Genomic DNA, 144,179 nt, shown 5'->3' with positions numbered 1-144,179 from the left:
ATGATGCTGGAATACGGTGCTGGAACAGTGGAGGATCGATTTCAAATGCTGTGCACTTTTCGATCCCTTCTTCTGAGCTTCCTCAATCATTTTGGCCCTTTCTGCAATCTGCCCACTGACCCCCTTGCAGGCCGTATTTGTATACCAGCAACGCTCAGCCAATGGTACCACAGTCACAAATTTCCTGTTTTTGTGCCCCTATTGCACTCTTGGTAATGTACATCCAGATAGTGGAGATGCAGCAACTGCACTGGGTGCTGGATTCGTGGCCCCACTGATCACTGGGATAGCTGGACTAATGGTAGCTAATAGATCCTGGAAGGCCTGAGGCTCATCAGTGACCATGATCTAGAAACCACGATCCATGCTTTGCTGTAATCTTTTAATGCTTCCAGAGCTGCAGTCTGTGCTTCCATGGAGGTGAAGACACCAATTGGTTTCTGGCGGCTTCTTGGCTGGGGATCCGCTGCAGATTTTAAGTCAGCTGCCACTTGTTGCATTGGTCCCTGCAAGAAAAACAAGGCTTCCATTACATTCTCCCTGAAGCAGACTGGGTTAGGGGGAAGACTTACTAGAGATGTTCAAAATAATAAATAGGTTTTGGTGAAGCAACTAAGGACAAAATGCTTCCAGTGGCATAACAGTCAGTAAGCAGAAGACACAGATTTAAGGTAATTGGCAAAAGAATTAGGGGCAACATGAGGAAAAGAAAATTTACACACTAATTTGATATGATCTGGAAGTAAATTCAATGGTAACTTTCCAAGGGGAGTTAGAGAAATACGTGAAGGGGAAAAAATTGCAAGGCTATGGGAAAAGGGGAAGACAGCGGGACTAATTGGATAGCTCTTTTAAAGAGCTCACACAAGCACAATATGCTGAATGGCCTTCTTCTGTGCTGTTGCCACAAAGGAGAACTATAGACTCGACAGTCAAACCTGTCACTTGCTGGGTATCCTGGGAGATTGTCCTCAGATCCTACATGTACATATAATGTTCCTCAAACAAACATTCTCCCTCACTTCCCATTCCTCCACATCTCCCATGTTAAGTGAATCACCCCGTGCTGATTCCTCACTACCAGTACCCAATATCTTATTCATCTCATGTAAATGCCTCCGAGCTGAAGCTTAGAAAAGGGGAAACAGGTTCTGCAGGTGGTAACTGGATGAATTTGGGGCTGAGGTAGATGGGATGGGCTGAATCAGATGGATTTGTGGCCTGGATTGGCCTTCCTTTCTCATCATTCATGGGGTAAAAAAGCCACAGATTCTACGCCTCCTCAGCATCATCTTCCTTCAGCTGAGCCCCTGTTGCTGTGGTGGATCTGCAGGAAAGGATGGCAGAAGGTCAGAAGGGGTGAGCATGACTATATTGAGATGAAAGAGACTGAAAAAGGGGATGGAAAGCTGGAGGTGTGTGTGGTAGTGCAGCCAGAGTGATATTATAGGGGCTCAGTTACTAGCCTATTCCTGACAAGATGCTGGTGCCGTAGGCATTTGCAGCAGCAATAGTTGCATGTTCACTAACTTTGTGGACTTGCCCTTGTACAGGGAGAGAGGTTTTAAGATGGGGATGCCTCATCTGGTGGCTTATCTTTGCCAAGCACTGGGTATCAATTGTTCCTGCAGAGATAAGTTAATGAGGGTAAGGCGAGTAGTTGAGGGTGTGGCAAATAGCAAGGGAAAGCTCAAGTAAATTTTGGGAACGTGAGGTGTTATGCTAGAGGAAGGTGTTTTGAGGTTGTGTAAGGCAGATGCAGTGTGCTAGAGGAGCTATGTAGCCATTGTGCAGAATCGAGAAATATAGAGGCACCCTTAACGAAAATGTAATAAAGTGAAGGGTTATTTGCATGCGAGTTGCTTGAAAATATGCCTAACTTTGATGAGTCTTTATCTAATTATACTAATCAGTATTCACAACTTGTATCAAGTGTCCTGAAGATTTTGGTACTTGAAACTTATGTCACTATGTCTTTCATTGTCTGCATTGGATAATCTTCTTTATCTAAAGCTTTATTGAAATCTGTAGGATCAAGTGTATTCTCGCTTGTTCACTGTTTGAATTGACAATTATCACCATATTAACACCTACTAGTTTGGTTTGTTGACTTTCTTATAAGTCAAAATTTCTACATTCTATGTAGCTCATCACAAATATTATCACAATGTAGAATAAACACTTTCCATGGTCAATGTATATCTGTTTGGCTATAGTGATATGTGTTATTTGTATAGCAACTGGGTGTTAATTGTATTCAGGTGGTGAGTATTAATTGGGGACTGACCTGTGCTCATACATAAATAGGCATATAAGATGGGTTGTTGGTTGGAAGTTCACAATATGAAATGTGTGTCTCTATAAATAAAAGCTTGTAAGTGAATTCGATCCTTCACCACCTGACTATCAGAGTTCCACTTTCCTGCTCTGCACCTATGCAATTCTTTATATCTATGTATATCACCACACTTCTCTGTCACATTTAAGCATTTATCATTTGTAACAGCACCAATTCTTTTGATCAGTCCTAACTGTTGACATACTCAAGTTGCAAAGCATAACTGTACTCATTCTTTCAGCATTTGAAGTTGTAGGCCCAAAAGTTGGGTGGAGATCGTGATGTCAGATTAAGTCACACTCATTGAATCTGATACAGGCAGCATGCAAATGTCATGTTGCCTGCTAATTTAAATGATTGTAGTGTTGTTATGACCAAGGTGGAAGGAGTGCACTGTTAATTCAGTCCTACTTCTCCAAAAGTCACAAAATATTCTTTAAGTTTTCCACTTGTTGAAACAGTCAATCGGATATACTATTTTCCCCCCAGAATTTTCTGCCCCTGTTGCCATGGCTTCTGCCCTAAGCCTAGGCCAAACCAAGAAACAAATAGTAACACTGTTGCCAATCCAGCCCTCACTGTCCTCTTGATTAAAACATTTATTTAGCTTAATTCCTTATTTAAAAATTATTTTTCAAAAAAACAGTCACTTTCATACCACCTCCACCCTCAGAGGAATGAAATGTCATTTTTAAATGTGCTTTATGATGAAGTGTGGGATAAAATAGAAAACACATTTTCACACTCACACTCATTCATGTTCTTCATTCGAATAACTTGAACAAAGTTAAATTCTCAATAAAGCATCCGCAGTAACATTATTTTTACCCACAATGTGGACCATGCTTTGAATGGTTCACCTTGTAAAGATCATCATACTAACACTTCATTCCCTGGTTGAAATATTCAGGTCTTAGCATCCCTGTCTGCCCATTCTTTTACAGTTGTTTATGAAACTTTAATGTGTTCCTAAGTGACCTTGCAAGCTCTCATAAACCATTCCCAGAATGCAGATACATAATCTAGTACAGAGGATTCATCCCTCTGTCCCAAAAATCTTTCTTTGATTAGTTTTAGAGGACCTTTTATCTCATGTCCATAAACTAATTCAAATGGACTAAAACCTGTGAATTAATTAGGTGAATCCCTAGTGGCAAACTAAAGAAATTCTAGCCCTTTATCCTAATCATGGGGATATTCATGACAGTATGCCCTAATCATTGTTTTGAGTGTCTGATAAATTAAAAATCACAATGCCAGACTATTCTGATGGAGCTCACTGTTACAACCTTATCATTTAAAGATTATCCACATTGTAAGAAGTGGGGCTAGGGTTTCCTCTCAGCCTTCACCTGGTCCTACCATAACAGGGTTTTATTTAAAACACACCCCTTATTGAGCAAACAGTATCTCTTGCTCAAAACTGTCTGGATAATTTTTAAAAACTCAGGTTGCCCAGCAGGTTAGTCATGTGACTAGCTGCTTTGACCATGTCTGTTTGTGGTTTCGGCCATCTTAACAGTCATCCTGGAATGTGTACTTCCTCACCTTCAATGTCTGGTGATCAAAGTCCATTGTGGGTTGAATGTGTCAGGGAATGGCCCTGTCTCTGTCTGTTAGTATGTAAATATTTTCCCTGCCACAGCTGATCTGTTTAACTCGCTCCTGCAACAGTTTAAAATCAATGTTCATATGACAAAATTAATATGCCTCATTCTTGGCAGGCGGGGGTCTGCATGACACAAGCATAAGTGAGCCACATTGTGAGCCTGACTGATAATCTAAAATTTGTTGTTAGTGTAATCCTCAGCATACTCAGGATTGTTCAGTAAGTGCTGTCCAATCATGGAATCCCATATAACGTTAGACATTGTGTTTTGAGTTTTGCAAGTACAGGCTGGTTGAGTATAGTTAGTACTCTGCCTATTGCGAACAGCTGAAGGGACATGCTGTTTGATATGATCTGCCAGTCATTGGGATGTATGGCCTATGTACCTGGCAATGTACCGGCATTAGAACTCAAATACCACATTACTCATTTGTGTGGTAGGCAGAATGTTTTTTTTGGCTTGACAGCAGCATCCTGTTAGTGGAAAGTACCACTTGGCTCGGGCTGTATTTATGTGATTGCTGATTAGGCCAATCTTAGAGCACGTGCAGCTGTCGGGTTTGCAATGTGGCTCATTTCTGCTTGCTAGAAGCTGTATATATTCATATGCAGGGACCTGGCCTTTGCAGGCAAACATAGAAACATAGAAAAATAGGAGCAGGAGTAGGCCATTCGGCCCTTCGAGCCTGCTCCGCCATTCAATATGATCGTGGCTGATCATCCAAACTCAGTAACCTGTTCCTGTGCAGTATAAAGGTCTGAAAGGGTTAATGGTTGAGACAGTGAGAGTAACCCCTCCCACTGTAGTGATGACATGGCAATAATCACATGGGAAGTAGGCTTTGAAGGAACCAGAAGCAGTATTAGAAATGTTAGCTAGAGACCCTAATGGAGAGTTTAAATAGAATTTAATGTAAGAGTTGACGCTTAGCCAGCCAAAGACTCCAAGACCGTGTGAAGAAGCCTTTAACTAAGCTACCAACAACAGGCAATTTCGGGACATCGATATACAACATGGTGATCAGCGGCAGGTGCTGTGTAACTTGTTAAATACTGAACACACCTAGAGGATTGGAGAAGCCTAACCTGATAAGAGAAGTGCCAAATGACAAGAATGATAAGGCTGAAGCATTTGCAACAATCTTCAGCCAGAAGTGCCGAGTTGATGATCCATCTCGGCCTCCCCCTGAAATCCCCAGCATCACAGATGCCAGACTTCAGCCAATTCGATTCACTCCATGTGATATCAAGAAACGACTGAAAGCACTGGATACTGCAACGGCTATGGGCCCTGACAATATTCCAGCAATAGTACTGAAGACCTCTGCCCCAGAACTTGCCCTGCTCCTAGCCAAGCTGTTCCAGTACAGCCACAACACTGGCATCGACCTTGCAATGTGGAAAATTGCCCAGGTATGTCCTGTACACAAAAAGCAGGACAAGTCCAACCCGGCCAATTACCGCCCCATCAGCCTACTCTCAATCATCAGTAAAGTGATGGAAGGTGTCATCATCAACAGTGCCATCAAGCGACACTTGCTTAGCAATAACCTGCTCAGTGACGCTCAGTTTGGGTTCCACCAGGGCCACTCAGCTCCTGAGCATACTACAGCCTTGGTCCAAACATGGACAAAAGAGCTGAACTCAAGAGGTGAGGTGAGAGTGACTGCCCTTGACATCAAGGCAGCATTTGACCGAGAATGGCATCAAGGCGCCCTAGCAAAACTGAGATCAATCAAGGGAAAACTCTCCGCTAGCTGGAGTCATACCAAGGGCAATAAAAGATGGTTGTGGTTGTTGGAGGTCAATCATCTCAGCTCCAGGACATCACTGCAGGAGTTCCTAAGGGTAATGTCCTAGGCCCAACCATCTTCAGCTGCTCCATCAATGACCTTCCTTCAATCATAAGGTCAGAAGTGGGGATGTTCGTTGATGATTGCACAATGTTCAGCACCATTCGCGACTCCTCAGATACGGAAGCAGTCCATCTAGAAATGCAGCAAGACTTGGATAATATCCAGGCTTGGGCTGATAAGTGGCAAGTAACATTCACGCCACACAAGTGCCAGGCAATGACCATCTCCAACAAGAGAGAATCTAACCATCTCCCCTTGACATTCAATGGCATCACCATCGCTGAATCCCCCACTATCAACATCTTAGGGGCTACCATTGACCAGAAACTGAACTGGAGTAGCCATATAAATACTGTGGCTACAAGAGCAGGTCAAAGGCTAGGAATCCTGCGGCGAGTAACTCACCTCCTGACTCCCCAAAGCCTGTCTACCATCTACAAGGCACAAGTCAGGAGTGTGATGGAACACTCTCCACTTGCCTGGATGGGTGCAGCTCCAACAACACTCAAGAAGCTCGACACCATCTAGGACAAAGCAGCCCCTTGATTGGCACCCCATCTACAAACATTCACTCCCTCCACCACCAACGCACAGTGGCAGCAGTGTGTACCATCAACGAGGAAAGGCTGAGGGACTTGGGGTTGTTTTCGTTAGAGAGAAGGAGGAGGAGAGGTGACTTAATAGAGACATACAAGATAATCAGAGGGTTAGATAGGGTGGATAGTGAGAGTCTTTTTCCTCGGATGATGATGGCAAACATGAGGGGACATAGCTTTAAGTTGAGGGGTGAAAGATATAGGACAGATGTCAGAGGTAGTTTCTTTACACAGAGAGTAGTAGGGGCGTGGAACGCCCTGCCTGCAACAGTAGTAGACTCACCAACTTTAAGGGCATTTAAGTGGTCATTGGATAGACATAGGGATGAAAATGGAATAGTGTAGGTCAGATGGTTTCACAGGTCGGCGCAACATTGAGGGCCGAAGGGCCTGTACTGCGCTGTAATGTTCTAATGTTCTAAAAAAGATGCACTGCAGCAATGCACCAAGGCTCCTTAGACAGCATCTTCCAAACTCGCGAACTCTACCAACTAGAAGGATAGGGCAATAAATGCATGGGACCACCACCACCTGCAAGTTCCCCTCCAAGTCACATACCATCCTGACTTGGGACGAGATTGCCGTTCCTTCACTGTCGCTTGGTCAAAATCCTGGAACTCCCTTCCTAACAGCACTTTGGGTGTACCTACCCCACATGGACTGCAGCGGTTCAAGAAGGCAGCTCACTACCACCTTCTCAAGGGCAATTAGTGATGGGCAATAAATGGGCAATGGCCTGGCCAGCGACGCCTACATCCTGTGAATGAACAAAAATGACTGCAGTTCTTGGAAGAGACTGCAAAGAGCTCCAGAACTGCTCCTTAGATGACGAAAGGCACGGAGAGTCGGTGGGTCAGCTGCGCAGGCATTCAGGCTGCACCACAGAAGCGTGATTTTTTGTGTGAACAAACCAGGTCCAATGAGTCATAGTACTGAGCGACGGTCAGAGAACGGGGGAAATCCTTGTAGAAAGGTATGTTATTAAAAACAGTGCATTAGGCAGGCAAGAAGGGAAAATGTGAAAATGAAAGCAGTCGATCCCTGGCTAGTGCGAGTCCAGAGTCGGTGGCCATTATTCGAGCGCATGGAGGAGGGAAGCACAGGAAAACCTTGAAAAGAGCGGGAAACCTCAGAAAGAACAGGAACAGCTGGAAAAGAACAGGAAACCTCCAGGTACTGCAAGAACACCTCCATTATGGAAGAGAAAAAATAAAATAAGAAGGGAATACCCAAAAGAATTAAGCACTGGATGGATTCAAAACATAAAATGCCAGAAAGCTTCCAAAATTCAGAAGGGCCCAATCAGATTCAAAACTGGTTACGCTGGAGAAAAGGATTTTTAAGATTCAGAATATCTTCACAATTACATACTAAACCTGAAGCAGAGAAAGTAAATACTTTATTGTAGTCCCTAGGTGAAATTGCTGATGATGTGATCGTGGGACAAGGCATCAATGAAGCTTTGGATGAATTTGATGATGCGTTGCAAACTTTTGGTAATTATTTTCAGCTCAGAAGCAATAAGATCCTAGAAAGGGCAAAGTTCAATAAAAGGATCCAGAAGCTAGGCGAATCAGCGGACGCTTTCATTAATGATTTGCATACACTGGCTGAAGGATGTGAGTATGGAGCACTAAAGTCTGATTTGATTCGAGACTGTATCGCTGTTGGAATAGCGAACAAATCTTTATCAACTCTCTTACAGTCAAATGAGGACCTCACTCTGGAGAAAGCATTTCAGGTTGTGCAACAAGCAGAACTCAGAAGACAAAATAGAGCCATCCTGTGGGCTGAAGAGGAGCCTTGGAATGGGAGGAATCCGGCGACAGTGCAGTTCCTCAAGCCCAATGCAGGAAAAAACATGGTAGACAAGAAGGTACACCCAGCGGGGGGAAGGTGCAAGACGGTGTGAAACCCAGTAAATGCTGCAGAGCCAGAAAGACCCACAGATGTGAACAGTGTTCTGCTAATAAAACGGAATGCTTTAAGTACAAGAAGGCAGGCCAGCATGGGAAAATGTGCCAGAGCAAGACGTCTTCTCATGAAAATGCCAAACAAAAAACAGAGAGTTGTGAATGAGTTGCACCAATTCGCAGTGGAAGAAAAAATGGGAGTCTTCCTAGGAGAAATTAACAACCCCAATCAGGCATTCTGCATGGCAGACATTTATGTCAATGGACATATTATGAATTGTAAGTTGGACATAGGCACAATTGTAACAGTTCTGGCAGACCAAGAGCCATGGTTGACGAGACATTCCTTACAACCAGCAGATACTCAGTTACAAGGTCCTGGAGGGATACAACTGAAGGTTAAAGGAAAGCTGCAAGCCACACTCCACTATAAAGGAAGGCAGATTAAGGAAACGTACGTTTCGAAAAATCAAGAATTTTCATTATTAAGCAGAAGAGCATGCTTAGACTTACATCTCCATTGAAAGAGTGGAAGAAATTAAATGACCAGAGTCCAAACAGTCGCATTCAAGCAGACTTTTCAAAACTGTTCTCAGGTATAGGAAGACTGAAGACCGAGTCTGGTATAACATTGAAAGAAGCTGCCAGACCAATATGTATCTTTACGCCAAGGACGATACCACACCCAATGATGAATCGAGTTCAGCATCAGCTGGAAGAGATGAACAGGATGGGAGTCATTTCTCTAATCACAAAGCCAACAGAGTGGTGTTTGGCTATTGTTAGAGTTCCAAAACCAGATGGTACTCTTCTTACCTGTATGGACTTAACACAGCTTAACAAAGCTGTGGCAAGGGAAATTCATGTTATGTCTTCGGTGGATGAAAGCCTGGCAAAGCTATCAAAAAGCATTATGTTCACAAAACTTAATGTGAACAGTGGCTTTTGGCAACTTCCGTTAGAGGAAAAGTCAAGATTGCTACTGGATTCATCACACTATTCGGAAGGTTTTGCTTCAATCGCTTACCATCAACACTGGAAATCTTCCAAAGGACCATGTCCAATATTCTTCAAAGTCTAAAAGGGGTGATTTGCCACATGGATGACATCCTGATCCACAGAGTATCAGTTGAAGAACATAACCAGAGAGTCAAAGCAATTCTACATCGTCTTCAAAAAGAAGGGTTGGCACTTAATGATAAGTACCAATTCTCAAAAACATCTATTCGATTCTTAAGCCATATTGTGAGTGGTAAAGGCTTAATGGCAGACTTGCAAAAGACAAGAGCCATTAGTGATTTCCCTATCCCAACTACAGTCCAACATCTCCACAGCTTCCTAGGAATGGTGAATAAGTGGCAAAATTTTTATCCAATTTGGCGCAGGTAACAGAATCATTATGACAACTTTTAAAGAACGACCAAGCCTGGTGTTGGAAAACATATCAAGAGCAGGCATTTTGAAGCATTAAGGAGATGCTAGTTTCAACAGAGATATTAGCACACTACAATGCTTCATTTTCAACTATATTTGCAGCAGATACCTCATCTACAGGGTTGGGGGCAGTCCTCTTTCAAGAACAGCCAAATAGATGTCAAAGTCTGACCTATTATGCATCTAGAGCTGAATGCATGTTCAGCTGTATGAGGTTAACAGAGGGCATTAGCTGGAGCGTTGAAGTTGAAAATGGCACCGCTATGCTCAAAGCAGCATTACATGCTGCTTGATGTTACGATCTTCCTACTCTGCATACTTCCAACGGCGCTCCCTCCGCCAAAAAAATGAGTGTTAAGAAGCCAAATTTCACAACCACTGCCTTTAGCATTTGTTCTTAATTTTATACACCATGTTTTTTTATTCTTTCACGGTATGTGGGCTTCGCTGGCTATGCCAGAATTTATTGCCCATCCTTAATTGCCCTTGAGAAGTGCCACTTTCTTGAACCGCTGTAGTCTATATCAGTTACATATATCTTTGGCTTGATATTGTGGCCAGAGTACATCACCAACTTTACATTCAATTTTTTACTCAGCTCCTTGTAAACTGACTGTGACATGATATTACATCCAGCTCCTGTGTCTTACTTAATAAAAGTACCATTGTTTATCTTAAGGTCAACTTTCCATTCAACGTCATCTTCAGTGTGAATCATATTCATTAAAATTATTCTCAATTTCTGACAATTCTGCACTTTACTTTAGTTTTGGCTTTGTATACTTCAGCAAAATGTCTTTGTCTCTGACACAGTATACATGCTTAGTCAAATGCTGGACCTTTTTCATCTTTTGCAAATTACCACATAATTTAAAATCTGTAATCTCCTATCAACCAACATGATCTGATCTACTCTTCATTATTCATAGCACTGCCGGTAATGCACAGATATTCAAGTTGTGCTTTGCTGATCTCAGTTGCTCTGTAAGTATCAATTGCTTTCTGCCAGATTAGACTCTTTTCTTGTAGTGATCTGGCTTCGTTAATCATCTATTATACTGCTTAGAATTCTAGTCTTTAATAAAGCTAACAATGGGGACATGTATTCATAAGGTTTGACCTTTTTCACAAATTTATTGCATAGTAATCAATGTTTTCTCCTTGAACTTGAAACCTGGGATTAAACATGCCTTTCATATGTAAATATTGTTTTGAGGTATGAAATATTCTTCAAACATGTCCTTTAAACTTTCAGCTTCCATTTATTCCTGCTCTCCCCATATGCAAACATTATGATGCAGCTAGCTCAATTGTTTCTTCACCTAAAATACACAATAAAGTCCTGGCTTCTTATCTTGTTGCTGCTTGAGCCAAATCATAGTGTTCTTTCTAATCTGCCCATGCTTCTATAACACTTGCTGCCTGTCTCAGAAGATTTCAGAACTTTGAACCTTCCATTTCCACTCCCATTCTGCAGAATATGATTTGTTCAATAGTCCTATTACATGTTGTCGAGATGGGTATGAATAATTAATTGATATCTACCTTACTGAATTAATATTCTGTACGTTATAGTTGTTGAGTCTGGCAAAACATGGCAAACCATTTTGTATTTATAAAAGTAATCCTATAAAAGTGGGTCACCACATAACATATTTGAATGTTAGTTTATATGATAATATGAGAGTTGTGTCATGGAATATTTAAAATAGAAGGAATTGAAATAAAGAGAGCAAAGGAAGGAGGACGAAAAAGGAAGAGAAAGATGTAAGGGGGAAAGAGCACTTCTACTAGTTTTAACACAATTTAAGGATATACAATCCTGAAATTTCCACTTAAAATATATATGTTTTAAAAATTAAACTATGATAAAATCAACTAAATGTAACTTTATATAGAACAGAAGAACAATACAGAAAAATGGGGGTAATTTTAACCCCCCAGCATGGAAAGGAAAGAGTCGGGAGAGATTACATTGGTAAATATCTGAAACATGACCCCAAGGCACCATGTATGTGTCTGCTTCTGCTTTAAACTTGGCAATTTAGGGGCATCCAAATAACTCAGTTTGGAGTAAATATTTAAATGCGGCTTCGTTCCTCAGATTTTGAATTTAACGGCTGCAGGCCGGGTTTCCCAGGGCTTGGGAAACCCAGCAGCTAAAGGGGGAATGGAGCTGCCAACTGCAGCTGGGGAGGCAGTGGCATAGCAGTAATGTCACTGGACTAGTAATCTGAGGCCCAGGTTAATGTTCTGGGGACATGGGTTCGAAACCCACCATGGCAGATGGTGGAATTTGAATTCAATTAGTAAATCCAGAATTAAAATCTAGTCTAATGGTGACATAAAACCATTGTCTATTGTTGTAAAAACCCATCTGGTTCACGAATGTCCTTTAGGGAAGGAAATCCACAAACCACTACGAAGCCTAAGAAAAGGAATGAAACCAGATGGACCACCCGGCATTGACCTAGGCACTGCAAAATGACAATGGCAAACCCAGCCTTGTTAATGCTGCAAAGTCCTCCTTACTAACATCTGGGGGCTCGTGCCAAAGTTGGGAGATATGTCCCACAGACTAGTCAAGCAACAGCCTGACATAGTCACACTCACCGGATCATACCTTACAATGTCCCAGACACTGCCATCAGCACCCTTGGGCATCTCCTGTTCCACCGGCAGGACAGACCCACCAGAGGTGGTAGCACAGTGGTAGACAGTCAGATGGGAGTTGCCCTGGGAGTCCTCAACATTGACTCTGAACCCCATGAAGTCTCATGGCATCAGGTCAAACATGGGCAAGGAAACCTCCTGCTGATTACCACCTCCCCCAAACCACCGCCCCCCCCACCCCCACTCCACCCTTGCCTGATGAATCAGTGCTTCTCCATGTTGAACACCAATTGGAAGAAGCACTGAGGGTAGCAAGGGCACAAAATGTACTCTGGATGGGGGATTTCAATATCCATCACCAAAAGCGGCTCGGTAGAGCCACTACTGGCTGAGACCTAAAGGACATAGTTGCTAGACTGGGTCTGCGGCAGGTGGTAAGAGAAAACCTACTTGACCTGGTCCTCACCAATCTGCCTATCGCAGATGCATCTGTCCATAACAGGTATTGGTAGGAGTGACCACTGCACAGTCCTTGTGGAGACAAAGTCCCATCTTCATATTAAGGATACCCACCATCGTGTTGTGTGGCACTACCTCAGTGCTAAATGGGATAGATTTCGAACAGATCTAGCAACTCAAAACTGGGCATCCATGAGGCTCTGTGGGCCATCAGCAGCAGCAGAACTGTATTCAACCACAATCTATAACCTCATCCCCCACTCTACCAGTACCAACAAGCCAGGGGACCAACCCTGCTTCAATGAGGAGTGTAGGAGGGCATGCCAGGAGCAGCACCAGGCAGACCTAAAAATGAGGTGTCAGCCTGGTGAAGCTACAATACAGGACTATGTGCATGCCAAACAGTGGAAGCAGCTCACAATAGACAGGGCTAAGCAATCCCAAAACCAATGGATCAGACCTAAGCTCTGCAGTCCTGCCACATCCAGTCGTGAATGGTGGTGGACAATTAAACAATTAACAGGAGGAGGAGACTCCACAAATATCCCCATCCTCAATGATGGGGGCGCCCAGCACATCAGTGCAAAAGACAAGGCTGAAGCATTTGAATCCACCTTCAGCCAGAAGTTCCCAGCATCACAGATGCCAGGCTTCAAACAATCCGATTCACTCCACATGATATCAAGAAACTACTGAAGGCACTGGATACTGCAAAGGCTATGGACCCTGACAACATTCAGGCAATAGTACTGAAGAGTTATGCTCCTGCACTAGTCGCGTCCCCAGCCAAGCTGTTCCAGTACATCTACAACACTTGCATTTACCCGGCAATGTGAAAAATTGCCTTGGTATGTCCTGTACACAAAAAGCAGGACAAATCCAACCCGGCCAATTACTGCCCTATCAGTCTACTCCCGATCATCAGCAAAGTGAAGAAAGGGGTCATCGACAGTACTATCAAGTGGTACTTGCGCATTTATAACCCACTCAGTGACGCTGAGTTTGGGTTCCGCCAGGGCCACTCAGCTCCTTACCTTATTACAGCCTTGGTTCAAACATGGACAAAAGAGCTGAACTCAAGAGGTGAGGTGAGAGTGACTACCCTTGACATCAAGGCAGCATTTGATCAAGTATGGCATCAAGGAGCCCTAGCAAAACTGGAGTCAATGGAAATTGGGGGAAAGCTGGTTGGAGTCATACCTAGCACAAAGGAAGATGGTTGTGGTTGTTGGAGGTCAATCATCTCACTCCCAGGACATAACTGCAGGAGTTCCTCAGGGTAATGTCCTCGGCCCAACCATCTTCAGCTGTTTCATTAATGACATTATCTCAATCATAAGGTCAGACGTGGGGATGTTCGCTGATGATTGCACAATGCTCAGCACCATTCGCGACTCCTCAGATACTGAAGCAGTCCGTGTAGAAATGCAGCAAGACTTGGACAATATCCAGGCTTGTGCTGAAAAGTGGCAAGTAACATTCACGCCACACAAGTGCCAGGCAATGACCATCTCCAACAAGAGAGAATCTAACCATCTTCCCTTGATGTTCAATGGCATTACCATCGCTGAATCTCCCACTATCAACATCCTCGGGGTTACCATTCACCGGAAACTGAACTGGACCAGCCACTTAAGTGCTGTGGCTACAAGAGCAGGTCAAAGACTGGGAATGCTGCGGCGAGTAACTTCCCAATGCCTGTCCAACATCTCCAAGGCACAAGTCAGCAGTCAGATGGAATACTCTCCATTTGCCTGGATGGGTGCAACTCCAACAGCACTCAAGAAACTCGACACCATTCAGGACAAAGCAGCCCCCTTGACTGGCACCCCATTTGCCACCTTCAACATTCACTCCCTCCACCACTGACGCACAGTGGCAGCAGTGTGTACCATCTACAAGATGCACTGCAGCAACTCACCAAGGCTCCTTCGACAGCACCTTCCAAACCCACGACCTCCACCACCTAGAAGGACAAGGGCAGCAGATGCATGGGAACACCACCACCTGCAAGTTTTCCTCCAAGCCACACACCATCCTGACTTGGATTTATATTGCCGTTCCTTCACTGGCGCTGGGTCAAAATCCCGGAGCTCCCTTTCTAACAGCACTGTTGGCGTACCTTCATCCCAAGGACTTCAGCGGTTCAAGAAGGCAGCTCACCACCACCTTCTCAAGAGCAATTAGGATGTAATAAGTGCTGGCCTAGCCAGCGATGCCCACATCCCACGAACAAATTCATAAATATGTGCCTTTTAGAGCACTGCTTATGGCCCAGAAGGAGCAAGAATGCTTCCACCAGCCCCTCAACCAAACCATCTGCTGTAATCTGCCTCCCTCCCTGAAATCTAATGAGCATCCAGAGCCCCAATTGTTTCTTCCCTCCCTCCTCGCTGCCTCACTCTGAGACCCCCACCATGACCCAATTGGTCCTTTTCTGCCATGCTCCAAGTCTTTCCACCATGCCCTGATTGTTCCCTCTCTTCCTCCTCGCTGCCTCACTCCGAGACCCACACCATGCCCCGATTGTTCTTCACTGCTACACTCCGAGACCCCTATCATGCCCTGATTGTTCTCTCCCTCTCTCCTCGCTGCCACGCTCTGAGTCCTTGCACCATGCCCCAACTATCTCTAGCAATCTCGGGCTGTGGCCTTCTACTATTGGCTTTCCCTCAACAGCCAGCCAGCCAGCCTCATACTGGCCGGGCGGATACCCGGAGTTAAAAAAAACTAATGAAGTCCTGACTTAGAATTCAGCAGGACCTCCGCATTCGCAGCATTTCTGGGTGTCCCAGCCACAAACACGTGCCCCAGCTCCCTCTCCATCTCCTTGTAAATATCGGGGCCAATGATGCTAACACATGAATAAGAAGTACTTAAGTCAATGATGAATAGGAATAATTTAATGCACTGTTGGCTGACTGCCGAAGCAATGTCTTGAGACCAAAATATCCTGCTGTTCATGTATCAATTTTATGTATCACATATTTCATTTTGTTCATATGCTAAACAAAATTCTACCCAAAGAGCAGAAGCATCTGTCCATACAGTGTTAAAACATATAAGGTGAGTAGATTTATAATTGCCATAATAAATGAATAAAGAACAGAAGGCAGTTATCTATATCAAACAATCTACATAATTTCTCTGGATATTTTGAAAATCATAAGGAATCCTATCATATAGAATGTTGAACAGCGCCAATCAACTCATACAGTGAATTGGATGAAGATTTTCACCTTTCCTACACTTTCATCTCGGAGATTTGGGTTGGAGATTTACCTTTCACATCAAAAGTTATAAGATGTCAAATTAATTTGTCTTTGATAATCTTTCATAATCCAATGCAAATTGTATTAACAGTTACACAAGCCTCAATGAATCAAAATTGGAATGTGGTACAGTGAATGCAATACTCCTAGTTGCCAATCAACACAGATGAAGATGAGCACAGAAAAGCATTAACTAATTATTTTGTTTGCTAACATCTGTGATATTACAACTAATGCCATCACAAGGTTAACCATTCAGAATTACAGTATGTTGTAAGGCGCAGATACGATGGCCTGAATGGCCTCCTTCTGTGCCGTAACTTTTCTATGATTCTATGTCACCATAACTTCGGTGGAAGATGTGGAAACATTGCAACAAATGATGTAAACTCCATTTAAACCATTTTTCTGGGGTTTCTGTGGCTCTTCCACTAAAATGATGGCAGATGAGCAGGAGTAGTCCCATTGAAATTCATCCACTTGATTCTTAAGTGTATCACAATATCTCAGCCCTAGCTGGTTTTGCTGATTAACAGTATTGCACAGCTAAATGTTCAAGATTGCTACATGGCCTAACAAGGTTAAGTTTACACTTCGGATATACAGAATTTCGTATTCAACATGCCACGAATAAGTTTCAGCATTCAGCAATTTTCTCTGTACAAGGAACATAAAACATTCAATTTCTTCGCTTTATTAAGTTGGTTTGCTGTAACGTTGCCTTACCCTTGGATGCTCAGCTTCAATTCCGTGGCTGCCCTTGGGAAGTTGCTATGCGGTCATTATCACTGTCTGCGGTTGTCACCTTTTTTCAGTTGTCTTCTTCTGGGCCTAGCTTAACTAACCCTACATGTATGTTATCTTTCTGTATCAAATGTTATTACTTTATTCTCTCTGGATTTAGACTTAAGCTAATAGCTACAATACAAAAGAATCGGTGGCAGGAAATTCCTGCCTGAAACAGACAAAGGCTTCATATTCATATTAAAATTAAGAGTGAGCAATATAATTTTACAAGATCTCTGATGAGCTATCTAGTGAAACTAGCTGACATTTACTTCACTCTGGCAGAAGGTTCAGTACCTTCCTGCTGCTTCTCTAGCCTGTTGCTGCACTTTTGAGTAAATCCTGCTTTTTCTCAAGGTTGCACATGAAGCTTCAGCAATGAATACCCACCCACCCCAGCACAGCACTCCCATGTTGTATTCCACCATTAAGAGATATGGAACCAGGGTGAATAAATGGAGTTAAGAGACAGATCCGCCGAGATCTAATTGAATGGCTGAACAGGCTTAAGGGGCTTCCTGGTCTACTCCCGTTCTTATGTTTTGCAGCAGGCTTAACATTGTACAGCATCGGCAGGTCGCAGTCCCATTTGAGAAGCGGATCTTCGTTATAGTCATGATCTAGCGGTAAAGCATGCAGCAATTGTTTGTATGAGCTTGTGCAGCAGATCCAGGAGTTTTTTTGCTGGGATAGCTGAATTGGATAATCATGGATGGCTAACTGTGTGACAAGGCTGTCAAACTCAAAAGATTTTTTTTTCAATATCATAAAGCTTGAAGTTATATTTGTGAATGTTGAGGGTTATTCTCCAATCTTACACTTCCAGCAGGGTCCTGTGCTCAATGGAAATTCATTTCAGAGTACGAATGTAAGATTGTCATCCTAGTTCTTTGACCTGCTATCCCAGAGGTGAGCTGTGCTCACAGGGAACACATGATCAGAAAGTTACATCTTACACAAACTCCAAGCACATAATAACATCCAACACACTACTAAGTTAACTTTATTGTATTTACATGTGGCAGACATCAGTGGAATATGCTTGCATTTCTTTGCTTTGCCAATAGAAAAACAAAAAAAAAACAGATTTGCATTTATATCGTGACTTTCACCACCTCAGGGCGCCCTAAATCACTGTACAGCCAATGAACTACTTGTGAAGTGTAGTCACTGTTGCAATGTTGGAACATGGCAGTCAATTTACGCACAGCAAGTTCCCACAAACAGCAATGTGATCATGGCAAGATAATCTCACAGTGATGAAGGATAAATATTGGTCAGGAGACCAGGGGAAACTCCCCTGCTGTTCATTGAAATTGTGTCATGGGATCGTTTACGTGTACCCAAGAGGGCAATGTAACCTCTCATCCAAAAAGCAGCAGGCTGTATTTTTATTTGGCTGAGGAGGTGGGACTGGAGGCGGGCGAGGCCGCAATTTCACATATCTGAGCGGCGTGCCGGCTTTCCAATGTGGTCCTGCCTCCCAGTGATTTTGGAAGAGGGGATGGGTCCTGTATACCAGCCACCCACCTGAGCATGGTGGGTAACCATTTAAGCCCCTTGAGGGGTTTATTAAGGGTACTCTCCTAAACGCAACTGGATTTTCAAAATGGTGCACATTGTACCCGCCATGTCAGGAGGCCATCCATGAAAACCTGGCAGCCTTACTGTGGCAGGGCGGGTAGACATCGGAGCCAGTGGCTCCAATCTATTTTGAAGGCACCCCTCTGAAAATTGGCCTGTTCCTACGGGGGGGCTTTTCCTTTTATATCCAACCGCCCTAATCCTTCTGACCCTCTTACTTACCTAATTTGTGGCTGGTGATTGGGAATGGATGCACTCTCATGCCTCCCTACCTACTACAACAGCTTCCACCTCTGATGTTGGGGCTGCCAATCTGTTAGTGCTAGATGGCCTCCTATCGGCCCTCCAGACTCAGGAGCCCACCCACTCTCCTTAATTGCATGGGGCTCCCAGAGATAGCCACCTCCTTCAAAATCGCCCTTTGGGTTTCGCTGCCAGCATTTGTGGGTTCCCAACCCGCATTTTATCCCGATGGTGGGATTGGGACCTGTTGAACAAAAATTAAGTCCAGTATCTCCAACAGCGCAGCACTCCCTCAGTATTGCACTGGCGTGTCAGCCTAGATTTCATATTCAAGTGCCTGGAGTAGATCTTGAGCTCATGCCCTTCTGATTCAGAGGCAAAGGTGCTACCTACTGAGCCACGGCTGACACCAATCATAGTCAACTGCACAGTGAGAATAATCTGTTTTAATGTTTCACATGCAAATAGGTTATTTAAAGTTGACAAAATATTTTTCGAACATCATAACAGGAAGTAAGGTTTATTCGATGATGATAATAGCTAAGAATGATCAGACAAGAGCGCTTTACAAAAAAATACCGCAATAGAAATAGTCATGATAGTCATACTATCAACATACCTCTATATTTTTCGAGAAATGTGCCTTATGTCAACTAATTACAAAGACCACAAAAAGAGTTTGAAAGTATTCCTGGTCCAATAAACAGCCTGAAGGGCTATTTGAAAGGTTATCCAACTGCTCCTCGGAATCCTCGAGGTAGTTGACTCTGGTCCTATAAACCTACAGTCAGGATATGGATGCCTGTGAGCATCCCCCTGTTTTTATGGTCTCCTCAGAGCCTCAACTGAAGCTCCCGAGGGTTCGCCCACCTGCTACTGCTGCTCTTGGTCCTTCTCTTTTTGCAGCCAGAGCGACAGGACAACTCCCATGTTGAGCATTGTGTTATCACCTTTGAGCATAAAGCAGAAATACAGTGATTTCCAAGGGCAGAAACTTCTGAAATATCCAACCAGGTAAGTTGGAAACAGATTCCAATAATCTGAGTACTTGTAGATGAGAACTCCTTTAAATAGTGCTTCCAAAAGCTATTTACAGCCAGTGGTATTCAGTAGGAATAGCATTGTGCATTAATTATGCTTTATTCAGTGAAAGTAATGTTCAGGTACAACTGAAGTCTTCGGACTATGATTGAAATACGTGCCTACTTGGCTATCCGCATGAAGGACTCCATGAAAATGGCATCAGGTAGATCAGGACGGAAGTAGGGCATTAAGGACAGCATTGTAATTTATGCAGTTCTATTACCCAGTTCTAACCTGGTGAAGGCAGTTAAAATCAGTCCTAGTGTTTTAAAAACTGTTGGTTTGGAAATGCTACTGAAATTATTCAGCACTTGGTTCGGAGTTGGCAAGCCCTATGACAGGAGCTCCCTCTGGTGTTCATTAGATATAATCACAAGCCACAAAAAACTAGGGCACTGTCTTCATGAAAATGTGCTTGGCATATCTTGCAAACACAAAATCCAGTGTCATAAATCAGATCAGCTTAACTGTGATCAAGTAGCAGTAAAGATATTCTGGTTTACTGTACCAGGCAATTAGGAAAATGTAGTCTAATTGACTTAATTTCAGTTCTCAATTCCATATTCAGTTATGCTCTTTACTGCTGTAATAATAGTATTGGGAATTCATAGATTTCACAGCAGTCTTTTTGTATTGAAATTTAGAACTCAATAGAGCAGGCGTATTCTGGGAATGATACCAATGAAGATAACAGGCATGGGGAACAGTGGCATAGTCATAATGTTACTAGACTAATAATCCAGAGGCCTAGACTAATGCTCTGGAGACAGAAGTTCAAATCCCACCATGGCAGCTGGGGGGATTTAAATTCAATTAATTGGTAAATCGGGAATAAAATATTAGTCTCATTAATATTGATCATGAATAAAACCTATCTGGATCACTAATGTTCATCAGGGCAGGAAATCTGCCAACCTTACCCAGTCTGGACTGCACATGACTCCAGATCCACAGCAATGTGGTTGACTCTTAACTGACCTCTGAAATGGTGTAGCAAGCCACTCTGTTGCATCTAACTGCTACAGGCAAAAAGCACTGTGGGTGTACTTACACCACATGAATTGCAGTGGTTCTCAAGGGCAAGTGGGGATGGGCAATAAATACTGGCCTTTCGCATCTAATTTAGAAAATATTTCTAAATACTAGATAGAAAAGCAGAGCCAATTTTGAAAATTGCAAAAATCTATTCAATACGTATGTCACTCCAGAGTACAATTAAACGTTGCTTAGCGCCATTTCTTTTATTTAAGAAAGGTTTGGATGAAGAACTATTTTCAGACCATCTAATCTTACTATCCTACATACTAACCTTAACATTGCAGTGTTCAGGGTAATCTTCCAACTTTGCACACCCGATATGAAGCCTTACCTGCTGGGAGCACAGAGTCAGAAAATTACTCTTTTATTGTCCACTTGAATAGATAGCGACAATCTCAATTTAATGGCACTTCCACAGGATAGTATCTCTAACACTGTAGCACTCTCAGTCGGGAACTTGGTATTGGTCATTAACAACACAAACAGATTAGACTGTGAAACAAAGTACTTGAAGTTTTATCAATTGTGGACGATTAGTTGTTCAGCCAACGATTCATTATCTAACATTAAAAGTTTAAAACAGAACCATACACACTGGGAATAGAAGTGTTGCATAAGTTCACAACAAGTTGGTCATTTCAAAATGTAAAGGATTCAAAATGCTACCTCAATGCATTAAATTTAATGTGCAGCATTCTGAATATTAAATTATATTTCTGTTGGCACATTTTACTTATCTAGTATACCTGGTTAGAATTTTTCTTTTGTTTTGATGAAATTGCAGTTGTCATTGTGAAAGATATTTTGGAAAATTAAAACCCATTTTTTCTGTTATTTGTTTGTCCAGTTACAGCATTGAGCACTTAAATTACAGGAACAAAATGGCTGCGGTGACTGTAGGGGTCCCTGAACCTTTTTATTATATTTATTCTCAGGATGTAGCCAATAGTGGTAAAAGTGCATTTATTACCCATCTCTAGTTTCACTGAGGTGATGGGGTTGGATCTCTTCATTAGACCACTGCAGTCTTTGTCGTAATGGTGTTCCCATAATGATATTCTGGAATATTGACCCAGAACAGCGATTTATGTCAAGTTGGGATAGTGGCTGGCTTGCATGGGAACTTTTAGGTAATAAGAGTGAATAGCCTAATGGAGTGACCCCCCCCCCAAAAAAAAAACACTTCAATGAGCACAATTTTTATTTTTATAAACCCAGAGATCTTTTCACTTAATTCAAATATTCTATCTCATCTGCTTACTGGCATGCCTTAAGGAAGCTTAATAAGAGATCTCCAGTTTAGAAGTAGCATGGGTAGCTTCAACACAGGGCAGGTGGAGATGTCCTTTTTAAAAGTAGGAGCCAGATAGAAATGGAAGAATGTCAATGGATCACTCAAATAATGACAAACTGAAGTAAGCTAGTAAGGAGTGGTACCACCACCCCAGCTCATATTCTCCTCAAGAGCTGTTTCTTTTCTCCATTGCAGAAGGCACCAACCCGAGCAAAAAGTTTCAGATTTGATGAAGTCTCAAGTTACATAATGAGACCTGAAATGTTATAATAATTTTTTCCACCACGACCCAGCCCAAGACGAATTGAGAATCACCACTCCAGATGGTGAAAAATCCTAGCAAGGAAAGAGTTTTCTTTACTTAGCACCTCACCACATCTCTCAAAATGCTTCACATGCAATGAATCACTTGTCCTGTGAGCAACGTAGCAAGCATTTAGTGCACTGAAAGATGTCCCATATAGCAATGAAATGAGTGAGTCATTAATCAATATTTTGATAGGGTTGCTTGTGGTAGAAATATTGACCAGAAAAGAGAATCTCAGTTTAGCATCTTATCTGAAGGACAATATAACACTCCCGCACCACAATAATGGAGCACGAGACTAGTTATCTGCTCAAGTTCTACAGCTGAACCTATAACCTTGAGGCAAGTGTGCTACCAACTGAGCCAAGCAGGCACATATGGAAAATTCTGCTCTGTCAAAGGGTATCATGGAGAGTGTTTAGGTCTGCAATTATGAACACCAGAAAATCAGGCAGGTTCTTTTTACAGCCATGCATGCTGACTCATCCTATTTTCCTGACACTTACTATGTCTTGGTGATCTAATGAGCCTGGGCACAAACATAAGAAAATCTTCCCTGTAATACAAGTGACAGTAATGTCCTAAACCAGAGATGAAGAATGGAAATATTAGCTTTGTCAGTTGTGACTATTGATGCTGAATTTCATTTTGAATTATGAGATTCAACAAAAGCAAAATCAGATCTTCCTGTCCCTGAAACTGTTCCTTCTCAAGATGTTATACAACTGTAATACTTTCTCCAGCTGGCAAATCCAATCAATGCATTAGAGGCTCTGCATTAAATCATAAAGACTGGCTCCCGCGTATGAGCTTTGAACTATACTGCTTAACAGGGACATTATAAAAAATTAGAAATTTACCTTTGAGCTCAGGGGAAGAGGAGAATTAACCAGAATTCCGATCTAGAAGTATGTGGACACTGGGTGAGGAGATGATTGAGTATGGTTGTAATGGACCCATAGTTATGTAATCTGTTCATGCGCGTTTCCCAAGGTCACCATCCCATGGTTATATAGCCTGTTAATGGTCACTGAATGGTCATCTGGGTAGGGTACTCAAGAGTCAACAACTGTACATCAGCAGGAATTATGTCTTAAATAAAACAAGCAGAGCACTAAAGAGTGGAATAGAAATGAATACATAAATATTTTTATTTATAATGGGGTGGAAATCAAATATGAAAACTAAAATTTTGAACATATCCAAATTCATGCAAATGTGGTTAGAAATATTTCAAAGGTACACATGTTACATTATCCCAAACAATCTCACTTTAGTGTACACTACTACCTGCTACAGACTGAGTAAATAGTTACAACTATAATGAAAATAGCACAAACATCAAGCACAATACCAGTTGTCTGCTGGGCAGTTTTAATACCATATTTAAAATTACCCAACAACTTCCGAGCATACACCAGTACTACAAGATTCTGTACTATCCTGTAATGCTAGTCACCTGGAACATACAAACGTATGAATTAGGAGCAGTAGTAGGCCACTTGGTCCCTCATTCAACAAGATCATGGCTGATCTGATTGTAACCTCAACTCCACATTCCCGCCTACCTCTAATAAACTTTCATCCCCTTGTTTATCAAGATTCTATCTACCTCTGCCTTAAAAATATTCAAAGGCCGGAATTTAATGTTGGGCAGGAGGGCCCACCCACCAGCCGAAAAGTCAGGGGCGAACCAGCCTCCGCCATGCCTAGGGAGCCACGCCAGAATTTTTCACTTCCCAGGCCGTGATCTGGCTTTGGGCGGGACTTCAACCTCTTTTAGGCACCTAATGAAGCTGCCGCCAATCAGCGCAGTGGGACGGCAGCGCTTAGTCCCAGCAGCGCCACTGGGAGTAATGGCCACCGGTACACCCAGCCAACAGCGGCAAGAGGAAAGAAGGCCCCTGAATTAAGGTAAGTTTCTGGGGCCTCACCAGGGACAATCAGCTGAGCCCTGCCAAGGCAAGGGGGTCAGTTAGGGGCAGTGGGGTGTTGTGTGATAGGGGTGGTTGGGCTTTGGGGGCTGCCCTCCATTGGCCACAGGGTGCCCAATCAGGAGGGCCCTATCCAGCCCGCAAGAAGGCAGCCAGATTTTACCTGACAGTTTTCATGGTGCATTTGCCGTCCAGCCACCGCGGGTAAAATACCAGTGGCAGCAGGAGAAAGCCCTTAAGTGACAGTTAATTGGCTACTTAAGGGCCTTGATTGGCCTGGGGTGGGTGGGACATTTCTCACTGCTGCCACCCCATTTAAGATTGCAGTGTGGGTGGAAATGCATCAGGAAGGGCCCCTTTCGCCTCCCACTCAATTTTAAGGCCCACCCTCCACCACCAGCCCGCTCGTTGGAGGGCCATAAAATTCCGGCCAAAGACTCTGCTACCACTGCCTTTTGAGTAAAAGAGTTCCAAAGACTCTCAACCCTGAGAGACAAAAATTCTCCTCAACTCCATCTTAAATGGGCAACCCCTTATTTTTAAACAGTGACCCCTAGTTCTAGGTTCTCCCACAAGAGGAAACATCCTTTCCACATTATTACGACCAGGTGAGCAATGTGTCTAGGGGTCTTTGGCTGAGTTTACTTGGTCATATTGTAATAGGGTTTAATTTTAAACACACTGTGTTTTGAGCCCCCGCCCCTTTGTGAATCCTTGTTCACAGTTTCCAATTATAAGGCAAAGAAATGAGCAAATACAGGCTTTCTTTGGTTTAAAGCAGAAAGATGACATTTATTAAACCTTAAACTCTAATATGGTTCACACCTACGGATACACACCACGCCCCACACTTGCATGCACATGTGATATAAACATGCAGATAGGGACAGAATAGAAGAAAAGATAAGTAGAACAGTTTGAGGCAATATCTTGTTACTGTTTCACATGCTCGTTGTAGTCCTTGATTGACGATACGGTCTTGCATTTCATTGAGGCCCAGTAGTCTTCTTAAAGCCTTGTTCACGTGGGAAACCTTTCTCTCTGAGTTTCACGTGTTTTCACAAGATTCAGTTCCATGGGAAGAGATGGAGGCAGGCAGACAGGAGCGATGTTCTCAGTCCATGAGCACACAACGTTCTGCATCCAAATCCCTTTGTTGGGATTTCAAATTCAAAAAAATGCCCAGGTTGCCCAGCAGGTTAGTCATGTGACTAGCTACTTCTATGGCACAGTCTCTTCAATATCCTTTGTTGGTGACTATAACTGGTCTGACCAATTCTGTGTATTGGGGAAGCAACTGCTGGGTCTCCATTGTTTCAACATTGTCTGGTACTATACAAATGTCCTTCTAGTCAGCGCTTGCAATTTTAAGTTTTAATGTTCATGTGGCGAAATAATGTGTGCCTCGGTCTTGGCAAGTGGTGGGGGGTTTGGCTGACAACATCCACCCTGTCAAGACCCCTCAGGATCTTATATGTTTCAATCAAGTCACCTCTTACTCTTCAAAATTCCAGCGGATACAAGCCTAGCCTGTCCAACCTTTCCTCGTAAGACAACTCGCCCATTCCAGTTATTAGTCAATAAACATTCTCTGAACTGCTTCCAATGCATTTACACTGTTCCTTAAATAAGGAGACCAATACTGTACCCAGTACTCCAGGTGTGGTCTCACCAATGCCCTGTATAACTGAAGCATAACCTCCCTACTTTGTATTCAGAGCCCCTCGCAATGAACGATAAAATTTTATTAGCTTTCCCAATTACTTGCTGTATTTGCACACTAACCTTTTGTGATTCATGCACTAGGACACCCAGATCCCCCCTGCATCTCAGAGCTGTGTAATCTCTCACCATTTAGATAATATGCTTCTTTTTTTATTCTTCCTGCCAAAATGGACAATTTCACATTTTCCCACATTATATTCCATTTGCCAGATCTTTGCCCACTCACTTAACCTATCTAAATCCCTTTGTAGCCCCCTTATGTCCTCTTCACAACTTACTTTCCTACCAATCTTTGTGTCGTCAGCAAATTTATCAACCAGACCTTCTGTCCCTTTACCCAAGTCATTTATATGAATTATAAAAAGTTAAGGTCCCAGCACTGATCCCTGTGGCACACTACTCATTACATCTTGCCGACCAGAAAATGACCCATTTATACCTACTATCTTTCCTGTTAATTAGCCAATCTTCTATCCATGCCAATATGTTACCCCCTACACTATGAGCTTTTATTTTCTGCAATATCCTTTGATGTGGCACCTTATCAAATGTCTTCTGGAAAGCCAAGTACAGCACATCCCCTTTATCCACAGCACGTTACTTCTTCAATGAACTCCAATAAATTGGTTAAACATGATTTCCCTTTCACAAAACAATATTGACTTTGCCTGATTACCTTGATTTTTTCTAAGTGCCTTGCTATAATGTCTTCAATAATAGCTTTGAACATTTTCTCTATGTTAAGCTAACTGGCCTGTAGTTTCCTGCTTTCTGTCCCCTGCTTTCTGTCTCCCTCCCTTTTTGAATAAAGGAGTTACATTCACTATTTTCCAATCTAATGGAACCTTCCTTGAATCTAGGGGATTTTGGAAAATTAAAACCAACTCTTCAACAATCTCACTAACCATTTTCTATAAGACCCTAGGATGAAGTCCATCAGGACTCGGGGACTTGTCAGCCTGCAGCTCCAACAATTTGCTCAGTACCACTTCCCTGGTGATTGTAATTTTCTTGAATTCCTCCCTCCCTTCCATTTCCTGATTTACAGCTATTTCTGGGATATTACTTGTATCCTCTGTAGTGAAGACCAATGCAAAATACCTGTTCAATTCATCTGCCATCTCCTTATTTTCCATTATTAATTTCCCAAATTCACTTTCCATAGGACCAACACTCACCTTGTTAACTCCATCAGCAACAGGGTGGTGGTGATAGGAGATTTTAATTTTCCCAACATTGACTGGGATTCGCTTAGTGTTAGAGGTCCAGATGGAGCAGAATTTGTAAGGAGCATCCAGGAGGGTTTTCGAGAGCAGTATGTAAATAGTCCAACTCGGGAAGGGGCCATACTGGACCTGGTGTTGGGGAATGAGGCCGGCCAGGTTGTTGAAGTTTCAGTAGGGGACTACTTTGGGAATAGTGATCACAATTCCGTAAGCTTTAAAATACTCATGGACAAAGACGAGAGTGGTCCTAAAGGAAGAGTGCTAAATTGGGGGAAGGCCAACTATACCAAAATTCGGCAGGAGCTGGGAAATGTAGATTGGGAGCAGCTGTTTGAAGGTAAATCCACATGTGATATGTGGGAGGCTTTTAAAGAGAGGTTGATTAGCGTGCAGGAGAGACATGTTCCTGTGAAAATGAGGGATAGAAATGGCAAGATTAGGGAACCATGGATGACAGGTGAAATTGTGAGACTAGCTAAGAGGAAAAAGGAAGCATACATAAGGTCTAGGCGGCTGATGAAAGACGAAGCTTTGAAAGAATATCGGGAATGTAGGACCAATCTGAAACGAGGAATTAAGAGGGCTAAAAGGGGTCATGAAATATCTTTAGCAAACAGGGTTAAGGAAAATCCCAAAGCCTTTTATTCATATATAAGGAGAAAGAGGGTAACTAGAGAAAGGATTGGCCCACTAAAGGACAAAGGAAGAATGTTATGCTTGGACTCAGAGAAAATGGGTGAGATTCTAAACGAGTACTTTGCATCGGTAATCACCGAGGAGAGGGACATGACGGATGTTGAGGTTAGGAACAGATGTTTGATTACTCTAGGTCAAGTCGGCATAAGGAGGGAGGAAGTGTTGGGTATTCTAAAGGGCATTAAGGTGGACAAGTCCCCAGGTCCGGATGGGATCTATCCCAGGTTACTGAGGGAAGCGAGAGAGGAAATAGCTGGGGCCTTAACAGATATCTTTGCAGCATCCTTAAACACGGGTGAGGTCCCGCAGGACTGGAGAATTGCTAATGTTGTCCCCTTGTTTAAGAAGGGTAGCAGGGATAATCCAGGTAATTATAGACCGGTGAGCCTGACGTCAGTGGTAGGGAAGCTGCTAGAGAAGATACTGAGGGATAGGATCTATTCCCATTTGGAAGAAAATGGGCTCATCAGTGATAGGCAACATGGTTTTGTGCAGGGAAGGTCATGTCTTACCAACTTAATAGAATTCTTTGAGGAAGTGACAAAGTTGATTGATGAGGGAAGGGCTGTCGATGTCATATACATGGACTTCAGTAAGGCGTTTGATAAGGTTCCCCATGGCAGGCTGATGGAGAAAGTGAAGGCGCTTGGGGTCCAAGGTGTACTAGCTAGATGGATAAAGAACTGGCTGGGCAACAGGAGACAGAGAGTAGCAGTAGAAGGGAGTTTCTCAAAATGGAGACGTGTGACCAGTGGTGTTCCACAGGGATCCGTGCTGGGACCACTGTTGTTTGTGATATACATTAATGATTTGGAGGAAAGTATAGGTGGACTGATTAGCAAGTTTGCAGACGACACTAAGATTGGTGGAGTAGCAGATAGTGAAGGGGACTGTCAGAGAATACAGCAGAATATAGATAGATTGGAGAGTTGGGCAGAGAAATGGCAGATGGAGTTCAATCAGGGCAAATGCGAGGTGATGCATTTTGGAAGATCCAATTCAAGAGTGAACTATACAGTAAATGGAAAAGTCCTGGGGAAAATTGATGTCCAGAGAGATTTGGGTGTTCAGGTCCACTGTTCCCTGAAGGTGGCAACGCAGGTAAATAGAGTGGTCAAGAAGGCATATGGCATGCTTTCCTTCATCGGACGGGGCATTGAGTACAAGAGTTGGCAGGTCATGTTACAGTTGTATAGGACTTTGGTTCGGCCACATTTGGAATACTGCGTACAGTTCTGGTCGCCACATTATCAAAAGGATGTGGATGCTTTGGAGAGGGTGCAGAGGAGGTTCACCAGGATGTTGCCTGGTATGGAGGGCGCTAGCTATGAAGAGAGGTTGAGCAGATTAGGATTATTTTCATTAGAAAGACGGAGGTTGAGGGGGGACCTGATTGAGGTGTACAAAATCATGAGAGGTATAGACAGGGTGGATAGCAAGAGGCTTTTTCCCAGAGTGGGGGTTTCAATTACTGGAGGACACGAGTTCAAAGTGAAAGGGGAAAAGTTTAGGGGGGATATGCGTGGAAAGTTCTTTACGCAGAGGGTGGTGGGCACCTGGAACGCATTGCCAGCGGAGGTGGTAGATGCGGGCACGATGGAGTCTTTTAAGATGTATCTAGACAGATACATGAATGGGCAGGAAGAAAAGAGATACAGAACCTTAGAAAATAGGCGACATGTTTAGAGAGAGGATCTGGATCGGCGCAGGCTTGGAGGGCCGAAGGGCCTGTTCCTGTGCTGTAATTATCTTTGTTCTTTGTTCTTTGTTTTTTATCTATAAAAACACTTACTATCTGCTTTTATATGTCTAGCCAGCTTTCTCTTGAACACTAATTTTTCCCTCCTTGTCAATCTTTTAGTTAATCTGACCTGCCGCCCATCTTTGCACAATTATATGCTTTTTCTTCAAGTTTGATACTATCTAACTTTTTTAGTTAACCACGGATGATGGGTCCTCCCCTTGGAATTTTTCTTTCTCATTGGAATGTATCCTGTTTATTCTGAAATATCCCCTTGGATGTCTGCCACTGCATCTCTATTGACCTATCCCTTAACCTAATTTGCCAGTTCACTTTAGCTAACTCTGCTTTCATTGCCTCATAATTGCCCTTATTTAAGTTTAAAATAGTCATCTTAGACTCACTCTTCTCTCCCTCAAACTGAATGTAAAAATCAATTAGAGTACGATCATTGCTGCCTAGGGGCACCTTCACTATGAAGTCATTAATTAATACTATCTCATTGCACAATACCACGTCTGGTATAGCCTGCTCCAGAACGTGTTGTTCTAAGAAACTATCCCAAAAACATTCTATGACCTCCTCAACTAGGCTTCCTTTGCCCATCTGATTTTTCCAGTCTATATGTAGAGTAAAATCCCCCATAATTATCGCCGTACCTTTCTGACAAGATCCCATTACTTCTTCCTTTGTACCCTGTCCTACCATATAGATTCTGTTAAGGGGCCTGTACACCACTCGCTGAAGTGACTTCTTGCCTTTATAATTTCTCATCTCGACCCAAACCATTTCTATATCCTGGTTTCCTAAACTTAGGCTATCCCTCTCTATTGTGCTAATCATTAATTAACAGAGCCACCCCACACCCCCACCTTTTCCTAGTTTCTCGTCCTTCCTAAATGTCATGTACCCTTCAATATTCAGGTCCCACATCCTGCAGCCATGTCTCTATCAAATCGTACTTATTTATTTCTATTTGCACCATCAGTTCATCTGTTTTGTTTCAAATGCTACGTGCATGCAGTAACAGAGCCTTCAATTTTGCCCTTTTACTATTTTTGTAACCTCAAGCCTTATCTGATGATTTATTCATAGATTTGTACTCTCTGTCCCTTCCTGTCATGGTGTTTATCATTTTCCATATTAATACCTTTCTCTCGTGCTTTGTCTCTACTCCTTGATTTACCACAATTTCCCAAAATTGATTCCCTGCCCCCACTATTTAGTTTAAAACCCTCTCTCCCTCTCTAGTTATGCAACTCACTAGAATACTGGTCCCAACACGGTTCAGGTGTAGACCATCTCAACGGTACAGCCCCCACTTTCTCCAGTATTAGCGCCAGTGCCCCATGAACCGAACCCACTTCTACCACACCAGTCTTTCAGCCACACATCCATTTCTCTAATCTATTTGCCCTCTGCCAATTTGCACGTGGCTCAGGTAATAATCCAGAGATTATTACCTTTGAAGTTCTGCTTCTTAATTTGGTGCCTAACTCCTCATACTGACTATGCAGAACTTTTTTCCTTGCCCTGCCTATGCCTTTGGTACCTACGTGGACGACGATGACTGGATCCTTCCCCTTCCACTGTAGCTTCCTCTCTCCCATCTCTCCCCGAGCAGATGTCCCAAACCCTGGTAACACAGCCTTCTGGACTCACGTTCTTTTCTGCAGAGAACAGGTCAATCCTCCTCACTATACTGTCCCCTTCTACCACAACTTTCCTTTTTGCTCCCCCCACTTGAACAGCTTCCTATACCATGGTGAGTCTGCTCATCCACCCTGCAGTCTTCGCTTTCGTCCACACAGGTTGCAAGCACCTACAAACCTGTCTGACAATTGCAAAGGCTGAGGTTCCTCCACTACTGTCTGCTCGGGCTCTTTGCCTGCCTCACTCATGGTGACACCCTCCTGTCCCTCACCGCTGACCAAAACAGATGACCCTATTCTAAGGGGCGTGACCATCTTCTGGTACAAAGTGTCCAGGTATCTCTCCCCCTCGCTGATGTCACGCAGTGCCTGCAGTTCGGCTTCCCGATCAATAATCCTGATCCAGAATTCCTCTAGCTGCTTACATTTTCTGCAGACGTGTTTGTCTTTCATCGCATTGGCATCCAGAAGATCCCACATTCCACAGCTGCAACATTCCTGTCCTGCTATTGTTTCTTAATTAACTTAGAATAATTCCTATGTATACTACAATTTACTGTGCTTATTAACTAGTAGTACCACCTACATCTAAGAGTTATGTTTCTTAATTACACAGGTGTGTGTTTTAGGTATTTATTTTAAAGCTTTAGTTCTTTTAGATCACCCTAACTCGTGTGTCCTAAGCTGGCTATTAACGCACTGTCCTGTACACAAAGCACTTAGCGGCTAAGCAACTTACTCGTTTCCTGTGATGTCACAGTTATTTTTTCACTCAGTTTCTTGAAACTGAGTGCATGCTGGCTCACAGCAGCTGAAATGGTGCACTCCGCTGATCCCGACTATCTCCCGCAGGTCTGCTCAGACTCTCAGGTAGGTTAGTAAATATAGGTTTGGTAGGGAACTTACAGCAACTAGGCTCAAAAGGGTTAAGTAACTAAGCTGTGTCATAAAATAAACCTCTTATTGACTAATTGCTGCAGGTATAGGGGAGTTAACAGCTAAGAAAAACTGTGACATCCTGAACATCATTTGCCTTTTATTCCAAACTAAAGAAGGAACACACATATATTATAAAATAGAAGCAGAAAATGCTGGAAATACTCAGCAGGCCAGGTAGCATCTGTGGAGAGAGAAACAGAATTAACATTTCAGGTTGATTATCTTACATCAGAACTGGGAAAAGTTAGGAATGCAATAGGCTTTAAGCAAGTGAAAGGTGGGAGTGAGGGGGCAGAGGGTAGGAAAAAGAACAAAAGGGAAGGTCTGTGATAGGGTGGCAAATTAAATGGCAAAAGGTTTGGTGATGCAAGGCCAAAGGAAGTGGGAATGGGACAACTAAAGAACCAAAAGGTGTCTAGAATGGCAGAATGATGAAAAGCTGTCAACCACATGCAACAAAAAAAATAGAAAAATTAGTTAAAACCAAAACCCACAAAGAAAGACGAAACAAAATGGGGCAGAGGTTACAGTCTGAAATTGTTGAACTCATGTTGAATCTGGAAGGCTTTAAAGTGCCTAATTGAAAGAGGAAGTGCTGTTCCTTGAGCTTATGCTGAACTTCATTGGAACACTGCAGGAGGCCGAGGACAGGGAGGTCAGTGGAGCAAGGTGGAGAATTAAAATGCCAGGTGACCAGAAGCTCAGGGTCATGTTTGCGGTCTGAATGGAGGTGTCCCGCAAAGCAGTCACCAATCTGTGTTTGATCTCCCCAATGTATAACGGATCACACTGTGAGCAGCAAATATAGTACACTAAATTGACAGTACATGTAAATTATTGCTCCATCTGAAAGGAGGGTTTGGGGCCTTGGATGGTGAGGAGAGGAGGTAAAAGGGCAGGTGTTGCATCTCCTGTGCTTGCATGGAAAGATACCATAGGACCTTCCCTCCCCTCCCCTTTTGGCATTCTGAAGAAACTGTTCCCTCCACAACACCCTGGTCCACTCCTCAATCACCCCCTCCCCTTTCCACAGCACCTTTCCGTGCAAGTGCAGGTGATACGACATCTGCCCTTCTAGCCCCGCTTGCCTCACCATCCAAGGCCTCCAACACTCCTTCCAGGTGCAAGTAATTTTTGTGTAAATCTTTCAATTTGGTATACTGTATCCGCTGCTCACAATGTGGTCTCCTCTACATTGGGGAGACCAAACACAGATTGGGTGACCACTTTGTGGAACACCTTTGTCAGTCCACAAGTATGACCCCAAGCTTCTGGTCACCTGCCATTTTAATTCTCCACCTTGCTCTCACGCTGGCCTTTCGGTCCTCAGCCTCCTGCATGCAGTGTTCTAATGAAGTTCAATGCAATCTCGAGGAATAGCAACTAATCTTTCAGTTCGGCATTTTAGAGCTTTCTGGACTCAATGGTGAGTTCAACAATTTCAGACTGCAACCTCTGCCCCCATTTTGTTTCCTTTTTCTTTGTAGGCTTTAGTTTAAGATGGCAACTGTTTGTCATTCTTGCATTCATGCTTACTCTCAGTACATCTTTTGCTTCTTTACTTGTCCCATTACTACTCCCTTTGGCTGTGCACCACCAACCCTTTTTGTCATTTAATCTCTCCTGGTCTTCCAAACTTTCACAAATCTTCCCTTAGTTCTTTTTCCCTCATTCCCCCGTCACTTTCTTAAAACCTTTTGGATTTCTAACTTTTCCCAGTTCTGATAAAAGGCCATTGAAATGAAACTAACTCTGTTTCTCTCTCCATAGATGCTGCCTGGCCTGCTGAGTATTTCCAGCATTTTCTGTTTTTATTTCAAATTTCCAACACCTGCAGCTTTTTTTGCTTTTGGGAGGAACACACTTGTTATTCACTCCTCTAGCAGCAGTCATATGCACTGAACAACTCTTGTTATTTGTGGAATTATAATTTCCTTTTACCATTTTCCAATATTAAGCTTTGCTAGAATACATTCTAATGACAACTTTTGTTAAGACTATAGTCTCATTACTCCTTTACTAGAATTAGTAACGAGAACGACGTTCAGGATAGGATATCTTTAGACTTTGAAATTATCCAAATGACAATTCTAAGTCTACAGGATGAACCTAACAGACATGTCTCTGTACACCCTGGAATTAGGGAAGAACAATTGTTTCATTATTAACGGGTCGTCTGTTTTTGCAGATACTATAGGTCAGGAAAAAGAACATGTTGGGATATGCAACTGTCGATAATGATATTTTCGTTATATAGCCACACTCGTACTGAGGTACCTGAACCATGTGTGGTGGTTTCCATCGAGAGCCATTCCTCATTCTTACTAGCTCAAAAAAAAAGGCAAAGGAGAAATCAGATAGGCTTTAATAATGGTATTGGGCGCAATACAGCAAAGGGTAGGCAGGAATCTTCAGGGAATAAATAGGCAACTCAAAATTAACTAAGGGGAGAGGACTGAACAGGACAAAATTTGAGGACGGTGGGATGAAATCACAACTTCAACCCAGAGGACAATGGGGTAATATCAGTCTCAAATTTACTTTGTAAACTAATGCTTAAATACTGCAAGGTATTAATTCTTCCTTGTGCCAAATAAAGTCATAACTATTACCAATACGGTGTCAGCATCGAACAACTGATCAGAAAATCCAAAAGGGTTACACACTGCTGTACCAACTGCCCTATAAAGTATGAATATAAGCAAATGTATGTGGGAATTTACATCCTTTTGGAGGTTTCGTCTTTTATAGCTGGTAAGTTTAATTAACAGGTTACAACTGCATTGGTAAAATGGAATGTATACAGAACACATTATTTAATATCAGAACATAACCTGTGAAAAAAATCACAACATCAACTATTAACAACTTTTACTTCATATAAAAGCAGTACCACAGAACGGCAGTTGAAATTACAACACAAGAATATTTGCTTTGGCTATCAAAGTGTATAAGTGGCTACCATTTCCAAACAGAGTAAAATAGAAATTTCATGGACTTAATTTTCCAAGTTATAATTAACCATCATTTAAAAGGTAGAAAACTTATGGTGGGACAGAAACAAAATGTGTTGTGCTGTGACCAGTCATTAAGACTACTATTGGTCCCTGGATTATTTTTGCTGCTCATGAGTTTAAAGATCACCATTTACATATATGGAAGAGTTTGAAACTCGACTAAACTGACTGAAGAAAAAAAACAATAATGAATCATTCAAAAAAGTAAAGTGAAAATAGATTAGGTACTCAGTCAGTAGTCATCTAATGCAGTTTACTGAGAATTCAATGTAAAGCACCACTGCATTTGTACCAGATTGCTACATGCCATTTAGTTAATGCTGCTACGACATTCTTAAATATGGTCGAGGAGGCAAATATAAAAGATCAATTTCATTAAACATGTGGATCATAGCTGCTATGCTAGGATTGGCAAACACATGGAATACAAGAGGAGTAACAAGTGTAGGAACAGTTGCATGCATTATGTAGAAAATACATTAACTCAATACTTCATTGCTTTAGGAGATATTGGAAGAGAATCATGCACTTGAACATGCAATAAAATTCAGGTAGCAATATGAAAAATCCTTGTACACCTCAGTACAACAGAATAAAGATCATGAAGTGTATCTAAAAATATACATTGTAGGACAGAAAGAAAGCAGTGCTGTTAACTTAATCCTTTTTGTTGCTTCAGAAACAATAATGGGCAACTGTTACCAGTAAGGCTGTAACCTTACTGCACGGGTCTTCTAAACAACATGGGCTAGTCGTAAATAATAATCACTTTTCTAGGCTTGCAGTGAACAATTTGGTGGGTGGGGTTTGGCAGGGAAATAATGAGTTAATGCTCAAAGACTTTGTTTAAACTATCCATGGACAGGCTCTGACCACAAGGCTAGACCGCATCTTAGAGAATTTCAAGAGTGGCTACAAATTCTTGAGATTTTTTAATCAGTCCCCATTGAAACTTTAGTCTTATAATATTTATAATTAAAATATACCACAGACAATGTGATAAATGTAAATTTCTCAGATGACATTGCAAAGCACTGTCACTACACAACACCCCTTTCATTTTCTCGATAAATTTACATCCATTAAATTGAGCACGATTATCAAACAACAGCTACATACGATCGTAAAAAAAGATTTATACCGACACCTTGCATCTTCTAGATACAAATGGTTATTAGCCTCTTCAGTGGCAATCCGCAAGTGGCCACAAGCTACATATATACTTCTATTAAAACTGACAATTATAGGCAAGTTTGATGTGGGTTGAATATAGTTGCCTTCTGGTCCATTTATAACTTCTTAAAAACAGTTTGCTATCATTTTAAGTTTGCCTTTGGCCACTGAATATTTCCATCACAATTTTAATCCATATCAAAGATAGCTTACACAATTTATAAATGACTTTCATACACAACGCCATCTGTGTGTTTTGTCTGTATCTTGGGCAAAATCTCTCCAATGTGCTCAAGCTGGCTGCTTCCTTGGGATAGTGTGTCAATGCTCTGTTTCTCTGATTGAGAATGTACTGAGACTTGAACAGCAATCTCTTGGCACTCTTCATGCACATATGAGTCATCAGATTCTCCTGCAGGTGAACTGCTGCGTTGCATTTCAGTATCAATAGTATAGATTTCCTCATTGACCCCAACTGCTTGTCTATCTTTATTTTCTTCATTTGTGGCTTGCTCTGCATCCTCCATCCATACAGCCTCAATGATATCTTCTACAAAGGCCCTGCAGTTCAAGATCAGAGGTGGCAGAGGAACGCTGCGAGCAAGTTCTTCAATGTACCTGGCAAATTCCATGGTCTTAAACTGAGTTACTTTGGCCAGCTCGAGAGTCTTTGCAGATGTAATGATAGGAATGCGTTTTGCAATTTCAAATGCCTTCTGTAATTTTTCTGCTCCTTCCATCTTGAAGAAGTCATTGATTGCTTTTTCAGTTTTCCTGAGGTGACTGCTCATCATACAGAGGCGAGTGATGTTCAATATCATAACAATCGTGAAAGCAACGAGGCATACAATCATATAATAAACCCCCATGTCGCCTGTGGTGAAGACAACACGAAGAGTGACTGTGTAATTTAAGGTGCCATGAGAGTTTGTTGCAACGCATGTATAACGACCTCGATCGGCAAATGTAATACTGGTGATGTTCAGTTCTCCACTGTCTAAAATAAGCCATTTTCCATCTGTATAATGAAGAGGAGGAAATTAGAATACATAGGGATACAATCATAGAAAGTACTGGACAAGGACAAATATTTTCATTCTACACTTTTTAGACCTGTTGACAAGATTTATCTTTCTAGAATATTTAGTAAGAACAAAAGGGTTATTAAAAATCATGGTAAAATGCATAAGGACCGGACTTGGAACACCAGCAAAGTTTCTGACTGATAACAAAGGGGAATTTGCCAATACCGAGTTCAGAGACACATGTGAAAACCTGAACATAGTGGTCATGAATACCATAGCTGAAAATCCTTTCAGCAACAGACTCTGTAAAAGGCATAATGCAGTGATCAGGTCGGGTCAGGCATTTAAATAATTTAAGTACTCAGGCCCGTGTCGGATTGGCTGTTGTCAGGTCGGGTTTTAATTTTATACCCGAGCCAGGCTTTACCTCAGACCGACTCCCCCTCCCCACACCATGGGCCCAGATGCAGATACAGGCCACGCCCCATTCCCCATGCCATGCCCCTCGCCAGGCCCCACCATTTAACATCCTTTCCTGCGACTGAGCAGCAGCAGCTTCTTCCCTGTCTCTGGATGGAAAAGGCACTGCAGGTACTGTCAGTGTCTCACACCCGCGAGGTCAGTAATGGGGCTAGGGACCATGGGCTGTGTCAGGGCTGCTTCCGGTCTCAATGTGTCTCAGAGCCGGGAGGGAGGAAGGGGGGGGTGTCAGTCATGGGGAACGGGACCAGGGTCGGGTTCGCTGTTATCGGGTCAGGTCCGGGTCGGGTTTTAATTTTATACCCGAGCCAGACTTTAGTGCAGCAGTCCCTCAGCCTTGATTTTTGTGTTCAAGTCCTGGAGGGGCCTTAAATCCACAACCTTCTGACAGAGGTGAGAGTGCTACCAACTGAACCACAGTGGACACTGAATCTAACTGTAGCTAATCGATTCTCGTACTCTCTCTTCGACCCTCTTATTCTCTTTTTCATTCCCCCCCCTGTACTTTTTGTACCACACCAGTGCAGAACCTAACTGAAAATGCTCCAAATTCTCAGGCATTTTCCAAAGGATCAGCTACTGCTGTAATGCTGTAGCATTATGTAATAACTTGCCCATTTTTAATTAGTGCCACTGGATGCTAGTTGCAAAATATGGAAATATCTGTTTATCCTCTAGTGACAGAAAATGAGGTTGTTGCACTACAACTTATTCTGCCTAGCCCAGAAACCTCAGCCAATCTTTCCAAGTTCAACCCCAACTTAAAAAAACATTTTCAGAACAGAATGTTCTACCTTTATTAAGGCAGGTAGAGCTTTACTCTACAGTAGCACCATAACAGACTTGCAAACACCAATACTGGCACTGGGTGCCAGCAATGGGAAAACGGTGCCTTTCCCAAAACTAACAACCCACACCTAGTTAAGGACAGAAAGTTTATTTTTAAGTAATTCTTCTAATAACGTCAATTCCTCATATTATCCCATGTGTGCATTTTTAAAGTAATAAATCACATATTAAGCATCTGTTCTAAAAATAAATCAAGCGTTCAATAATAAATAGTTGAGTGATCTAAACTTCACGTTTTACCTGTTTCAGCGTTTTCCTCCAACAGATTTCCCTTTGAGTTGTACCAGAGAATCTTGTGCAACTGGCTGCTGTTCACATTGCATTCAATCAACACACTGGTCCCTTCCTTCACTATTAGGTCACGGTGTGCTGGTAGGCTTGAATGAAAATGAGATCCTGCATTTGCCACGGAACTGGCCCTTTCTGTACTGACATAACTGTGATTTGCACCATTATATAATGTGCAAACAAATGTGCAGCAGTTCAAAACCAAAGGTACTGTTAAACCCGAGTGCTTCATTGGAAAAGAATGAGATTTTCAGCATTTACAGCAGGCAAGTCTCATTACTTATGTAAATCTACTACAAATCCAATGCAATGTGATGCAAGTTTCATGTGCATATACAGCTTTACATAAATCAGTTCATGAAGCTTGCCAGTTTGTGTTATCGACATGGAGCTCAGATCCGATTCTCACAAGATCAATTAAAAACCTGTAATTATAAAAATAGAAATCCATGAACATATATGCATAACAAAGCATCTTTTCATTAAGTAATCATAAGGTCATATACTCGAGTTCATTAACATAGCATTCCTCTGGAAATCACAAAAAATGATAAACGGTGTTCACTATAAAATAGTTTTTCCCCTTACAAATAAGGCTGGCTGAATAGCTCACAAAACCACCTTCTCAAGGGTAATAAGTACTGGTCTTGCCAGTGACGCCCATATCCCATGAACGAGCATTAAAAAGAGTACCATTTCCTTTGGAGCTGTGAACTAATTTCCACAGGACTTATAAAACCATGGCTGTGTTTACACATCCACTTTAGTATACAGCAAAGCTTCACTGCAACATTAAAGATGGTGTGTAATCAGGGAAGCTGATCAGTAAGCTAACTTCCCATCAAACTAGAAATGCCAAACTAACTCCTTGCATGTCCATACTCATGTTGATTAATAGCTGTGACAATCTTTAAGTCTCAACTAATTTGGGACAACTCAGTGCTTTTTAATGCATCTAGATATGATGCAGCTTTAGGAAGAGTAACTGTCCCATCGAATCAGCACAGGTATTTTTCTCCACATCTGCCACTTCTGTCTAATCCCATTTTCCTCACTCCCCATTACAGTTAATTTTCTGCTTTTTCTCGTGACAATCTAAATGTCTCTATTATAATTTAGGGACTGTGGGGCAAAAATTATAAATTCAAAGAAAGAAGGAAAAAGAAAAGCTATATTGTGCCTTTCACATTCTTGGGACATTCCAACATGTTTCACCTTGAATTGTAGTCACTGCTGTTTTATAGGCAAGCACAGCAACTAATTTACACATAGCAAGGTCAGTAATGAATGTTGGCACCCTAGAAGAACTCTCTGCTCTCCTGTCCACAACCAAATGAGGCCAAGGTTTAATATTTCATCTGAACAACAGTCTGCAATGTTTTCAAACTTCCTCTTATATTTTGCAATTGCCTTAATTTTGTATCTTTTTGTTACCAGCGGAAATAATCCACCACCATTTACCTCTTCATAATGCTTCATCACCTTGAAGACCTCTATCAAATCATCCTTAAACTCTCAGTTCTACTGGTAAAAAACTCACTAACTTCTCAAGACTTTCTTTGTAACTATAATCTCCACTCCTGTACTGGCAACATTCTGGTAAATCTATGCTACACCTTTAGAATTTATTTTACACCTTCCCTATAATGGGGTGCCCACACTGTACACGATGCTCAAACCAAACAGTCTAAGGTTTTGTACAAGTTAAATATTAACTTAGTTTTGTACTCATACTTTTAGATACAAAAGCAAGGATTATATTTCTAATTTTTGGTGCTATCTACTTGTGCTACCACTGTTCATGATCTATGAATCTGTACGCCAAAGTCTTTCTACTCTTCTAATCCATTTCAAGTCTTTCCATGTATTGCCTTTCACTAAACTTCACAATTTCTACATTGAACTGTATAGGGTCACTAACTGCCTACCCTGGACATGAAACTACAATGAGTTAGTTGTTACTCCTTCAGTCTTATTTCAACCATGGGCCACTTTGGAGCACTCTTGTCTGAGTCATAAGGGCAAGGGTTCAAGCTCTTCAGAGACTTGGGCAAATAACTCAGGCCTACTCTTCAGTCGCAGGTGTTGTTTTTTGGTTGAGGCATTACTGTGAGGTCAGTTCTGCCCATTCAGGTGGGCATAAAAGATCCCATGGCACTACTTTGAAGAGAATCTGGGGAATTCTCATTGGTGTCCTGGCCAATATTTATCCCTCAACCAATATCACTAAAACAGATTATCTGACTATTACCTCCTGACTGTTTGTGGGGCCTTGCAGTACGCACACTGGCTCTCACATTTCCTAGATTACAAGTGTGACTATACTTTAAATAGCAGTAAAGAGATTGTGAAAGGCACTAAATAAATGGCAGTCTTCTTTTCTTGCCCTATTACAATCTATGGATTTTGAAACTCAAGTTTGGCAGAACTATTACTTGATTCAGCATGCATTTTTAATGACTGTTTTAACCTTGATCAGATCCTATGCTATGGTTACTCAATAAATATTATTATACTGATTCCTTAAATAAGAGACATATTGAAAGACACATAACACATTGCCATGCAGACCCCCACCTGCCAAGAATGCAGCATATCAATTCTGTCGTATGAACATCGATTTTAAACTGTTAGCTGGAGTGAAGAAAAGACTGGTTAAAAAAAAATCACCAGACACTTGGGTGGAAAAACATTTTCATACTAACAGACAGTGCTTGGAGAGACAAAGGACTATTCCCTGGTCCACTTAACCCAAAATTGGCTGTGATCACCAGACATTGAAGGTGAGGAGGCTCACATTCCAGGATGACTGCTAAGATGGCAGAATCCACAAACAGAAGTGGTCAAACCAGCTAGTCACATGACTAACCTGCTGGCCAACCTGGGTTTTTTTTTGAATTGTGCCACAGAGAAGGCAGTTGAAACTGAAGCTGGAGCAAGGAAGTGTCTCTCTCTCCCAAGCCACCGGATCCACAGAAGACACGTAAACATCAAGAGAGAAAAGACGCCGACCTCGAAACAAGTTGAAGCACGCACTGGGCCCCAACGAATTACAAGTCTGACCGGCAACCAAAGACTTCATAGCAAACTCAAAGGACAGTAAAATAGAAACCCATCTATAACCTCAAACCTTTATTCTTTTCTGTCTCTATCTGCATGTGCGTTTATCGCATATGCATGCTAGCGTGGTTGCATCACACATTCATAGTCGGTAACCGGATTAGCGTTTAAGATTAATAAGATTCTACCTTTCTTGTTTAAAATTTAAGATAACCCGTCTGAATTGATTTCTTTGCCTTACAATTGGAAAGCAGTGAACAAAGATTCACTATGGGGGAGCTAAAACACCATGTTTTTCTAAAAAGTAAACCCTGTTATGGTTAAACCAGGCAAAGGCTGAGAGGGACCCCTAGACCCCTTCTCACCTGGTCGAAACAACATATTTATAGTGTCTTTTACATTCTCACTTTTCCAGTAAGTTAATTTTCCTGTCTGCCAATATAGATTTTGAAAATATAAATTTGCTTATTTCTACCTTCATTGTGTTAACACAAGTTTACTCATCTGTTATGAAGACTGACACGAGTACAATTTTCCAGATCTGGCAGCATCTGTAGAGAGAGAAACAGAGTTAATGTTTCAGGTCCTTTTATATGTTAATATTACCATGTTTTTATTATATTGCTTTTATATTACAATTTTCCACCTCTTGTCAAGTGCAAGGAGCTTGTCAACAATTCTAAAATCACACATTTAGATACATAAGAAAACCATTTTTTCTTTCGTGTGATCTCATCACAATCATGGAAAGCATTTGCTACACTAATCGGCAGATTTTATTTGCGGCCAAGTTATTTTAGCTTCCTATCATAGATAACAAGCCTTATCCATACAAGACATTTCGAAATTGGAACTACCTCCGAACCGCCATTTTAAATTCAAATGGGAAAGGTTTACTTAAAGAAAATGTTGTCAAAAAGCTGAAGTAATTCTTACTGCAGCCGTACAAACCCTTGAAATAACAAACGCCGTTTACAAATCAAACTTACATTCATTCAATCAAACTTACTTTACTGGGGGGAAATCCTCAAACAAACCGAATATAAATTACTGGATTAAAAGCCTTACATTAAATGAAAACAAAGAGTTTAAAGAGCGTAAGTTTCCATGAGTACTCGCGGATGCGCAGTATGTTGTACTGACAACGGTAGTGAAAAGCAGCGGAGGAAGCAGAATTCCACAGCCCTTACACCGGAACACACCTACTCTGTCCCACTTAGCCCCGATAAAGTACATTACTATATTAACCAAACAACGGAAAAGAAAAACAAATCCGTCAATCGCTCTAACCCGCCAACTGACCTCTGAATCCATTCTTCTCCTGGACTGCGGCCAGCAACTGGCGCATGCGCACGGAATCCTGTTTGCTGTCAGCTCCGCCACAGAGGGCGCTGCGAAGGGAGGACAATGTTGAATACCAGCTATCCTAACAACACAAAAGCAAAACTCTTGTAACAAGAACAAAAAATGCTAGAAAAACTCAACAGATCAGGCAGCATCTGTCAGGCAACAGCACTCAAGAACCTTGATACCATCCAGGACCAGACACCCCACTTGATCAGCACCCCATCCACAATCTTAAACATTCACTCCCTTCAGCACCGCTGGTGTACTATCTGCAACAGGGTTGTCCAACATACGGCCCGTGGGCCAGAATCCGGCCCACGGATGTAAACTGTACCCTGGGCCGTTCCTCATCCTTGCCAGTGTTCCGTGACTGGAGATGGAAAATTTCCCATTGTCTTCTTTCAGACCAGCCTTTTTAAAACTTCGCGCTGTCAGTTTCACAGCTAACCGTGGCTGACAGCGGGAACAGCCGTTCCCCAACTTTGGACAGATTTGGGATTTTTTTAAAAGCCCACCAGGAAACCCTGAATCTGTCCGAAGTTGGGGAACGGCTGTTTGCGCTGTAAGCAACTGTCAGCAACTGTCAGCTGTGAAACTGATTGCAAAGTATTAATTTTAGAAGATACTGATCAACCATCTGCTGAGCATTCAGGCTTTCTGCAACTGTCAGAGAGAGAGAAAGAAAGGGGGAGAGAGGGGGCAGAGAGAAAGAGGGAGGGGGGACTGATAGGGAGAGAATAGAGGAGGGGGAGACAGGGAGGGGGCAGAGAGAGATTGATTCAGAAGTCTTAGACAGATACAGCACTGAAACAGGCCCTTCAGCCCACTGAGTCTGTGCCAACCATCAACCACCCACTTAACACTAATCCTACATTAATCCCATATTGCCACCTTCCCTCAATTCTCCTACCACCTACCTACACTAGGGGCAATTTACAATGGCTAATTTACCTATCAACCTGCAACTCTTTGGCTGTGGGAGGAAACCAGAGCACCCAGTGGAAACCCATAGTCACAGGGAAAACTTACAAACTCCACACAGGCAGTACCCAGAACTGAACCCAGGTCACTGGAGCTGTGAGGGTGCAGTGCTAACCACTGCGCCGGCCTAAGTAAGTCAATAAATGAGTCTTCTCATTTAAAGCTTCTTCACAAAAATGTACATTTGTTGCTGTTCTGATTAATCGTAAGATAAATTTTAATGTCTTTACCTTTCCAAAATTGTAGTGTCCCCCCCATGCGAAAAGGTTGGACAACCCTGATCTACAAGATGCACTGCAGCAACTCACCTAGGCTCTTTTGACAGCACATTGCAAACCCGTGACCTCTACCATCTAGGACAAGGGCAGCAAACGCGTGGTAACAAGTTCCCCTCCAAGCCACATACCTTCCTAACTTGGAACTATATCACTGTCGCTGGATGAAAATCCTGGAATTCCCTCCCTAACAACACTGTCGATGTACCTACGCTACTAGGACTGCAGTGGCTCAAGAAGGCAGCTCACCACCGCCTTCTCGAGGACAATTAGGGACGGGTAATAAATGCTGGCCTATCCAGCGACTCCCACATCCCGTGAAAAAATTTTAAAACAGGAATTTGAGGTTGGAAAGTTCCAGCTGAGCTGGTTTGTCTGTTGGGGCCAGGCAGCTGGAAGTTCTGCTAAAAGGTCATTGACCTGAAACGTTAACTCTACTTCCCCCTCCACAGATGCTGCCTGAACTCCTTAATAGTTCCAGCATTTTGTTTTTATACCAGCTACCCTCAGAGGAGGCACTATAAAAGACGTAACCTTGGGCTTTCTGAACGGGAAGATATTTGCAATATACGGCTACTATATTTCACGTGATCTCATTTTTTAAAAAAACATGTATGTTTCTTCAATTGATGGGGATAGAAAGCCTAGGCACGTTCGTAAAGAAGGCCGGGTTTGGTCTGCACATGCGTACTGGGGATTGTTAACTCCGCTCCGCCCCCTGAACCGTGGCGTAGGCAGCTGAAGGCAGATGTCACTTCCTCGGGTCAAAGGTGAGTTACGTGGCTGTGGGCTGCCGATTTTGAGGGTGCAAAGTTCCAGGTGAGGGTGAGCGGAGTCGGGCTGGGCTAATTTGTCGGTTGGGGTCGGTGCTGAGTGAGGGGGAGCGGCTCCGTCACAAGCTGTTGGGCTGGTTCTGTGAGGCACCTTGTGTGGCCGGTCAAACTGTGGTGCAAGTCCGTCTGTCGAAGAAGTGGCGATTCCAGGCTGGTTATTATTGATTGTTAAAGGAGCCGGGTGTAGACTGTTATCATAAAAGCAAAATATAGCAGATGCTGGTAATCTGAAATAAAAAGAAAGTGCTGGAAATACTCAGTAGGTCTGGCAGCATCTTTGGAGAGAGAAGCAGAGTTAACGTTTCAGGTCCGTGACCTTTCATCAGAAGTCATGGTGTAAACTGTTTGCCGGTCTTTCAACCAATATAAACAGTGTACATCCCACTTTGAGGACAAGGGGTGGTGCCTGTGTAACATTTTAAATGTGCAACTTATACACTTTATATTGGTTTATAAGTTGGGTGACAGAGTTTTGAGCGTTAATACATCTTTCTAAACATATAAAAGTGTGGATTTTATTTAATGTTGGAATATTCAACGCACGGATTAAACATTTTTCCCCAAAGTAAAAATGCTTTAAGGTAGCGCATACTACACTGCTAGAACTGACTTCTACAATTATCCAGATCCAGCCACAGGAAGGGTGAAAGAAAAACTTGCCTTTCACGACCTCAGGACATCCCAAAGCACTCTGTTACAGCTAATGAAGTACCTTTTTGAAGTGATGTCACTGTTGTAATTTAGGAAGCTAAGCAGCCTGTTTGCAGATAGCAAAGTCCCATAAAGAGCAAAGTGATAATGACCAGATGTGTTTTAGTGGTGTTGGTTGAAGGATGAATATTGGCCAGAGCCAGTGTTCCCTCTTAAGATGCTTACATGTGTGGCCATTTAGCAATTTGGAGCATGTTGTGCATTGAAATAAACAGGCCTCTTGCAACTTTGTCAGTTCATTGGGAAGAATTTCCAACATAATGTAAATCATGACCTAAAATGTGAATTGCCCATGGACAAAAACTAGTGCTCGGAGGAGGTTGTAGCCTGCCCAGTACAAAGAAAATTTGGAGGGAATATTGGCTAGGGTGTTAGAGATAACTCTCCTGCTCTTCCAAGTAGTGCCCTGGGATCTTTTAAATCCACCTAAGAGGACAGATGTGGCCTTCGTTTAATTTTTCTTCTGAAAGATGGCACCTTCGGCACTGCAGAACTCATTTGGTATGTGCACCTAGCTTTTGTGCTCATGTCTTTGGAGTGCAACTTGAACCCACAATCCTCGGACTCCTAGGTGAGAGTGTGACCAACTGAGTCACAGCTGACACCCGAGTAGATCTGATATGTATTCATCTTAGGCTCAAGTGGACTGTGGAAAGCCCTATGATGTGATGACTGAGATTTCCACAAGTACTCGAAGTTTATACAAAAGGCTATTTAATATTGATATTGGGGTTCAGATTATGACTTGGGAATGGGTAACAAATTTTCTGAAAGCAATATTGAGCATCAAGTTTATTTCCAGAACATGTCTAATCAAATCAACAAAGTCTAATAAAATGTTGAACTACATAAACAAAAATAGAACACAAGTCAAAAGAAATTGTAACCATGGAATTACGATAGAGAAACTGCTGCGAAAGCAAAATACTACAGATGTTAAATATCTGAAATTTAAACAGAAATTACTGGAAACACAATGGCAGTTGTAAATGATATGGAAAATTTGTAACATAGTATTAGGATTTTTAAGTAAGATCGAGTTACGTGCTTGACAAGCTTCCAACAAAATAAAGGAAATTTAGCAGGTTCACGCTGTCTGAAATACCACCTTAAACATTTAAATTAACTTGGAATGAATCCTTTTGGAGGATTGCGAATACTTGTTGACAGCTTTTTATATTTTCAATTTTAACTGATTTTCACCAGTAAATCCTTTGATTTGAAAATTAGTCAGTTTGTACTGAATTTTTTCATGTGAAAAATTGACGACTATATAACCCATGGAGTTAAAATGTTTGAGTTTCATGAGAATTTTTCAAGTAGAAATAATGTCATCTAGCCTGAAAAACATTCATTTTTTAAAAATGAAAAGGGCAAAGTGTTTTTCTCGGGTTTTTGTAGCTCCTGTCTCTCTTACTTTCTTCTCTCTTGAAAGTACATTATTTCCTTTTTCACACGGATTCAGTTATAAATACATTCTATAAATTAAAAAGAAATAGATTAAAGAACTCCACCTATTGTTTATGAAATGTTTCAAAATATACAAGTAAGTCATATATGCTTGTTGCACAAAGATCTGCCCTGTTTATTTTGCAAGGAGTAATACTTATTGCAAGTAATGAACTCTCTTATAACCACAGTGATTAGAATAATACTGTGCATTAAATTTATTATTGGACAACTGGTTATTAAAATCTAACAACTCTCTTGGACCTGATGGCCTACATCCTTAGATTTTAAAAGAAGTGGCTGCAGAGATAGTGAAGAAATTCTGGAACAGTCCCCGTGAAGGTAGAAAATGTAATCCCACTGTTCAAGAAAGGAGGGAGAGAGAAAACTGGGCCAGTTAGCCTGACATCAGTGGTAGGGAAAATGCTAGAATGTATCATTAGAGACATGGTAGCAGGGCATTTAGAAAATGATAATGATTAGGCAGTTATCGTGGTGTTATGAAAGGGAAATCGTATTTGACAAATCTATTGGAGTTTTTTGAAGGTATAACTGAGAGTAATAAAGGGGAGCCAGTGGGTGTAGTATATTTGGATTTTCAGAAAGCATTCAATAAGATGTCACACAAGAGGTTGTTGCACCAGATTGGGGATAATGGGATGGGGGCAATAGATTAGCTTGGATTGAGAATTGGTTAACTGACAGAAAACAGTAGGAATAAACAGGTCATTTTCTCGTTGTGCCTCAAGGATCAGTCTTGGGCCTCAGCTCTTGCAATTATGTCAATGACCTAGATAAATATATATACACACACGCATACACTCATATATGATGAGAGAAAGTAAGCTGTGAGAAGGATGCAAATAGACTTCAAGTGGATATAGACTGGCTAAGTGATTGGGTAAGAGTATGGCAAATGATATATGTGGGGAAATGTGATATTATTCACTTTGGCAGCAAGAGTGGAAAAGCAGAATCTTTTTAAAAGGTGAGACAAGTAAATGTTGATATTCAGAGGAATTTGGATGTTCTTGTACATGAATCACAAAGTTAACATATAGGTATGGCAAACAATTAGGGAGGCAAATGGTATCTTGGCCTTCATTGCAAGGGGTTTGGGGTATAAAAGTTAGGAAGTCTTGCTGGAATTATATAGGGCTTTAATGAGACCACACCTGGATAACTGTGTATAGTTTTGATCTCCTTACCTGAGGAAATATATACTTGCCATAGAGGGAGTGCAACAAAGGTTCACTAGATTGATTCCTGGAATGAGTGTTATGAAAAGAAATAGAGTAGAATGGCCTATAAGTCTCTGGAGTTAGGATGAGGGGTGATCTCATGTAAATATATAAGATTCTGAGAGGGCTTGACAGGTTAGATGCTGAGAAGCGGTTTCCCCGGCTGGAGAGTCTAGAACTAGGGGATATAGTCTCAGGATAAGAGGTTGGCTATTTCGGACTGAAAAGGAGAAATTTCTTTCTTCCAGGGCAATATGAATCTTTGGAATTTTCTACCCCAGAGGGCTGTAGATGTTCAGTCATTGAGTATGTTTAAGACTGAGAGTGATGGATCTTTGGGAATCGAGTGATATCTGGATGGCGGGGGGAGTGGTGGAAGCAGGACGTGGAATTGATGTAGAAGTTCACCCATGATCTTATTGAATGGTGGAGTAGGCTCGATGGGCCATATAGTGTATTCCTACTTCTATTTCTTATGCTTTATGAAGTGATTTGTTCATTTATTTACAGCTATGTCAGAAATGGATGGGACTGGGATGACTGAGGCACCTGTGAATGAAGAATCTATAGCTCCAGAAAGAAGTCCTTTCAGTGTTGCAGCAGATAAGGGAAAAAACTGTAAACAAGATGTTGAAATTGTACAGCACTCTGAGACTGAAATTGGCAAGTACACTACAGACAATGCCCAAATTGAGAGCTGTGGGTCTGCCGATAGCATACCTGAAAGCAGTGCAAGTAAAGGGAGAGAGTCAGTCAGCATGACGAGAAAAAGACCAGAATCAAAGGGATCCAGCCTGCCTGGGCTAACTGAACAACCCTTTGTGGTTTCTGACAAGGTAAGTAATATTAGAGGTTTGAGTATTCATCCTGATTTTCAGGAAATATTAATTTATCCTACAAATCTTGATTCGTTCTGTGCTTGATAGAGCTTCAGTATTGCCCTACTTGTATTGCCAAATCTTAGATATATACATTAGTGTCTAAGAATGGGAAATATAGTTAAATGTCTAATACCTACAGTAAACCTGATTGATCTCTTTTACAGATGCAGGAGCTCTCTGGTAAAGGGGCAGGAAGTTGGGGATACTGGGGAAATTGGGGAAAGTCACTGCTTACTACAGCAACAGCCACAGTTGCATCTGTTGGTGAGTTCACTGCTGCTCTTCAGAAATATGTTTATCATACAAAGCTAGTTTGCTGCTTCATTTGGTAGTGAGATGAAGCAGCTACATCGACAATGCAGAGTATAAAATCTTACCCAGGTAAGAGAATATTACAATTTTCGTTTTTGTTAGGTAAGCACAAGTGATGTGGAGCGAAGGCAGGTAACTTGAGTTGAGGTACAGATCAGCCATGATCTTTTGTTTTTATTCATTCGTGGGATGTGGGCATCGCTGGCCAGGCCAGCTTTTATTGCCCATCCCTAATTGCTCTTGAGAAAGTGGTGGTGAGCTGCCTTCTTGAACCGCTGCAGTCCATGTGAGGTAGGTACACCCACAGTGCTGTTCGGGAGTTCCAGGATTTTGGCTCAGCGACAGTGAAGGAATGGCAATTATAGTTCCAAGTCAGGATGGTGTGTGACTTGGAGGGGAACTTGCAGGTGGTGGTGTTCCCATGCATTTCCTGCCATTGTCCTTGAGGGGGGGGGGGGGGTGGGGAGGGGTGGGGAGGGGGGGGTGGTAGGTAGAGGTCACAGGTTTGTAAGGTGCTGTCTAAGGAGCCTTGGTGCATTGCTGCAGTGCATCTTAAATGGTACACACTGCTGCCACTGTGCGTCGGTGGTGGAGGGAGTCAATGTTTGTGGATGAGGTGCAAATCAAGCGGGCTGCTTTGTCCTGGATGGTGTCGAGCTTCTTGAGTGTTGTTGGAGCTGCACCCATCCGAGAGTATTCCAGCACACTCCTGACTTATGCCTTGTAGATGGTGGACAGGCTTTGGGGAGTCAGGAGGTGAGTTACTCGCCACAGGATTCCTAGCCTCTGACCTGCTCTTGTACCCATGGTATTCATATGGCTATTCCAGTTCAGTTTCTGGTCAATGGTAATCCCTAGGATGTTGATAGTGGGGGATTCAGCGATAGTACTGCCATTGAAGGTCATGGGGAGATGGTTAGATTCTCTCTTGCTGGAGATGGTCATTGCCTGGCACTTGTGTGGCGCGAATGTTACTTGCCACTTATCAGCCCAAGCCTGGATATTGTCAAGGTCTTGCTGCATTGCTACACGGACTACTCCAGTATCTGAGGAGTCGCGAATGGTGCTGAACATTGTGCAATCATCAGCGAACATCCCCACTTCTGACCTTATGATTGAAGGAAGGTTATTGCTGAAGCAGCTGAAGATAGTTGGGCCTAGCACACTAACCTGAGAAACTCTTGCAGTGATGTCCTGGAACTTAGATGATTGACCTCCAACAACTACAACCATCTTCCTTTGCACTAGGTATGACTCCAACCAGCGGAGAGTTTTCCCCCTGATTCCCATTGACTTCAGTTTTGATAGGGCTCCTTGATGACATACTCAGTCAAATGCTGCCTTGATGTCAAGGGCAGTCACTCTCACCTTACCTATTGAATGGCAGAGGAGACTCAAGGGGCTGAATAACCAACTCCTGTTCCTATGTTCTAAGTTAGAACTATTAGAACATTATATGTGATATGTGTGACACTCACTGCATAAACCTGAAATTACTGTGTAATGTGTATTATAGCATGTATTCTTGTCATACCAGGACTTGAGGTTTATTTCACAAATTTTGAAATACACTGCCCCACATAATTCTTTTAAAATTGACTAATACACCTGTATTATCTTTGTTCCTTATTCAATTTTCTATTTTGTAGCACAGTTCCATTTTGTATCTTAATACCTCCAGCAGATCTAAACTTCATACAATTATACTTGTTGTCAAGTATGTTGTCATACAATTATACTTTCCAGAAATTACTCAGTGGCTGGGTAATTCCTCCTGCTGAAAGAGGAAAGTAAAGTTAGAAGTGTCATGCAAGCCCCCACCTGCCAAGAATGAGGCACACATTATTTCGCCACATGAACATTAAAAACTTTAAAATGTTGCTGGGAAGAAAAGAGGGCCTATCGCAAGGAATTGCCAGGCCCCTCGCCGGAAAGACCTTTTTTGCAGACTAGAAGACAGTGTTGGAACAAAGAACCCAGTCCCTGCTTTTCCAATACAGAGAAGACCTGGTCAGACAAGTTTAGTCACATGACTAACTGGTTGTTTGAATTTGAACTTGCCAGAGAGTGTTTTTCAAAGTAAGAGTGGATCAAAATGAGAGTGCTGGGGTTTTCTAAAATGAGAATTACCAAAATATTTTTTTCTTCTTGGTTTGCATTTTCTTTCTCTTGATTTTGGAATGGTTTATGCTTCAGAGTTTTAAGTCAGCCATTAGTATGTGGCAGCTTGTTTTCCACCAAACACTTTGGCCTGTTATGAATATTATACAATTTTAGGCACTTTGTCAGTGTCGTACACCTACTAGTCAGGTATAGTACACCCAGCTATAGTTATATAACTATGTTCCATCTGCATTGTGCCTGCATTCGCTGCTCACAATGTGGTCGCCTGTACATTGGCGAGGTTTGGTGGCTGCTTTGCGGCACACTTCTGCTCAGTCCGCAAGCATGACACTGCGTTCCGAAGAAGGGTCACTGACCCGAAACGTTAACTCTGCTTCTCTTTCCACAGATGCTGCCAGACCTGCTGAGTGGTTCCAGCATTTCTTGTTTTTATTTCAGATTTCCAGCATCCGCAGTATTTTGCTTTTGGTTGCTTGCCATTTTAATTCACCACCCTGCTCTCACGCCTACATTTCTGTCCTTGGCCTGCTGCAGTGTTCCAGTGAAGCTTAACGCAAGCTCGAGGAACAGCACCCCATCTTCTGATTAGGCACTCTACAGTCTTCTGGAGCTGACATTGAGTTCAACGAATTCAGTGCATGACTGCCATTTAAATTTTTTTTTTTAACTATATGCCTGTCTTAAACTTTTTCATGTTTTTGTTTTCGGACAGAGTTGCTCATTATTCTCTCTCGACTAATGCTCTATCTTTTACTATAACTATTGCCACTCCCTTTGCCTTTTGTTCCATGACATCTGTAATTTAATCTCTTTTGCCCTCAGACAGAGCTGTTCATTATTCTCTCTTGGATGCTTTGTCTTTTACTACAACTGTCGCCACTCCCTTTTGTTCTGTGACATCTCTGTCATTTAATCTCTCCTGCCCTCCACCCTATCACACACCTTCCTTTTTGTTGTTCTTTCCCTCCCCTTCACGTTTTCAAAGCCTATTACATTTCTAAATTTAGCCAGTTCTGATGAAAGGTCACAGACCTGAAACATGAACTCTGTTTCTCTTTCCACAGCTGCTGCCAGACCTGCTGAGTATTTGCAGCATTTCTGTTTTCATGCCTGAAGCACTTCCATTCTCCAGTGTTCTCACCACCTGCAATCCTGTGGCCTCTCCTGAGCAAGATTTATAATTAATCCTAAATTAGTACTTTTATATTACAGGCTCATGCCTATTGGATCTGGTTAAGACTGCCCTAACTTTTTTCACACACAATCTGTACGACAGCAGACAGAGCATTTTGATCCCAGCAGTAAGGGTTGGATTCAAACATAAGTCACAGACGTGAAAGGCCAGCATGTTAACTCAATCCACCATCTCTTCATTAAAAATGTAAATTTATTCAACAGTCAAGAAGCATAGAAATTAGAAATAGTGTCTTGCATCTTTTAAAAAGAATTTGAAGTTGCAAAACCTTAAAGCTAATCAAAACTAGTTAGACTGACTCTGGCATTATGAAGCACCTGGGGTTGTTTTTCTGCATGCAATAAGAAATAGAAAATTGTTGTATTATAACCAGCTAGAAGGTAGGGATATGGGGTTAGGGGGTTTTGCCTCGAGAAGAGGTACATAACAACATGGCAGCTTTATTATTCTGGTGTGAAATAGAACAATATTTGGTTCTGTTGATTTTGAGAAAAATTATATGAAAATTTTAATACTGTTCATGGCATTGAATATCCATTTGAATGACTGCATATTGTGATAAGTATTAAATACGTTGGATCCTAAATAATGCACTTTAGCGTTTTGCATTCTATTTGCTTATGAGGGTCCTCACTAAAAGGTTTCTTCATTTTAGATCTCTTGTTTCAGCCTATGGGTTTGTTCTTTCTCCACGCTATAACCTGGCCTTTGATGTTGCTTATTAGTTTTCTTGGAATCTAGTAATCCAGTTGGTTGCACAGTCAGCTACAGTTCTCAAGAGTCTTGAAGCCTGGAAATACATGCCACCTCTTCCCCGCACCCACATTAAACTTGTGGTTGCATTGGATTTGAAAGACATAATTCAACTTAGCACATTTTAATATGCGAATGGAAAGTAAGTAGAAAAGTGAGTTATTGCAGGAAGAAGATAGGTTAGTGGCAGCTTTTGATTTGTCACCCCAAATTCTGAAGTATTACATACTAATGTCAAGAGCATTCAGTTCATCCAGAACAAACACAATCCAGAGAAATAGGGATGTTTGCAGTTGCAAAGCAGAATAGAAACCCCATCCCTGATAATTTGGCTTCCAGTGGTGGTTACTAATGTGATATCTATCACATCAGTTTGACGATACTGAATTGCTAGCTTTGTTAACTTATTCTTATAACTTCATGTATTTTATTTTTATTGCTCTAGGTCATGGGATTTCCCATGTGATTGAAAAAGCTGAGTCCTCTCTTGGGATTCCCAGCCCCACAGAAGTTTCAGCAGAAGTGAAAGTGTATGATGGAGCCAAAGGTAATGACTTGACAATAGAGCTAGCTCTGAATACTGAAAAGTTAGCCTGTATCAATGATAAACTGTGAGGGTAAAAGATAAAGATGCTCTAAAGAACATTGAGATGGAATCTGCAAATATAGTAAATCATGAAGGTCTACCACTAAATCAGAATTTTGTATTCCTCCTTACTTATTGCGTATTCTGTTTTTGCTGTACATAGTGAACTTTTATGTCTTCCCTCTTCTAATATAAAGTTATCGAAACCTTGTTTGGGTATGATTTCATGGGCTCTGGTACCTTGCCTAAGCAGCCATTGTTCAGTGACCCTTTACAGTAGTGTAGTGGTCATGCCAGTTGAACCAAGACCAGAAATAATGTGTTCACAAAAATGTATTGTTTGGTAACAAACTGACAGGTTAACTTGTTAAAATTTTATATATCAATTTCTTCGTTGGATTTCGTTTCTGTGAAATTCTCTGGGGTGTTTTACTATGTCAAAAGCAACAATAACAGCAGCTTGAATTGATGTAGTACCTTTAACATAGTAAAAGGTCACAAAACGCTTCACAGGAACATTAACAAACATAATTTAACACTGATCCACCGAAGGAGATATTAGCAATAAAAACATAAAATGATGGAAACACTCCACAGTTTAGGTAGGATCTGTGGAGAGAGAAACTGAGTTAACATTCAACCTTAAATGCTAATTCTTTGACTGTCTAACCTGAGAATTTGCAGCATTTTCTGTTAATTTCATTATTTCCAGAGTCTGCAGTATTTTGCTTTGGTTTAAGGAGATGTGAGGACAGGTGACCAAAAGCTTCACCAAAGAGCACTTGAAACGCCATAGCATACAAGGCTACGGACCAAGTGCTGGAAAATGGGATTCGAATAGTTAGGTGCTTGATGGCTGGCACAGACACGATGGGCCGAAGGGCCTGTTTCTGTGCTGTATAACTCAATGACTCTATAAACATCTTAAAGGAGGAAAGCAAGGTTGAAAGGCAGAAAGCTCTATGTAAATAAATGCATGTAGTTAAGAATTCAGTTCTTCACAATGCAATGTGTGATTTATTTGATTTGAATCAATAATTCAAAGACTCGCAGACCTGTTTGTTTTTTGGAAACAGCAGAATTGGCAAACTCTAAGGACAGCCCTAAAGCTGAGAGCGAAACCTCCTCTCCAACCAGTGGAGCATTTGGAATGTTTTCTACGATCACTAGTGCAGTTCAGAGCACTGTGAGTACGTCCTTTTATTTAAATAATGGCCAATGCCCTTTATATTGCGGTCATTGTTTAGTAATTTGATGAATTTGTTTAGAAAAAACTGGATCATACTTAATCAGTAAAGCATTTTCCTTTCTTCCCAAACCCTGCTACGTATCTAATCTGTTTCTCTGAACTCTAGTTTTAACTAAATGCTGCCAAATCTTTAGATTGGTTTTCATATTGAAAAGTCTACTCTGCTATAATCTTATGCTATGAAGTTCAATATATATGCACAATGGTTACTCAAATATTGAAAAATGTTGGACAATTCCTGATACTGAATGTTAATTGCAAATAGTAATATACATATATACATCCAATAATTTTAAAGCTATATGGTCACATCATTAACTGCAAGTTCAGCTGATGGGCTGCCCATCGGTGATCATGCTGCCCTTTCAATTATGTCACACTTGGAACTATTGTGAATAGATAAAACTAACAGTGGAGTATGCTTTAATGTAACTGAGGTGTGGCTTAACTTTGGGATTATTAAATATAGTTTTGCAGTCATTTAATTTTGGAACCGTGCGCTGAAATAATTACCAGGAATATATGTTGAAACTTCAGAGTACCATTTTGTTAAAATGTATTGACTAGGTAGGTAAATGAACTTTGCATTCTGCAGTATAAGGCATCCAAAGCTTTAAAACTGCAACCATACTGACACTTTATGTTCATTGAAATTGTTTAATCAAACCTTTTCTGTACACATTCATCAGATACAATAGGTCACTTTTTATTTTCAGGGGAAAAGTGTACTTAGTGGTGGTTTAGATGCACTTGAGTTTATCGGTAAAAAGACCATGGATGTTATTGCAGAAGGAGATCCTGGATTCAAGAAGACAAGAGGACTAATGTATAGGACAACCACATTGTCTCAGGTATTCTCTAAATATCAGCAGTGACTAAAATAAAATCATTGATGTTTGTTATCAGTGTTGGGACATGTCACTTACATGGCAATTTCTGATTGTCTTAAAGGACTGTTGTGGCGTTTATATTGTTTGTGCATCTACTAGAATATGACTTGTATTGCAATGATATTATAATGCTATTTCTATTTGTAATCCCATGAAAACTGCATTGCAGTAATTTGAACTGGAGTACGATTGTTTATAGAATACGTTTATGACATCAAGTTTCCAAAGCAGACTGTTGCAGGAACTGAACCTGTCTCTCAATTCCCCAGAAGTCCCTTTTTTGTATTGAGTGGGCCTCCTGTGGTGTTGCTCATAAATCAGTTGGAGAATCTGCTGTTTTATACTTTGCAGTATATCTATTACCAGGATTGCTGAACTATGGCAATTGAATAAGTGAAGTATTTTTATGACTATTATGGAAGTGTTGGCCATATTTTTAAGTTCAAATTGTGATTATGCCTACATTTTTGTAGAAATCAACACGCACTAAACAAATGTGCTGAAATTGATTATGCATTTAAATTTATGATCTACCCTTTTTGGAAGGTAGTTGGTAAAGAATTTGTTCTAAGGTTGCAAGTAGGAAGGAGGTGTGTACTAAAGAGGGATTGGTGATGTGATTTATTAGTATTGGGGTGCTGGGCTAGGTGTGAAAATAGTGGGAAGGGATGGTAGTTTCTCAGGAGCAGGTGTTGGAATATTGGGGAGGGTGATCTTGAATGAATTGTGGGAGGGTAATTCTGGGATCAGAGTACAGGGGCTTGTGTAGTGGGAAGAGGGACTGAGTATCACAGTGATTGGATGTGTCTGGTTTGTGCAAGAACTGGTATGGTTCTGATGAGTTTGGAATTATTGGGTGTGGGAGTATTGGTAGGAATATCCTTGGAGAAGGAGATTGTTAGGTGACACTGAAGAAAGCATTATACCTGCATTTGCATCTGTGCCCAGGAACTGGCTATGCCTTCTAACATGCTAAAGAAGTTATGTATTTTTTTGTAATTGCCAGCCCTTCCCAATATTCTCATTTGTAGAATTAATGATAAATAACAGCATTTTGATTTAATTATATTTTAGAACTTCATCCTGATTGGCAGAACGGTATATGGTGAGATGGACGCTATTGTCATAGCAAATTGCTAAATTCCAAGTGCTTTGAGAACTCTGTTAAATTGGTGTTGAATTCTAAGCAGGTTTAAGATGAATACTTAAGCCTATGGGGAATTAGATAGAAATTCCCCCAAATCAGAGTATTTTTCTCCTATATATCTTGAGCCAAATTGGAACATGGGTAAAACAGAAGAAATGATGATTAAACTTCTAAACTCCTGTGTGACCCACTTTCTTGCATAGTAGATGTTCCTGAAGTTCATTATGCTTTATTTTTCTCTGTTTAGGTTCTGCGAGAGGCAAAAGAAAGAGAACAACAAACAGCTGGTAAAGTTTCTGAGGATACAGAAAAGAAGGTTCATTATGGAATGTTGTTTGATGAGTTTCAAGGTCTATCCCATCTTGAAGCTTTGGAGATATTGTCAAATGAAAGTGTAGTGAAGGTAAATAAGGAGCAATGAAATCCAACGTTACTTTTTGCATGTTTCTTTAGTGTTATTGCCAGGAATTTACTTTAACTTTGTGCATCCAAATCCCTAATTCAGAGAATTGTACTTTATTAAGAATATAGATCACCCAGATATGCAATAATATATTTTGTGATTAAATTAATCTTAATTTTGTATGTCCTAGTTTACATTGTGTGTAGTAAATGCATCTTCATCTGGTATATGTTATACCTGTATACCTATTTTATATATGCAGATGATATCTAGATTGTACTTCAAAATATGGAAATTTGATTTTGGTTACCCAGTGCTAACCTGATTCTTTACCTGGATCTACTCATGCCAAGGGTTGTTCATGATATTCTGTAGGTTAAATCAGTGCTGAATGCTCTGTCTGGAGAAGATGTTGAAAAATTGAAGGAGGAGTTGGAAGCCATTAAAGAAGCCTTTTGTTTGGTTGAATTTGACGATGAGGATGAAGAAGAGAACAAAGGTGAAAAGAAAAATTATTTCTATATACTTTTTTCTGTGAGTTCGTCTTATCATTCAGTTAGGGAGCATATGGTCCTCATCAGCTCCTTCATAACCTTGTAACAGGTTGGAATAACAAATCAATAGAGTTGGATGTTTTTCTCTATTCTTAATAGCCTTTGACTCTTAAATGTCAGTCATTTTAACTTCACATTGTGTTGTAAATAGATTACTTGCTAACAGGCTTTAAATTTCTTTTGAAAGCAAATTATAAAATATAGCTCCCCTCTTTCTCAAATAAACCAATAGAGGAATTATAGAAGTGACTGACTAGTACTGCAGTTTGTCATTAGTTAATCTTGCAGCATAGAAGGCCTGCCTTGCTGGTGCCTGCTTTGTGAAAGAGCTGCCCAATTTTTAGTCCCACATCCCAATCTTTTCCCCATAACTCTGAAAATTATTCCTCATCAAGTGCATGTCCACTTGGCTTTTGAAAGTTCCTATGGAATCTGCTTTCAACGCCCTTTCAGGTAGTGCATTCCAAATCTTAACCTCCTGTGGGGGAAGAAAATGCTCCTTCCCTCTAGTTTCTTTTTTGAATTATTTTAAATCTATCACTTCTGGTTACTGACCAAATGCCAAAGGGAACAGTTTCTTCCTACTTGGTCAATCAAACTCCCTAATAATTTTGAATATTTCTTCAATTTCCCCTTAACCTGCTCTAAGGAAAACAATCCCAACTTCACTAGTCTCTCCACATAACTGAAGTCCCTTATCCATGTTGCCATTCTGTTAAACCTCCTCTGTACCCTTTCCAAGCCCTTGGCATCATGCTTTTGAAAAGATGTCCACAATCCTCCAGCTGAGGCATAACCAGTGATTTGAAAGGGTTTCACATGACTTTCATGCTTTTTTGTATCAGTGCCCCTGTTCACAAAGCCAAGCATTCCAAAGTGGCAATCTGTGTGTGGAGCTGGAGGACATAGGTGAGGTTTTAACAGATTACTTTTCATCTGTGTTCACTATGGAGAAGGACCTATGTAGGTGTAGGGATCAGGGAGGGGATTGTGATGTACGTGAACAAATTAGCGTTGAAAGGGAGGAGATATTAGTGGTTTTATCAGGCTTAAAAGTGGATAAATCCCCAGGCCCAGATGAGATGTATCCCAGGCTGTTATGTAAGGCAAGGGAGAAGATAGCAGGGGCTCTAACATACATTTTCAAATCCTCTTTGGCCATAGGAGAGGTACCAGAGGACTGGAGGACAGCGCACGTGGTACCATTATTCAAGAAGGGTAGCAGGGATAAACCAGGCAGTTACAGGCCGGTGAGTCTAACATCAGTGGTAGGGAAACTATTGGAAAAAAAGTCTGAGGAACAGGATTAATCAGGGATAGTCAGCATGGCTTTGTCAGGGGGAGATTGTGTCTAACAAACTTGATTGAATTTTCCACGGAGGTGACTAGATGTATAGATGAGGGTAAAACAGTTGATGTAGCCTACATGGACTTCAGTAAGGCTTTTGACGAGGTCCTGCATGGGAGATTGGTTAAGAAGGTAAGAGCCCACGTGATCTTGGGTAATTTGGCAGGGAGGTTATGATGGAGCTGTACAAAACACTAGTTAGGCCACAGTTGAAGTACTGTGTACCGTTCTGGTTACCACAGTATAGGGAGGATGTGATTGCACTCGAGAGGGTGCAGAGGAGATTCACCAGGATGTTGCCTGGGCTGGAGCATTTCAGCTATGAAGAGAGATTGGATAGGCTGTTTTCCTTGGAGCAGAGAAGGCTAATGGGGGAACCTGATTGAGGTATACAAAATTATGAGGGACATTGAGAGGATAGATAGGAAGAAACTTTTTCCCTTAGAAGTGTCAATAACCAGGGGGCATAGATTTATGGTAAGGAGAAGGAGATTTAGAGGGGATTTGAGGGTGAAAAAAAATCACCCAGCGGGTGATTGGAATCTGGAACATACTGCCTGAAGGTGTGGTAGAGGCAGGAACCCTCACAACATTGAAGTATTTAGATGAGCACTTGAAATGCTATAGCATACAAGGCTATGGGCCTAGTGCTGGAAAATGTGATTAGAATAGATAGGTGCATGATGGCTGGCACGGACACGATGGGCCAAAGGCCCTGTTTCTGTGCTGTATAACTCTATGTCTCTATATGCTTCTTTAACCACCTTTATCAACTATCGGCCACCTTCAAACATTTGTGAATATGTACACTCTGGTCCCTCTGCTCTTGCATTCCCCACTCATTTAGATTATACTGTCTTTCCATGTTCCTCTTAAAGTACGTCACTTCACACTTAACCGCATTAAATTGTATCCACCATCTGTTTGCCCATTTTACCAGCCTATCTAAGTCATCCTGAATTCTGCCAAAATCTGTCTCACTATTTACTACCCAGTTTTGTATCATCTGCAAATTTCAAAATTGTACTCCCTATAACCAAGCCCAGGTCATTTATATCTAACCAGAAAAGCAATGGTTCTAAAACCAACCTCTGGGGGACCCCACTGCATACTTCAGTCCAATCAGAAAAACATCCATTCATCTCTACTCTCTGGCCCTTATCCTTGGTCAAGTGACCACTGTCCCATTAATACCTTGTGCTTCTATTTTCTGAATAAATCTGTTATTTGGTACTTTATCAAATGTCTTGTGAATGTCTATAGATGCAACATTTACAGCACTACCTTCATCAGCCCTCACTGTTAAATCAGGTTAGTCAGACATGATTTGCCTTTAACAAACTTCTGCTGGCTGTCACTCATCAAGCCATGCTTCTCCAAGTGAGAATTAATTTTGTACTTGACAGTGACCTCTAGTGATTGTCCCATTAGATTAGCCTACAGTAACGAGGTTTATCCCTCTTTTTTTGAAAAGTAGTGTAACATTTGTAATCCTCTAGTATCACTCCCAAACCCAAGGAGAATTGAAAGATCGTGGTCAGAACTTTTTCTGTCTTCACCCTTGCTTCCCTCAGAAACCTAGGATGCATCCCACCTGGACCTGGTGACTTAACTGAGTGTTGCTGTAATCAGCATTAGGGTGCAGTTGCCTGGTGGTTATGGTACTGGGCTAGCAACCCAGAGACTGAGTTCATATCACACTATGGCAAGCTGTGAAACTGAATTAATTAAATCAAGTGGTTTGTGGGCTGGTAGCAGCAATAATGACCTTTTGAATGCTGCTGGATTGTCATAAAAATCCAACTGGTTAATGGCTGCCTTTCAAGGAAGGACTTGCCACTCCCATTCGGTCTGGTATACATATTCATAGAGAGATACAGCACCGAAACAGGCCTTTCGGCCCACCAAGTCCGTGCCGACCATCAACCACCCATTTATACTAATCCTATATTAATCCCAATTTTCCCCCTCGCATCCCCACCTACCTACACTAGGAGCAATTTTTTTTACAATGGCCAATTTACCTATCCACCCACAAGTCTTTGGCATGTGGGAGGAAACTGGAGTACCCAGAAGAAACCCACGCGGTCACAGGGAGAATTTGCAAACTCCGCACAGGCAGTACCCAGAACCAAACCTGGATTGCTGGAGCTGTGAGGCTGCGGTGCTAGCCACTGTGCCACCCATTGTGACTCAAGTCCCCACAATCTTTAATGTCACTTAATGCATTGACTCTTAATGCCCTTAGAGCCAATAGGGATGGGCAATAAACACTGCTTTGTCAGTGTATCCGAGAACAATTTTTTTAAAAACTTGTTCTTGACAATTTCTTTCGCTTTGCAGGTGATGATGGGTCTGAATTTGTGAAAGAACTGTCTCAGTTGTTATTGGATCTGAATATTGCTGCAACGTCTGACAAACTGGGCAAAGTAAGTGTACATGAATATGACTGTCGCCAAAACCATTTAATTTGATCAGGATACTTTTTCGTAAGATGCAGTTTTTTGAATTTTTTTTTGTGGAGCGATGGGGGTGAATGGTGGTGGGGGATTTGGTGGTGGTGATTCAGTAATAGCAATGTTACCAGTGTATACAATAGGGATTTCAGTTTTTGATATGCTCTTAATCAGTTAACAAGATGAATCTACTGGGGTGGTGGTGGTATAGTGGTAATGTCACTAGACTAGTAATCCAGAAACCTAGGCTAATGCTATGGGGGCATGGGTTCGAATCCCACTACGGCAGATCGTGAAATTTGAATTCAGTTAATTAATCTGGAATTAAAACCTAGTCTAATGACCATGAAAACCTGGTCGATTATTGCAGAAACCCTGGTTTACTAATGTCCTTGAAACTCCAGTTTCAACATGTTAGAAACTAATCAAATTACCAAGATTAAAATCTGATGGAGTGTTCATAATTATGAAGAGTTTTGATGAAATAAAAGTGGAAATATTGATACTGACTGGGGAGTCAGTAACTAGAAGTTATAAATTTAATATCGCCAGAAGAATGACAAGAGGTTAGAACCATAGAAAAGTTATGGCACAGAAGAAGGCCATTCAGCCCATCGTGTCTGCACTGGCTGAGAAAACTAGTTGCTCAATCTAATCCCGCTTTCCAGCACCTGGTCCGTAGCTTCGCAGGTTACAGCACATCAAGTCGATTTTTTTTTTTAGGCAATCTATGTCCTAACAATTCCTTGCATATCAGAAATTTAAAACCGTGCTGGAAATATTCAGGTCAGGCAGCATCTGTGGAGAGAGAAGCAGAGTTAACGTTTCAGATTTGTGATCTTTCATCAGAACTTGCATATCAGAAACTGGTGGAAGGAGAATTTGTTTTTAAAAGGAAGTGGGCAAAATTTAAATAACACTTTTTTTAAGGGCAGGGTAAGGGGACCAAAAAACCAGCTATTTCAAAGAGCTGACAGCAACCACTGAGCCAAATGGCCCATTTCTATATTAAACTCTATGAATCTGTAAATGTATCTTTCCACATTTTTTGGTTTTTCAAATTGCTAAGATAGGACCTCAAATAGAAAATAAAAATGACAGAAAGAAAACTGTGGAAATGCTGGAATCGTTCAGGTCGGAGAACAATAACGTCAGGCAAGGACCCTTCCTTAGGATCATCTTTTACTTATCAGTTGTTTTGAGATGTGTACCTTTAAACATTGAAAAAGTAAGCATTTAAAATGTACCTTTTTAAAAAAAAAAATACCTTTTTAGCATGTCTTAGCCGTAGTATAACTACACCACAGAAATCACGAGTTTATGTTCTGTTAAAAAAATATACAGACCCATTGAATGATCCAAAGAATAATCAACGCAGTTTAGGTTGCATCTGTTTTAGAGAGAGATACTTTCCCATTTTAGGCACCAAGCATTCTTTGGTCAGCTGTAACATAGGCACACCTCTACTCTGCCTCAATTATTTGCTTCACCTTCAAACTCAAGAATAGTTATTTTCAATTTTTTTGTCATACTGAATAATGAAAGACTCATCTGTTTCAGGCCAGAAGGAATGCATATGACCGTATAACTGAAGTAAATTCTATCTCACCTACACAAATAGAAGAGATGTCAGAAGATCCAGAGAAAAAAGAACATGGTGAAGGATCTGTGTCTGATGACTTCAGCAAAGATCGTAAATTTTCAATTGAGGTAATGAAAGCTGCTTGATAATTCCTTCAAAACTGGGTTTATAGTAGTGGTTAGTGGGCTTAGAAATTACTTCCATAACATGACAGGAAAATATTTAACATGTGGATCCAGCATCTTTATCCCCTATTTTTTTAACTCTGACATTAGTGTATTTCTTTTACATGAGTTAACACCTTCTAAAATGGGAAACACGGGCATGTTTCACAAATACCTAAGCCTGCTAATCACCAACAATCATTTCTAGACTTAAATGTGGTGTTCAATTCAGTAGTTGGGGCAGTTAGTCATTTGACTCCCAGTTAGGAGGCACTGTGGCTGCCTAATGTTGCAACTCCACAGTCCCATCAAGCAAACTTCTTAGATCTTTGCCAAACTGTTCAACTTTTTAAGGTCATAATAGCTGTGAGGTTAAAGGGAAGGAATCAGGAGAGAGCATTCATGATGGAATCAGGATTACCTCTCATATCTCCTGTCAACGTATTGTAGCATGGTACTGATAAAGGTCACAGCAAGACGACAGCCTAGACTCCTTTTGAGATACAGTAAAAATAGTTTTAATAATTGGCACATGAGGTAACAGATTGCTTTCACAACAAAATTTAGTTTAAAAAAATTACAAAATATTTTTGCATAAGGAAACCGTTCATAAGCTGAGCTACTAGTTGCTCAAATCTATCTGTCACAGTTTGCTATACAAAGCCAGGTATTAAATAGGCTGAGTATTCCTGTTTGAAAAGGAATGTGATGGTTCTGGGTAATGACCTGAAGCATTATTTTGCTATGAGCTACTTGGAGCTGTAATTGACAAAAACAAATGCAGCATGTACATATAGATACCAATTGAAAGTTTAATTCAAATGTTGAACCACTTAAAGATTGTTTCAAACACTTAACTATGTAAAGTGAAATTGTTAAAATCATGTTTTTTTAAAAAAGCTGACTTTATTTACTGTTCAAGATTTTGGTGTATTCAAGCATGAAACTCAGTTTATGCACTAGGCCAGTCAGTGTTGGTTACTAAGGTCTGTTGAAGTCCATTTGTTAATGAAGAAATTACTTGTACAGGAGGAATGCCAGAGGACATCAACTAGTTTGTATATAATGGGCCAGAATTTGCTATCAAAATATAAAGTGACTCCTGACAATGCAGCCAAGCACTGAAGTCATCAGTGCCTTCCCAGCTGCCTATCAGTTCTGATGAAAAGTCACTGACCTGAAACGTTAACTTTGCTTCTCTCTCCACAGATGCTGCCAGCCCTGCTGAGCATTTTCCAGCACTTTTTGGTTTTATTTCAGATTTCCAGCATCTGCAGTATTTTGCTTTTAGTTTCTTTCTGCCAGTGTGGTGCTGCATGTGCTCAGCCTACATCAGCACCTGCTTGCCAGGACTAACTCGTGCATACGCTCTAAAACGTCATCGCATGCTGGAACAGGGCTGCTCGCTCCCCGCCATGCCGCTACCTTCCATCAGCCATTTGCACCCACCCTCAGCCACTCGCTCCCACCCTCACCCTTCTTTTTCCCCCCCCCCCTCCAGCCCCCAGCTTCGGTCACTGACTTGCTGCCGGCCTCATTGCTTCCCCCTTCAGCTGATCCCCCACCCCCCCCCGGCACGCTGCCCAAAGTGGGGGGTGGGGAACGAGCCACAAAACTAGCAAGGCAGGGAGTGAGCGGTCGAGGGGTGACAAGGTGACACGGGAGCCAATGGCCAAGAAGAGGGAAGCGGCGAGGTTGGGAGCAAGTGGCTGTTGGGGTGGGGAGGGTGCGAGGAGCGAGTGGCCAAGATGGGGAAGCGGCGAGGGTGGGAGTAAGTGGGGGGAAACAGAGCAGACAGGCGCAGGAGGGAGCGGTGAAGAGAAGCGCGATGGGATGGCTTCTATCTAAATTATAGCCCAGAATCCATTTGCACTACTGTAATTGTGCAAGAGGATAAGCCACATGAATCTATTTCCAAACCCAATATGTTAGAATAGTAAGTATCATATAAAGAGCAAATTGAAAGATGGCTAACAATGAGATTATTTGGTTCTGTATTAGCACAGGTTCTGTTGGGGGTGGGATGGAGGTGGCGATCGCAGCCACTGTGGGGATTTGGGCTTAAGGCTGCATTTACTTTTTGTGATAAATTGAGCAGCACCATCTTTATTACTGGCAGCTGCCAGAGACATCACAGACTTTGATGTTTCAGTGGATGAGGCTGCATTTGTGCATGTGTCAGTACTGTGCCACCTAGTGGTTGTTTGTCAGCAAACGCAGTCATCAAAATAATATCAAGGCTAATTGTGCTCGCTAATTTATGGGTAAATAATACAAATGTCATACCCTTTTAATGACATAAGTATTAATGACTGTCTCAACCTAGTTGGCATTGAAAATTAACTATTACAAATGTGACATCTCATTCCTTCAGGCTTTGATTTTTTTGAGAATGTTTGTCAGATTTTAATTTTCTTTTCCTTTGTCTTTTTTCCTATTTTTCTTTCCTCTCTCTCTCTCTCTCTCTCTCTCTCTCTGTCTCTCTCTCTCTCTCTCTCTCTCTCTCTCTCTCTCTCTCTCTCTCTCTGTGTCTCTGTGTCTCTCTCTCTGTGTCTCTGTGTCTCTGTGTGTCTCTCTCTCTCTCTCTCTGTGTCTCTCTCTCTCTCTCTCTCTCTCTCTGTGTGTCTCTCTCTCTCTCTCTCTCTCTCTCTGTGTCTCTCTCTCTCTCTCTCTCTCTCTCTCTCTCTCTCTGTGTCTCTCTCTCTCTCTCTCTCTCTCTCTCTCTCTCTCTCTCTGTCTCTCTCTCTCTCTCTCTGTGTGTCTCTCTCTCTCTCTCTCTCTCTCTCTCTCTGTGTCTCTCTCTCTCTCTCTCTGTGTCTCTCTCTCTCTCTCTCTGTGTCTCTCTCTCTGTATCTCTCTCTCTCTCTCTCTCTCTCTCTCTGTGTCTCTCTCTCTCTCTCTCTCTGTGTCTCTCTCTCTCTCTCTGTGTCTCTCTGTGTCTCTCTCTCTCTCTCTCTCTGTGTCTCTCTGTGTCTCTCTCTCTCTCTCTCTCTCTGTGTCTCTCTGTGTCTCTCTCTCTCTCTCTCTCTGTGTCTCTCTGTGTCTCTCTCTCTGTGTCTCTCTGTGTCTGTCTCTCTCTCTCTCTGTGTCTCTGTGTCTCTGTCTCTACCTGATTTGACCTTAAATTCACCCTCCTCCTTAGTCATTCCTGTAATTATTTCCAGTCCTTAAATCCTGTTGGTTGCCCTGCACACTCAGATCTGAGATGGCCTGTTTCCCTCACTACCATTTTCAGCTTGCACTTTCAGCAGCTTTGTGGGAAAAATAATTTGAGCTGGAGGATGCTGTATGAAGTCTCACTCATGGCAAATTCTGTCCCAGTATAATTTCTAGCTTAGACAGGCTTACTAAATAACTTGAGTCAGCAGTTTACTGATGCATCAGCTATTTGAAAATTACAACATGAAAAATGGCAGTGCTGGATGATGGCTGCTGATGAGTTCCCTGTCTAAGCAACTCTGGACAAGGTGTTGTCTTGATCACACAAACATTCACCAGATGATGGCATTGCTTTGTAAATAAGCAGGTTTATTCTATCTCTCACTGGACAACGCATTTAGAATAGTTCTTTAAATGCTGACCCATCCTTTGCATACATTTGCACCAATCTGTGGCACTCTTGTACTGCAAATAAATGCACCTTGAAAACATGCATTGTATTTTCATATGTGATTTTCCCATCTTCTGTGTGGGTTTTTAATCAGTCTCAATGTCACCCAATAAGTAAACTGAACTCTGGCTCAGCTACTATTCTTGGTTTTAAGTATGTGAATTGATTAAGGGGGGAGAAAGGTTGTATACTGCTTGTTCTAACAAAATTCATCATTCATCTGTGTACTTCACAGAATATCCATACATCTGCTATCAGAAGCTTGGCGGAACTCACTGCTCGATCCATTGAACAGTTCCATAAAGTGGCAGAACTAATTCTTCACAGTCGGGACCAAGATGTGGCCATGCTGGACCATGCCAAAACTCTGTCAAAGTATCAGATTTTAACACTTTAAAAAAAACATAATACTGCGGATGCTGGTAATCTGAAATTAAAACAGAAACTGCTTGAAATACTCGGGTCAGGCAGCATCTGTGGAGGGAGAAACCGAGTTATTGTTTAAATGATCTTTCATCAGACTGGGAAAAGTTAGAAATGGAATAGGTTTTAAGCATAGGGAAAGGAGGAAAGTGGGGGGAAAAAGAACAAAAGGGAATATCTGTGACGGGGTGGAAAACAGGAGAGATTAAATGACAAAAGGATTGATGGTGCAATGCCAAAGGGAGTGGTAATGGGACAAGTCCAGAAACAAAAAATGTACCTAGAGGAGGTGCAAATGGCAGAATGATAAACAGCTGCCATCCAAAAGCAAAAATGAGAATAAAACCGGAACCTGAAAAGGAAACAAAATTAAGCAGCGATTACAGTCCGAAATGTTGAACTCTATGTTGAGTCCGGAAGGCTGTAAAGTGCCTAATCGAAATATAAGATGCTGTTCCTCGATTCCTCCTTACATTGAGCTTCATTGGGAAACTGCAGGAGGCCGAGGAAAGAGAGGTCAGTGTGAGAGCGAGGTGGAGAATTAAAATGACAGGCGACTAGAAGTTTGGGGTCATGCTTATGGACTGAATGGAGGTGTTCCACAAAGCGGTCTCCCAATTTGTGTGTGGTTTCACCTGATGTAGAGCAGACCTCATTGTGAGCAACTAATACTTGGAAGCATTGTGAACTGTGAGGAGGATAGTATAGAACTGCAAAGGACATAGACAAGTTGGTGGAATGGGCATATACATGGCAGATGAGGTTCAATGCAGAGGAATGTGAAGTGATTCATTTTGTTAGGAAGAACATGAAGAGACAATATAAAATAAAGGATACAATTCTAATGGGGGTGCAGGAGCAGAGGGACCTGGGTGTATATGTGCATAAGTCATTGAAGGTGGCAGGACAAGTTGAGAGAGCAGTTAATAAAGCATACAGTATCCTGGGATTTATTAATAGGGGCATAGAGTACAAGAGCAAGGAGGTTATGTTTAACTTGTATAAGACACTAGTTCGGCGTCAGCTGGAGTATTGCGTCCAGTTCTGGGCGCCACACTTTAGGAAAATATTCTCTAATAGTTCCAGGAATGATGAACTTCAGTTATGAAGTTAGATGGAAGAAGTTAGGACTGTTTTCCTTGGAGAAGAGAAGGCTGAGAGGTGATTTGATCGAGGTATTCAAAATCATGAGGGGTCTGGACAGGGTGGATAGGGAGAAACTGTTCCCACTTGTGAAAGGATTGAGAACGAGAGGGCACAGATTTACAGTAACAGGTAAGAGAAGCAAATGTGACATGAGAAACTTTTTCATGCAGTGAATGGTTAAGTTCTGGATGCACTGCCTAAGAGTGTGGTGGAGGCAGGTTCAGTTGAAGCAGTCAAAAGGGAATTAGACTGTTGTATGAAAAGGAAGAATGTGCAGTGTTACGGGGTTAAGGTGGGAGAATGGCACTAAGTAAATTGTTCTTTCGGAGAATCGGTGCAGCCACGATGGGCCGATTGGCCTCCTTCTGCGCTGTAACAATTCTGTGATTTGTGATACAAAATACTAAATTGAAAGAAATACATGTAAATTGCTGTTTTCACCTGGAAGGAGTGTTTGGGGTCTTGGTGAGCAGACGAGGTAAAAGGGCAGGTGTTGCATCTCATGTGCTTGCATGTGAAGGTGCTTGGGAAGGGGAGGAGTTGTTGGAGTGATTGAGGAGTGGACCACAGTGTTGTGGAGGGAACAGTCTCTTCAGGATGCTGAAAGGGGAGGGGAAGTTGTGTTTGGTGGTGGCAGTAATGACAGAGAATGTCCTTGATTGAGAGAAAAGGAAGACGTATCAGAAGCGCTGGTATGGAAAGCTGCATCAGTTAAACAGATGTGACCGATGGAAAAACTGGGAGAATGGATGGAACCTTTACAGGAAAGGGGTGTGAGGAAGTGTAGTCAAAGTAGCTGTGGGAGTCAGTGGGCTTACAATGAATATTCGTTAGTAGCCGCTCCCCAGAAATGGAGACAGAGGTTGAAGAAGGAAAGGGAAGAGTTGGAGATGGACCATGTGAAGGTGAGAGAAGAGTAGAAATTGAAAGCAAATTTGATGAAATTTTCTACTTTGGGGTGAGAGCAGCAACAGCACCAATACAATCATCCAAGTACCGGAAACCAGAGGTGAGGAGAACTTGAGTAAAACTGGATCAAGGAATATTCCACATATATCATAAAAAGGCAGGCATAGCTAGTACCCAAGCGGGTAACCATAGCAACATCTCCGATTTTGAGGAAGATAAGAGGTGTTGCCGTAGTTACCCGCATATCTCCTGGCTATTCCAGCCACTCAGTTGGATATTTGGAACATTCCTTGTTCCAGTCGACTTGGGGGCCCTCTCCCTCACCTCTTTCCAGTACATTGATGACTATCGGTGTTGTTTCTTGCTCTCGCCCTGAACTGGAAAACAGCTACCAAGACTGCACTTTCTCACAAACCGTTTCCTTTAAGGACTGCATTCCATTCTCCCTGTTTCTCCGTCTCCATTTGTTCTAATGATGCAACTTTCTATACCAGCTCCTCTGATATGTCTTACTGTTGCCTCAACCGAGGATTTCCGCACCCTATCCCAAACATGGTTGATGGGATCCTTGACTATGTCCGCCCCATTTCCTGTCGTTCTGCTCTCACCCTATTTTCCCCACCACCCCTCAGAACCATGCTAGGATTCCCCTTGTCCTCTGCTTCTACCCCACCTGCCTCTGTATTCAACGGTTCAACTTCTGCCATTTCTGCCACCTCCAGCTTGATGCCACCAGCAAACACATCCCCTTTCAGCATTCCGAAGGGTCAGTTCCCTCCGCGACACCCTGCTCTACTCCTTAGTCACCCCCAACATTCCCTCCCTTTCCCGTGGTATCTTTCCATGCAAGCACAGGAGATGCAACACCCGCCCTTTTACCTCTTCTCACCATCCAAGACCCCAAACACACTTTCCAGGTTAAACAATGATTTACATGTTACTTCTTTCAATTTAATATACTGTATTTGCTGCTCATAATACGGTCTGCTCTACTCTTTGGAGACCAAATACAGTTGGGTGACTGCTTTTGTAGACCTCTTCCGTTTAGTCAGCAGGTGCTACCCTGAGCTTCTAGTCGCCTGCCATTTTAACACTCCACCTTGCTCTCGCTGTCTTCTGTCCTCAGTCTTCAGCAGTGTTCCAAGGAAGCTGAATGTTGGCTCAAGGAACAGAGCCTCATATTTCAATTAGGCACTTTACGGCCTTCCGGACTTAACATTTTGGTCTGAAATTGTTGAACTCAATCTCTGCCCTTGCTTTGTTTTCTTTCTCTTTGAAGGTTTAGTTTTTCTCTTGTTTTTGCTTTTGGATGGCTGCTGTTTGATTCTGCCGTTCATATCTCCTGTAGCCACATGTTTTGTTCCATTACCACACCCTTTGATCTTGCACCATCAATCCTTTTGTCATTTAATCTGTCCCCCTCTCCCACCCTATCATAGACCTTTTTTTATTTTTTTATTTTTATTTAGAGATACAGCACTGAAACAGGCCCTTCGGTCCACCGAGTCTCTGCCGACCATGAACCACCCATTTGTACTAATCCTACACTAATTCCATATTCCTACCACATCCCCACCTGTCCCTATATTTCCCTTTCACCTACCTATACTAGGGGCAATTTATAATGGCCAATTTACTTATCAACCTGCAAGTCTTTGGCATGTGGGAGGAAACCGGAGCACCCAGAGGAAACCGACGCAGACACAGGGAGAACTTGCAAACTCCACACAGGCAGTACCCAGAATTGAACCCGGGTCGCTGGAGCTGTGAGGCTGCGGTGCTAACCACTGCGCCACTGTGCCACGCTCTTTTGTTATTTTTCCACCTTTCCCACCCCTCTTCTCTTACTTAAAACCTATTGCGTTTCTAACTTTTCCCAGTTCTGATGAAAGGCCATTGACCTGAAACATTAATTTTTTTTCTCTCCCCCACAGATGCTGCCTGACCTGTTGAGTATTTCCAGCGTTTCTGTTTTTATTAAATTTTAAACAATTCCTTGAATAGAAGAGGAGGCTTGCTTGGCATTTTTAAGTGGAAGTGCATGTACTTCAAAGTGGCGTGTTCTATCACACACCATCCTGACTTGAAACTGTTGCTGTTCTTTCTCTGTCGTTGGGTCAAAAACCTGGAACCCCCTTCCTAACAGCATTGTGAGTGTACCTACACCAGATGGACTGCAGCAGTTTAAGAAGGCGGCTCACCACCACCTTCTCAAAGGCAATTAGGAATAGGCAACAAATGCTGGCTTTGCCAGCAATGCTCATATTCCATGAATGAGTTTTTAAAAAAAGTTCCATTCCCTGATACTGCAGTACTGCACGTTGAGCAACAGAATTACCTAAATACATAGTTGGCCTTGGATGATAGCACAAAATAGTTATTAGTGAAGTGGCAGCCTGTTTTACACACCGTCTGATTTTATTTCCCAATAAAAGCAGGGTATAAAATGAGATAAAAGCAAAATACTGCACATGCTAGAAATCTGAAATAAAAACAAGAAATGCTGGAAATACTCAGCAGGTCTGGCAGTATCTGTGAAGAGAGAAGCAGAGCTAACGTTTCAGGTCAGTGACCCTTCTTCGGAACTGCAGAGTTCTGAAGAAGGGTCACTGACTTGAAACGTTAACTCTGCTTCTCTCTCCACAGATGCTGCCAGACCTGCTGAGTATTTCCAGCATTTCTTGTTTTTATATAAAATGAGATGTTGGTTCATAATTGCCTGTTTTGCGCTACCACCCAAGACCCAATTTCACCTCTATAAACCTTTAAGTGTCTGGAAAATAAAGCCATTGAAAAGGCCAATAGTATGTTGAGTTTTATAAATAGGGGCATAGAAAGTAAACAAGTCATGGAGCACTTTTAGAAGGCAATGGTTAAACCACACTTTGAATAGTGCATGCAGGTTTGGACATCCCATTATAGAAAGGACACAAATCATAAAAGTATAAAACTTGATCTTTAAAAATGTTGTAATTTTAACATAGCTTTCTATCTTGTGAACGACCAAATGCTTTTTCGGGCAAGCTAGAATACTAATTTATCTACCTCATCAACATTTATCCAGTATCATGGGGCTGTCTGGTAAATTTAATCAGTTTTTGATGGAATGTACAGCATTCCATCTTGTAAGTGGAAGGAAACTGATACTGTCCATCTTTCTTCCCTTGCCCTCATTTATTATTCCATGTGGGATTAACCCTGCCTCCAAATTAGAGGACAGTGAAAGGGGATAAAATACTTTGTTGGCCAGGAGAAGAGAACAACCTGGGAAAATTCTACGGCAGATTTTTTTAATTGTTAAATGTTTTTTCCTAATTCTAGTTTCCTTTTACAGAGTGACTGTTGTCTTGTGTAAGGAAGTGTCTGCTCTTTCTAAACAATTTACCTCCTGTTTGACGACAATAGGGGTAAGGAACAGAGTTCTTTTTTCCTCTGATGCAGAAATTTAAATCGAGTTATGAAATCAGTTGAAGTGGCTAGAGATGTAGTATAGAAATTACAACTCTGACTTCCCAAATACATGGCTGTAGGTTACATCCTTTGGAATTCAATCAGCTTATCATATTTGGGATGTTAAGTGAGCTTCATTGGAGCGTCATAACTTGGAGAAGGGAGGAAAAAATTAAATGTTCATCTGATGCTGCTGCAAATGTGCTGAGTCACTCTTCAGCAGTGATGAGGAAGCCAGTAATCAGGATTGCTCTGCCCTCTCAGTTGAATGAGGAGAATTATATTTGCTTTTTGTTTCTTGGCCTTGAATTAGTTTTCATAATTTAATATTTAATGTTTTGACTCTCTTCCCTTCCAGTATTTATCTTTGAAGGTTTTCTGTCTAAAGGTAGACATGTAAAACGCCTTGCTCTGTTTTCTTTACAGGCTAAAGAGAAGGTAGAAGTTCTTAATCCATTAATTACTGGAGTATTTTTGGAGGTAAGTTTTATCTAAATCAATTTACACACTGTAACTGGTTCGTCTCACTACGTAAGTATCAGATTGGCTTAGTGGTGGCACTCTTGTCTCTGAATCAGAAAAATGTAGATTCAAGCCCAACTCCAGGACCTGAGTACACAATGTAGTGATACATCAGTGCAGTGCTGAAGGAGTGATGCATTGTTAAAGCAGCCACCTTTCAGATGAGATGTTAAATTAAGGTCCCACCTACTCTTTCAGCTGGAAATAAAATATTCCAAAGCATTATTTGAAGCAGGAGAGTCTTGGCCAAAAGTTATCGCTTGAACTACAACACCAAAAATGAGACTGAGTAACTGGTCATTGATCTCATTACTGTTGGTGTCCTTGATTTGTGTAAGTTGGATGCCTACATAATAACAGTAACTACACTTGAAAAGTAATTAATTGCCTGTGAAGCATTTTGGAAAGCCCCAAGGATCTGTAATGTGCTACATAAATGCAAGATCGTTCTTTCTGCATGATTGTTTAGTTGAAATCCAAAACATCCAATTACAAGTCAAACTTTTTTTCTCCCATTGAAGATTGTTATCTGTTTTATAGAAAATCTAACTGACTTCAGTAGGATCTTTTAGCTCAATATCTCTATGGACAGCATCAAAAATAACTTGATTGTTTATTTCATATTTAGGAGATTTTACTGTGCACAAACTGGCTGTCAAGTTTATTTGCATAACAGTGATTACACTTAAAAGTACTTTGTTAGATCTAAAGTGTTTTAGAACATCCTAAGGACATGGCCTATATATAAATGCAAGTTTTTTTTTATTGAAACTAAGTTGGCTGTCTGAAAGTTGACAAGGTTGATTTGGTGAAGTGCCATTCTATTTCATTACACAATGTTTCTAGTACATTCTCTAGCAGTCCGTAAATATATTTGATGTCTACAGCAGGTGCAAATTGGATACCATATAGGATATTGGAAAATTATGCAATTTGCCAATGGATCCAATTTCCTTTGGAGGCTTTCCACAAAATTTGCAGGCTAATCTGGTTAGGCTGGGTGGTTCGTTTTCCTGTAGGTGAAGACATGATGGGCAGAGTGGCCTCCTGTGCTGTAAATTTTCTAAATCTTCTAAATATCTGAAGAGGAGGAATGTGCAGAGATGTGGGGGAGTGGCAGTATGTGAATTGCTCCTTAGGAGGACCAGCACAGCCGCAATGGGTCAAATGGCCGACTTCTGTGCTGTAACAATTCTATGATTCTATAATCAAAAAAGGTCTATTGTCTGCCAGTGGCCCATTGCCCTTCCATCTTAACTGTTTTTCAAATTAGTTTTTCAGCAATCAGTAGATGACAATGATATGCTTACATGCATTTATCTTTTAATATTTCCCCTGTGAAAACTTGCAATGTGCATCTTCCATTTTCTTTGCCATTCTTTGACAGTTCCATGAAAGCAAACTGCTAATTTAAACAACTGCTTCATCAGCTGGTGTGAACCAGCCAATAAGAGCATAGAAGAAAAGATCACCTTATTCATGGAACCAAACACTGAAAGCTGCTGCAGGCTGTCTGAAATGTTGTCCTTTGATTGCAGAACTCTGCCAGTTCTTGCCTTCCTTAATGTTTATCTCTGATAACCTAGAGGTTTTTAAAATCCTAGCTTGACCTCACTTGATCACCACTGTCTTAATTTATCTGGTCTTCTCTCAATTTCTTCAACTTTTGTAGTATCTCATCAGTCTTGGTCCATCACTCTGGTTTGTTTATAAGCGAAAACCTAGAAAGAAAAACGAGGCCTGCTAGCATTCAATAAAGGCTCTGAGATCCTTTAGTTCTCAGTAAAATTCATCCAGTAATTCAAATGAGGCTAGATTACAAAACTCATCTGTTCATTCCTCTGCTGTCATGCTTGTGAATATCTCAAAGTAATTTTTTCTTTGGCCAATGACACATTTTTCCTGCAGCATTTTGTAACATGTTTAAACTTCTTTTCCAGGCTTCCAACAGTGCAACTTACATTCAGGACGCATTCCAGCTCCTGCTTCCAGTTCTTCAAATTTCTCATATCCAGATTCGCTCAGAAGCCACTGCACACTAACTGGTCTCATTTACTTGTTTGATATGAAAACTTTGTTGAATTTTATGCTAAAAATTGATCTACAGATGTGGATTATTTTCAGATGCATCTTGCAACAATCAGGGGGCTGTTTTAGACATGGATTCTGATGGGAGGTGGAGTTTAATAGAGTGCAGGAGTAAAACCACCCCTGCTCAGAATAACCTAAGACACTCGATGAATCCATGTTTTAAAAAAAGTTTTTCTCTTTTTGCTCCCCTTTCTGTGAGAAGTGTTCAGATATTAATGTCCAGCATATGATTCTGATGCTCAGATTTTCTTGAAATCCAAGCTTTTGTCTGAGTCGCAGAAAAATTCATGTTCCTTGTAATTAATTGCCTCTAAATTTATTTCAGTACCCAGTATAATAGCTATACATAAAAGTCCTTTTCATTGTTACTGATCTTTTTACAGTAAAATATTACTTGGCAATTGCTATATAAATTCTAAAGTAATTCAGAATGCACGGAAGTGACCAAACTATAGTGAAATACTGTGCCAACAGTTTTCTGTGTTCTGCCAGGCTGGACATTTAGCTAAATGCACTTTTAGGCACATCTATATTTTCTTACCATATGCCTCAGAAACTTTTCAAAGAAATTGATGTACAATGAATTACTTTTTAAGTACACGGAGTGTTGACATGTAGATAAAAATGAAATCCATGCTGTGTGACGTCCAGGGGCGTATTGTCCATTTTTCGTTCAGATGAGCTTTTATACCAAGGTCTAGTCCGTCTGATTCTATGGTGCAGGCTCCCATGGTACTAATTGAAGAGGAGCAGTGAGCTATATCAGTGTCCTGGCTAACATTCTTCCTTCAACCAGTACTAATAGTAATGGATAAGCTAGTCTCTCACCTCATTGTGTGTCATAGTAGCTTCCGTTCAAAGTAATTCATTATACTTGAAACGCCATGACTCATTGACCGGCTTTTGTTTAAAATGTGCATTTTGTGGTTAAATATGTCTCTATGACATGATTAAGGTGCTGTATAAATTCAAGGTTTTTTTTTTGCATAATCTGTTGATATTAACCTATAAATGGAAAGTATATTTGTAGCAGCAACATAAGCTCTTATTTGCCCCTTTCCCTCAAAAAGAAGTTGGGCTTTTGGGTTTTGAAGCCTGTTCTTTTGCTGCTATCTCATCAAGTTATGCAGCCCTTTTTTATTGTATTGTCTTAAACTGAGTTTAATACTTCAACTACAACAACAGCAGCAGTACTGTATATGCATCCAGCTGCTGGAGGAGACTTCATTGTTACTTATTTAGGTTCCTATTAACTGTTGCAAATTAAAGTGGCTGCTTTCTTCAATTGGATCCTATATCACCTGGAGCAAATAGTATTTACTTAATCAACTTCCTGAAATTGAAAGTGTGGTTGTCACCAAAGAGTGCAGGGGAATACAGAACTCTTTCTTTTATTATAAATATTCTGTAGTACCTAATGTACATTTTTCATTGCTTCATTTGTAAATATAAAAGTGCCAGACTTTATAATTTATTGAACTTTATCTTGTTTTTCATGACTTTCAAGAATCTGTTCATCACTTTAAAACAAAAATTGGTTCAAAATATTTTTGTCACATCAACCTATTTGTGTTCAACTTGTTGAATAGAAGGTTATGTAAACTGACTTTTTGTAAAGCTTTTTATATTACTGATGAATTGTGGTAATCAGGAAATGGTAAATTGGTTGGTACTTAGCTAGTTTATTAGCCATTACCCAGTAGTAATGTGCAAAGAATGCTCAGATAAGTCACTGAATATAGAATTTATTCCATGAGTGAGTGCCATTGAATAAATCGATTGTTAAATGGTTATAAATGGAGTAAATTCTGCAGTAAATGACTGCCGTCAACTTATGCTTATATATGCCAGCTGATTACTGATGGCATTGCACACTGAGTTGAAGAAGCAGCAGCCGGGAGATAACTGGACCACAAGCTGCATAGTGTTACGACTGAGGCGGGAGGAGTGCACTGTTTGTTCTAGTTCTACTTCTCCACGGGTTCCAACATCTATTTAAATTTTTTCAGACTTACCAATATGGTCAATCATAGACTCTGTTTTTATCCCAGAGTAAAACACACCAACCAGGTTTCTTTAATAAACAAAATTAGCAGTTTATAATAAACCAATCTTAACTAGTAATGAAGTAAAGCATAATCACAGATTGAAATATTAAAGTTCCCTTTTTACCTTAGTCCCTCGCACACATACACCTGTTAACTGGAAAAATAAAGGGATTTTTGTTTTCAGAGCTACTACAGAAAAAAAAACTTGTGTTGGATGCTTGCTCATTTCTTGAAGAAACATGAGATATATTGTGTTCGAAAATTGGCATACAGTCTGGCCTCCACGTACATGCAGACAGGTCGCTGGGATCTTTTAGAGCAGTTCTTTTTAGGTGGTGTTGAGAATTAACAGGCTTTCCAAAGACACGAGACGGGATGAGTTGACACAGTGGACTTCTTGGTCTTTTAGAGAGGTGCTAGAAAGCTGAGTTGGGTGTGGTCTCTCCTTCCTTGGGAATTCTCTTCTCTCCTTGGAAGTTCTCTCCCTTTGTACACAGTTCAACCCCAACTCAAAACAATTCAGGAGCGAAATTGACAACAGCAGGTCAACATCTTGACCTGTCACTTCTTTGTAAACAACTTCTGCAGGTGTCCAAAGTTCTCTGTTGTTTATTGAGCTGGAAGTCAGGTGGTTTCCCAGAAAGGCTTGTTGTTGGAAGTCTAGTGGTTTCCCAGAAAGGTTTTCTTTCCTCACAAGACCTCTCAGTGGCCCTTTTTAGAAAAAACATAACCAGGGACTGTTTTTTAAAGTTAAGTGGCCTTTACGTGACTCCCTTTGAAAACACCAAAGTTTAGCAGTTTTTTTTAAATTTTTAATTTTAGAGATACAGCACCGAAACAGGCCCTTCGGCCCACTGAGTCTGTGCTGACCATCAACCACCCATTTATACTAATCCTACACTAATTCCATATTCCTACCACATCCCCACCTGTTCCTATATTTCCCTACCACCTACCTATACTAGGAGCAATTTATAATGGCCAATTTACCTATCAACCTGCAAGTCTTTGGCATGTGGGAGGCACCCGGAGGAAACAATCTTTCAAAATGAATCTTCAAAAAATATATTTCACAAAACACAACACTTTCGTAACAGTTGTAATTCAGTCCCTATTTTAAATTCATATTCTTATATTTTTATATGTCTAATACGAATTCCCTGCCCAGAATTATTATAATTGGCTCTGTAAAGAAAGAACTTGCATTTTTGTGTCTTTCATGACCTCAGGATTTCCCAAAGCACTTTACATCCAATCAAATACTTTTAAAGTGTAGCAACTTCTGTAGGGGAATAAGCCAAGTTACACACAGCAAGATCCCACAACCAGCAATAAGATAATGACCAAATAATCTGTTTTAGTGGTGTTGGTTGAGGGATGAATATTGGCCAGGGCTCCACGGGGAACTCCCTCTTCAAATAGTGTCATGGATCTTTTACGTCCACCTGAGGCGGCAGACAGGGCCTTGGTTTAATGTCTTATCTGAAAGACAACACTTATGATAGTGTAGTACTGAAGGGTCATCTAGAATATATGCTGAAGTCTCGAGTGGGGCATGAATCTACAACTTCCTGACTGAGGTGAGAATGCTCCCACTGAAAACCTGTCATGTGTAATTACACTGCTCTCAGTGGCGGTGGTACAGTACCCCACCAGCAGAAGGGTATAATTCAAAATTTATATGGACAATTTCTATTATAAACGTGAACTTAGAAATTTATGATGAAAATAGGTGGTGAGAAATATATGCCAACATAGATTAAAACTACATTTATATTTATGAATGATGTATAATGGTTTTTGCTTACTTTTATCAGTTGGATTTTACTTCTAACTTTCATAAAGTGGAAATTTGTTCAGTAAACACTGTCATCCCCTAAATTTTGTTCATATCTTAAAACTCCTATTCTGGAATCAAATTTAAAATCATGGACATACATCCATTATGAATTTTTTAATATAAAATTCCTACAGTAAATTTAAATTTCTAGTTCCATGAATTTGGGGAATTTAGAACAAGATGATTCAGTACTAGTAGTTCATGGTGTCAGTGACTTTATAAGCTTAGTTTCTAGATAGTATTTGCATTATAAAAGCTAAAATTTGGAACATTAATCTACAGTGTTTTCAGAGTATTGACGTGGTTTTGGGAAGTACAGGAAATGGGCTGCCCCTGCACCCAAATAGGCACATGAGACCATTGAGTTGGGGTGGAGAAAAGGTCAATGATCTACCCCACACACCAATGAAGTGTGAATGTTGCACATATCTGATTTACATGCTTGATCCTTTCCCTTGTAATTGTGGAAGCTTTTTATTAAATTAATTCCCAGAACAGTAGTGGAAATTTGTAAACACTAGAACTTTTTGTTAATTTTTTTTAAAGTGTGTGTATAATCAGTTCATTTGCAGAATTTTTGGTATCGACCTTTTGATCATTTCACATACACAGCTAAATGTATTAACCCAGTTAAAATTACTAAGACAGTTTTCACAGGCTAATAGTGTATGGACAGGGATGAAAAGAATTATAATAATGAGTTAGAATTGTTTCTCATACCTGAAAGAGAGACAACTTTAAGAAATTCTTTTAGTACAGCAATGTGAAGAAAGAATTTTCATTGCCAGTGTAGACAGAATTTTTTTTGCAATAAAGATTGGAAGAGGTAAGACAAATGTGTGCATAGCAGCTGTATCAACAATATGTAGACAGATGGTGATAATGACATGATAAAAACATTTACCCTACAAAATACTATCTGGAGCGCACATGAGGATTCTTCGATCTGATCTTACTAAGGCTAGCAAAAGCAGCAAATTTGAAGCCCAGGGAAGGTAATTTATTGACCTGGTTAGGAATTTGGTTGAGTGACAGCAGACAGAATAGGGATAACAGGTACTCTAATTGGCAGGATGTGACTAGTGTCCCACACGGATCTGTACTGGGGCCTCAACTATTCACTATTTACAACTTTGGGATAGAGTCACATATCAAGTTTGCCTGCTCCCTTGACCACATTCCCTACTGATCAGCCAACATATCATCCTGGTCCCCATGTTAGCTGATACTGTTAATGGTTGTCTCTTTTCATATACCCGCCTTCAAATTTGCTATAATCACCCATCTCCTCAAAAGAAAACACTCGACTCCACTGTCCTTTCAAACAACTGCCCCATCTTCAACCTCCCTTACCTCTTCAAAGTCCTTGGATGTGCTGGATATTCAGTGGATAAGGCTGAAGCATTTGCAACAATCTTCAGCCAGTAGGACCGAGTTGATGATCAATCTTGGCCTCCTCCTGAAGTCCCCAGCATCACAGATGCCAGTCTTCAGCCAATTTGATTCATTCCGTGTGATATCAAGAAACGACTGAAGGCACTGGATACTGCAAAGACTATGGGCCCTGACAATATTCAAGCAATAGTACTGAAGACCTGTGATCCAGAACTTGCCACACCCCTAGCCAAGCTGTTCTAGTGTAGCTACAACACTGGCATCTACCTGGCAATGTGGAAAATTGCCCAGGTCTGTCCTGTACACAAAAAGCAGGAAAATCCAACACAGCCAATTACCACCCCATCAGTCAACTCTCGATCATCAGTAAATTGATGGAAAGTGTCGTCAACAATGCTATCAAGTGGCACTTGCTTAGCAATAAATAACCTGCTCAGTGACACTCAGTTTGGATTGCGCCAGACCCACTCAGCTCCTGACCTCATTACAGTCTTGGTTCAAACATGGACAAAAGAGCTGAACTCAGGAGATGAGGTGAGAGTGACTGCCCTTGACATCAAAGCAGCATTTGACAGAGTATGGCATCAAGGAGCCCAAACAAAACTGGAGTCAATGGGAATCAGGGGGAAACTCTCCGCTGGCGTAAAGGTAGATGGTTGTGGTTGGTGGAGGTCAATCATCTGAGCTCCAGGACATCACTGCAGGATTTCCCCAGGTTAGTATCCTAGGCCCAACCATCTTCAGCTGCTTCATCAATGACCACCTTTCAATCATAAAGTCAGAATTGGGGATGCTTGCTGATGATTGCGCAATGTTCAGCACCATTCGCGACTCCTCAGATACTGAAGCAGTCTGTGTAGAAGTGCAGCAAGACCTGGACAATATCCAAGCTTGGGCTAAGTGGCAAATAACATTCACGCCACACAAGTGCCAGGCAATGACCATCTCCAACAAGAGAGAATCTAACCACCTTCCCTTGACATTCAATGGAATTACGATCTCTGAATCCCCCACTGTCAACATCCTCGGGGTTACCATTGACCCGAAACTGAACTGAAGTAGCCATATAAATGCCATGGCTACAAGAGCAGGTCAGAGGCTGGGAATCCTGCAACGAGTAACTCACCTCCTATCTCCCCAAAGCCTGTCCACCAATTACGAGGCACAAGTCAGGAGTGTGATGGAATACTCTCCACTTGCCTGGATGGGTGCAGCTCCAACAACACTCAAGAAGCTCGACACCATCCAGGACAAAGCAGTCCACTTGTTTGGCACCCCATCCACAAACATTCACTCCCTCCACCACCATGCACAGTGGCAGCAGTATGTACCATCTACAAGATGCACTGCAGCAACGCACCAAGGCTCCTTAGACAGCACCTTCCAAACATGCGACCTTTACCAACTAGAAGGACAAGGGCAGCAGATGCATGGGAACACCACCACCTGCAAGTTCCCCTCCAAGCCACACACTATCCTGACTTGGCACTATATCACTGTTCCTTCATTGTTGCTGGGTCAAAATCCTGGAACTCCCTTCCTAACAGCACTGTGGGCGTAGCTACCCCATACTGACTGCAGCAGTTCAAGAATGCAGTTCACCACCACTTTCTCAAGGGCAGTTAGGGATGGGCTAGCCAGCGATGCCCACATCACATGAATGAATAAAACAAAAGCCACCCAACTGTTTTGCTGGGGAAAGGTATAACATTTCCACCAGAGAGCATACTGAATGCCAAGGTTTTAGTGAATGGTATCTGTGGGGAATATATGCCCATACCTTTGTATCGGGTGCACCTGGAGTATGACCTAATGTCTGGAATGAAAATTGTGGGAGTTGTTCACAGTTTGCCTGTAGATGGAGTTGATCCACTCGTGGGGAATGATTTGGCCAGAGCAAATGTAGTAGTTTCTCCAGTAGTCACAGAAAAACCAAGTCAGAGACGGGACAGTTGCAGGAAAAGGTTCCAGGAATTTCTCCTTCATGTGTTGTGACCTGAGCAATGGCTAAACAAGTTCCATTGTTGGAGGTCAGATTGGCACCACAGACAGCCGAATATCTGAAACTTTCTTTGGGGATTTGGCTAATCCGAAGGAAATATTTAATAAGTTTTCTCAAATCAAGGCTCAGGAAGTCAATCCAGAATTAAATAAAGTGGCACAATCGGCTCTAACTGAAGTTGAGGCAAAGGGAGTACCGGAAGGCTACTATATTAAAAATGGGATTCTGATAAGGAAGTGGAGACCTCCTTACAGAGCTATGGATGAAGAATAGACAGTTGTTCATCAGATAGTGGTACCGCCCGAGTATTGCCGAGAAATATTACGGATAGCACATGAAATTCCTATAGCGGGTTATGTGGGGATCCAGTAGACCCAATCAGGTATAGGTCGATATTTTTACTGGCCAGGTTTTTTCAATGACATGGTGCAATTTTGTAAAACGTGCCATACATGCCAGATTGTGGGAAAACCGCAACCTGCCATAAAACCGGTACCTCTAATTCCCATACCAGTTTTTGGGGAACCATTTAGTAGGGTGTTGGTAGACTGTGTAGGACCTTTACCAAAACAAAGGCGGGACACCAATATATACTCACTATCATGGATATGGCTACTTGGTTCTCAGAGACCATTCCCTTGAGAACAATTTCTGCTAAGGTAGTGGTAGAGAAGTTAACCCAGTTCTTTACTACATATGGATTACCAATTGAGATTCAATCAAATCAAGGTTCCAATTTTATGTCAAAATTTTTTCAAGAAGTCATGAATAATTTGGGTATAACACAGTTAAAGTCTTCAGCGTATCACCCACAGACACAAAGGACTTTAGAATAGTACCATTAAACCCTCAAAACGATGATTAGGGCATCCTGTCATGAATATCCCCATGTTTGGGATAAAGGGCTAGACGTTTTTTTATTTACCACTAGAGATTCACTGAATGAGTCTACTGGTTTTAGTCCTTTTGAATTAGTTTATGGACATGAGATAAGAGGTCCTCTAAAATTAATTAAAGAAAGATTTTCAGAACAGAGATGAATCTTCTGTGCTAGATTATGTATCCGTGTTCCGGGAGTGGCTCATGAAAGCCTGCAAAGTGGCTCAGGAACACCTAAAAGCTTCCCAAACTCCCAGGAAGAAATGGGCAGACAAGCATGCCAAGACCCAAACATTTCAACCAGGGGATGAGGTGTTAGTATTACTGCCTTTACAGGAGTGAACCGCTAATAGCACGGTTCAGTGGTCCATATAAAGTGGTCAAAAGAATTGGTAAAGTAAAATTATTTGATTGACACCTTAGATTGCTGGAAAAAGAATCAGATGTGGCACATCAATATGTTGAAACAATATAATCGCTGGGAGGAGGATGAGGAAGCATAGGTATGTCAGGTAGTAAGGACAGAGAAGGATGAAAGGGATAGTGAGGATGAGACAGAAGGAGACCTAGACAATTCTCAAATTGAATCTCCTACTACCAGGTTAGCTAATACTAAATTGTTAGGGAGATTGGACACTATGCTTTCATTATTTAGATGCAGAACAATGAGAAGACCTAATAAGGCTACTCACAGCATTTAAAAGAGTCTGTAGGGACAAACCAGGAAGTACAACCTTTGCCACACATGATGTCGACGTACAACCATATGAATTAGGAGCAGAAGTAGGCCATTTGGCCCCTCAAGCCTGCTCCGCCATTCAATAAGATCATGGCTGATCTGTTTCTGACTCGAATTCCATCCTTTCCTATAAAACAGCATCCTTATCACTTAAGTTCATCGAAACAGGCCCAGGGATTTTTGCTTTTACAATACATGTTGGAAAACTGCCTAATTGAACGCAGTCAAAGCAGCTGGAGTTCCCCAGTGGTATTAGCACTTAAACCTGATGGTACAGCTGGATTCTGCATAGGCAACAGAAAGGTTGATGCAGTAACAAAGGCAGACTTCTACCCAATTCCTCACTTGGAAGACTGTATTGACAGAGTGGGCAGTGCCACGTTTCTTACAAAAATAGATTTGTTAAAGAGATACTGGCAGGTTTCTTTAACACCCCGAGCTAAAGAAATATCGGCCTTTGTCACACCAGATGGTTTTTTCCAATGACGAGTGATGCCATTCGGGCCAACAAAATGCCCCAGCTATTTTTCAGAGATAAGTGATAGCCAGTGTTCCAAACTGTGTGGTTTATCTTGATGTACTGGAACGCAGTGACACTTGGAAGGACTACATGGAACAACTAGAAGTTCTGTTTAGAAAATTACAATCAGCTGATCTTATGATAAACTTTGCCAAAAGTGAATTTTCAAAAGTGAGAGTAACCTACCTCAGGCAAGGACAAGTGTTACCAAGAACAGCAAAAGTACAAACATCGGTGGAGTTCCCTACCCTTAAGACTAAGTGAGAAATCATGAGCTTTTTGGAGATGTGTGGTTTCTACCGCAAACTTGTACCAAATTTTAGAATTATAGCTGCTCCACTGACAGATATGCTACAAAAAAAGAAAACAACATAGTGTGGTCAGGGGAGTGCCAAGCATCTTCTGAGAGGCTGAAAGCCATTTCGATTAATGAACCAGTGTTGGCTGCTCCAAATTTCACTAAGCCCTTCTAGGTGGCAATTGATGCTAGTGGCCTGGGGGTCAGTGCAGTCCTGTGACAAGATGATGATTCAGGCAAAGAAAGACCAGTGCAATACTTTTCCAAAAAGTTAAATCAACACCAAAAAAGATATTCAACAGTGGAAAAAGAAACCCTGGGCTTAATACTAGCTCTTAAGCATTTTGAAGTCTATGCCCACCACAACTACAGAGAGACACTGGTTTATACTGATCATAAGCTTCTAGCCTTTGCGGAAAAATTCAAAAACCAGAATGTCAGACTATTCCAATGGAGTTTACTATTGCAATATTATCACTTAAAGATTATCCACACTGCGGGACAACATAATGTAATTGCGGATACTTTGTCCAGGATTTAACTTTGCTTTGAGTTATCGGAGTACAAAGACAGTACAAAGCAGAACTGTATTAGCTACAGGTAAACAGTGAATGAGATTGAGTGTGTAAATGTGTTTATACGTTTCATCTTTTTTTCACTCTTTGTAATGAATTTAAAAAATGTGTTTCATTCCTCCAAGGATGGAGGTGTTACGATTATTTGTTAAATATTTTTGAGGACTTGTCTTTTAAAACTGAAAAAATTCCATGGATGTGTTTTTTTTTCAACCAAGTTCATTGAAAGGACACTTGAAATGTTTTTTTAAAAACAACCTTTGCTGGAAATCATGTGCTTTAAGCTCAATAAACAACAGAAACCATGGTGACCTGGGGAAGGTGTTTACAGTGAAGCCACATGTCAAGATTTATGGAGGTCAGGAGGTTGGCTTTCTCTTTGGGGTTTGGATATTGTTTTAAATTCATTTGGGGTGTGAACTATTTTGAAGACAGTTGGTGTTTTGCCTGCCAAGGAAAAAGAAACCCCAGTTCATTTTTCCTGCACCTCTCGGAGATCCTGAGAAGGCCAGTGTGTCAGCTTCTCTTTCCTACTGCCTTTGGGAAACCCTGTGATTCAAATGTGTGTTAGCTGAAATTCCTGATGCCAAATATCCTGGAAAGCCTACCAGATGATTTCTTCACATCTCCAGAATGAATTGCTTCTGAAAAGATCCCAGTGACCTGTCTCCGTATACCCGGACGCCAGACCAAAAGGGAGAACTGACTTCCTTCCATATCTTCTCTTTTTTTCTTCAAGAATTAACAAGTATTTGGCCAAAGTATTCTTTTGTTGTCTTTTTTTTTGTAACAGACCTCTGCAGACAGAATTTCTGTACTTTTTTCAGTGTGTGTGAGAGTGTGTAGGGGGAATTTAAAAAGAGAACTTGCATGTTTCAGTTTGTATGTTAATGCTTTGCTTTGTTACTGGATAAGTGTTGTTTGATAATAAACTGATAATTTTGTTGTTTATTAAAGGAACCTGGTTGGTGTATTTTATTTCAGAGGATATGATTGACCACATCGGTAACTCGGTAAACATTTAAATATATGTTGTGACCTGTAGAGAAGTGGAACTAGAAAAGACAGTGCACTCCTCCCACTTCAGTCGTAAAACCATATATAATAAGTGTGATTGCAGAGCATAACTGACAAATGTCACAAGCAAATTGGTGTATGGAATTGAAAATGTGGCTAAGAGTGGTTAAAAGCATAAATGTGAGAATGTTGTCAAGCATACAAGAAGTGCGATGATGAAAAATTATGGACAAAATCTGAAGAGTTATAAAAACTATTATCTTTGAAAAAATGGACTTATCTTTTAAAGAGTGAACAATGCACTCCAAATTAAGAGAGAAAGAGAAATTGACAAATTTTGACAAATAAAATTTTTTTTAAAAGGGTTAAACCCTAATAACAAAACACACTTACTGCAGTCAGGTGGGGGTTGCACAGTGGGATCACCCAAATCTCTGGCGGTAAAAATGTAAATTTGTAATAGATTCCAGAAAGCACAGACCAGCATAATCCTGTAAGAAGTGATTATATAATCGTCTTACCTTTTCAAAGGAGTTTGACTTTCCCTTTTAATTTTTTGTTTCTCTTTTTATAAACGCTGAACATCACATACTCTACTTATTTTAATTTATTGGCCATTTTTGTTACAGTAAAAATGAAATCGTCTGTCTGAAAAACTAAGTAGCAGCAATGAATTTTATAGAGGCAACAATAGATAAACTAAAATATTTATATTTTTCACAGGCTAAGGAAATAAGAAATCACCAACTGGTGTGGCCTGGAGTTACTGAATTCTATAGTGTATAGAGCTAAAGGCTCAGATTTTGCAGAAACTGTCAGCATTCGCTGTTATTACTCCTCTGAAACAGACAGCAACTTCTGGAATCTGCAAGTTAAAATAGAAATTGCTGTCAGCGATTCTACACTTTTTCCCAGTCTGCAATTGAGTAGAGATCAGTGAACTGATAGGAACTTGCCCTTTTACACTATTAGTCTCACTGTAAAAACACATGAAAAAGTTGCACATTGCACATTGTTGAATAAGGTGTAATAGGGTGTTTAGCAGCATACTAAATTCATAATTACTGCTGAAAAAGCAGTGGAACGCCCTGCCTGCAACAGTAGTAGACTCGCCAACTTTAAGGGCATTTAAGTGGTCATTGGATAGACATATGGATGAAAATGGAATAGTGTAGGTCAGATGGTTTCACAGGTCGGCGCAACATCGAGGGCCGAAGGGCCTGTACTGCGCTGTAATGTTCTAATTCTAAAATTTTTATTTTTTTTTAAAGTATATTTCAGCTTTTACCATAATCCCATGTGCATTTCCCAATCATTTATTTCTGTCTCTCTAAATTTTAATTAAAAGTGAAGAATAATCAGTAGATTTTGATTCCTGGTTTGCCGTCTGAGAGAATACTGCAATGCGATCACCTGCTTACCCTGCTTGATGACATCATTGTTACTGGATGCCTGGAGATTACCTTGATTTCGCGCCATATTCAAACTGGCATTGGGAAAGGGAAATCTATGCCACAGAAATTGTTAGATATTTGTAGGCAGCTTTCTTCAAGGTCAACAACAAGTTGTTGTCACTTTGCCACTGATTGTGAAATCCAGGCCAATATAAAAGCTGTGGACCTAGTCTTTCATGTCACCTACTGAATAGTTTAGCTTGAGCTATGGACATTCTCTCAGCTTAGTAACCTTTATAAGCTAGCTTCATAATGTAATTGGTACTCAATATTCCAAAGTAAAAGCAGAAATATTGATGTAAATGAAAGAACATTGTCGGTTTTTCACACCCTCATTTTGAAAGGTGTGGAACATGACACATGGGGCTGGATTTTCAAAAGTGGAGACGGGAAACAGGAGCTTGGTCTGGATTTTCGTCTGAAACCTGCACCTCTGGGAAGCTAATTCAGATTGCAATCTCCAAGTGGAAAATCCTTAATTGGTATGGAAATGGGCTTCCTGTCCTCTCAGAACCAGTGGGATTGAAATTGGCAGTGAGTCAGATAAACTCTGAGACTCATGTAGACTTCCATGGCAGGCATCACTGAGGCTGCTGCCTGTCCTGAGAGAGAGATGAGAGATCTGCTTTCCATAGCACAAGAGGGAAGCGTAATGTCACAGGGGAGCTGGAGGTCTGGCACTAGGGGCAGGGCAGACATTCATTTCATCGATGCCCAGCTGGATCTAATGCTGCAGGCTGAGAAGGTCCTCTTCCCAGAGGGTGGCAAGAGGAGGCCACCTTGTCGTGCAGCAGGGGCACCTTTCTGTTCAGTGTTATCCCCTTCTGCCCCCTCTTCCTACTCCTCCCTTGATGAGCTCCTCTCCTTTCAGGGCATCACTGTCCTCAAGGTCCACACCTCTCTGGAGGGTCCTTCTATGGAGAGCACAGCAGACCACCACAATGACAGAGACCCTTGCAGGAGGGTATTGGAGGGTGACATCTGACCGATCCAGGCACCAGAATCACATCTTCAGAAACCTGATGGCTTGCTCAATGGTGGCCTGCTCAGCAGGTGGCATTGGTTGTTTTGCCTCTGTGCCTCTGTCTGGGGCTCCCGTAGAGAGGTCAGTAGCCATCCCTTCAAGGGATTTCCCTTGCCCCTTGGAGCCAACCATGCACTTTGTGGGATGGAGTGAAGGACTGAGGCAGCCTGGACAAGCAGAGGATGAAGGAGTCATGGCAGCTGCCAGGAAAATGAGCACAAACAGGGAAGAAGCTCTTGTTTTGGTAGTGGACCATTTGGACGTTGAAGGAGTGGAAGCCCTTCCTGTTGATGGATCTCATGGGCGGTTGCTGTGTGATTTGATAGCCACATGGCTACAATCGATGATGCCCTGCACCTGAAGAAATCTATAGATGGTGTCAAAACCCACTGCCCTCTATGCCAGAGCAGGCCCATCTGTGTCAAAGTGGGAGTAGTGCTTATTGTGGGACAATCTTAAGAAGGGACCACCTTACGAGCTATAAGTGAAGATCACCAGAGAAAGTGATGCTACATCACACATGACCAGGGAGTTGTGGGTGTGTCCCAACAGAGTGAGATGTGTTTGGATGTGGCTCGTGCGGTAACTATCTGTATATATATATATATATACATACAAGTAATATCCTAAAGAACATATATATATATATATATATATGTTCTTTAGGATATTACTTGTAGTCCTGTGAATCTTACAATAGTTCACATGCCAAAGGGACAAATAATATTATATGGTGGCAGCGGTGGGATATATTTTTTCTGAAGAATGCATTAGCGAGAACAAAGAACGGTAGGTCGCCGACCTGGAGTGGCTGAAGATCCGGCAGGAAAGCAGTTAACAGCAGACCCCACCTTGTGGTAAATGGGGCCTGACTCACCCAATTCACAGTTGTCCAGCGTGTCACGACCAGTGCAAAGTTTGTGGCATGCAAGGACATGGGCAAGGCAGTGCAGAAGGCCAACCTTAGATACTGCACACAGGAATGATGGCAGATCACATGCAGAGAGAACGTCTGCAAGACAGGATGGCAGATGCAACAAAAGGTATGCCAACACACAACAAAAGCCCAAGCAGGTACATCAGGTCAGGAGAGAGACAGATTGTTAGGAGGACACGAGTGAAGAGTGCACTCATGTGAACAGCAAGAAAACATTCCACCTAGTTAACTTGGATCAACATGTCAATGCTATCATGCAATCTGAGGCATTTGCCATGATCAAGATTATGCATCCTCAGAAGAGTGACAAGCATAAGCTCAGAGTGAAAATTTACACTGGAGCAAGTGAAAATATTCTACTGATCTGTATATTGAAGGACATGTACTTAAAGAAATGGGAATCTATGGTACAACCCACCACAGGTAGGCTGACTGCCTACAATGGTTCCCCAATCAAGTGCATTGAAACAATAACCTTGAAGTGCAGCTATGGGAGCTCTGAATGGCTACCACAAATGTTTTATATTGTAGACACAACTGGACCATCTGTTGCAGGACTTCCAGTATGACGAGGTCTATGAATTGTCACAATACATGAAAGTCAGTAACACACTGAAGACGTAGAAAATATCCAGGTCGGGTGTTCGGGTCGGTCCATGTAAAGGATGACACAGAGGCTGGGAGTCTTGACACGAAGAGGCGATATGACTGAGAGTCACTCCTTGGGCTTCAGTTCGTTGCAGCAAGTATCCGGAGGCCAGAGGAATTGCCGGCGCTTGGTAATATTGCCAGTCCTCCTTTCCAAACAAGGAAAGATGAAGATACGAATAACAGGCAATCAGGACCAGAATTAACTTGATTTCGAGTAGGACAGAAGGTCAGAATCCTCAATCATGCACAGGAACTTGGTATCCTGCAGAGGTTGCTAGGATATGCGGCCAGCCCAGATTGTACGAGGTCCAGACACACAAAGGTGCGATTTTCAGACAGAACCGAAGTAAACTCAGAGAATTGTATGACAACACTACATGTGACAACCCTATGGCATTGCAGACAGGTTCAAAGGCAAAGTCTGAAGTACAGAGGCTATGAGCACAGAGGAAGAACATGCTAACCAGAGTTCCGAGTCACCAGAGTCTCAGAGGAGTCATCAGGACGAGCTCAGCTCTGGGAAGAGGTTGACGATAACAAGATCAGGATGAATAAGAAACCTCAGCTATGTTTTAGAAAGTGTTAAATTTGATAACTTGCAAATAATCATGTTTTAATCATGTATGGTTAGTCTGAACCACAACATCATTGTATATTGTATATATGTTTTTATCTTCAGTAAAAGGGGAATGTTGTAGCATGACCTTAAGAGGGAACATGCTTAAGAGAGGACCACCTTAACAGCTGTAAGTGAGAATCACCAGAGGAAGTGATGTCACGTTAGAAATGACTAGGGAGTTGTGGGTGTAGCCTGACAGAGTGAAATGTGTTTAGATATGGCTTGTTCAATAACTGTGTATATATGTTCTAGTTAAGTTATAACAAAAACCCATGTTTTCTTTGGATATTACTTGTAGTCCTGTGAATCTTACAATAGTTTACATACCAAAGGGAGAAGTAATATTACAGTCGCTGCCTTCCAGAAAAGGGCACCAGTGACCTGCCTGTTGGCCTAATGAGATGCCGACTGTTAGATGCCACTTAGGTCCACAGCTGATCCCTGGAACGATCCTGTTGCACAGAAGTTCAGAACACCTGAGACCTTGATGGCTGCAGGTATGGGACTGTCATGGGAGCCATGAGGCCTCAGGACATTGTGGATCAAAGCACACAGCACACCTGGATAGGCACATGCCTCCCACAGCACTGGCACTCTGTCATTTGCAGGTAGCTGACTCTTGGCCTGTGCACCCAATGTCTTGGTTTCTGCCTTCCTCCCCTTGCAGCCCCCTGTGCTCCTCTGACCTCCTGCTGTCCAGGAGGTTGCATCTGCCACCCCTCATCCTGGCTGCTCTGCCCAATGTCAGAGTCGCCTGTTCCCATCTGACCTCCATCAGCTGGGCCTTGAATACTCACCAGGCCTTCCTGTGCCAACCCCAGGTGTCACAGTGATGCCAGCAGGCTCACTTCCCGATCCGGTTTCATGGCACTCTCCAACATAACATTTAATTCTTCCAGCTTCAACAGTATCCACACGGAGACACATCTGAGGCAGCTAAGCTTTATTTGTTGCCTCTGCCTTAAATTAAACAGCCATTTTCATTGCCCTCATCTCCCTCCACAATTCTCATGTCCTCACAACCCTGCCATTTTCCCTCCATGACATTTTCCCCATTCCCAGCATTTAAAAATAGCTCCCTGCTCCTAGCAAGCCTGTTAATGAGCTCTTTAAGGAGCTCAACAGGCAATTAATTAGACACAGGCACCCAACGCATTCACTCTCTGCCGGCTGAAGTTTAAAAATAGCATTGCGTTCTGGAGGCGACGGGGCCCAGTGCCGACCTCCGAGACCATGATCTTCAAATTGCAGTCTCTGCTGTCCCTGCTCTCAAGATTGAAAATCCTGCTCATGCTGTTTAATCTTATCAGAAATAAGATTTTCTTTGAATTTGTATGCTTTGTACATCAAATTGAAATTTGTTTCCTGAATTTTTAGGTGAATGAGAATATTTCCATTCATATAAGTATAAACCCATCTTAGATTGTACCATAATGTTAAACCATTCCTTTATGCAACTAAGTGCACACTTTACATTTGATTAACATGTTGCAAAAGCAGTTATTAAAATACATCTTAAATTGCAACATTTTGCCTATACTTTGATATTAGCTAGATATCCTTTGTTACTCCTGTTAGAATAAATTTGTGTTCTTGCCCAACTAAATACTACCAGAAAAATTGTAAATATTAAATGAGCTTCCTTCCAGTGGCTAAATCAGTACATGCACAATTGGCATGCTATTGGACTGTGTAGAGCAGGGAAATTGGTCAGTTGTTAATTTGAGTTATTTTAGCTGATTTCAGTCAAAGTGGTGAGGAATGTCTCAACATTTTTGGGTTACAGGAGAAGGATGTGGTGGGGACAGATGACCAGGGATTCTGCTCCTGATTGCTGTTCGATGACCCTTCCAGAACATGTACAGAGGTTGTGTAAAACCAGATTAGATTTGGCTTGAACAGACTGCCAGAGCTGATTAGTCCAGGCTGACTTCAGAAAAATAATTTTTGGGTGAAATACTATCAGCATGTGAAATGGTACCCCAGCATGATCTATCATCTTCAGGAGAAGGGGGATAAGAGGAGAAAATTAAATGGTCTTGTAGCCATTGTAATCAGAACATTGATTTGTGTTGGGAGTCAACCCATACTGCCGCCCTAACAGGAAATTGCATTCACGGTCCTTAGTCTGGGTTCTTCAATTATTATGGCATTTCAAATCTTCAACTTCCTTACACGTTTAGTCTTAGCAACTTCTCGAATACAGTTCCCTTGTTGATGTTTATTCACTCGCTGTTGAAACAAAACGGGAGAACAAAAGTGGATTCAAATTCTTTTTTCAATAGTAATGATTGTATAGTTTAATCTGTTTTCTAACCAATTCAAAAAAAGCATTAACATGAATAATTATATATCACTTTTCATAAATCATCAACTGTAACAGCATTTTTGGATTAGTGTAGGGCAGTAGTGTAGTCATAGAGTCCTTTACAGCACAGAAGGAGGCCATTTGGCCCATGGAGCAATCCAGTCAGTCCCACTCCCCCACTTGATCCCCATAGCCCTGCAAGTTTATTTCCTTCAAGTGCCCATCCAATTTCTTTTTGAAATTGTTGATTGTCTCGGCTTCCATCATTTTCATGGGCAGCGAATTCCAGATCATTACCACTCGTTGCGTAAAAAAGTTCTTCCTCACATTCCCCCTGCACCTCTTGCCCAAAACCTTCAATCTGTGTTCCCTAGACCTTGTACCATCAGTTAATGGGAACAGTTTTTTCTTGCCAAGCTTATTTAAGCCTGTCATAATCTTGTACACCTCTATCAAATCTCTCCTCAATCTCCTTTGCTCCAAGGAGAACCACCCCAGTTTTCCAACCTAAACTTGTAACTCAAACCCCCTATCCCTGGAACCATTCTGGTAAATCTCCTCTGCATCCTCTCAAGGACCCTCACATCTTTCCTAAAGTGTGGTGACCAGAATTGGATGTAATACTCTAGTTGGACCCTAACTGGAGCTTTATAAAGGTTCAGCATAACTTCCCTGTTTTTGTACTCAATGCTTGTATTTATGAAGCCCAAGATCCCATAAGCTTTGCTAACCACTCTCTTAATATGTCCTGCCACCTTCAAAGATCGATTTACCCTATAAAAGGTTGGACCCCCTGTAGTCGAATACCTTTGTTTGTACTAAAAATAGTATTTTTAGAAAAAAAATAGTTAAAGGATACCCATTTTGTGTAAAAGTAGACTGTCAAGTATTTTTGTTTATTTGTAACCATCTTGTCTACTGCAAAGGCAAAATTTATAAGTTGTACTCACATTTTTAGGCTTGTTCATTTGCAAAATGTAGAAGTTGTATTGGTTCAAGTCAATTTCTTAAATTTAGAAGATGTGAGCTATGTATTAGATTTTATAGCAGTTTATTTAGAACAAACAATCATAATTTGTCCAGTTTTCTCTCCTACCTACTTTGATTCATTTTTGTACTTGATTACGTTGGACAGTTATCAAAAGACAAAGATGTCGTGTTGATTGAATTTTGTTTCAAATGAAGCTTGGAGAAGCTGAACAAATACTTAGTGTGCTATGAACATTTTTCCTGCTATTTTAAATAGAGGAGATGAAGAAACTGGATACAGCATATAAAAATATATGATTTTTATGCAAAAAATATATTAAAAGTGACTTTCACAGGTTAAAAGTTTCTAACTCCATGAAGAGAAAAACACGATTGGCTCTGCTCTTCCATTTCCAGTGCTCATGAGTTTTTGGCTTTATGTCCTCCTGCTGCTAGGAATTAAGGCGCAAGGGAACTTGATGTTCTGCAATGGGAAGTGCTTCATATGAAGTTATTACCCCATCTGTTTGCCTTCAACCACAACTGAAGTTCTAATGTTCATGCAATACCCTATTCAGAGACTAATAAATCGCCCAACATGCATTTGTAGAGCCATTTTATGAACTAAAGCTAGAATATTGCATTACTTTGGATTTTGAGGCAATCTGGTTGACATCTTTAAAAATGAAAAGATTAGACTTGGTCCAAGTGCTTAAGTTATTTGATCTAGATAGTATAGGGGGACGAGGGACAAAATATATGTCATTTAAGCATAGGTGTTAGGAGGTGGTACTTTTTGAAAAACTGCAACTTCTGGTACCAGCTGTTAGCTTGTTCAGTGGATGTGATAATTCAAAAGGGAGCTCGATGTGTACCTCAGAGTGGCTAACATTACCAGATGTAAAAGGTAGATGGGGTATGAGTGTCCCAGTTACTAGTCTCCTGGAACTTGTTACATTGCCTTTGGGGAGTAAGAGAGGAATCTCCCAGAGCTTTGTTCAAACATTTTTGTCTTTTCTTCACTTTTCCAAGAGATTGTATGGATGGGGTAATGGTTTGTAGAAATTACATATGCTGGTATATGATGGACCAGCAATTCTTTACCTGTCATTTTTCACTTGTTAATATTATATGGAGATGCAGATGTGCTTATGGTTCAGGTCTTTAAGTCATGCAATAAAACTGGAAGGAAGGTTAAGGATATCTTCTGTGGACTGAATAGTACATTTCAGTAGAAACCATAGTTTGAACTGTGTAGTACACAGGAGAGCTTAAAACTAAACAGCTTAAAACTAAACAGCTTAACTAAATTACACACAAATGTAATTTACACTCAACAGCTAGCCATCCACAAAACATTTGTTCTTTGAAGGAGCAGTATCTACTATAAAGTTCCCATAACCAGGCCTAGCACATATGCATGTTTATGCATACCCAAATGATTTTAAATCATTAGGAAAGGCTCATTAAAAATGTGCTCACATAGGAAGTGTTTCATTCATCTGTTTGGCTGGAATTCTTGTATACGAATAATTAATACTATATTTACTTTCATCCAATAGCAACAATAAAAACAACTTGCATTGATATAGCACCTTTCAATGTAGTTAAACATCCCAAAGCGTTGTGATGACAATTAAGATTAATGCTTCCATTATAATTTTAATAAGTTATCTACAAAGAATTAAACAATTTTTAAGTATTCTGAACCAAAATTAAAGCTCAATGTAAAAAGATATTTTATCTCAAATGTCAGGGTTTTAGAAGTAAATTTCCTGGTATTTCTTTTTCCTCAAGATGGGTTATCAAGAGATCGTAATGGCAAAAATGGCTGAAGTTTATAGTGTGTAACCAGTGTTAGGAGGAACAAGTAACCTTGTGATGGTCAATGTAAGCAATGTTTTGTCAAAAATATTCACTGTACTGTATAATAAAATGTGAAAAAGTAAACAGTGATCTTGACTGGATCCGAGAACTATGTGCATTTTTAAATTTTGTTGTACTCCAATTTCAGGACCAAAAGGCAAAGCAGTTTATTAGAAAGTTGATTCTTCTCCATTTCTGAAAGACGATTGGTTTCTGTAGGAAACTGAACATTCCGTATGTTGGATCTTCAGAATAATATGCTTGAGAACTAGCAAAAACAACATCTTATTTGAAATATCCATGTTTCACTACAGCATTCTGATATTGGGGGAAAAAATCCAAAATCACTTGGGTTGTATAAAAGATCTGTAAAATAAATTCTGTGAAATAAATGTTTTAAAAAAAAAACCTTTGTAGGGTAATTACCTAACAAAAAAAAAAGTGAGCACTGGAATACTTCCCAAAAGAAGTTGCCAGATTAGTTGTCAGCTAAACTAATTTGGCTTAACCTGATTATGCTGGTTCACTAGATGGAACAGCATATTGTAGAAAGTCAAACTATTTCAGAAGGAGCTATAAAAGCCACCTTAACCAACCACCTCAGTAGTGCCAGCAGTGAATATGGAAAAGTCACCATCTTTGCCAGTGCTATCTTAGACTTAATGCAATTTTGTATTTGATGGCCTTCAAAAGACCATTAATAACCTGTAATTTCTTTTGGAACTTGCTGTCTTTTGATTATTTGAAGATGGTTTACCTCAATACTCAAAAATTGTATATGTCATCTGTGGTTCAGTGATCACACTCCCAACTGAGTCAGAAGGCAGTGGGTTCAAGCACAAAATCTAGGTTGGCACCCAGCACATTACTGAGGGAATGCTACAGTGTAAAACGTACTGCCTTTCAGATGAGATGTTAAACCAAGGCCCCATCTATCCTCTCAAGTGAACAGAAAAGGTCCCATGGCAAAGGGATCCTATTTTGAAGAGGAGCAAGGGAATTACTTCCTAGTAACCTGGACAATATTTATCACTCAACCATCACTAAAAAGAACATTGCTGTCAGTGTGACCTTGCTGTGTGCAAATTGTCTGCCACGTGTCCTAAATTAGAAGCAACTACATTTAAAAAAAAGTTAACTGGTTGTGAAGCCCCTTGGGACATCCTGAGGTTGTGAAAAGTGCTATAAATGGAAGTCTTTCTAGTGTTTTAAAAAAGTTAGACTGTCTATTATGGATTCCAGGAGAAAGAACTTAATGTTTACGATTTGTTACCAAATCAAAAAAGAAAGGGAGCTTTTAAGCTACAAACAATATTACAATATGCACTTAAAAGTTAATGGATATTTGTTCTCCTTCAGGAATACAGAAAGGATCCTGTGGAATAATTACACACTTATCTAAGTGCACTGGGGGAATTTGCATGATATCAAAGATAATGGCTCAAACAGATACAGATTCTCAAGCATGAAGTATATATTTGCAAAAAAGCTACTGCCTACAAAAAGTACTGAGGTAAATTAACAAAATGTGTAGATTATGTTTAATGCATCCCTGTGCAAAAGTCTTTGTTCTGAAATGTTGCTCAGGATGAAACTTTGAAGCTGAAAGTGACAAGTCTAATTAATTTTTCTGTTAAAAGAAGCAGTGCTCTTTCTAAAACAGAGCTCTTATGATAGTAAATCTTAATTAATGTTATCGTTGAATTATTTCTGGTCAACATTTAGTAGTCTAATTTCAAAAGAAGTTGATTTAATTTTGAAGTGCACAACATGCTTTCTTAGGTACTTGGTGGAAATCTGTGAAAATGAAACAGCCAAAGGCAGAACCAAAAGAATGGACATTATCTACCTGTCTATCTAATTAAAAATCTTGGAAGAGTATGTTCCATTGAAACCCATTACGTAAATGTTTCCAGCAGCCAAGAGAACTGCATTGCCCTTCACTGTAGCTGAAACAACAAAACAAATGTTGTAAACCAAAGGAACATATAATTTTGCCCAATATTAGAGAGGATGATTTCACAAGTGCTGCATATCGGAATGATTTTTATCAATTCTTGGGATGTGAACATCACTGGCAAGACCAGCACTTATTGCCCATTTCTAATTGTCCTTGAGAAGGTGCTAATGAGCCACCTTCTTGAACTGCTGCAATTCAGAAGGTGCAGGTACACCCACAGTGCTGTTAGGAAGGGAGTTCCAGAATTTTGATCCAACCAAGTGAAGGAAAGGTGATATATTTCCAAGTCAGGATGGTGAGTGACTTGGAGGGGAACTTGCAAGTGGTGGTGTTCCCATGCATCTGCCGCCCTTGTCCTTCTAGGTGGTAGAGGTCACAGGTTTGGAAGGTGCTGTCAAAGGAGCCTGGGCAAGTGGCTGCAGTGCATCTTGTAGATAGTACACACTGCTGCCACTGAGTGCAGATGGTGGAGGGAGTGAATGATTAAGGTGGTGGATGTGATGTAGATCAAACGGGCTGCTTTGTCTTGGATGGTGTCAAGCTTCTTGAGTGCCATTGGAGCTGCACTCATCCAGGCAAGTGGAGAGTATTCTGAGAAAAAACACACCTGCTAAGAATGAGGCATATTCATTTGCTCATATGGAACATTAATTTTAAACTTTTACTGGACTGAAAACATGGCTTCACCTGCATTCTAAAAAGGACAGTGGCTGGAAACATTTACATTCGAACAGACTGTTGCCTGAAGAAGACAAATGGAACTGCTCCCTGATTCAATTAACCAAATAGCTTTTGATCAAAAGACATCGACAGTGTAAAAGTCAGCATTCCAGCCCCCTACTGAGGATGTTCACGAAGATTGAAAGAATCCACAAAACCTCGCCAGACAGGTTGTTCCAAAAAATGAGCTAGCCACATGACTGGCCTGCTGGCCCAGGTTTGGTTTGAATTGTGCCACACAGTAAAAAACAGACTGCAACTGAACTTAGAGAGCATCTCTCCCTGCCTCTGTCTCTCATGAAAAGAGGAGACTGCAACTGGATTTCAAGAAGACAGCATCTCCCTGTCTCTCTCTTTCCCTCTCATGCAAAGACAGGGGTCCATGGAAGAAACCAAGCCTCAAGACAGAAAACCATCGAAACAAGTTTGAAAGTGTGCACTGGGCCCCAACAAGATAGCAAGATTTTGAATTGATTTATGACTTTAACCCCTTATAGAGACTAAACCAAATCAGGAGTACATCCCTATCAATTTCCTTTAAGTTCAAACCAGACAAATTCTTATAGAAACATACTAGAGTCCAAAGAATTGAACTAGCTTTCCCTCAAAGAAAGAAAACCAACAGAGAATATTACCATCTTTCAGATAGCCATAATTATTTTTAAAATAGGCTAAGTCATAAATATCCCATATATTATAAGGGTCTGGAAAACTCTTCAATATGTATCTCTCCACTTAAAGAGTCACAGAGACGGGGTTCTTGTAGTTATATACAGGATACTACATGAGATAGAGTCATAGAGTCATGAATCTCATTTCAATGTGTGTGTTTATCTTCCAAGTCGCTGGCAACAGAAATTATATTCTAACAGGGACCTTGACATTTTTTAGCTCTACCTTCTTAAAGGGGAATGTCAGTTATTCTTGAAAACTGACCATTTATTCAATCTTTAATTCTATAAGGTATAATATTAACTATATCTAAATACTACCCAATTAAGCCTATTATACCTATATTCCATCACAATTTAACTGCAATCAGTGACTTTACATCAAACTCAAAAGACTAAATGAACTCCAGCTATTGCTTCAAACCTTTCCCCTTGATTCTTTCTCCTTTTCTGTCTCTATCTCCATGTGTGTTTATTGCATATGCATGCTAGCCTGGTCGCGTCGCGTATTTGTAATAGTTTTAACCGAATTAGAGTTTTAAGGTTAATAAACTTCCACCTTTCTTGTTTAAATCTAAGAAAACCTGTCTGCTTGATTTCTTTGCCATTACAATTGGAGAGCAGTGAACAAGGATTCACTGAGGGGAAGCTAAAAACAGTGTTTTAAAAATTAAACCTTCTTACGGCCAAACCAGAAAAAGGCTGAGAGGGAACCCCTAGACCCCTTTTCTCACCTGGTCATAACAATGTCACACTCCTGACTTGTGCCTTGTAGATGGTGGACAGACTTTGGAGAGTTGAGGCGAGTTACTTACAGCAGAATTCCCAGCCTCTGATCTCACTTGGAGTCACAGTATTTATATGGCCGGTCCAGTTAAGTTTCTGATCAATAGTCAGCTCCAGGATGTTGATGGTGGAGGATTCAGCAATGGTAATGCTGTTGAATGTTAAGGGAGATGATTAGATTCTCTTTTATTGGAGATGGTCATTGCCTGGCACTTGTGTGGCACTATTGTCACTTGCTACTTATCAGCCCAAACCTGAACGTGTCCAGGTCTTTCTGTATGCGAGCACGGACTGCTTCAGAACCTGAGGAGTACTGAACACTGTGTAATCATTAGCAAACATACCCACTTCTGACTATGTTGGAGGGAATGAAACTAATCTGGAAAAGGAAATCATGTAGGGCTTTTTCACTAGAAGATTGAGGGGGGTATAATGGAGATTTTTTAAATTAAGCTTTAGAGAGTGTAAGTAGTGAAAGATTGTCCCCACTTGTTGGCAAGACAGTAACAGGGGAATGTAAACTCAGGATTATCACTAGAAGAAAAAAAAAGGTAGTTGGTAATTTTTTTCCCCCATTGACGAATATTAGAATATTGAAAACTTTACTACAAGTGGCTTTGAAGCAAAAGCTATGAAGCCCATAATGTGGTCCCAACATAGTATCAGTCATTAGCTGCTTTAAGTGGTGTGTGTACCTGCAGTACTTTAGAATGCATCTTAAAATCACTTTGCTTGACGGAACATCTCAAAGGGACAGCACAATACTCATGTACTTTTCAAATGCATAGGCATGCTCATATTTCACCAGGGCACTGTATTGCTATCATATCATTCAAAATCATGAAGGGTCTAGATAGAGCAGATAGAGAGAAACTGTTCCCACTCATGAAAGGATGGAGAATGAGAGGGCACAGATTTAAAATAATGGGTAAGAGAAGCAAAAGCAACATGGGGAATAACTTTTTCACGCAACGAGTGGTTAAGCTCTGAAATGTGCTGCTGGAGAGTGTGGTGGAAACAGGTTCAATTGAAGCATTTAAAAAGGGAATTAGGCTGTTATATGAAAAGGAAGAATGTGCAGGATTATGGGGAGAAGACGGTGGAATGGTACGAAGTGAACTGCTCTTTCAGAGAGCTGGTGCCGACACGATGGGGCAAATGGCCTCCTTCTGCGCTGTAATAATACAATGATATCAATGCATTTGCCAGCTAGTACATTCATTGTAGCATACAATAAATACCAAGTATCTACCCACATAATGAACTTGAATGTACCATGTTCATAGGCTCATAAGAACTTGCTGCTGTATCTCATTCTTTATTCCAACATTTGTCCCGTTTCTATCTGCTTGCAGGAGAAGGTTGAGTATAACAGGCAGCAACATAAGCAGACTGTCTCACAGACTAATCAAGCAACAGCCTGACAATCACAGAATTGTATCTAAGAGTCAATGATCCAGACTCTCCAACACTCTCCCTGGGTGTGTTCTGTCCCACCGGTAGGACAAACACACTAGAGGTGGTGGAACAGCCAGGAGGGATTGGCCCTGGGAGTCCTCAACATTGACTCTGGACCCCATGAAGTCTCATGCTATCAGGTCAAACATGATCAAGGAAACCTCCTGCTGATTACTTCCAACTTCCCTTCCTAGGCTAATGAATCAGTGGTACTCTATTTTGAATACCATGGAAGAAACCCTGAGGGTAGCAAGGGCACAGAATGTACTCTGGGTGGGGGATGCCAATGTAGATGACCAAGAGTGGCTCAGTAGCATCACTACTGACCAAGCTAGCTGAGTTCTGAAGGACAGAGCTGCCAGACCTGGAATTATGATGCTCCAGGGAAAGCTAAGTGATTCCACAACCAACGTATCTTGTCAAAGCTCTGCAGTCCTGTCATGAACGGTGGTGAATAATTAAATTAATATCATTGAAAATATCCCCATCCTCAACAATCGTGGAACAAGTGCATGAGTGCAAAAGACAAGGCTGAAGCATTCGTAACCACCTTCAGCCAGAAGTACCGAGTGAATAATCTATTTCGGCCTCCATCGGAAGTCCCCATCATCACAATTGCCAGATTTCAGCTAATTCTATTCAGTCCACCTGATAACAGGAAACAGTTGAGTGCACTGGATGCAGCAAAGGCTATGGGCCCCAATGACATCCTGCTGTAGTGCTCAAGACTTGTGCTCCAAAACTAGTCATGCCTATAGCCAAGCTGATCTAGTATAGCTACAACACTGGCATCTACCCAACAATGTGGAAAATTGCCCAGGTATGTCCTGGCCACAAAAACCAGAACAAATCCAATCTGGTGAATAACCACCCCATCAGCCTACTCTCAATCAACAAAGTAATATAAGGTGTCGTCAACAGCTATCAAGTAGCACTTAATCAATAAACTGATTCTCAGTTTAGGTTCTGCCAGGACCACTTGGCTTCAAATTTCATTATAGCTTTTGTCCAAACATGGACAAAAGAGCTGACTTCCAGAGACGAGGTGACATCAAGGCAACATTTCACTGAATGTGGCACCAAGGAGTCCTAGTAAAATTGAAGTTAATGGAGATCGGCAGGGAGAAACTCTCCACTGGCTGGAGTCATACCTAGCTCAAAGAAAGTTGGTCGTGGTTCTTGGACACCAATTACCCCAGCCCCAGGACTTTGCTGCAGGAATTCCTCATGGCAGTGCACTAGGCTCAACCATCTTCATCAATAACCATCCCTCCATAAGGTCAGAAGTGGGTATATTCCCTGATGATATTGCACAGTGTTCAAAACCATTTGCAATACCTCAGATAATGAAACAATCCATGCCTGCATGCAACAAGACCTGGACAGCATCCAGGATTGGGCTGCTAAGTGGTAATTAATATTTGCCAGGCAATGACCATCTCCAACAACAACAAAAAAGAGTCTAACTACCTCCCATTGAAATTCAATGGCATTAATCATTGTCGAATCCCCCACCATCAACATCCTGGGGGTCACCATTGACCAGAAACGTAACCGCACTTGCCAACGTCTTTCCACCACATACAAGGCACAGTCATGAGTGTGATAGCATATTCACCACTTGCCTGGATGAGTGCAGTTCCAACGATACTCAAGAAGTTCAAGATCATCCAGGACAAAGAAGCCCATTTGATCTGCACCCCAGATACCACCCTGAGTATTCAGTCACTCCACCACTAGCACAACATGCAGCAGTGTGTACCATCTACAAGATGCACTGTAGCAATTCACCAAACCTTCTGCAACAGCATCTCCCATACCAGTGATTTATACCAGCTAGAACAAGGGCAGTAGGTACATGTGAGCACCAGCAGCTCCCAAATTTCATTCCAATCACACACCACCTTAATTTGGAAATATATTGCCTTTCCTTTATCATCGCTGGGTCAAAATCCTGGAACAGCACTGTGCAAATACCTTCCCTATACGGACTTCAATGATTAAAGAAGGTGACACCACCACATTCAAGGGCAATTAGGGATGAGCAATAAATGCTGTGACACCCACAACCTGTGAATGAATAAATGAAAACAAAAGGGATGATTGCCTTGGCCTATATAGAGGCTTGGTGTATTAGGGATGGATTCTTCCTGAGTATTAAAAGTGTAAACACACCTGTTTTGCATGCCTTTATACTCCTCCTCTTCCTGCTCCAAAATCTGCAAATAGAGTTGGATGTCCAGTGAGATACCCATAGCTCCAATTTAGTTTATGCATGATTAAAGTTCTGTTTGCAACCACCCCCAATTTCCCATAGTTGGGAAATGGGTCTCTGCTTTAAGAAGATCTGAATAGTTTCAGTAGTGCCAGCAAAATAATTCAGCAAATGAGATGCCAACTACAGATACCTGCCACAATTAACAGACTACCCTTTAAGAAAGAAACTGAATGGACAAACCATAAAGCTCCCATTTTATGTGGGCATTGAGCATCTGCAGTGCTGTGGATAGATTATAGTGCCATCAGGTCATTTACATAACTCTCAGAGCTTTAACAAGCCTATCACATACCTGGTGCAGAGGCCCTTAGTGCTGAAGGCATTTGTACAGAGGATTATTGTGTGCTGTGCACCCAACGTTATGGCTTGCCTGTGGTCAATGTGCATTAACATTACAGATGCAGAATATTGCATTAGTAGGCCCTATGACATCATTCAAAAGGGATTTGGTAAATATTTGGAGAGCGAGAGATGCAGAGACACAGAGACAGACAGCCCTTCTGGCTTCTACCCAGAATGAGTCACTGGCTTGTCTCTTGTCCAAGGGAAACTCCTCGCTTTCAGAGATGGGCAGTCATATGACTGCCTCAGTGTATTCTCTGGTACCTTCTAATGAGATTCAAGTTTAGGAATTTCCATCTCAAGCCTCACGGTGCCAATGTTTTCCACTGGAAGAGTTTGCCCTTTCAATGTTAATGTCCCAGGATGACTTTGAATATCTTGCTAATGAAAACAATCTCAGGTAGTTCAATCAATTAGGGCAAGCCATTGTTTTGGGTACAGACTAATCAGAAGTGTGTCTCCACTTTGCCTTGGAATGTTCAAGGTTTTCAAATGAAAATGGTGGCAGCCATTTTTAGCTGTGGCAAAGTCTTTGTAAAGGTTGTCTGTAATACTCCAGCTTTCCTTCTTTGAAAGTTTAATGTAAGTTTCCAACCAATGAATTAAAATTCCTCTTTAGGCATAGCATGTTTTCTTGACAGTAGGTTCTTCAAATTTGAGATTTTGTTCCTGCAATGAGAATAGCTATTGCCAAAAATAAAGAGGTCTGCATTATTATACACCTCAGAGGGGAGAAAACAATCCAAAACTGCATATGTATTTTTGAGCACTAAGGATTGTTAAAAAGTTGTTGGAAACAGATAATTAAGGTCAATTTTAATCATCAGGCTGATAGAAGATATTAGGTAAAACTTTGAGTAATACATGAACTCTATTGTTGAATTCCATTGTGAGCAAGTATTGCTTAGAGTTGAAAACGCAAATATGATTTAAAATTACCAGAGGTTATATACCATGGCCTTCATTTGGAATAGATAGAGTTCATTGTTCTTAGGATGAAGTTTTACATGCTTGGATTACTCTTCTGGAGTCCGAGTATACTTACATAAAGAATTTTTTTGATTTAAACACTCACCTGGAATTGGTTTCAGTGTACTAAAGAGTCAGGGGAAAAAAGGATACAAGGTGTTGGTCAGAGCTCACTAACTCATGCTAATTGTATCAACCCATTAGAGTTCCACTAATTCAACTCAGGTCAGAAACTAAATTTGGAACCTTCCTAATGTGTATGAGTTAATAAATGCTGAGCCATAAGATCACATCATTAAAGAAAAGGAAGCCAGAACTTGCATTTGTATAGCACCTTTCATTACCTCTGGATGTCCCAAAGCACTTTACAATGAATGACATACTTTTGAAGGGTAGTCACTGTTATAACGTAGGAAACTTGGCACACGCACACACAAATTAGCGTAGTGGGCTGTCACTGGGATCTTTCTCTGGAACAATTCATTCAGGCGGGGTTAGGGATTTATCCGGCAGGTGTTTCCAGTGTCTCAGGAGAAATGCGGCAACCGGGGTTTCAGGCAGGCCTTTCAGGAGGAATGCATCATCAATTTTTCTATTTCTTACACTCGCTTCTAAGAGCTTCTCAAAGAGATGGAAAAGCTGGCAGCCATTTCAAAGAGATGGGGAAGCAGAGTTGGGGTTTTGTCCTTCAGGTTGATTTTTAAAACTCCAATTGACTGTCCAAAGCAAAACCAAAAACAATCTCAAGAGTCAAGCCTCCTAACCCCTATAAATCTTGACCTGTCACTTCTCTGTAAATGTCTTCTCTAAGGCAAAAAGCTCCTGCTGGGTATTGATCTGAAGATAGGTGACTTCCAGTACTTGTTGTTTGAAAACAAGTCCAAAAGACCTTACAATGACCTTTTTAAAAAAAACAAATTCCAGCAACTATGGAATCCTTTTTTCAGTTTTAAAACACAAGTCTTCAAAATATAACAAATAAAGGAAGTACTTTCATAACAACTGTTATTCAGGTGGGTGGAACTGCACTCACCTGGTTCCATGCTCACCTATCTAATCATAGCCAGAGAATCACCTGCGATGGCTTCTCTTCCTGCTTGACACCATTACCTTTGGTGTCCCCTAAGGATTTATCCTTGGCCTCCTCCTATTTTTCATCTACATGATGCCCCTTGGCGATATCATAAAACCCAGCATCAGTTTTCTTGTGTACGCTGACAACACCCAACTCTACCTCACCATCACCACTCTCAACTCTTCCACTGTCTCTAAATTATGAGACTGCTTGTCAGACATCCATTTCTGTATGAGCAGAAATTTCCTCCAATTAAATACTTGGAAGACTGAAGCTTTAGTCCCTGCTACAAAGTCTACTCCCTAACCACCAACTCCATCCCTCTCCCTGGCAACTGTCTGAGGTTGAACCAGACTATCATATTTGACCCTGAAATGAGCTTCTGACCACATATCCTTGCCATTACTAAGACTGCCTATTTCCACTTGGGCAACATCGCCCAACTCCACCCTGCCTAAGCTCATCATCTGCTGTAACCATCATTCAGCCTTTGTTACCTCTAGAATTGACTATTCGAACACACTCTTGGCCAGCCTCGAACATTCTACCCTCCATAAACTGTAGGTCATCCAAAACTCTGCTGCACATGTCCTTACTTGCACCAAGTTCCATTCACCCATCACCCCTGTGCTTGATGACCTACACAGGCTCCCAGTTAAGCATCCCCTCAATTTTAAAGTTCTCAGCCTCACAACCTTCCCTATTTTTATAATCTCCTCCCAGCCCCACTGCTCTCAGATAACCGGACTCCCCTAATTCCTCATGAGCACCCTTGATTTTAATTGCTCCTCCATTGGTAGTCGTGCCTTCAGCTGCCAAGGCCCTAAGCTCCAGAATTCTCTCTCTAAACTTCTCCATCTCTCGGCCTTTCTTTCATCCTTTAAGATGCTCATCAAAACTTACCTCTATGACTAAGCTTTTGGTTATCGATCCTAATAGCTCATTACATGGCTTGGTGTCAAATTTTGCTATGTAATGCTCCTGTGAAGTGCGTTGGGACATTTTATTACGTAAAGGTGTTTTATAAATAAAGGTTGGTGTTTGTGTTATTGGGCGAGGGTTAAATATTGGCCAGGACATCTGGGAGAACTTCTCAGCTCTCTTCCAGGTGCCATATGTTCCTTTACATCCACCCGAGAGGTTTAATGGCTTATCTGAAAGATGACACTGCTGACAGTGCAGCTCTCCCTTAGTAGTACATTGTAGTGTCAGCCTAGATTTTATGCTCCCCTCCAGAGTGGGACTTTAACTCACAACTTTTTGACTCAAGCAAAGTGCCACCCCAATCAAAAGTTGAAAATCCTCAACTAGCAACATTTCACATTCAATATGGTTTAACTGACTGGTCAATATTTGTTATACAAGCAGAAACTGAAAAAACAAAACTATTCATTTGATCATTTTATTTATTATTAGTTAGTAGCAAGTTACTGTAATTACTGTACTCTAAACAGATTACATGATGAATTATGTTGACAGGTCAAATTATGCATTCATTTTATGCACCATGTCCTACCTTGGTACATTGCTTAGAAATGAAAAAACACATCAATAAACCATGTCAAGTAAATTTAGAATGGCAGTGAATGAGTCATGAGAGTTAAATCAAGAGGTTCAGTTAACAGTAACAGCTGTGATGCAATTGGCAGACTGACATGAATTAAATGTTATGCTCACTAACTAGCTACTGACAGCTTAAAAATTAAGAGCTGAACCAAAACGAGGTAAAAATTCCCAACCATAAAAGGAGAAAGTAGCTCTATGGGTAAGTAATTGATAGCAGCTATTCATTTGTATTGCTGGTTTAAAAAAAATCTTGCCTTGTATTCAAAAAAGACTGATCATATGTGTTTGAGATATATGTACGCCAAAAGGTTCTCATGAAATTCCAGAGTATCAGTGGTCTCTATAAAAACCACATCCAGGTATTTTTAATATAATTTTGGTATCTGAAGGAAACTGCCAAAAGATGCCATTATACGAAAAGTTTTCTGCTCTGAACACCTACCCTCTAGCAGTGGGATTCAGCGCCCAAGCTTTTTAATAAGGACTAAGGTTTAGAGAAAGAGAATACTTTAGCTGCTTCAGGTCAGGGGTGGATCTAAATCCAGGTTGCAAAAGTGAAAGGACACTGCGCCACTTATTATTCCATTTAATAATTACATTCTCACTTTGATTAAGTTTGTAGGAGTTCAGAACTCTGGGTGGTCTGAATAGTACATTGAAGCAACATAGTAAAGAATCCTGGCACATAGCTTATAGTAAATCTTTCACTATAACCCAAGTTTTTTCCCCCTTCATTCAATCAATAAGACCATTTCAGAGTCAGGATTGAGTATTGATAAATTCACTTTACATCTGCGGGCTCCACTTTGGTGGCCGTCAGCTGAAAGTATCAAGCAAAAATTATCTGCACAACAGAAATAGTGCATCTACTGGCACTGTGCAGCTCAATCAATACTTCATGTATTTCATGATTTATGTCTGTTTGAATGATGTGCCAGTCAACGGTTTTCTGCATTAGCATTCACAATGAAGGATAATAATCTACATTGAATAGTACAAACGATCCCAGAGGATTTCTTTCTTAGTAATGTTACATCAGTCTAAATAGTCAAGATGAGAATGATACTGCTTTCAAAAGGCAGTCTGGACCAGACAATAGCAAGTCAAACAAGTGTTTAATTACCTGATATAGTATCTTATTCATTACCATATAGAATACAGTATACACTATATAGTTGAATAAAACATGGCAATGTGATAGAAGTTTAATTTTCAAAGTAAAATACATTTCTCAGAACTACATAACAGATACCAAATTAAAACATTTAAGCACCAAAATAACAAGTCATGTTACACATCCATATATTTATACTGTGACAGTTTAGTCTTTTACATGGAAGAATCATCACATTCAGATCTGATGATGATGCATTTAAAACGTTTCTGTAGTGGATTATCATGGATATGAACATGAATGTCACCATGTAATTTATGAAGCTCAAAGATTGACTGGATCGTACTGGACATAATCTCTGATGTATTACATGAACTGTTCCCAACTGCTCCCTTATGAACCTGTGATATAAGTGGAAAGTTTTCCACTTGCAGGTTAACAGGCAAATTGCTGCTCTGTGGTTCTTCCTTGATTTTTTTACATATGCTGCTGGAATTTGGCACATCTTGTAAGTTGATTACATGAGAATTTCCAGTGACATTCCCAGCACTGTCGTAACAATACAGATTAGGCTTGACAGCAGCATTTAGGCTGAAATTTTGTACAGATCGAGCCAGAATGTGCGGGATATGCTCACTTCCATCAGACAATTCAGAGCAGTTGTTAATATTCTGAAGATTTCTATTACCTGATAATTGAGGAACATCCATTGGAGGAACACGCGTGTCCACGTGTTCCTGAGTTGATGCTTCATTTGGGCTATGGTTAGTGAAATTATCATTAGGTAGTGTTTCCATTTGTTTCACAAGTTTTGCCATAGCTCGCAGGGTGTTTTTACCAATTCTCATGTTTCGATACCATAATGAATAAGATGGATTGTACATGTAGTTTGGGGCAATATAGAAAGGAGATTCTGGATTTTGCATGTCAGGAGGGCGCTGGTCAGCATACATTTTATAGGCCTTTACTGGATCCCGTTCTGGGTTAGAATTTGTATACATGCGCAGCCTAAATGCACATACATCATGAAAATCTTCCCCAGTTCCGGATCTTGTTTGCCTTTCCCAATACTCAAGGTACTCCACCCCTGATGCCTCTATACATAGTTTGACGTCTCCCCATTTTAAATCATATTGTTCCTTGGGACTTAAAGCAAAGTATATGCTGATATTGAAGAAAAGCATGTGAATTAATGCAGCTGGGTCATGTAAACCAATGGCTCCGCATTCATACAACTTATTTAATTCCTCCTCTGTTGGTGCTTCTGTACGATTTGGACGATTTCCTTTGCCTTCTTCCTTAAGTTGTTTTTGCTTTGCCTTCAGAGCATCTTTTGTTTTTTTGAACTGGTTTCCAGTTCCTTGAAAGATAGAATGGCCATACTTGTGACGTCGCAACCACCGGTCAATACTACCCAAAATTCCTCGTAATGAACTGGGTTCAAATTCATCCCCATTCTTTTTACGCACGGAGACAATAAAATCTGCCAAGATGGAATCAAGTGTGTCAAGCTTTATTTCATATATTTGTCGTGTTTCTCCAATGGAACTGAGGTATGAATTCAGTAGCCTCACATCCACAAGTGTCTTCCTCAGTGTATTTTGATTTTCAGGCTCTACAAGAGTTTTGTCTCTATCTTCTTCAGTCACTGTCACATATGTACTTGTACAAGGTTGTTCAGGAGTCATTGTTCTCTTTTTTTTTCCTCCCCCCCTTCAGACTAACATTGCTGCTGTGCACTACTTTTTAGCTATGTCTGAGGACTGGTTTAAAATCACTTGGCAGCAAGCAGCTTTCAGGTTACATCCTCGAAACAGACGACATTTTACAGTAGTACCCGCCCCCAAACGACGTCAATGAATGAAGGTTACCCGTCAGGTGACCGCTTTCAAAGGCAGCGGCCAATCGGCGTCCTCGCTGGCGCGACCTCCTTGGAACGGGCGAAGGAGCGGACGTTACCTGGCGCGTGCTGCCCTGACGTCAGTGGATGCAAATTATTCATTGGGTGGGCGGCTCAGGCGGTAAGATGGCGGCGGTTGAAGATTCGGACTGTAGCTGGGTGGGAGTCAAAGCTTTTATTTCCAGTTGGGAGGATCCGTCTTGTATTTATCTGCGGCAATTTGACAGCTTCTGAATAACGATCCGGCTTGGTGACACGGCAGGGGGTTTCTGGAGGAAGAAACTAAAGGAGGCCAGTGTATAACGATAGAAAGTAACGGAATGGAGCCTAAATTCTCAGCAGAAAATAAATATAGTCTGAAAGAAACAGATCCTTTTGATATTTAGCATTGGACAGAGAACTAAATGTGACTTGGCGTCATAGAGTGATTACAGCACAGAAAGAGGCAATTCAGCCCGTCGTGTTGGTGCTGACTCACTGAAGGAGCAAATGAGTTGGTTCCATTCCCTAGCCCTTTTCTGTTGCTTTGCAAATTGCTTCTCTTAAGATGCTTATCCAGTTCCTTTCTGAAAGCCATGATCGAATATGCCCCCACCACACTCTAGGGCAGCACATTACAGGTCCTAATAACTCACTGTTTAAAGAGTCTTTTCCTCATGTCATTGGTTCTTTTGCCATTCCCCTTATATTGGTGTCCTCTTATTCTTGACCCTTCTGCCAATGGGAACAGTTTCTCTTTATTTACTCTGTCTAGACCCCTCATGGTTTTGAACACCTCTATAAAATTTCTTATCAACCTTCTCCAAGGAGAACAACGCCAGCTTCTCCAATCGATCGTATCTGAAGCTCTTCAAGCCTGAAAATATTTTTGTAGATCTTTTCTGCATCCTCTCTAATGCTTTCACATTCTTCCTAAAGTATGGTGCCCAGAATTGGACACGATACTCCAACTGAAGCCAAACCAGTGTTTTATAAATGTTCTTCATAACTTTCTTGCTTTTGTACTGTATGCCTCTATTTATAAAGCCCAGGATTCCATATGCTTTTTAAACCACTTTCTCAACCTGCTCTGCCACCTTAAACAATTTGTGTACATATACTCCCATGTGTCTGTTCCTGCACCCCTTTAGAATTGCACTCTTATATTGCCTCGCCTCACTCTTCCTGCTAAAATGTATCACTTCACACTTCTCAGCATTAAATTGCATCTGCCATGTGTCTGCCCATTCCACCAGCCTGTCTGTCCTCTTGAAATAACTATCCTCCACGTAGTTCACAATATAGTCATTTGCAAATTTTGAAATTGTTCCCTGTACACCCAAATCAAGTTCATTAATATATTATCAAGAAAAGCAGTGGTCGTAGCACTGCGGAGCCCTACTGTATATCTTCCTCAAGTTAGAAAAACAACAGTTTACCTCTACTGCCTTTTCTGTAACTCAGTCAACTTTGTATCTATGCTGCCACTGTCTCTTTCATTCCATGAGCTTCAATTTTGTTGGCAAGCTTAATATGTAGCACTTTATCAAATGCCTTTTGGAAGTCCATGTACGCCTCATCAACCGCATTACCCTCATCAACACTCTTACTTCATCAAAAATGCACACATCGGTAAAAGGTAGTTTACAGGCACAAAAAGATCATGGAATTTTGGCCTTTATCACCAAAGAGAAGAAGTTATGTTTTAGTTGTGCAGAGTCTTGGTCAGACTCCATCTGGAGTACTGTGCTCAGTTTTGAGCACCATGCCTCAGAAAAAGATACACTGGCCTTTGAAGGGATACAGTGTAGATTCACCAGAATTATACCAGGGTTTAAAGGGTTAAATCGTGAGAAAACTTTGCTTGTATCCCTTGAGGAGTGATCTAATTGAGGTGTTGAAAATAATAATGAGATTCAAAGAAATAATTGAATTTATGCAAGGTGCTACTCTCACCTGAGCCAGGTTGTAGGTTCAAGCCCTACTCCAGAAATTTAAGCTCTGAAGAACTACTGCACTGTTAATGATGCTGTTCTTCAGATGAAATGTTAAGACAGGCCCAATCTTCCTTCTTGAGTGGACATAAAAGGTCACCTGGCACGATTTGAAGAAGATCAGAGTCTGACCAATATTTATCCCTCAACCAATAACACTGAAACATCTGTGGGATCTTGCTAGGTGCAAATCGGCTGCTGTGCTTCCCTACATTACAACAGTGTCTACACTTCAAAAGTACTTAATTGGATGTTGAGATCATGAACTGTATAAGTGCAATTCATTTCCTTTTTCTTTTGATTGGTTCAGTTACAACTGGAGCTTGATATGTAATTGTGGGAGCTCTATTATAAGTGTATTGAAGCCACAGAAAGGGTACAGCAAAGATTCAACAGAATAAAAAAAATGAGAGATTATAAAGAAAGATTCAGATTTTATTTTCCCACTGGAACAAAGGCAGTTCAGGGGATTGTAATAGAGATTTACAAACTAATTGAAGGCTTTAAGTGTGTCATCAGTGATGGTTGTTTCCACTAAATTGGCAAATCTGTAAAAAGGGTCCATTGATTCAGTATTATCATAGAATATCAAGGATCAAGTTAACAAAACATTTTTTTCTGATTGGGTTATTATAACAGGAATTACTTTGTCCAAAGTGGCTAGATAAGCATTTTAAATAGAATTGAATAAATATTTGAAGAGAAAGATGTACAAAGATATTGAGCTAGATAGAAAAATGGGATTAGAATAATTTACTCCACTTGACGAATTAGCATCAGTACAGGCTTATAGAAATATGAAAGATGTCACAGGTTCATTCAGTCTGCCACATACCGTTGTAATGCCTAGTGCATCACAATATGTACATTCCCCACCCTCCAGAGTCATGCAGTCTCCTGGGAGAGGTAAGAAACCAGATGAGAACACATGCAATTAGTGGGAAAAAAAATCTGGAAAATTCCTCACCAATCCCTTAGGTGATCCAAGAGACCACTCTGTCTTTGATTAATATGAAGAACATACAAATAGAAGTAGGCCATTCAGCCCCTCGAGCTTGTTCTGCTATTCAGTGAGATTCTGGCTAATTTGTATCTTAGCTCCATCCACCTGCCTTGGCTCCATATCCTTTTATACCCTTGTCTAGCAAAAATCTGTTCATCTCTGATTTAAAATGATGAATTAAGTTAGCATCTATTGCTTTTGGTGGGAGAAACTTCCACACTTGTACCACCCTTTGCATGAAGAAGTATTTCCTAACTTCTGTACTGAATGACTTGGCTCTTAGTTGAAGGTTATGTCCCTTGCCCTAGACTTAGCCATCAGCTAAGGGGCTGGAATCCATGGAAAACCCCTTGGGCTGCATGCATCAGAGAATGTTTGACAGAGAAGTCCCGCCTTCACATTGAGGATACCCTCCATCGCGTGTGGCACTACCACTGTGCTAAATGGGATAGATTTCGAACAGATCTAGCAATGCAAAACTGGGCATCCATGAGGTGCTGTGGGGCATCATCAGCAGCAGAATTGTATTCAAACACAATCTGTAACCTCATGGCCCAGCATATCCCCCACTCTACCATTATCATCAAGCCAGGAGACCAACCCTGGTTCAATGAAGAGTGCAGGAGGGCATGCCAGGAGCAGCACCAGGCATACCTCAAAATGAGGTGTCAACCTAGTGAAGCTACAACACAGGACTATCTGTGTGCCAAACTACATAAGCAACATGCGATATACAGAGCTAAGCAATCCCATAACCAACGGATCAGATCTAAGCTCTGCAGTCCTGCCACATCCAGCCATGAATGGTGGTGGACAGATGCCATACTTCAGCCAATTCGATTCACTCCGCGTGATATCAAGAAACGACTGAAGGCACTGGATACTGCAAAGGCTATGGGCCCTGACAATATTCCAGCAATAGTACGGAAGACCTGTGCTCCAGAACTTGCTGCGCCCCTAGCCAAGCTGTTCCAGTACAGCTACAACACTGGCATCCACCCTGCAATGTGGAAAATTGTCCAGGTATGTCCTGTACACAAAAAGCAGGACAAGTCCAACCCGGCCAATTACCACCCCATCAGCCTACTCAATCATCAGTAAAGTGATAATAAAAACAATAAATGCTGGAACCACTCAGCAGGTCTGGCAGCATCTGTGAAAAGAGAAGCAGAGTTAACGTTTCGGGTCAGTAACCCTTCTTCAGAACTGACAAATATTAGAAAAGTCAGGTTATAAGCAAGTGAGGTGGGGGTGGGGCAAGAGATGACAAAGGAGAAGGTCTAGATTGGACCAGGCCACATAGCTGACCAAAAGGTCATGGAGCAAAGGCAAACAATATGTTAATAGTGTGTTGAAAGACAAAGATTAGGTGTTAATGCACTGGATATTGAACAGCAGCAAGTGCAAACCTGAAAAAAAACAGTGGGTAAGCAAACTGAACAAACTAAGATGAAAAGAAATAAATGCAAAAAATAAGATTGTAAAAAATGTAAAAAAGAATGTAAAAAAAAAAGAAAAAATAACTAAAAATAAAAGTAAAATGGGGGGGCTGTCATGCTCTGAAATTATTGAACTCAATGTTCAGTCCGGCAGGCTGTAGCGTGCCTAATCGGTAGATGAGATGCTGTTACTCGAGCTTGCGTTGATGTTCACTGGAACACTGCAGCAATCCCAGGACAGAGATGTGAGCATGAGAGCAGGGGGGAGTGTTGAAATGGCAAGCAACCGGAAGCTCAGGGTCCTGCTTGCGGATTGAGCGGAGATGTTCCGCAAAGCGGTCACCCAGTCTGCGCTTGGTCTCCCCAATGTAGAGGAGACCACACTGTGAGCACCGAATACAGTATACTACATTGAAAGAAGTACAAGTAAATCGCTGCTTCACCTGAAAGGAGTGTTTGGGGCCTGGGATAGTGAGGAGAGAGGAGGTAAATGGGCAGGTATTACACCTCCTGCGATTGCAGGGGAAGATGCCATGGGACGGGGACGAGGTGGTGGGGGTAATGGAGGAGTGGACCAGGGTGTCGCGGAGGGAACGATCCCTTCGGAATGCTGACAGGGGAAGGGAGAGGAAGATGCGACTGGTAGTGGCATCATGCTGGAGGTGGCGGAAATGGCGGAGGATGATCCTTGGATATGGTGGCTGATGGGGTGGAAAGTGAGGACAAGGGGAACCCTGTCACGGTTCTGGGAGGGAGGGGAAGGGGTGAGGGTAGAGGTGCGGGGAATGGGCCGGACACGGTTGAGGGCCCTGTCAACCACAGTGGGGGGGAAATCCTCAGTGACTGTCTCCGGCTCCGACTTATTCCATGTGGATTCCAACTGCAGTTTCACCCATCATGCTTTGAATCCACCCAGGATCACAGGTATCTCCGAGAAATACAACGTTCCTCGGACTGCTACTCTCGCCGCATCCTGAGATCCACACTCAGTGCTATGCGCCACCACATGCACACACTGGACCTCTCTCTCCAGCAGTACTGCCTCACCTTATCTCAAAGCTGTTCTACTCCGCAGTTTCATTTCATCTTTCGTCTCATCCGACGCATTAACAAAAAACTTTTTTTCGTCCTTTCAGGTGTTAAGGAACGCAAGCTCCAGCAGCTGATGGGGACTAATGCCCCTCCAGATCCTCCTTCCGCTTCACTTCCCTCTGACCCCACCCCTTCTGATCTGACCCCTTGCCGTGTATTCACTATACCCTCTGACCTCCCCCTCTCTGATGCTGAGCGTTCTCTACTCAGCAAAGGTCTCAGTTTTATCCCCTTACGCCCCCACCTCAATGAATTTCGCACTCGGCATGACGTTGAGCTCTTCTTCCGTCGCCTCCGCCTCCGGGCTCACTTCTTTGACCAGGAGTCCTCCCCCCGACCAGCAGACCCATTCACCTGCCACAAGCATTCTCCCTCTACCTGGACCCCTCCCCCTGGCCTCTTACCCGCTCTTGATCTCTTCATTGAAAACTGTCGGCGAGACATTGGTCATCTCAATTTCTCTGCCCCCCTCACTCACTCTAACCTGTCCCCCTCTGAACTTGATGCACTCCGATCTCTCAGGTCTAACCCCGACATGGTCATCAAACCTGCAGACAAGGGAGGTGCTGTTGTTGTATGGCGTGCCGACCCCTACCTTGCAGAAGCTCAACGCCAACTCACGGGCACTTCTTCCTACCTCCCTCTGGACCATGACCCCACCACTGAAAATCAAGCCACCGTCCAAAGGACTGTCACTGACCTCATCTCCTCTGGAGATCTTCCCTCTACAGCTTCCAACCTCATAGACCCGCAACCCCGGACAGCCCGCTTCTACCTCTTTCCCAAAATCCACAAACGGGACTGTCCCGGCAGACCCATTGTGTCAGCCTGCTCCTACCCCACTGAACTTATTTCTTTCTATCTGGACTCTATCTTTTCTCCGCTGGTCCAGTCTCTTCCCACCTACATCTGTGACTCTTCTGACGCCCTACGTCATTTTGACAATTTCCAGTTTCCTGGTCCCAACCGCCTCCTCTTCGCTATGGACGTCCAATCGCTCTACACCTCCATCCCCCACCAGGATGGTTTGAGGGCTCTCCGCTTCTTCCTGGAACAGAGGCCCAACCAGTCCCCATCCACCACCACCCTCCTCCGCCTGGCTGAACTTGTTCTCACATTGAACAACTTCTCCTTCAACTCCGCGCACTTCCTTCAAGTAAAAGGTGTCGCTATGGGTACCCGCATGGGTCCTAGTTATGCCTGTCTTTTTGTGGGATATGTCGAGCATTCTTTGTTCCAGTCCTACTCAGGCCCCCTCACCCAACTCTTTTTCCAGTACATTGATGACTGTATCGGTGCCGTTTCCTGCTCCCGCCCCAAACTGGAAAACTTTATCAACTTTTCTTCTAATTTCCACCCTTCTCTCACCTTTACATGGTCCATCTCCGACACATCCCTTCCCTTCCTCGACTTCTCTGTCTCCATCTCTGGGGATAGGTTGTCTCCTAATATCCATTATAAGCCCACCGACTCCCACAGCTACCTCGACTACACTTCTTCACAGCTTACCTCCTGTAAGGACTCCATTCCATTCTCCCAGTTTCTCCGTCTCCGACGCATCTGCTCTGATGATGCTACCTTCCATGACGGTGCTTCTGATATGACCTCCTTTTTCCTCAACCGAGGATTTCCCCCCACTGTGGTTGACAGGGCCCTCAACCGTGTCCGGCCCATTCCCCGCACCTCTACTCTCACCCCTTCCCCTCCCTCCCAGAACCGTGACAGGGTTCTCCTTGTCCTCACTTTCCACCCCATCAGCCTCCATATCCAAAGGATCATCCTCCGCCATTTCTGCCACCTCCAGCGTGATGCCACTACCAGTCGCATCTTCCCCTCCCTTCCCCTATCAGCATTCCGAAGGGATCGTTCCCTCCGTGACACCCTGGTCCACCCCTCCATTACCCCCACCACCTCATCCCCGTCCCATGGCACCTTCCCCTGCAATCGCAGGAGGTGTAATACCTGCCCATTTACCTCCTCTCTCCTCACTATCCCAGGCCCCAAACACTCCTTTCAGGTGAAACAGCGATTTACTTGTACATCTTTCAATGTAGTATACTGTATTCGCTGCTCACAGTGTGGTCTCTTCTACATTGGGGAGACCAAGCGCAGACTGGGTGACTGCGGAACATCTCTGCTCAGTCCGCAAGCAGGACCCTGAGCTTCCGGTTGCTTGCCATTTCAACACTACCCCCTGTTCTCATGCTCACATCTCTGTCCTGGGATTGCTGCAGTGTTCCAGTGAACATCAACGCAAGCTCGAGGAACAGCATCTCATCTACCGATTAGGCACGCTACAGCCTGCCGGACTGAACATTGAGTTCAATAATTTCAGAGCATGACAGCCCCCCATTTTACTTTCATTTTTAGTTATTTTTTCTTTTTTTTTTACATTCTTTTTTACATTTTTTACAATCTTATTTTTTGCATTTATTTCATTTCATCTTAGTTTGTTCAGTTTGCTTACCCACGGTTTTGATTCAGGTTTGCACTTGCTGCTGTTCAATATTCAGCGCATTAACACCTAATCTTTGTCTTTCAACACACCATTAACATATTGTTTGCCTTTGCTCCATGACCTTTTGGTCAGCTATGTGGCCTGGTCCAATCTACACTTTCTCCTTTGTCACCTCTTGCCCCACCCCTACCTCACTTGCTTATAACCTGTGACTTTTCTAATATTTGTCAGTTCCGAAGAAGGGTCACTGACCCGAAACGTTAACTCTGCTTCTCTTTTCACAGATGCTGCCAGACCTGCCGAGTGGTTCCAGCATTTCTTGTTTTTATTTCAGATTTCCAGCATCCGCAGTATTTTGCTTTTATATCAGTAAAGTGATGGAAGGTGTCATCGACAGTGCTGTCAAGCGGCACTTGCTTAGCAATAACCTGCTCAGTGATGCTCAGTTTGGGTTGCGCCAGGGCCACTCAGCTCCTGACCTCATTACAGCCTTGGTTCAAACATGGACAAAAGAGCTGAACTCAAGAGGTGAGGTGAGAGTGACTGCCCTTAACATCAAGGCAGCATTTGACCGAGTATGGCATCAAGGAACCCAAGCAAAACTAAGGTCAATGGGAATCAGGGGGAAATCCCTCCGCTGGCTGGACTCATACCTAGCGCAAAGGAAGATGGTTGTGGTTGTTGGAGGTCAATCATCTGAGCTCCAGGACATCACTGCAGGAGTTCATCAGGGTAGTGACCTCGGCCCAACCATCTTCAGCTGCTTCATCAATGACCTTCCTTCAATCATAAGGTCAGATGTGGGGATGTTCGCTGATGATTGCACAATGTTCAACACCATTCGTGATTCCTCAGATACTGAAGCAGTCTGTGTAGAAATGCAGCAAGATCTGGACAATATCCAGGCTTGGGCTGATGAGTGGCAAGAAACATTTGCACCACACAATGACCATCTCCAACAAGAGAGAATCTAACCATCTCTCCTTGACATTCAATGGCATTACTATTGCTGAATCCCCCACTATCAACATCCTCGGGGCTACCATTGACCAGAAACTGAACTGGAGTAGCCATATAAATACCGTGGCTACAACAGCAGGTCAGCGGCTAGGAATCCTGAGGTGAGTAACTCACTTCCTGACTCCCCAAAGCCTGTCCACCATCTACAAGGCACAAGTCTTGGGATTAATGTAGGATTAGTATAAATAGGTGCTTGATGGTCGGCACGGGCTCGGTGGGCCGAAGGGCCTGTTTCAGTGCTGTATCAATAAATAAATAAAAAGTCAGGAGTGTGATGGAATACTCTCCACTTGCCTGGACGGGTGCAGCTCCAACAACACTCAAGAAGCTTGACACCATCCAGGACAAAGCAGCCCGCTTGATTGGCACCTTATCCACAAACATTCACTCCCTCCACCACCGATGCACAGTGGCAGCAATGTGTACCATCTACAAGATGCACTGCTGCAACGCACCAAAGCTCCTGAGACAGCACCTTCCAAACCCGCGACCTCTACCACCTAGAAGGACAAGGGCAGCAAATGTATGGGAACACCACCACCTGCAAGTTCCCCTCCAAGTCACACACTATCCATCTTGGAACTATATCGCTGTTCCTCCACTGTCGCTGGGTCAAAATCCTGGAACTCCCTTCCTAACAGCACTGTGGGTGTACCTACCCCACATGGACTGCAGCGGTGGGGAGAACGCCGAGAGCGGAGCATATAAATCGACTCCGAGGATTGAGGCCCAGTCTCTTACCTTCCGGGAGCGGAGAGGAACGGAGCGGACCTGTGGGGAGAATGCCGAGAACGGAGCCTATAAATCGACCCCAAGGATCGAGGCCCAGTCTCTTACCTTCCGGGAGCGGAGCGGAGAGGAATAGAGCGGACCTGTGGGGAGAACGCTGAGAGCGGAGCCTATAAATCAACCCTGAGGATCGAGGCCCAGTCTCTTACCTTCCGGGAGCAGAGCAGAGAAGAGCTCTTCCAGCGCGCCGGAGTTTTTGAAAAAAAAAGCCAACAGTGACGTCAGAGGAGAGCTGCAAGGTGATCGGTTGGTGAGTAGCAGCTGTTAGTGTATTTAAATATCTTAAAAAAATAAGGGGAAAGTTTGTTTTTTGTTGGGAAAAAAAACTCTGGTGATAAGGTGAGTACTACGAAAGTGGTTTTTTTAAGGATTTTAGATTGGAGTTGGTAGAACAAGACACCTAGTGTAATTAGTATTTTTTAATTAAGGGAGCAACTAATTAACCTAAGGGTAAGTCATGGCAGGAGAGCTCAGCCCCATGATATGCTCCTCCTGCGCTATGTGGGAAATCAGGGACGCTTCCAGTGTCCCTGATGACCATGTGTGCAGGAAGTGTATCCAGCTGCAGCGACTGGCTACCCGCATTATGGAGCTGCGGGTGGATTCACTGTGGAGCATCCGCGATGCTGAGGACATCGTGGATAGCACGTTTAGTGAGGTGGTCACACCGCAGGTAATGGCTGCACAGGCAGAAAAGAGATGGGTGACCACCAGACGGAGTAGTAGGCGCAGGCAGGTAGTGCAGGAGTCCCCTGTTGCCATCCCCCTCTCAAACAGATATACCGCTTTGGAGATTGTTTGGGGGGATGACCTCCCAGGGGAAAACAGCAACAGCCAAGTTCATGGCATCAAGGAGGGCTCTGCTGCACCGCAGGGGAGGAAAAGGGGTGGAGGAGCTATAGTGATAGGGAATTCTATCGTAAGGGGTGCAGATGGGCGTTTCTGTGGCCACAAACGAGACTCCGGAATGATATGTTGCCTCCCTGGTGCTAAGGTCAAGGATGTCTCGGAGCGGCTGCAGGACATTCTGAAAGGGGAGGGTGAGCAGCCAGAGGTCGTGGTCCATATTGGTACTAACGACATAGGCAGGAAGAGAGATGAGGTCCTGCAAACTGAATATAGGAAGTTAGGCAGAAGGTTAAAAGCAGGACCTCTAGGATTGTAATCTCAGGATTACTCCCTCTGGCACGTGCTACTGAGGGTAGGAATAGGAGGATAAGGCAAATGAATGCGTGGCTGAAGAGCTGGTGTAGGCGGGAGGGCTTCAGCTACTTGGATCATTGGGATCTCTTCTGGTGCAGAGGTGACCTGTACAAGAAGGACGGGTTGCATCTAAACTGGAAGGGGACCAATATCCTTGTGGGGAGGTTTGCTAGTAGTACTCTGGAGGGTTGAAACTAGTCTTGCAGGGGGGTGGGACCCAAAGTAGTAGTCTCTCCGATGAGATAGTTGAGGCAAATGTAGGGGTTAAAGCAAGCAAGTCCAGTAGGCAGGCCGGGCAGAGGCAGGACAGGCAGCGTGGAAGGTCTGGTAGGCGAAACTGCATTTACTTTAATGCAAGAAGCCTTACAGGTAAGGCAGATGAACTCAGAGCATGGATCTGTACAGGGATTGTGATATTATAGCTATTACGGAAACGTGGTTGTGGGATGGGCGGCACAGTGGTTAGCACCGCAGTCTCACAGGTCCAGCGACCTGGGTTCGATTCTGGGTACTGCCTGCGTGGAGTTTGCAAGTTCTCCCTGTGTCTGCGTGGGTTTCCGCCGGGTGCTCCGGTTTCCTCCCACCTCCAAAAGACTTGCAGGTTGATAGGTAAATTGGCCATTGTAAATTGCCCCTAGTGTAGGTAGGTGGTAGGAGAATAGTGGGGATGTGGTAGAGAATATGGGGTTAGTGTAGGGTTAGTATAAATGGGTGGTTGTTGGTCGGCACAGACTCGGTGGGCCGAAGGGCCTGTTTCAGTGCTGTATCTCTAAATAAGAAATTTTTAAAAATGTTCCGGGGTACTGATGCTTCCGGCGTGACAGTGGTGGAGGTAAGAGAGGAGGGGGAGTTGCACTATTGATGAGGGAGGACATCACGGCAGTACTTAAAGAGGATATCCCAGGGGGAACGTCCAGCGAGGCCATATGGGTAGAACTTAGAAATAAGAAAGGGGTGATCACTTTGATGGGATTATACTATAGGCCCCCAATATTCAGAGGGAATTGGAGGAGCATATATGGAAGGAAATCACAGATAGGTGTAGGAATTATAGGGTTGTAATAGTAGGTGATTTTAACTTCCCTAATATTGACTGGGACTGCCTTAGTGCTAAGGGATCAGATGGGGATGAATTTGTTAAGTGTGTCCAGGATAGTTTTATGAAGCAGTATGTGGATGGCCCTACTAGAGAATAGGCTACACTCAACCTCCTCTTAGGAAATGAGGATGGGCAGGTGGTTGATGCGTCAGTGGGGGAGCACTTTGGGACCAGTGACCATAACTCTATTAGCTTCAAGATAGTTATGGAAAAGGATAGGACTGGTCCTCAGGTTGAAGTCCTAAATTGGGGGAAGGCTAATTTCGATGGCATCAGACAGGAACTCTCAAAAAAGTTGAATGGGAGAGGCTGTTTATAGGTAAAGGGGCATCTGGCAAGTGGGAGCCTTTTAAAAGTGAGATAGGAAGAGTTCAGATCCGGCATGTTCCTGTTCGATGGAAGGGCAAGGCTGGCAAGTTTCGGGAACCTTGGTTGATGAGGGATATTGAGGGTCTGGTCAGGACAAAGAAGGAGGCATATGTCAGGTATAGGCAGCTGGGATCAAGCGAGTCCCTCGAGGAGTATAGGGGATGTAGGACTACACTTAAGAAGGAAATTAGGAGGGCGAAAAGGGGCCATGAGATTTCCCTGGCAGATAAGATAAAGGAGAATCCTAAAAGATTCTATCAGTGTATTAAGAGTAAAAGGGTAGGTTCACTTAAGGATCAGTGTGGTAATCTATGTGTGGAGCCACGGGAAATGGGCGAGGTCTTCAATGAATATTTCTCGTCTGTATTTACCGTGGAGAAGGTCATGGAAGCTAGTGAGTTCAAGGGAGGGAACAGCGATATCCTGGAGCATATCAACATTACAAAGGAGGAGGTGTTGGCGGTTTTGATGCTCATTAAGGTGGATAAGTCCCCAGGGCCTGACCAGGTGTATCCTTGGATGCGATGGGAAGCAAGGGAGGAGATGTTTGTATCATCGTTATCCACGGGTGAGGTACCGGAAGACTGGAGGATAGCTAATGTCGTGCCTTTATTTAAGAAGGGCAGCAGGGATAAGCTAGGGAACTACAGGCCGGTGAGCTTACATCAGTGGTGGGAAAGTTATTGGAAGGGATTCTGAGAGACAGGATTTATATGCATTTGGAAAGGCATGGTCTGATTAGGGATAGTCAGCATGGCTTTGTGCGTGGGAAATCATGTCTCACAAATTTGATTGAGTTTTTCGAGGAGGTGACGAAGAGGATTGACGAGGGCAGGGCGATGGACGTTGTCTACATGGATTTTAGCAAGGCCTTTTACAAGGTCCCACATGGTAGGCTGGTCCAGAAGGTTCAAAGACATGGGATCCAGGGTGGATACAAATTGGATACAAAATTGGCTTGGTGATAGGAGGCAGAGGGTGGTAGTGGAGGGTTGTTTTTCAGATTGGAGGCCGGTGACCAGTGGTGTGTCGCAGAGATCGGTGCTGGGCCCTCTGTTGTTTGTCATATATATTAATGACTTGGATGTGAATGTAGGGGGCATGATTAGTAAGTTTGCAGATGACACCAAAATTGGTGGTATAGTGGACAGTGAAGAAGATTGTCTAAGGTTACAACAGGATATAGATCAACTGGGAAAGTGGGCAAGGGATTGGCAAATGGAATTTAACGCAGACAAGTGTGAAGTGATGCATTTTGGGAAGTTAAACCAGGGCAGGACATATGCAGTGAATGGCAGGGCCCTGGGGAGTGTTGTTGAGCAGAGCGACCTTGGGGTGCAAGTACATAGTTCCCTGAAAGTGACAACACAGATAGACAGGGTGGTGAAGAAGGCATATGGCATGCTAGCCTTCATCGGCCGAGGCATTGAGTACAAGAGTTGGGACGTCATGTTACGGTTGTACATAACGTTGGTTAGGCCTCATTTGGAGTACAGTGTGCAGTTCTGATCGCCGCACTACAGGAAAGATGTGATTAAGCTAGAGAGGGTGCAGAAAAGATTCACAAGGATGTTGCCTGGTTTGGAGGGCTTGAGTTATAAAGAGAGATTGGATCGGCTGGGTCTGTTTTCCCTGGAGCAAAGGAGGCTGAGAGGGGACATGATAGAGGTATATAAAATTATTAGAGACATAGATAAGGTAGATAGCCAGAGTCTGTTTCCCATGACTAAAACTAGAGGGCATAGATTTAAGGTGAGAGGGAGGAGGTTTAAAGGGGATCAAAGGGGTAAATTTTTTACACAAAGAATAGTGGGTATCTAGAATGAGCTGCCAGAGGAGGTGGTGGAGGCAGGAACAGTAGCAACATTTAAGAGGCATCTGGACAGGTACTTGAATGAGAGGGATATGGAATTATTGCAGGCAGGTGGGATTGGTATAGATAGGCATAATGGTCGGCATGGACGCGATGAGCCAAAGGGCCTGTTTCTATGCTGTACGACTCTTTGACTATAAATGCCTGTTCCTTCAGTTTAAATGGTTGAGAGCTCTTTTTCCAGGCTCTGACACCACAGCTGTGTCCTCTGTGTCTGTCAGTGTGTTCTGTTCGGACAAACTGTCTTCAACTCACAGCCAGTTCAAAACTGAATTGTAACAAATGTATCGCATGCGACTCACTCCCAGTAGCTGTTTCCATGATATCGAGAATGCACCCTTTGAATCACAGTCTCCAAATGGCTGTTTCTAAGGCAATGAAAATGCACCTTCCTATTACTCCTAAGGCTTGCTGGCTCTTAAAGCAATACTGATCCCTTGCAAACACTAAAGACTAACTGCATATTCCGAAAATACTACAGGACCATGACACCCCCACCCCTAGCGGAATGAAATGCCATTCCTGAAATTTGTTTCATTACAATGGGTAAAAAAAATACAAATTGAAAAAAAATGCTAACTTTTTTTTCCACGCATTTACAGATATACACATGTCTAAAAAAAAATGTTTGGACGACAGCAACAAGTTCCACCAGAAGATTTCAGCTTTAAATTTTCAAAAGGTTGTTCCAATTTTAAATTTCCAAGCATAGTCTTCCAATTGTTTTGTGTTTTTCTTCAAGTGTCCCTGTTGCCCATCACCTCAGCCAGGTGAACTGCACAGCCAGGAGCACTGACCACTACTGGGTTCACTATTCTCTGAGAAGTTTCTCGAGTACCCCATAACCTATGTGGTCTCACTTGACACTGGAAAACCCTGTCCAGTGTAACAGAAACTGATTTTTTCTTACCTTCGGGTGTCAAAGGAATTTGACAGTATCCCTCCAACACATCTGTCTCTTTAAGACACGTTGTGTTGCCCACTCTGTCCATACAGTTCTTTAAATGAGAATTTGGGTAGGAGTCTGCCTTCTTTACCACAGTGACCTTTCTCGAGTCCTGTAAGTATGAGCCATCCCACCAGGCTTAGTCATCAAGACCATCTGCAAATTCCAGCTGTCCTATCTAGGTTTAACTGAGCTGCCATAATAATGTAAAATAAAAACAAGAAATGCTGCAGATACTCAGCAGGTCTGGCAGCATCTGTGGAAAGAGAAGCAGAGTTAACGTTTCGGGTCAGTGACCCTTCTTCGGAATGGCGTTTCATTCCGCTAGGGGTGGGGGTGTCCGAAGAAGGGTCACTGACCCGAAACGTTAACCCTGCTTCTCCTTCCACAGATGCTGCCAGACCTGCTGAGTATCTCCAGCATTTCTTGTTTTTATTTCAGATTTCCAGCATCCGCAGTATTTTGCTTTTAACTAAACTGCCCTTCAGCATGCATTGTACCTCTGCTTCCACTTGGGCCTGTCTGATTGGACCGAAGCGACAAGGATGTTGTTTTAAAGGAATGGTTCCCCCTATACCCACATCATGTGTGGCTAAGGTTGTACATCCCGGCTTATCCCTACAAACTTTTTGAAACGTGGTGAAAACCCTAGTTAGGACTTCATGCTGTTTTGCCTCTAAGTGTAAAAACCTATTGTTTAATTTTCCTAGTCATTCTGCATTCACTGATTGGATAGTTGGAGGTTCAATCTGAGAATTTCCTAGGCCTACTTCTGCCTAATCCTCACTATCCTTTTCTTTCTCCACAGTCTCGATCACCTGACATACCCGTACTGGCTTATCCTCCTCCCTGCGGTAATATGGTTTGAGCAAATTAATGTGACACACTGGTTCTTCATCCGGCAATCAGGGGTGTCAATCAAGTAATCTACCTTACCCACTCTTTTGATCACTCTTTGTGGGCCACTGAACTGTTCTTTCATTGGTTCTCCCTGTGACGGTAACAACACTAATACCTCATCCCCTGGTTTTATGATAGGTTGACAGGTGTGGCATGCCCTACAAAATTGTTTCACATCCTTTGTAAGACCTGGCCAGTAATAATGTTTGCTTATGTGTGATTTGGTCTTCAGAATTCCCCTATGTTCTGCAAAAGTAATGTCGTGTACTAACCTTAATAATCCTTGTCGATATTTAGGTGGTACCACTATCTGTTCAACAACTGTCCAGTCTGCGTCAGCAGGTCTATGAGGCTGTCTCCATTTCCTCCTCAAAACCCCGTTTGCCATATAATAGCCTTCCGGAACTCCTTTCACCTCAGCTTCTGACAGAGCCATCTGTGCTATTTGGTAGATCTCTGGATCAGCTTGCTGTGCTGCAATGATAGACGATATGTTAAACATCTCATTTGGATTATCTGAATCCCCAAATAAGGTTTCAGATGCCTGATTATCTATTTGTGGTGCCCCTTTTACCTCCGACAATGGATCCTGTTTAGCCATTACTCAGGTAACTACACACGCAGGAAATATTCCCGGAACTTGCTCCTGTAATTGCTCCGTTTCCTTAATTTCACATGGTTCCTCAGTAACCATAGGAGAAACTGATATTTTTAATCCTGTCAAATCATTTCCTAGGAGTGGATCAATTCCCTTTACTGGTAAACTGTGGACAACACCTACAGTTGCTATCCCAGATATTAAGTCACTCTCTAGGCATACTTGATACATAGGTAAGGGTATATACTCCCCGCCAATTCCATTCACTAAAACTTTAGCGTTCAAGGCGCTTTCAGGTGGAAACCTCATATCTTTCTCCAGCAAGAGTGTTTGGGTTGCTCCTGTATCGCTGAGTATTGCAGGAGTATCGGAGTTTGCAAGTTCTCCCTGTGTCTGCGTGGGTTTCCTCCGGGTGCTCCGGTTTCCTCCTACATGCCAAAGACTTGCAGGTTGATAGGTAAATTGGCCATTATAAATTGCCCCTAGTATAGGTAGGTGGTAGGGAAATATAGGGACAGGTGGAGATGTGATAGGAACATGGAATTAGTGTAGGATTAGTATAAATGGGTGGTTGATGGTCGGCACAGACTCAGTGGGCCGAAGGGCCTGTTTCAGTGCTGTATCTCTAAATAAATAAAATAAAATAAAATAATGATAGGTTTTCCTGCCTCACTTACAGGATACGGAGTTACTCTCCCCTTTGACAAAAAATCATTATAACTCTCAGGTAGTTTATTCTTAACCTCTACACTCCTCTTAGTTTTAGTATCTGGTTTCACATTCACAGCTGTCGTTAAAGCTATAGCTGGTCTGCTATACTCTCAGTCAGAGTCTTTTCCTCTGCACTAACTTTGCATACCCCAATAATTCTCATGGGTTTACCTCTCAATTTCCAGCACTCTGAACAAAGATGACCCGTTTTGTTGCAATGAAAACACTTCTACCCTCAGCACCTTCCTTTCTGACCTGAGAAGGTGATCAGGGGGCATTCCCAGCTGTTCCTTCTTGTCCCCGGCTACTTGCCTTCCTTTCACTCTCCCACTTTCTATCCTTCTCGGGTTTATGGGGGTGATGGAAAAATAGGTTGGCTTATTCACAAGCTCAAAATCATCAGCAATCTCTGCTGCTTGCCTTGCATTCAAAACTTTCAGGTTATCTACATGAATTCTCATTACTGATAGAATGGAGTTTTTAAACTCTGCTAAGAGAATCAATTCTCGAAGGTTCTCATATGTGGTTTCTATCTTTAATGCCCGTATTCAACGGTCAAAATTCATTTGCTTCACCCTCTCAAATTCCAAATAAGTCTGCCCAGTCAATCTCCATAAGTTCCTAAACTTCTGACAGTAAGCTTCAGGGACTAACTCATACGCAGAGAGAATAGCCTTTTTTGCCATCTCATAATCTGCAGAAGCCGCTTCAGAAAGCATGGCATAAGCTTCATGAGCTCTGCCTACCAACCTGCCCTGAATGAACAATGTCCAGCTTTCTTACAGCCATTTCATCTGTTTGGCTATTTTTTCAAAAGATAGGAAAAATGCCTCTACATCCCTTTTCTCGAACCTAGGAAGAGCCTGTATAAATTTAAACAACTTCTCGCTGGGACCTGATCTAAATTCAGATTCTTCCTGACCCCCTTCCTGAATTTTCCCTGGATTTAAGGGTACCCCTTTGTCTTAGTTTTTTTATTCATCGGATGTGGGCATCGCTGGCCAGGCCAGCATTTATTGTCCATTCCTAATTGCCCTTGAGAAGGTGGTGGTGAACTGTCTTCTTGAACCGCTGCAGTCCATGTCGGGTAGGTACACCCACAGTGCTGTTAGGAAGGGAGTTCCAGGATTTTGACCCAGCGACAGTGAAGGAACGGCAATTCCAAGTCAGGATGGTGTGTGACTTGGAGGGGAACTTGCAGATGGTGGTGTTCCCATGCATTTGCTGCCCTTGTCCTTCTAGTTGGTAGAGGTCGCGGGTTTGGAAGGTGCTGTCTAAGGAGCCTTGGTGCGTTGCTGCAGCGCATCTTGTAGATGGTACACACTGCTGCCACTGTGCGTCGGTGGCGGAGGGAGTGACTGTTTGTGGATGGGGTGCGAATCAAGTGGGCTGCTTTGTCCTGGATGGTGTCGAGCTTGAGTGTTGTTGGAGCTGCGCCCATCCAGGCAAGTGGAGAGTATTCCATCACACTCCTGACTTGTGCCTTGTAGATGGTGGACAGGCTTTGGGGAGTCAGGAGGTGAGTTAATCGCCACAGGATTCCTAGCCTCTGACCTGCTCTTGTAGCCACGGTATTTATATGCCTACTCCAGTTCAGTTTCTGGTCAATGGTAGCCCGAGGATGTTGATAGTGAGGGATTCAGCGATGGTAATGCCATTGAATGTCAAGGGGAGATGATTAGATTCTCTCTTATTAGAGATGATTGTTGCCTAGCACTTGTGTGGCATGAATGTTACTTGCCACTTATCAGCCCAAGATTGGATATTGGCCAAGTCTTGCTGCATTTCTACACGGACTGCTTCAGTATCGGAGGAGCTGCAAATAGTGCTGAACATTGTGCAATCGTCAGCGAACATTCCCACTTCTGACTTTATGATTGAAGGAAGGTCATTGATGAAGCAGTTGAAGATGGTTGGGCCTAGGACACTACCCTGATGAACTCCTGCAGTGATGTCCTGGAGCTCAGATGATTGACCTCCAACAACCACAACCATCTTCCTTTGCGCTAGGTATGACTCCAGCCAGCGGAGGGTTTTCCCCCTGATTCCCATTGACCTTAGTTTTGCTACGGCTCCTTGATGCCATACTCGGTCAAATGCTGCCTTGATATTAAGGGCAGTCACTCTCACCTCACCTCTTGAGTTCAGCTCTTTTGTCCATGTTTGAACCAAGGCTGTAATGAGGTCAGGAGCTGAGTGGCCCTGGCAGAACACAAACTGAGGGTCACTGAGTAGGTTATTGCTAAGCAAGTGCTGCTTGACAGCACTGTTGATGACACCTTCTATCACTTTACTGATGATTGAGAGTAGGCTGATGGGGTGGTAATTGGCCGGATTGGATTTGTCCCGCTTTTTGTGCACAGGACATACCTGGGCAATTTTCCACTTTGCAGGGTAGATGCCAGTGTTGTAGCTGTACTAGAACAGCTTGGCTAGCGGCGCAGCAAGTTCTGGAGCAGGTCTTCCGTACTATTGCCGGAATATTGTCAGGGCCCATAGCTTTTGTAGTATTCAGTGCCTTCAGTCGTTTCTTGATATCACGCGGAGTGAATCAAATTGGCCGAAGTCTGGCGTCTGTGATGCTGGGGACTTCAAGAGGAGGCCGAGATGGATCATCAACTCGGCACTTCTGGTTGAAGATTGTTGCAAAGGCTTCAGCCTTATCCTCCGTAATGAAGTGCTGGGCTCCCCCATCATTGAGGATGGGGATATTTGTGGAGCCACCTCCTCCAGTTAGTTGTTTAATTGTCCACCACCATTCACGGCTGGATGTGGCAGGACTGCAGAGCTTAGATCTAATCCGTTGGTTATGGGATTGCTTAGCTCTGTCTATCGCATGCTGCTTACGCAGTTTGGCACGCAGATAGTCCTGTGTTGTAGCTTCACCAGGTTGACACCTCATTTTGAGGTATGCCTGGTGCTGCTCCTGGCATGCCCTCCTGCACTCTTCATTGAACCAGGGTTGGTCTCCTGGCTTGATGGTAATGGTAGAGTGGGGGATATGCTGGGCCATGAGGTTACAGATTGTGGTTGAGTACAATTCTGCTGCTGCTGATGGCCCACTGTGCCTCATGGATGCCCAGTTTTGCATTGCTAGATCTGTTCGAAATTTATCCCATTTAGCACGGTGGTAGTGCCACACAACATGATGGAGGGCATCCTCAATGTGAAGGCGGGACTTCATCTCCACAAGGACTGTGCGGTAGTCACTCCTACCAATACTGTCATGGACATATGCATCTGCAGCAGGCAGATTGGTGAGGACGAGGTCAAGTATGTTTTTCCCTCTTGTTGGTTCTCTCACCACCTGCCGCATTCCCAGTCTAGCAGCTTTAGGACTCAGCCAGCTCGGTCAGTAGTGGTGCTACAGAGCCACTCTTGGTGATGGACATTGAAGTCCCCCACCCAGAGTACATTCTGTGTCCTTGCCACCCTCATTGCTTCCTCCAAGTGCTGTTCAACATGGAGGAGTACAGACCCATCAGCTGAAGGAGGGCGGTAGGTGGTAATCAGCAGGAGGTTTCTTTGTCCAGGTTTGACCTGATGCCATGAGACTTCATGGGGTCCGGAGTCGATGTTGAGGACTCCCAGGGCAACTCCCTCCCAACTGTATACCACTGTGCCGCTACCTCTGCTGGGTCTATCCTGTCGGTGGGACAGGACATACCCGGGGATGGTGATGGCAGTGTCTGGAACATTGTCTGTAAAGTATGATTCCGTGAGTATGACTATGTCAGGCTATTGCTTGACCAGTCTGTGGGACAGCTCTCCCAACTTTGGCACAAGCCCCCATAATGTTAGTAAGGAGGTCTTTGCAGGGTCGACAGAGCTGGGTTTGCCATTGTCATTTCCGGTGCCTAGTTCCATTCTTTTAATCTAATTTCCCCCTCTTCTCTTTCACTCTCTCTCTGACATTCAAGTTTTCTTATTCCAATTGCTTTTTCTTTTTCCCTTTCCTCTTTTTCCAATTCAAGTTTTCTTAATTCTCTTTCTACCTCAAGTTTTTTTGTTTCTTTTTCCTGCTGAAGCTCCAGTTTTTTCATTTCTAACTGAATCCTTGCCAATTCCACTGCATCACTCTTGGACCTACTACCCTCTTGTCTTTCGTTTTCGTTTTCTTGTTCCTCGTATTGCCCTTCATCTGTATTACCCTCATCATCATCATCATCTACTAATTCCAGATGTTTGGCTATTAATCCAAATAACCCTGCTTTTTTGGCACCTGATTTCAATTCCAACCCCAATTTCACTGCCAATTCTTTTCATTTGTTCTTAGTTAAAATTATCAAGTCACTCAGGGAAATATTCTGCTTTCCCAAAAACTCTGCTACAACCATTAATGCCATAGCAATGGTATAGACTGTACGTTATTATACAAAAGACCTGGTTCTTTTAATTTCTTTAAATTGGTGTCAGGTTTAGATTCCAACAATCAATTGATAAGATCCCAGACTTGACAGCAATTAATCTGATGCCAAACACAAGACCCCAATTTAAATATGTTATCCCAGAGACAAGTAATTACTATAATTCCAAATGTGAGCCCTCCAGATTAGATATGATTCAAATCCAGAAACCCAATTAATATGTGATTCAAATCTTGAGTGAGCCCCCAATTAATATGTTATTCAAATCCCGGGACGAGCCCCCAGTAAATATGTTACGACTGACCACTCATCTCAAAGCCCCCAATCAAAATATACGATTCTGATTGTGGTGGGACCAACGCACTGTTAATGCAATGCTGTCGTTCCACAGATTGGCTAACATATCAGTTAAAACTTGCCAAATTAAAGAAAGACCTAACCAAATTGTATCATTTATTAACCCCCGAATGAGGCTAACCAAACCAGGTGTCTTTAAATCAATAAATTAACTCTTTAATTAGCAGAACTAAATTCTTAAACGCTATGAAGATATAAACAACATTTAAAATAGAAAAAAATTAGAGTCTTTGCAAATTTACAGTCCAGTGTTTCTTGAAGTCTCACAGGATGTTGCTCGAAGTCCTCGCAGGATGTTGATCGAAGTCCTCGCAGGATGTTGCTCGAAGTCCTCGCAGGATGTTGCTCGAAGTCCTCGCAGGATGTTGATTCCTTCTCCAGCGAATTTCAACAATAAACGACTTGCAAACACTTTCAACAGAATCAATCTGACTTTAGAGTTTTTGAGGGATAAAAGATTGTCCCAGCCTAACTTCCTTTTCTTCAATTTAAATTACCAGAGATCTCTGTTTTGGCTTGATGTTTTTAGAATTTTGAGAGATAATAATTAATCAGACTAAATTCCTATTCCTTCAGTTTAAATGGTTGAGAGCTTTTTTTCCAGGCTCTGACACCACAGCTGTGTGTCTCTGTCAGTGTGTTCTGTTAGGATAAACTGTCTTCAACTTACAGCCAGTTCAAAACTGAATTGTAACAAATGTATCACATGGGACTCACTCCCAATGGCTGTTTCCATGGTATCGAGAATGCACCCTTTGAATTGCTGTCTCCAAATGGCTGTTTCTAAGGCAACAAAAATGCACCTTCCTATAACTCCTAAAGCTTGCCAGCTCTCAAAGCCTGATCCCTTGCAAGCCTTAAAGGCAAACCGCATATTCTGAAAAAGACTACAGGACATTGACAGGAGGGAGAGACAAAATAGGGAACTACAGGCCAGGTAGCCTAGCATCAGTTGTCTAGAAAGTGCTGGAATCTAAACAATGCACTTAGAAAATCGTAGCATGATCAGACAAAGTCAACCTGGTTTTATGAAAAGGAAATTGGGCTTAAAAGTGGATAAATCCCCAGGCCCAGATGAGATGTATCCCAGGCTGTTATGTGAGGCAAGGGAGGAGATTGCAGGGGCTCTGACACAAATTTTCAAATCCTCTCTGGCCAGAGGACTGGTGGACAGTGAACGTGGTACCATTATTCAAGAAGGGTAGTAGAGATAAACCAGGTAATTATAGGCCAGTGAGTCTAACATCAGTGGTAGGGAAACTATTGGAAAGAATTCTGAGGGACAGGATTAATCTCCACTTGGAGAGGCAGGGATTAATCAAGGATAGTCAGCATGGCTTTATCAGGGAGAGATCATGTCTAACAAATTTGATTGAATTTTTCAAGGAGGTGACTAGGTGTGTAGATGAGGGTAAAGCAGTTGATGTAGTCTACATGGACTTCAGTAAGGCTTTTGATAAGGTCCTGCATGGGAGATTGGTCAAGAAGGTAAAAGCCCATGGGATCCAGGGCAATTTGGCAAATTGGATCCAAAATTGGCTTAGTGGCAGAAGGCAGAGGGTGATGGTTGAGGGTTGTTTTTCCAATTGAAAGCCTGTGACCAGTGGTGTACCGCAGGGATCAGTGCTGGGACCCTTGTTGTATGTAATGTACATTAATGATTTAGACGTGAATATAGGAGGTATGATCAGTAAGTTTGCAGATGACACGAAAATTGGTGGTATCGTAAATAGTGAGGAGGAAAGCCTTCGATTGCAGGATGATATAGATGGGCTGGTAAGATGGGCAGAGCAGTGGCAAATGGATTTAATCCTGAGAAGTGTGAGGTGATGCATTTTGGGAGGACTAACAAGGCAAGGGAATATACAATGGATGGTAGGACCCTAGGATGTACAGAGGGTCAGAAGACCTTGGTGTACTTGTCCATAGATCACTGAAGGCAGCAGCACAGGTAGATAAGGTGGTTAGGAAGGCATATGGGATACTTGCCTCTATTAGCCAAGGCATAGAATATAAGAGTAGGGAGGCTATGATGGAGCTGTATAAAATGCTAGTTAGGCCACAGCTGGAGTACTGTGTACAGTTCTGGTTACCATACTATAGGAAGGATGTGATTTCACTGGAGAGGGTGCAGAGGAGATTCACGAGGCTGTTGCCTGGGCTGGAGCATTTCAGCTATGAAGAGAGACTGGATAGGCTCGAGTTGTTTTCCCCAAAACAGAGAAGGCTGAGGGGGGACCTGATTGAGGTATACAAAATTATGAGGGGCATGGGTAGGGTAGATAGTAAGAAACGTTTTCCCTTAGCAGAGGTGTCAATAACCAGGGAGCATAGATTTAAGGTAAGGGGCAGGATGTTTAAAGGGGATTTGAGGACATTTTCTTTCACCCAGAAGGTGGTTGGAATCTGGAACATACTATCTGAAGGGATGATAGAGGCAGGAATCCTCACAACATTTAAGAAGAATTTAGATGAGCACTTGAAATGCCATAGCATACAAGGCTATGGGCCTGGAGCTGGAAAATGGGATTAGAATAGATAGGTGCTTGATGGCTGGCACAGACATGATGGGCTGAAGGGACTCTTTCTATGTTCTATAACTCTATGTTTGACAAATTTATTAGAGCTTTTTGAAGATGCTAGTAGTCATGTAGATAAAAGGGAACCAGTGGATGTAGTCTACCTCGATTTCCAAAAGGCATTTGTGAAGGTGCCACTCAAAAGGTTGATAGGCAAGATAAGGGCTCATAGAGTTGGGGGTAATATATTAGCGTGGATAGAAGATTTGTTAATGGACAGGAAGCGAAGATTATGGATAAACAGGGCATTTTCAAGTTGGCACGCTGTAACTAGTGGAGTGTCACAAGGATCAGTGCTGAGGCCTCAGTTATTTACAATCTATATTAATGACTTAGATGAAGAGACAGAGTAAACTTGCTGATGATGCAAAGCTAGATGGGAATGCAAGCTGTGAGGAGGACACAAGGAGGCTGCAAAGAGATATAGACAGGATAAGTGAGTGGGCAACAATGTGGCAGATGGAGTATAATGTGGGGAACTGTGAGGTTATTCACTTTGGTAGTAAGAATACAAAAGAATATTTTTTTAAATGTGTGAAACTTGTGAATGTTGATGTTCAGAGGGACTTGGATGTACTTGTACAAGGAACACTGAAAATTAGCATGCAGGTACATCAAGAAATTAGAGAGGCAAATGGTATATTGGCCTTTATTGCTAGCGGATTGGAGCACAAGAATAAAGAGGTCTTGCTACAATTGTACAGGGCTTTGGTGAGACCACACCTGAAGTACTGTGTGCCGTATTGCTCTCCATGTTTGAGGAAGGGTATACTTGCATTGGAGGTGGTACAGCGAAGGTTCACTAGATTGGTCCCTTGGATGAGAGGGTTGTTCTGTGATGAGAGGATGAGTAAATTGGGTCTATACTCTCTGGAGTTTAGAAGAATGAGAGGTAATCTCATTGAAACATACAAGATTCTGCGGGGGCTTGACAGGGTGGACGCTTAGAGGTTGTTTCCCCGGCTGGGGAATCTAGAACATGGGCACATTCTCAGGATAAGGGGCCGATCATTTAGGACTGAGATGAAAAGAAATTTCTTCAAAGAGTTGTGAATCTTTGGAATTCTCTATCCCAGAGGGTTGTGGATGCTCCATCATTGAATATATTTAAGGCTGAGATGGACATATTTTTGGTCTCTTGGGGAATCAAGGGATATGGGAAGCAGGCGGGAAAGTGGAGTTGAAGCTGAAGATGAGTCATGATCATATTGAATGGTGCAGCAGACTCAAGGGGCCATATGGTCTACTCCTGGTCCTATTTCATATGTTCTTATGTTAGTAGAGGTGAGTGAAAGCTGGGACTTCACTGTCAGTAACAAAGATTGTTTCTACTGGTGGGCCAATTGGGAAGAAGGCGACTGAGATCAAAGGTTCTCACTGGAAGAACCAGTGGGAAGGGAGATGGAAGATTCTTAAACTAAGGGCTATTAGACCATGAGATGCTTCACTGTTGGCCATTGAGATAGACATTAGAACATAATTTCAAGGGAATGGAATAAATATTTGAAAAGGAGGAGTATGAACAGATCTGGGAGAAATGGGGTTACAGCAGACAGCGCCAGCATCAGTACAGGCACGGGGGGCTGAATGGGCTCTTGTGCTGTAATTTCAATTATTTAATGGAAACTCTCCTTTATTGAATCTGAGACCACAGAGTGGTTTAGAAGTGGACGATGTGACCTGTGCAGAATCCCAAACACTGATCCCTCTGACCTTTGCATAATCTCTCATCTGGGATCAGGTCATCAGGTCACCGGAAATTACATTTCTCCTATTACTACCAGTTACAGATAGACTATCAGTGAATTTTATCACTTTTGGTTATGGGGGAAATCTGTCCCCCAAGGATCTATCCTTGGCTCCTACTTTTTCTCATCAGCATGCTATCCCTTGGTGGCATCATCAGAAATCACAGCTTCAGTTTTCACATGTACGCTGAAGACACCCAGCTCTACCTCACCATCACCTCATTCAACTCCGCCACTGTCTCTAAATTATGAGACTGCTTGCCCGACATACAGGAAATTTCCTCCAATTTAATATTGGGAAGCTATTGTCTTCTGTCCCCGCCACAAACAACGTTCCCTAGCCACCCACGCCATCCCTCTCCCTGGCAACTATCTGAGGCTGAACCAGACTGTTTGCAACCTTGGTGTCATAATTGACCATGAGATGAGCTTCCAAACACATATTCGCACTATCACTAAGATTGCCTATTTCCACCTCTGTAACATTGCCCGACTCTGCCCCTTCCTCAGCTCATCTGCTACTGAAACCTTCATCCATGCCTTTGATACCTCTAGACTTTACTATTCCAATGCACTCCTGGGCAACCTCCCACATTCTATCCTCTGTAAACTTGAGATCATCCAAAACTCTGCTGCCCATGTCCTAACTCACACTAAGACCTGTTCACCCATCGCCTCTGAGTTCGCTGACCTACATTGGCTCCCGGTTAAGCAACGCTTCAATATTAAAATTGTTTTCAAAATGCTTCATGGCTTCCCTCCTTATCTCTGTAATCTCCTTGAGTCCCATGATCCACTGAGATCTGTGTTCCTCTAATTCTGGCCTCTTGAGCAACCCTGATTTTAATTGCTTCACCATTGCCAAGACCCTAAAATGTGGAATTCCCTCCCTAAACCTCTCTGCCTTTCTACCTCTCATTCATCCTTTAAAACGATCTTTAAAACTTAATCTTTGATGAAGCATTGATCATTTGCTCTAATAACTCCTCATGGTCTCAGTGTCAAATTTTACTTTATAACACTCCAATGAAGCGCCTTGAAACATTTTAAAGGCGCTCTATAAGTACAAGTTGTTGATGTTTAGCAGTATATTATTCGTTATCGGTACATTTTTAGTGAGTTATTATTAGTTCCTGGGGAATTGAAGTTCTGCCCACCTCTGATTTTGGATTTTCAGAAGGCTTTTGATAAGGTCCCACACAGGTTATTAAGCAAACTTTAAAGCACATGGGATTGGGGGTAATATACTGGCATAGATTTAGAATTGTTTAATGGACAGAAAACAGAGTAGGAATAAACAGGTCATTCTCAGGTTGGCAGGGTGTGACTAGTGGGGTACCACAAGGATCAGTGCTTGGGCCTTAGCTATTCACAATCTATATAAATGATTCGGATGTGGGGACCAAATGTACTATCCAAGTTTGCAGATGACACAAAACTAGGTGGGAATGTGAGTTGTGAGGAGGATGCAAAGAGGCATCAAGGGGGTTTAGACAGGCTAAGCGAGTGGGCAACAACATGGCAGAAATGTGGAAAAATGTGAAGTTATCCACTTTGGTAGGAAAAACAGAAATGCAGAGTATTTCTTAAATGGTGAGAGATTAGGAAGAATTGATGTCCAAAGGGACCTGGGTGTCCTTGTTCATAAGTCACTGAAAGTTAACAGGTGCAGTGAGCAATAAGGAAGGCAAATGGTATGTTGGCCTTTATTGCAAGGAAAGAAGCCTTGCTGCAATGATTTAGAGCTTTGGTGAGACCGTACTTGGAGTATTATGTACAATTTTGGTCTCCTGACCTAGGGAAGGATATACTTGCCATAGAGGGAGTGCAACGATGGTTCACCAGACTGATCCCTGGGATGGCAGGGTTGTCCTACGAGGAGAGACTGAGGAGACCTCTAGAGTTTAGAAGAATGAGAGTTGATCTCATTGAAGCATATAGAATTCTTACAGGGCTCGATGGGGTTGATGCAGGAAGGGTGTTTCCCCTGGCTGGGAATTCTAGAACCAGGGGACACAGTCATAAGAGGTAGGCCATTTAGGACTGAGATGAGGAGGAATTTCTTTACACACAGGTTGGTTAATCTTTGGAGTTCTCTACCACAGAGGGCTGTGGAGGCTCAGTCATTGAGTATATTCAAGACAGGATATGCTCATTGACTAAGCGTCTTTACAATTATAATTTTTTTTCAAAAGGTGTGTCTAATTAAAACCCGGCTGTTAACATTGGAGTCAATTCACCATTTTGTGTAGGCACTGTCAGTACTTTGCTAAAATAAAAGCAAAATACTGCGGATGCTGGAAATCTGAAACAAAAACAAGAAATGCTGGAATCACTCAGCAGGTCTGGCAGCATCTGTGGAAAGAGAAGCAGAGTTAACGTTTCGGGTTAGTGACCCTTCTTCGGAACTGACAAATATTAGAAAAGTCACAGATTATAAGCAAGTGAGGTGGGGGTGGGGCAAGAGATAACAAAGGAGAAGGTGCAGATTGGACCAGGCCACATAGCTGACCAAAAGGTCACGGAGCAAAGGCAAACAATATGTTAATGGTGTGTTGAAAGACAAAGCATTAGCATTAGTATTCACACCTAATCTGTACTAAAGCCTCACAGCTCCAGGGACCCGGGTTCGATTCCGGGTACTGCCTGTGTGGAGTTTGCAAGTTCTCCCTGTGTCTGCGTGGGTTTTCTCCGGGTGCTCCGGTTTCCTCCCACAAGCCAAAAGACTTGCAGGTTGATAGGTAAATTGGCCATTATAAATTATAGGTAGGTGGTAGGGAAATATAGGGACAGGTGGGGATGTTTGGTAGGAATATGGGATTCGTGTAGGATTAGTATAAATGGGTGGTTGATGGTCGGCACAGACTCGGTGGGCCGAAGGGCCTGTTTCAGTGCTGTATCTCTAATCTAACCTGCTTCTCTTTCCACAGATGCTGCCAGACCTGCTGAGTGATTCCAGCATTTCTTGTTTTTGTGTCAGTACTTTGCTCATCCCTGCCGATTATTATTGCGTTCGGATGATTGTTAAATGATTGATGTATTATACCTGGCTAGGCCCCGCCCCCGAGTGGCCAGTGCGCATGTCTGTTGCGGCCGTCTTTGTCCCTTCATAATTAGTTCCGGGCGGCTGGGACGCTGCTGGAGTCGCAGCGAATTAAAATAAAAAGGAATCAGTTGGCGGCCTTTTCACGCGCTTTGTGAGTGCGAGTTTTATTTAAACTTGGCGAGTGGCGGCTACAAGGTAAGCGGCTCAGTGACGGCTAGGAGGTAGTTTGAGAAGCCGGACCAGTCGGGTTGAGGCAGAAAAGCGACTTTGTTCTCAGGCGGGGGTAGTTCCTGGCCCAACCTTCAAAATCTTCCCGCCTATACTCTTGCCCAGCACAGAGGGTCCGGCCGCCTTCACATCAAACGCACTTTTGCTCTAACTGTTTTCATTTCGGGCCTGAAACTTCTGATGCAGAAGCTCCTACAACGACGTATCGCCTATACCTCATGTCTGCAGCTTACAGAATGTGAATGCTCCACGATTACAATAACCCGTTATTAAGGAGAAGCTGCATTCTCCGGAAATACATTATGTCGCACCAAGGAATTTATTTCACATAAACTGCACGGTTGGAATGCTTTAGTCAACTCGATCGCATAATGCTAAAAATGATCAAATCTGCGCAAAATTTCTGAATTTTTCAATCGCTTATTCTGGGTATTTGGTGTAGGATTGAAGATGATGGAACATCTTCCTTTTAGATCACCTGTACTTTGAATTAAAACATGCAAGGCCAGATCTTGTATATGGACATTTGTTTCCAAATACAGTAAAATTAGTGTGGGGAACTTGGTGTTCAGAGTTTAATCCTGCATGAACAGCAATGCCAACCTCAGTGTCTCCAATCATGAGACAAACTCTTAAAGATCAAGAGATTCAGTACATAAATCATTAGTTGCTATTTTTTCAGATGTAAACGAATATAGAAAAAAAACCTGAAAAGACCGATACATAATTGTCAAAAAGGAAAACCTACTTTGTAATGTCCTGCCAAACATTAATAGCATAGGAACTAAACATCATTTGCCTTTTAGGAAAAAATACCATAGTAATATGTAAATCCAGGCAATACTTAAAATGCTCTGCAAGGAAATATTAAGTAATATTAAACTGGAATTGCTGGGTTCAGTGATCCAGTGTAGATTACATTGAACTGGAAAAACAAATCAACTGAGCTGGAAAGCCTGCTGAATGCAAGTTGCACAAATAGCTTCTCCTCTAAGGGCTCTTTCTCAGTCTAATAAAATATTAAATGTTTGCTGAATAATCTTGGAAATATGCACACCATGGGCCTAATGAATCTTTTACTAACCTTCCAAACTAAAATATTAACAATTCTGAGAAAGTGAATAAAACCTCTCTGAAGTTTTACAACTGTTAAAATGCATGCAGACTTGATCACCAGCACAGTGGCTGTCAAACATTTTTGGTTGAAGGACCCCTTTCAAATGGATCAGTATTCATGGACCTCCCATGTAAATTATAATACTCATAATGTGTAAGTGCTGCATGTAAACAGTTTTTTAATAATGATTTTTAAGAAAACAGTATTTACTTAGGACTCATGAGTAATATATCAGCATGGATTGAGAATTGTTTAATGATCGAAGACAAACAGTAGGAATAAACAGGACATTTTTAGGTTGGCAGGCTATGGTGCAAGGATCAGTACTTGGGTCACAGCTATATACAGTCTTTATTAAATGAATTAGATGAGGTGACTGAGTTTAACATTTCCAAGTTTGCTGACGATACAAAGTAAGGTGG

The 144,179-nt window shown here is 42.0% G+C and overlaps 3 protein-coding genes and 1 long non-coding RNA gene across 11 annotated transcripts in view; 2 read left to right on the top strand and 2 right to left on the bottom strand.

Moving 5' to 3' along the window:
• Positions 1–35,074: 35,074 nt before the first annotated feature.
• LOC137375925 (microfibril-associated glycoprotein 3-like) lies at positions 35,075–43,601 on the bottom strand. Its single transcript, XM_068043633.1, has 4 exons — positions 43,533–43,601; positions 42,706–42,781; positions 39,123–39,595; positions 35,075–37,546 (listed from the first exon to the last, which is right to left on the bottom strand). Exons 3-4 carry the CDS (start codon positions 39,400–39,402, stop codon positions 36,747–36,749), a joined length of 1,080 nt encoding a protein of 359 aa, XP_067899734.1. The 5' UTR covers positions 39,403–39,595; positions 42,706–42,781; positions 43,533–43,601; the 3' UTR covers positions 35,075–36,746.
• Positions 43,602–45,532: 1,931 nt separating this feature from the next.
• fam114a2 (family with sequence similarity 114 member A2) lies at positions 45,533–78,336 on the top strand. 6 transcript variants are annotated; one of them, XM_068043628.1, is made up of 14 exons: positions 45,533–45,603; positions 49,578–49,903; positions 50,113–50,212; positions 54,778–54,879; positions 55,995–56,104; positions 56,884–57,018; positions 58,452–58,607; positions 58,983–59,106; positions 62,853–62,938; positions 64,526–64,675; positions 68,557–68,696; positions 74,134–74,206; positions 74,676–74,729; positions 76,712–78,336. In XM_068043628.1, exons 1-14 carry the CDS (start codon positions 45,582–45,584, stop codon positions 76,811–76,813), a joined length of 1,680 nt encoding a protein of 559 aa, XP_067899729.1. In that variant the 5' UTR covers positions 45,533–45,581; the 3' UTR covers positions 76,814–78,336. The 6 variants fall into 6 exon arrangements, with proteins under 6 accessions (XP_067899729.1, XP_067899731.1, XP_067899733.1 ...); XM_068043630.1 differs by having other exon boundaries at positions 45,583–45,652; XM_068043632.1 differs by lacking the exon at positions 45,533–45,603 and adding an exon at positions 45,675–45,820.
• Positions 78,337–112,872: 34,536 nt separating this feature from the next.
• The window catches only part of LOC137375922 (CCR4-NOT transcription complex subunit 7-like), a 51,946-nt gene continuing 20,639 nt past the window's right edge, over positions 112,873–144,179 (top strand). Inside the window, exon 1 of one of the 3 annotated variants that reach the window (XM_068043621.1) lies at positions 112,873–112,963. The gene's annotated coding sequence lies outside the window, so the exon portion shown is untranslated. Of the gene's footprint in view, positions 112,964–142,466; positions 142,608–142,745; positions 142,981–144,179 lie in introns of those variants that run through there. The other 2 variants (XM_068043624.1, XM_068043625.1) reach the window with 2 other exon arrangements.
• The window catches only part of LOC137375923 (uncharacterized), an 80,126-nt gene continuing 79,941 nt past the window's right edge, over positions 143,995–144,179 (bottom strand). The window contains exon 4 of the long non-coding RNA XR_010976096.1: positions 143,995–144,179. This exon is cut by the window's right edge and continues 1,014 nt beyond it. This is a non-coding gene — a long non-coding RNA (uncharacterized lncRNA).

Source organism: Heterodontus francisci, chromosome 12 (assembly GCF_036365525.1).
Source record: "Heterodontus francisci isolate sHetFra1 chromosome 12, sHetFra1.hap1, whole genome shotgun sequence".
Lineage (NCBI taxonomy): Eukaryota > Metazoa > Chordata > Chondrichthyes > Heterodontiformes > Heterodontidae > Heterodontus > Heterodontus francisci.
This window is presented reverse-complemented; position numbering and strand designations above follow the sequence as displayed.

Coding starts and splice junctions, on each gene's coding strand:
- LOC137375925 (XM_068043633.1), bottom strand. CDS start 39,402: ATGAAGCACTCGGGTTTAACAGTACCTTTGGTTTTGAACTGCTGCACA. Junction 37,547..39,122: donor GGAGGAAAACGCTGAAACAG/GTAAAACGTGAA, acceptor TTCATTATACAG/ATGGAAAATGGCTTATTTTA.
- fam114a2 (XM_068043626.1), top strand. CDS start 46,848: ATGGCACCTTCGGCACTGCAGAACTCATTTG. Junction 46,879..49,577: donor GGCACTGCAGAACTCATTTG/GTATGTGCACCT, acceptor ATTTATTTACAG/CTATGTCAGAAATGGATGGG. Junction 68,697..74,133: donor CATGCCAAAACTCTGTCAAA/GTATCAGATTTT, acceptor TTCCTTTTACAG/AGTGACTGTTGTCTTGTGTA.